This window comes from Chroicocephalus ridibundus, chromosome 7, assembly GCF_963924245.1.
Source record: "Chroicocephalus ridibundus chromosome 7, bChrRid1.1, whole genome shotgun sequence".
Classification (NCBI taxonomy): Eukaryota; Metazoa; Chordata; class Aves; order Charadriiformes; family Laridae; genus Chroicocephalus; species Chroicocephalus ridibundus.
The window spans coordinates 31155429-31299119 of NC_086290.1; the positions used below are offsets into that span (position 1 = coordinate 31155429).

General features: G+C 40.2%; 5 protein-coding genes, 1 long non-coding RNA gene and 2 other non-coding genes across 20 annotated transcripts; 5 read left to right on the top strand and 3 right to left on the bottom strand.

The window, feature by feature from the left end:
* Window positions 1–8945: 8945 nt before the first annotated feature.
* Window positions 8946–55582, bottom strand: INO80D (INO80 complex subunit D). 8 transcript variants are annotated; one of them, XM_063340707.1, is made up of 15 exons: window positions 55211–55582; window positions 53745–53814; window positions 50203–50241; window positions 48389–48566; window positions 45932–46027; window positions 45581–45827; window positions 39113–39861; window positions 35789–35897; window positions 30004–30228; window positions 27900–28009; window positions 25862–25995; window positions 24197–24414; window positions 23640–23797; window positions 21459–22651; window positions 17926–21014 (listed from the first exon to the last, which is right to left on the bottom strand). In XM_063340707.1, exons 6-14 carry the CDS (start codon window positions 45796–45798, stop codon window positions 21483–21485), a joined length of 3090 nt encoding a protein of 1029 aa, XP_063196777.1. In that variant the 5' UTR covers window positions 45799–45827; window positions 45932–46027; window positions 48389–48566; window positions 50203–50241; window positions 53745–53814; window positions 55211–55582; the 3' UTR covers window positions 17926–21014; window positions 21459–21482. The 8 variants fall into 8 exon arrangements, with proteins under 8 accessions (XP_063196774.1, XP_063196777.1, XP_063196778.1 ...); XM_063340708.1 differs by lacking the exon at window positions 48389–48566; XM_063340705.1 differs by lacking the exon at window positions 48389–48566 and having other exon boundaries at window positions 50203–50274.
* On the top strand, window positions 55523–69939 carry LOC134518235 (uncharacterized). Of its 3 annotated transcripts, none has more exons than XR_010071900.1 (3): window positions 55523–55608; window positions 56005–56096; window positions 69814–69939. It is a non-coding gene; the product is annotated as an uncharacterized LOC134518235 (long non-coding RNA). The 3 variants fall into 3 exon arrangements; XR_010071898.1 differs by lacking the exon at window positions 69814–69939 and adding an exon at window positions 63258–63922; XR_010071899.1 differs by lacking the exon at window positions 69814–69939 and adding an exon at window positions 56652–56789.
* On the bottom strand, window positions 65679–81535 carry NDUFS1 (NADH:ubiquinone oxidoreductase core subunit S1). The gene is made up of 19 exons (XM_063340711.1): window positions 81402–81535; window positions 80570–80637; window positions 80247–80341; window positions 78675–78782; window positions 76290–76366; window positions 76116–76197; window positions 75876–76006; window positions 74960–75145; window positions 74347–74481; window positions 73824–73938; window positions 72675–72820; window positions 71932–72060; window positions 70583–70712; window positions 69932–70092; window positions 68193–68347; window positions 67421–67596; window positions 66535–66669; window positions 66344–66416; window positions 65679–66042 (listed from the first exon to the last, which is right to left on the bottom strand). Exons 2-19 carry the CDS (start codon window positions 80631–80633, stop codon window positions 65951–65953), a joined length of 2190 nt encoding a protein of 729 aa, XP_063196781.1. The 5' UTR covers window positions 80634–80637; window positions 81402–81535; the 3' UTR covers window positions 65679–65950.
* Window positions 81536–81978: 443 nt separating this feature from the next.
* On the top strand, window positions 81979–85982 carry EEF1B2 (eukaryotic translation elongation factor 1 beta 2). Its single transcript, XM_063340712.1, has 6 exons — window positions 81979–82136; window positions 82560–82682; window positions 84036–84159; window positions 84524–84590; window positions 85265–85390; window positions 85789–85982. Exons 1-6 carry the CDS (start codon window positions 82057–82059, stop codon window positions 85941–85943), a joined length of 675 nt encoding a protein of 224 aa, XP_063196782.1. The 5' UTR covers window positions 81979–82056; the 3' UTR covers window positions 85944–85982.
* LOC134519081 (small nucleolar RNA SNORD51) lies at window positions 84373–84453 on the top strand. The gene has a single exon (XR_010072131.1). It is a non-coding gene; the product is annotated as a small nucleolar RNA SNORD51 (small nucleolar RNA).
* On the top strand, window positions 84887–85020 carry LOC134519084 (small nucleolar RNA SNORA41). Its single transcript, XR_010072134.1, has one exon. It is a non-coding gene; the product is annotated as a small nucleolar RNA SNORA41 (small nucleolar RNA).
* Window positions 85983–89324: 3342 nt separating the features above from the next.
* CMKLR2 (chemerin chemokine-like receptor 2) lies at window positions 89325–106975 on the bottom strand. 3 transcript variants are annotated; one of them, XM_063342361.1, is made up of 3 exons: window positions 106758–106972; window positions 103271–103418; window positions 89325–92106 (listed from the first exon to the last, which is right to left on the bottom strand). In XM_063342361.1, exon 3 carries the CDS (start codon window positions 92088–92090, stop codon window positions 91038–91040), a length of 1053 nt encoding a protein of 350 aa, XP_063198431.1. In that variant the 5' UTR covers window positions 92091–92106; window positions 103271–103418; window positions 106758–106972; the 3' UTR covers window positions 89325–91037. The 3 variants fall into 3 exon arrangements, with proteins under 3 accessions (XP_063198431.1, XP_063198433.1, XP_063198432.1); XM_063342363.1 differs by lacking the exon at window positions 103271–103418 and having other exon boundaries at window positions 106758–106975; XM_063342362.1 differs by lacking the exon at window positions 106758–106972 and having other exon boundaries at window positions 103271–103482.
* Window positions 106976–116793: 9818 nt separating this feature from the next.
* Window positions 116794–138260, top strand: ZDBF2 (zinc finger DBF-type containing 2). 2 transcript variants are annotated; one of them, XM_063341506.1, is made up of 7 exons: window positions 116794–116853; window positions 119737–119831; window positions 120807–120858; window positions 121366–121417; window positions 122040–122145; window positions 123015–123142; window positions 128709–138260. In XM_063341506.1, the coding sequence occupies exons 1-7, from the start codon at window positions 116799–116801 to the stop codon at window positions 131551–131553; spliced, it is 3333 nt and encodes a 1110-aa protein (XP_063197576.1). In that variant the 5' UTR covers window positions 116794–116798; the 3' UTR covers window positions 131554–138260. The 2 variants fall into 2 exon arrangements, with proteins under 2 accessions (XP_063197576.1, XP_063197577.1); XM_063341507.1 differs by lacking the exon at window positions 116794–116853 and adding an exon at window positions 116979–118917.
* Window positions 138261–143691: the final 5431 nt, after the last annotated feature.

The following is a 143691-nucleotide window of genomic DNA, read 5'->3' on the forward strand; positions in this document are numbered from 1 at the left end:
ACTGACTGCGTCAGTCCCCAGAAGAGTTGGGGTGGTTTGCAGTCATGACCCTTGTGTGGGTGAAATGAAGGAGTTTTGAAGAAAAAAATGGGCTTACTGAGGTCTAGGATTCAAATGCAAGACTCTCATTAAGTATAAATAGTCCCTCAAGTTGGCATAGTGTTTTGTTCTGATGAACTGGTCTAGATTTCCATCTGTGCTGCCTCCTCCCTCACATGGCATGGGAACTCCTCACAGCCACGTGCTTCTCTTCTTGTACCCAAGAGGTAGGAAGGTGCTATTAGCAGCCTACAGCATCAAGAAGCATGTGCAGGAGCACAGGACATTTCTGGTTTAGCCATGAGATAACGAGGTGCCTCAGCATGAGGACATGCTCCCTCTGGACGTGAGCTTCCTAAAACAACGTCAGAGGACACCACAAAGCACTGGGAAAGGACCAGCAAGAAGTCTCTGGAGTTACTGACCAAACCAGTACAGCGAGGGCCGTGCCAGTTCCCCCAGCTGCTGCTGGGGAGGGAGCTTGGGGACTACGAGGTGTGGGGCAGGGGGAGGCCATCTTCCTACATCTAGAAGTAATATCGCAGAGGAGGAAGCAGAGCAATATTCAGACTGATGAAGTTTGGGCTCGTCTGTATTTGGTCGTAAGTGAAAGCTCTTGTGACAGCTCTCTGCAAGATAATCTGTGGTTTTTCCTCTGGATAGGTTAAGTGGCTCTTGGATGAGAAAGTGCTGAGGAGTGCTCCCTGTAGTTTATCTTTGCTAATGCTTTCTTTAAGATCCTCTTCCAGACAACGCAAGTGATGGCTCTTTTTACAAAACTTAGCCATAAAAGTTACATTAGCACAGGAATGGGTAATACAAGTTCACCTATGGAGATCGTGAGCCTGCAAAGCAACGTATTACCTTGTCGGAGAGGAGACGGTAAACCAGTTTTTTGTAAACCTTCAGGATCAGCATTGTTAATTGTGTCCTGACACCCAGCCTCCATCGGTAGAGGTAAGAAAAGTCCCAAATGAAAGGTCCTCTCTAGGAAGGACGTGATAGATGACAGACAGAGAGGTCTCAAGGAAAAAAGTGTTTGCAGAGATGCAGGAGCTTCATCCAGTGAGTCTGGAGCTGTCAAAATTCAGGTTGTCAGGATAATTGAAGAAAAGCAATTTCCTAAAGAGTAATGAGCTAAAGTGAAGGAAACGTATTTCCTCAGCTCTGGAAACAGGATATACTGAATTATCACATACTGGAAGAGCCTAGCGAGGCATTTTGACATACGTCACTCAGGCATTAAAGAGCTGCAGCCTCTTTAGGAAATTAAGTAATGAGGGTGAATGGGAATAAAGGAAAGTGCCTGTTTGGAGCGGATGAAAGGACTCCAGATGTGTACGCGGCTGTGACTGCTTCATATTGTTTGGGACTTTCAGCCCTGAAAACCAAAGAGACAATCCTGATGAAATGTGTAAGCCTTCACTTGAATGCTATCAAGACAGAATATCAAACCTAATGTTAAAGCACAAATACAGAAAGGAAACACAAGAGGAAATGAAAAGTGAAAGAGAATCTCCCTTGAAAAAAGTAATAAAGATATTCCACTTCCCCACGCTTTCCCTTATCTCACGCTGCTTGGAAAGCATCGGTTCTGCACATGTGAGCCTCTGCACAGACTATACCACGTATTGCAGGACATAATTTCTGGGTTTGAAAAGAACAATTGGAACCGAGGATGCCGTCCTGCTCCTCAGCATCCCCTGCCCAGCCCCAGTCCCGCAGCTCATGCACTGTTGCTTCTGCCAGGCGCGCGCCATCAGTGCCGTCATGGATGCTCTGGAATAAACCTGGTCAAGAAGGTCAGGAACAACTTTGGGTTGATTATTAAAGACTCGGGCAACATTTGTATTACAAAAACCTCTTACAATGGCCTGCTGCTCCTTGCAGAGTTTGAGCAACAAAATAAAACCAGGAACGAAAAACTAAAGCTGATGGACCAAGTAGGTTGTCACCCTCCGCGGCAAGCTGTAGCACCTTTACCCCTGCCCTTGGCCATCTGCTTGTGTTCTCGCTGCTTGTACCTTTCCAGCACCTGACACTATGTTCAGCAGCTCCACGTGCTTGCTGAGGACCACACTTCTGACTGAGGTCCCTTCAAACAGCCCTGCCAGCCTGGCACAGGTCAGGGGTAGCATCAACACCAGTGCTGGTCTGGAGGACACAGGTCTGTTTGAGTGTAGTTCAGACATAGGGGGACTAAACAGCAGAGCCGTCTTGCACTGCCAGCAAGTGTTCATCGGTGAAGAAAAGAGAAAATGCAAACCTTTTGATTTGAAGCCTTCTGATCCAACAGAGAGGTCTCACCACCAGGGAGTGCACTTGACAGACGGCCACTGTGTTGTGGTTCTGTCTGAGACTGAACATGGATCACAGCTGTAAAGTTAAAATGAATCAAAAACACGGCTTTCAGGTCCCGGTCTTGTGTTGCATAAAACAGCCTGAATCTCAAGAAAGAATATACTACAGTCCTGCCTTAGCCATACTTGAATCTGCGATGGTGACGCTCTTCCACCATTGCACGCTTGTGTGGAGAGCAACCCAGCAGGCACCCACCTGGGTCCGGCTCTGCAGCTGGGGCAAATGGACCTTTGTGGTTAACAGCATTAACGCTACCTTACGTCCTCCGAGAAACTGGGTCTCTGCTGAGCACTGCATGCCGTGCGCATCCTCCGGCGAGGCAGCCGGGGCGACTGCAGGGGAGAGCGAGACACCTCCCGGGCTGCTGCCCTCCTCTCGCCACAGCCTTCCTTCTCCACTTTCGCCCCAGGAACGGCATTTCTCCCCTGCACAGATCGTGACAGCAGGACTATTATAAGCATGGCATGGACTCAGATAGGCTATTAGTGAGGAACGATCCCTAGGTAAATAATTAGCAAATTACCTGTTTGAAAATAGAAGTAGAAAACTTAATTCTCAATTGTTAACAGCCTGGCATCTTTCACATAAAAATTACAGGCATAAGCCAATTTCACAATGCAAGCCTTGCACAGTAATACTGTCCTTTGCCAAGCCATTTTCCCAGAGTAAACAAAAACCTCTGAGAACGCTTATCTTGGTATAAAACCTTGCAAGAAAAATAAACAGAATGATGACCAAAATGAAAAATAAGATAGGATGTGTTTGTTTTATAGCACTGGGAAAGCCATAAAACTTAATACTCTGAGTGCAAGAGGTTGAAGCCATTTGCTCTCATCGGTGCATCCCTTCCATCAAACACCACCTTCCACTGCAAATCAAGTCCCAAACAGCTGGTGGAAAAACAGGGCAGAAGGAAAATGAGGCTGAATTATGAATTATATGAATGAGTGGATTTATTTTTATGGCATTAGGGATGACCAAAGTAAAAAGAGGATTTTCTTTTATAGTTTCGATGTACTTAAGAATTACGCACCACAGACTGTATTTCAATTACAGGACCAGAGAGTAACATGGGTTTAAAAACCACCGGTTTTCCAGCCAGGCAGTTTCACACCTGGATAGCTGCCCGTATCGGACAGGGTGAGCAACGTGGGCTGGGGGGCCCTGATAAGGCAGCAAGAGGATGAAAAATAGTGTCTGTCATAGCTCCACAGACTGCGAACTGGAGCTTTGAACAAGAGACAAAAGCAGGCCAGAGAGGACCAGAGAGCGCTGCTAGCAAGAGCTTGGTTCCACTGGAGTAGGTTGGGGTGTAAGACAGCAAAACCTGCAGGGTGTCCGCCGGAGGAGACAGCCACTGGGCAACACATAGACAAGGAGGAAGATGTGGAGCGAAGAGTTCACAAGGTGATGGTGAAGCCAGCTGTGCTGCCAGGTGCCACAGGGACGGTGAGGTGCACGGGACAGCGGACAGCCTGTGAGATGGGCTTCCAAAATGCATGCAGGCACCAGCACTGAAAGATAAGGACAGTGTCTTTTTTTGTGTCACCCACTGATGATGAACAGGTTTAGTCACATTGAGTCACTTACTCTTTTCTGCTGGTATCCTCCATCATTTTCTGTACAGTTTAGATTACATTTAGAGCCACTAGAAGATCCATGCATTGTTGGTCTCTTACAGACTCAGCTTAGAGCAGCCCAGTACAGATTCTGGCATTGGTTGAGCACCAGTCATGAAATCCAGGAAGAAGCAGAACAGGTAGAAAGCTTGCAGATAAATATCCCATGTTACTGGGGGGAAATTAAGGAAAAGAGTGCCTGCAAGTATTCAATTAATTGAATAAGAGTTGAGCTGCCACCCACCCGCCCCGCTCTCTTGTCACCTGGCAGATGCCTGTGGGCAAAGTCTGCCCAAAAGCAGGGAGACACAGCACAGCCTCCGTGAAACACACTGCTCCCTGTAGCACAGGGCTGTGTGAAAGCAGCTGACACCACGGCAAACCGGGAACCGGTACGAGCAGGACTGGTAGCTTTCTAAGCATTTTTAATGGGAAACAGTGTCTGATAAAGGCATCATCTTTTTGGTGCATCATCACAGGAAATTTGCTACAGGCAGCCAGCTTTGCATGGCATGCGAAATGTCGCAGCAGCTTCACTGAATTTTTCTGAGAGAGATTATTTGTCAAGATCCTCATCTCCACCATCTTTGAAAGGGCCTACCTCAGGCAACATATATATTTGTACAAGACCTTGACTGATTCTAATTTCTTAATTAGGGGTATTAGGAGTAGCTCTGCCAAGCAAGGCCTCGTACCTGGGCAGAGCTGGTAGAGATAAAGGAGCCAAGTGAAGAGGATAAGGTCTGACAAGGAACAATTCTGAGTTCTAGGAATCTAATTTTGCTTACCAGAATCTCTTCAGCAACAATTTCAGTTGCAGTCTGAGGAAAAAGGAGATGGAGAAGACAAGACAAATGGAATAGGCAAAACACTGGGCAAAAAAGAAGGAGGAAAAAAACCCCAAAAGTTATATTAAACAGTAGGACCCAAGGGAGAGCAGAATAAATGAGATTAATAACAGAGGAAACTAGCTAGCTCCACTGAGCAAATGCTGTTTAACAGAAAAATTAAATTCTGCAGGCTTAAACAAGGCATTAAACTTGGGGGGTGGGACAGGTGGGGAGGGGGAACACACACGACAAAAACCAATAAAAAACCACCAAGTGCTCTCAGCTATAAGTCAAGTGGCTTTGCTGACTTTGAACACTCAGCTGGACTGGAAAAGCTCTTTACTAAAGCAGCCATAGCAAATGCATGCAAATTGCTGAGAGCACAAATTACAGAAGACTGCACACTGAAGGAGGTATCCTCTGCTGATGCTAATGTGTGTCTCGGTTCAGGCAGCATCACCGTCTGCATAAACGTCTGCACCAACAGGCAACAGGAATGTGCGGAGAAGAACCCCAGATGCCTCATGTGTCTTGGATTTAACCCATCCATATGCTTCTAGGCACTTATAGAGTCACCCCTTAGACCTCTCTCCCCAACCCAGTTGGGTTCATCCTAATGTGGTGACGCTAAAGAATATTTTTCTTTAGTAAATGGAAAATAAAATCCAACAAAGGCGTTATTTTGAAGACCTGCCCAAAACCGGTTGTAAGAGCTTCAAGGCCCCCAGACTCAGGCAGGTCTCCCAGTGCTGGAGGGGATCAGCACCACCATGGAGAGACACGGGGAAGCTGTAACTGGGTACCACGCGTCCCGTGTAGAAATGGCGACAATAATCACTTTGGGAAATATCTGTGAACACTGCAAGGGTCCAGTTCTGCACAAATTCCACTGGCACAAACGTGGACCAACTCAGACGATGGGGCAGTGTTGTAACGGAGACTCGCAGCTTGAGTACTGGCCCAAATCTGACACAAATCAGCCTCTCTGTTCTTGCCGTTGCTTTGGCACCAGCCGGGTGAGGCAGGGTTGCTGCTACTTCTTTACCTGGATTTGAACCCAATGCATTTCTTCGTGAGCACTGCCACTCTCAGCACACGCAAAGCCTCGGTGCAAGAAAGCCACAGCTTGAAGAGAAACGCTCCAACGCACTTAAAACCCAAGAGAAACCAAGATTTTTTTTTTTTGTGCCAGCTGTGCTCCTCGCAAGCCTTGCTGCCTTCCCTGGGGTCACAGCCCTGGTCTGCAGCTGGAAAGACTCTCTCCCCTCCCTCTCACCACAGCACTTTCTCTCCTGCTGCAAAAGGCCACCGCTGCATCTGATATGGCTGCAATGGGGAAGCTGGAAGAGGCTGAAGTCCATGACACCCTCCTAGGAAATGTAGGCTTGCAGAACACAAGGGAGCTGTGAGAAAATACTGGTCATCAGGACAGCATTTACGTCCATGTCAGCAGCCTAACCAGCATCAGCTACTTGGTGGGCATCACAGAGGGCCCCGCAGATCAGATTTGCAAGAGCCCCCTGGGACAGTTGCTGGCTGGTTACAGGGGGTTTCTTCCACCGGGAGTTGCATGGCATGAAAACAAAGGTTTTAAAATTAAACAGGTAAGAACCTGAAGCTGGTGCACAAGCTGAGCAGAAACAGGCATCAGAGCCAGACTGAGTTCACATTACAGGGCTCTCCTCCACACTGGTGGCTGTCAGCCATCGCAAGCGAGATGTGAGAGGTGAACAGGACACACAAGCCTCTTGGTCCTAAGGACATCTGTCAAGGGAGTTATTGGCTACAGGCATAGGAAGTTTGTACCGCTGTTACCCTACAGAAGCACAAGAATGCACATGAATATCAAAGCTACTTTGATTTCGGGAACATTTTTAGCACAACACTTCAATTTTCTTACTAGATTCAGCGGTACCAAGACTCTTCACTGGCACCTTCCACAAGTCATAAATTAGCGATAGCAGTAAAGCAAGGCAGCCATTCCTGGGCTGAACCCCCTGCAGTAAACATGACAATCACCCCCTAGCCCCTTAAAACAAGCATCCTATATCTCCAATTCAGACCTGACAGCTGCAGAGTACCAGCCCTCGCTGGGATGTAGGCTCCGGGGGGAAGCGTGGAAGATGGACCCCATTGTTTCCTGCAGATGGGACAACTGCCTGTGACTATGCAGGGAGAGAGAGAGGTTGCCTTCACCTCTGCAGGAAGCCAGCTCCCAAACTTAATAAAGGTTTCTCCTTCCAATTGCCTCACCGAATAGGAGAGCAACACTTGCTCTTGTAACAAAATGTCACCCGCTTTTCAAGTACAAACTAAATGAGCTTTCCTGAGAAAATAATTGTCAACTATTACAAGGCTACTGTTGGAGCTCAAGAGGACTGTCAAAATACAAAGAAAGATGTACCGCGTTCTTCCTGAATTGATACTTCAGACAAAACCTATTTGTGTTTTGAAATGTGGCACTAGAACAATGACCAATTGTTTCTGTAAAGTTTCAGACTGAGACCCATGCAAACATTTTCTAATAAAGAGCAGCATTTCTTTGTTGTTCATGGAAATGCTGGGAAAAAAACCCCACCCCAGGTGATTCAGTTGGTCTCAGCCTCCGCCAGCAGAGGAGTCTCAGCGCATCTCTCGTCAAGCCCACGCTGGAGAACACCCAGCTCTGGAGCAGACCAGGCAACTCTACACTTCTGCCAGGGAGTCATCCCCAGGGAACAGCCCCCATTTTCCTAACTTCCACCTTCTTACTCCTCATTGCAGCCTCAAATCCTACACCAAATACAACTTACTTCTGCTGCTTTGTTGAAAGCAGATTTTTAACAACTGTTTTCTCCACAAGAATCAATTCTTCCATCTCTTGCCACTTTGAATTTGAGTGCTACTTGAGATAGGAGCACTCCGAAGGACGAGCTTTGCAACACCCACACGCACAGCCAGAATTGCGTCAGTGACAGCCCAGAACTGCCTCATCACTGTTGCCCCTATAGCGTCCAAATGCCTCAGGCCCATAACTTTGAAAATTCCCTAGAATGCACAAGCTTGGGGTAGATTTTCTCCAGCCATATTGAATTGAACTTATGCTGCTGGACTCTCCTTTTGTTTACTTTAAGTGTCTGGTCTTTTCTGTCATCGGTCTGTTTTGACAAATGTCTGGATGCAGCACTTCCTGTGTACTCCCATCTCCCAGGAAGGCAACGTATTAAAGCACAAACCAGTTCCATCCTCTGCTGCGAAACCTTTGCAGCATGTGTTAGCATGGAAGACTACATCATTCACTGTCACCGCTTATCCCTCGGCCTGAATTACAATCAGGCACTGTGAAACGCAGCTCTAATTACGCTGTCTAGAATGGCTAGGCCACTGTTCATTAAAAAGAAAAGTCAAATTACTGAATCCCCTTCTCATCAATCTCTGCCGATAGTTACTCCGATGATCTGGGCAGCATTAAGCGAGGCTGCTTATGAAAAGCAGAACCTGGAAGATGGTTGCACCTAGGACACGACTGCTTTTCCCCTGCGAGTCAGAACTTTAAAAGCGTTGGAGATGGAGAGTAGCAAAGCAAACACCAGTTGTAGCACATACCCTCATGTCAGAAAGCAAAGGGGAAGACTTCCCAATACAAATGAGAGGAAGATGCAGCAGCCATCTACTTACCGCAAAGCATCCAAGATGTAGTTCTGTCTAAAGAGAGGACATCCTTCAAGCCACTGTGGAAAAGCCGCTCTCAGAGAGCCAGACCAGCACGGGAAGGTTAGTGCCAGCCAAGGCAGTCTAGATGGCACTAGCTGCAGCAACATGGCAGGAACGGCAACTCTTCCCCAGTGCGCAGCCGCCTGCGTCTGAACAAGGCAGGGGTGATGCCCAGTGTCAGACCAATCCAGGTAGTCACCACATCCATGCCCTGGCCTCGCAATCCTGCCCAAGAGCTGGCCGGAGCCTTGCGGCACCTCAGCAACCACCATTTCTCATCCACACGCTAATCCTCAAAATAACACCAAACTCCAACTTACCAGTTTCGGTGATGAAGCAGGTATATATTTTTTAAATCTTAGAAAACTTAACAACATATAAGACAAAATTCTATTCTCTACCTCTTAAATTATATTTCAAGTACAGTTCTGCAACTCAAAACAGAAAACAAGATGAAGAGGATCTGTCTCCAGGCCAGTGATCCAGAGCTAGAAAGCACTATAATTAGAAGCAGTACTGAGATTGAAGACCCCAGTTTGTTTGCAAAACTAATTAGCTAATGTTATTAGAAAGCAACAGAGAATAAGCAAGAGCAGAATCGGACTCTACAGCTATCTAAGCAAAGGACAGTTTAATAACTGTACTTAGGATATGTTTAAAAAAAGAACAAATCACTTAATGGATTAGATTTCAGCCTGGGCAATATTCATACATCTCTGACTGAGCAAAATGGCTTGAAGAAGAGGGTTTCATCATAGTAAACACGGCTACTTCACAGCAAGATTTATTAATACATCCAAAAGAAAGAAAGAAAATCATTTTGTCACACTATATACAGATAATACATACAGTGTTTTATACACATATTACATCAGTTTTTACACAAGAAAAATATACATAAAAATGTAAACTTTTGTATACAAAAACCCTTAAACAAATTAAACAAGGACCAGATAACAAAAGGAGACCAATCTATTATCATTTCATTGATTTTTTTTTTTTAAATGGTAATACAGTACATTCATTGAGAAGTATGAGGAACATGTGAGCCAACCTTTCCTATTTAAAGGGAAAGTACAAACGCAAGCTTTCCTACCCGCCCCTGGAATGCTGTCCGTGAGCCTCCAGCACTAGAAGCAGTAGTGGGAGTTGCTATCGCTGCCGGGGACCCTGTAGGAAAGGACCCTTCTTCTCGGGCATCCCCATGCACTGCACTCTCCGAAAGCGACACATCTGCAGAAGCAACCTGGACTAGGCTTTTTGTGCGTATTAGCTAGTCTTCCAGCTAATACCATGAGACGGGCTTGCAGCAATGCAAGTTTGTATGTTCCCTTTAAGCAGTCATTAAGTGGATTTAGCTTTGCTGGAGTAAGTTGTTTATTTTTCCCAATGTACGGTATGCTGGACACATGTGTCGGGGGTGAAAGGGAAGAAGGAAGGGGTGTAAGAGACTGCTAATCCTTGCTACCATGCAGTTACTTCAAAATCAGGTACATTTGCAAGCTACAATTCACTGGTTCAAAATACACTGCCTCACCTTTGCTTTCCCACTGCAACTTGTTTACATTTTAAACTCTAGTGGCCAAACAACTGTACGAGGCTCTTTGTTACAAGGCTGTTTCTGATATCAAAGTGTGATCAAGCTACCTTTAAAATGACACCAAACACAAACTGCTCTGAGACAGCCTTAAAAAGAGTGAGCATTCCCTCTAAGCACTTCAGATTGTCCATTTGCCACCTTCTCTTTTACTAAATTTAGGATAAAGATATTTACCCTTAACTGCAAAAAGGATATTGGTTGAGATTCTGACGTCTGTTTTGTTCCACTTGCAGATAAACAGTTTTGGGAATTGGAGGGGGGAAAAAAAACAAACCCAAAACCCCAAACCCACAACAATAAACCCAAACCCTAAAACCTCAGCATCAAATAAGAAGGGAACTACTTAATACGTTGGTGAAAAAACAGTTGCAGAAACTCGTTGGAAACAAGCAAACGATAGATTCCAATGAAGGCTTCTCACATTAAATAAGTTAAGGACTTGTTACAGACATCTTGAATAAAAACATCCATCCTCCACAAAGTATGTTAAAATGTAACACAATAGTGATGCACTGGTATTTCTCCTGAAAAGGACAGAAGGACATGAAATCTCCTTAGTGATATCAGGACTATTGAATGTAGGAGGCGAACAATGACTTACGAAAGTAAAGTAATGAGGGGAAAAAGCTGTGTAAAAGAAACCATGAATCATTAATTCTAATTGGACAAAAGGGGGGATGGGGCAGAATGCGATTACAGTATGCCTCAGAAACCCCTGAAGGAAATAAATACTTAGAAACTTGTGTTTCCATTTCTTTCTCATGTCCACCTAAGTGACAGTGAGAGCAAGGGCTTGTCTGCTTGCTTTTGGTTTTCTGTTTTCTCTTTTTTTTTCTCTTTTATTTTTTTCTTTTTTTAAATAACAACCCTTCTAGTAAAAATTTAAAAGACAATTACAAATGGCTTTAGATAAGTAAGAGTCTCCTATTTAAAATAAAACTTTGATAACACATTTCTCCGTTCCTTCTATATAATGCAGCTTCAGTGAAAATATGTCATAAGGGACAGCAATTTGCAAAAACTGGGGAAAAAAAATTGCCAACCAAGTTTCATAACATATACACATGTATATGCAGGACATCTACACACTATATACATATTTAATATAGGTATGCATGAGTATATATCAGGAGAGAACCAACAGGTACGTTCTCCACATACATAAACTGAAATAGTGTAATATGTGTGTGTGTAAATACGTATTATACACACACAGTACACAGACATACCCATACACACGCCCGAACATATGTATTATAGAAATCGTCACGTATGATTGCATGAAAGCTGAGATGGAACAGCACACCAGTTACCTTTTTCTAATAGAAATGCAAGGAAGACAAAATTCCATGGCTGAATCGTGGCCAAGAAAAATCATGCCATATCCATATTGAAAACGTGGAATGCAGTAAGGCTCGATGACAGAATTGGAGCAGCATTCTCCACTGAAACTGAAGCCTAAGTTAGCCAGGAGTTTCAACAGTGCTTAAATGTGACTGAGCAGGTTTCTGACAGCTGCTTTCTGCTAAAAGGATATAGAAACTCCATTTAGCCAGAAAACAGGAAATAAAATACTTAAACCCACAATTTACTTGCATAAGCAAAATCATCCAATACAAAATTAGATGCAAAGTGCTAGCATGTTAATGGTCAACTCTGCAGCTCATTTTAAAATCTGTTTAATGGTGAAATGTAATGAGCTGTGTTTCTCTTTATATGTTTGATGACAGCCTCACTGCTCAGAACAGAGCACAGGGCTGCCTTCTGCTTAGTGCCTGCATTACAGGAAACACAAACCAAACTCTCTTTTTCTCCCTGGGGCTGAAAATTGAAGATAATTTTTGGTGGGTTCGTTTCTCTCATTTTGAACATTTACCTCCAAAATACGACGCTGGGTTAACCTTTTAATATGCTAGGAAGCTTTGCATCAGGTTCTAAGAAAAGTTTGTGTTCATCGGCAAATCAGCTGCAGTCCTACTCAAGCACAACTGAATAGCTGGGAAATTCTGCAGAAGTTCAAGCGAGAGCTCAGGGCCCAGTTCAGCTGCCACTACAGTCACCAAGAGAATTTCCCTAATGCATGAGCAGAGCTGGATTGGGCCATTAAAGCTGACTGCTGCTAGCAAGAGAAACTGTAGAGATGTGGGGACAAGGAGGAGCTGGAATGGAGGCAATGGAGCAGAGAAGCAGAAGAGGTCGGCATTGCAAGAGGCCTCAACGAGTATTAATACAGAATAAACAAAGGCAGAAGTGTACCAAGGGATCTCTACCGGAAGGGCTGAGGTAACACAAATCAATGGTGACCAAGCTCTGATCAGGCACTGATGTCATCCAAATCCCTCAGAAGAATTAAAACAACCTTGTTTGGCACAAGTGCTTACCTGTTACACATATGTTACGTGGATAGTCTCTCTCTTCAGCTCACACACTTACTCATGTTACAACTAACATACATGTGTGTGATACAACGTATATTCCATCTATACATCTGTATGCATGTACATATAGATTTAGATTGATTGCATTCATACATATTTATTGTATATCATGAGGGCAAGTCCACATTCAGCAAAGTGCTACCAACATCTCATATACAGATATATCTCTCTGTACAGGTATACACAAAAACGGGTCTATTCTTCCCCAAAAGGCATAAAGATTTATGCTGCTAAGTCCCATTAACACCAACTAAGCAGAAGGAAAGGCCTCTGACAACTTCCACCTCCCTGCCTTGTCACTTGTATGCATATGTGCCAGAAACAAATTGCGGGGAGAGGGAAAGGAGGAGGGATGACTGGAGGGCATCAACATACTGATAGGGAGGGGGGATATTAAAAAAAAATAAATAAAAAAATTAAGATTTGTTTTGCAACTGCTTTAAAAAAGCCTTCAAAAATTCAAATGTCTGTACAATACTGCAAGCTTTGTTTTTCTAAACAGATTTTTAAAGTCACCAGGATCATCATCATTAAACATGATACTGTATGAATAAATAACAAGTAGGTTACTTTCTCCAGCCTAAATAGAGCAGTATGAAGAGCAAGCCAATCTGTAAGAATGTTTCTGACTTCTCACAATTTCAAGTGAGAACTCCCATAAAGAAATCTTCCTTCTCCAACTATGAAAAAAAAGTTAAGTGGCCATAATTAAATTCAGAATTTCACAGCACATGTGAAACTCCCTGGATTGAAAGGGTATTTTGTTCTGCAATCCCACACCAGCAATTCTGGGTCAAAATTAAAATACACGAAGACACTCAGGAAAGAAAAGAAGCTACTTTGAAGACAAGATCCTTTTACAGAATGGAGATCACTCCACAAACAGCGCCCCTTACAACCTAATTAGAAAACGCAAGTACACCGACTGACAACATTTTCCAAGTCAGAGCATAGGAGATTCGGGTATCAATTTGCAAAGATACAGCAATTCCCATGCCTCCCCATCCCACCAAATGCAAACCTTCCCATTTCAATTTCTCCTGAAAAACATCATTCGTTTCTCCCATATCTCCTCCTCCCCCATTTGTTTTATTTAAAGGCTGTCTTTGGGAGCTTGGTATTTTCATGGCATTTTAAACAGGGCTCAATGCAACTCATTTAAAAAACAGTAAAATTGACATGATATCAGAGTTAGCCTTATAACAGAAGATTACGTAGTAGAGAGTTTTGGTTATTTATACAACAGTGAGGACATAACAACCCCCTACTAAATAATCACATTTCTACAATACATTCCATCACCTCTCGACTACTTTTCTCTTTACAAAACTATGACCTACATACAATATACACATTCGTATCGCACATACATCCCCCCCAATGCATATTTTTTGTGTGTATATATAATACATACATGCACACAAGCAGTCTAATCCTATTTATAAGTCACAGTGGGAATTCCTTTGTGAGGAAAGGAGGGGAAAAATTCCTGAATAAGACACTGTAGATTCCTAATGTTCTGACTTTTCAAATTCCAACTCACAGAGCTAACTGGAAATAAATACATTTAAAAAAAAAGAAAAGGTCTTACAAACTCGGTTCACAACTTCCAGCTACAGTAGTTGGATTTTTTAATTTGATCTATTTACCCTGTAACTAAATTTCTAATCATAGGTACAAACCACGGATAAATTATTGCAGAATGTAACACTCAAAATAAAATTTAAAAAGAGTTATAGGAACAGTAATATAAGGGTTAAAAAGAGTTCTATGCTTTGTTGATACAGGATACCATTTTATTTTATTTATATATATATATCTATATATAGATATAGATATCTGCAAGGTAGCAAAGAATAGCTGTACACCTTGACACGGCAAAGATCCAGTGTAAAAAGGTGCTTCACTAGTTTGTTTTTCCAAAAAAGCTTGTATATAATTTTATAGCTATTAAAAACACATATGCAACATAATTCATTACACTCAATACAGCTTTAGTATAAAACTTATAATTTATGAGGTGATGTTAATAGCATAAATTAATATACCATTTCTCTTAAAATCTACAATAAGTATTCTGAAAGCTCATTGGGGAAGGGAATCTTTAAATAAAAAGTTTAAAGCTGAGCGTGATGAAAAAGATTCTGTACGTTGAACTTGAGATGAGAGCCCCGAGAAGAGAAAGAGTCCCTAAGCCAGACACTGTGGACTACAAAACCGAACAAAGATTTCTCCTTCTTGCGCTCTCACTTAGGTGACGCTCTACCTTAAATTATTATTTACTTTTAAAACTATTTAAAGGTTTTTTTTTTTGTTAACTGCCCTTATTTCCGCAAGGAATCCCTGAGACATACCCAAAACTGAACGGTGAAGGTCATCACTGTTCAGAGAAACTGGTTCAACCCCTTCTGGTAGGATGTAGCTATTTTGCATGAGAATTGAACTGTCCATCACTTCAGAATGAATCTATTTGCACCGGAACCAACTACACTGTTTAAGACGCAGGTTAGAGAGTCATTTCAGGGTAAATCAGTCCACTCCAAGGTAGAAGCCAACGCCATCGCAGTTAGCTACATCAGAGGAATCTGCACCAAAGTTAAAGTTTTCCAGAGGATATCTGGGAACGCTACCTATCCAGAGTTCACCTCCGTGGGCACCAGGTGACAATGACAGAAAGCAGGTAAAACATTAGCATTGCTGACCAAGTTCAACAGGCGTATGTGGTCGATACACGGGTACTCCGGACATCTCACTGTGTGTGTGTTTGGGGGACTAGCAAGGGGACGAGTAGGAAGAATGCATTTTTCTACATTAAGCAAATAGAGTTTTAAGGTCAAAAGCCCAAGTTTCACCCTGTTGGCTTCCAAACCAAACTCTATGAGCCAGACTGAAGAGGTACCGACACTTACTTCAAGGAGACAGAAAGTCTTCTCCAACTATTGCTGTCAATCTATGGCCAAGCTCACTTTCTCCTTTCATGCTTCCACTATGTTACATTATTCCACGGTAGCCAGAGGAGGAGTATGTGAAAGCAGAATAAAACGGGGGAAAGCAAAGAACCCAATAATCATGAGAAGTAGCAAAACAGCAAAGGGAAAAGCTCCCAAAACAGTCACTGTTGTTTTTTTTAAAAAGAGGCTGAAGACATGAGTGAGAAATTTGTTCTAAGACATAGATTTTGTAACTCTTTCCCCTCCACCAAACATTTCTTTCCCAACAACAGTGTTTTTCTCTAGTTTTAAAAACAAAACCAAAACTTCACCTGATAGCGCTAAGGTCTCTCATGAGCAGACCCCTCCTAAAGTCCAAGTTTAAGTTTAGTAAACACAAATGTACATTTTTCCACCAACTTACTTGTATTTGGGCTTGCAGGCATTAAAAAGAATAATTTAATTTTTTCTTTGTGACTTTCTACTGACGCACTTCTCAAAAGAACCACCTGTGAGAAGGTAAAGTCTTGCTAAAAACATCTGCACATTCACTGCTAGCGTGTGCACTCCCATGATCAATGTCGTACCCTCAGCATCTAGTTAATGACATATTAGCGTGCTGTGAAACATCATCTTACTCACTGATCTGAGAAATACTTTGATCTATTGCACTGTCGTTTTAGCATCCAAAATGTATGTTATGAACTGCAGGAATCTCTCTTCCTTTTCGTTTTACAGTCAGATTCGCTCAGGATCACAGAAGACTTATGGTTGGCATTACTTACATTGGAGAAGTATCTGAGAATAGGAGAATAAAAGAAAGAATGATGAAGAATGTAGAGAGGAAGGAAATAAAGGCGGTACGAGAAGCACCCCACAACACCCTATCATTAAATGTTACCCAAAAGATCAGAAAGACCTTGTGACCAGAAGATCAGAAAGACCTTAAGATCTGGTCAGCACATTAGCCCAAAACTTTTCCTTCAGTTAGTATTTCCACCACCGGACCTTGCAAGAGGCCTGCACAGGAGACTCCTTCACATGTAATTGTGAAAATACAAAAGCAAAAGGAAACATCCCACCAGGGAAACTGCCCAGACACACACACACACAAACGCCTCACTGCAGAAGATTGCTGCAGGTAAGTTTTCTATTGCCTATCTGCTGAAAGCACCTCCTGCCACCGTCCCTGAGCCCTACAAGTCCTGAAAGATTCAACTGCAGGTAGCTGGCTCTTCTAAAAAATTTTCCCTCCTCCCTGCCCAAAGGCTCACACGGCTGGAGAATTCACCAGTGTATTTAGCTTGCTGCAGCACACAGACAGGGAGAAATACCCCTGGAGCCCTGCCAATGCCTACAGGGAAACACGGCAGCCACAATGCTGCAGGAGCTCAGGGAGGAGCTGGAGGTCAGAAGCAGACTGACAACACACGTACGCAACCAACGGGGCCAGCTTCTCAGGCAAGACATCTGTCCGCTGCTTGCTGTACTCCTTCGTGAGATTCTTCTTTCCCGGCAAGCAGATTCAATCGCAGACTGTATTTAGATGTGGTTTCAGCAAAATGTGCTTCAAACTGAATTTGGCTACTGGTTTGCAGGTTCAATCCTAGGCTCTTCGCCTTGGCCGTGCCCCTGAAGCCAGTGGCATCACACTGTGCCTAACAGCTCACAAGAGAACTTCCCAATTTTTCAACTAATACCCATCCCTTTCTTAACAAAAAAATAAAATAAAATAAAAAAAAGCTCCACTTCCCTTGGCTTCTCTTTGCTATTATGAACAACTCTCCGTTGACTTTTTTCCCTTGCATTTGTACTTCCAATACCATCTCTGACTTTTGCCTGGCAGGCAATAAGCTTCTTGGGGCCTTCCAATGCTTTCCAAATGAGAACTGCAAATCCTCATTTCACTAACCTGCTGAATGAAGTGGGAAAACTAGCTGTTGCCACCTCCTCCAGAGTGCCTGAGGCAGACCTGTAACTGTGCTATCTCTCAGCATTATTGATTTAAAGCCTTTATGCCCAACCACAGAGAGAAGCATGCTACTAACAAGAAGGGAATTAAGCCAGAACTTGGAGGAACTGGAAGGCAGGAGAAGACAAAATAACGCACCTTTTCCATCTTCTTGCATCATACATACTTCTTCGTATATCACAGTAATTACGAGGCCAAAGAACAAATCAACTTTGAGGTATCTAAGTGCATATGGCTCCCCTCAAAGTTGGCGTAAAGTCTTCCTAAGTGAAAGGAAACATCAAAGCGTGTCTTCCACAATGCCTTACACACCAGACCAGCATGAGGCTGTTCCCAATGAGCCTCTGTACGTTGTCAAAGTTCATCTTATGTTAAGTACTTTTGTACAAAGACTAATTGAGGTGCTATTATTACCAAAAATGTTACTGGTATTTTATTCTAAGTCTAATTTTTTTCCGATTCTTTAAAACTCAAATCTTATGTAAAGAAATTAACTATTAGGTTCAACTAGCTTTATTCCATTTGTTAACACGTAAAGGGCACAGCAGGTATCAACCACCTCAAATCAATGGACTGAAATTGCTACACTGGCTCTTTGGTGAAAGGGTGATTAGAGTGCTAATTGCTATACGAGGAGATACTCAAAGACCTTTGCGAGAGAGCATGGGTTCTACTCAGGAACAACATAAATAACAACCTTGAGGACTGCCTTAACCAGACCTGCGGTATTTCCCAGAGGAAGAGGTGTGAAACATCTCTGGTTGCACATATCTCTCAGATTGGATCTCTCACATCCAACAGTAAGACACCGATTCACTGAAGTCAACAGGTTGTGTGGGCGTAGAAGCCCACCTGGGACGATCCACCTTGTAAAGCTAAGATCAAGACCCGTAACTGCTTGGTAGGCTGTAACCATGAAATCGGCGGCAGTGAAAAAACAGGAGGTGAACCAGGAAAAGGCGAGTGGTGGCCCATTTGAGAATTCTGTGTCAAACAGGACAGAGGGATTCCTATTTCAAATGTATACAAACCGAAGTTTATTTTTAAAAGTGCAGCTTTATTGCAAACTTAGTTTGCTCATTGAAAAATGTTACGTCATCACTTTTCAGCGAAGAACCATCAAGGGATGTACAAAAATTGATGTCTAAGTGAGGGAAGAGAGTTTATATCCTAGGCTGCCTTAATGCAGGAATGCAGGTACATAATGGCCATCAATTTCAAATGGGAATTATGGACCTGTGCAGCTTTGACAGCTTTTGAAATTCCCTGTCTAAATCAGTGCTCAGATTAGGATCTGAGTTCTGTTCTGAGTTAGACCAGTACAAACTCACAGTGACCTCAGACCAAAGAGCTCCTCTGTAATTTAGACCAATGTGACTGAGCAGAACTCGGCTCTTCAGTTCCTCTCCTCCCTCCCCCCCGGCATTTGCTAAGAAAGAGAAATGTGATGTGGGGCAAATATTATACTCTGCACTAGCTGCAGCTTCATTAAAAAGTTTGATGGGCACAAGAACGATTTCAAGACCAAAGCCCTGAAACCAATTTATAGAAATTAACATCCTCTAAAATGACAGGAATACACAAGCAGATTAAAGAATTAACCATTTGGTATGCTAGTTCTCCACTCTTCTTCAGCCAATCATCCAAACACATTGAAGAAGGTATACGGACACAACGAAAATTATTTGCAAATCAAACAGATATCTCCTCAAAAAAATATGGGGAACATAATACAAAAATAAATAAACGCCTTGTCAGATTTGCCTCATTTCACAATACCACTGGGCATTCCTCAATCAGCAGGACAATCACAAGCAGGATTTCATAGGCTTCAATTCAACTTCTTTACATGATTTAAAAACATTTAAATGTTACAAACATATTTAAATCACCACTTAAAAATATTCGGCTTATATTATTAAGATCTATTTTACCAAGTATGAAATAAGGACTTCATAACAACAGAAGCATGAAAATCATTTTTGTTTCCTCCACCCACATACACTTGCAATTTCAGAAAAGGACATATGCATCATCCATACTCCTTTATATTTAAGGAGGACAAATCTTTCAAGAAAAGAGGGATAGTATGATTGCTATGATAGTAAGAAGACAAAAGACCTATCCCGTTTAAATTCTGTTCCTTAGCAAGACGGAAGGAGAGGTTTGGGTCAGAGATTCTGGTGTGGGCCTGACTGCTAGCAAAATTAATTTCTATAGAAACTAAACCTCGTTCAATGATCCCTTGCTCAAACAATTTATTAGGTCTCCCTTTCACATGTGCTTGGTATCTCTTAATTTCCTGAATTAGACTAGAATACATGCAGGTAGGATGTTTTACTGTAAGGTAGAATTAAATCTGCCTTCTACAGTAAGAGACTGAAATATGGGACTTCCTATTCTCTCTCATCTGCATCTCAGAAACAAACCAAGAAGAGTACAGACTTGTTATATTAAGTAGGAGTTACTTTTACAGTCAAAGTCAGAGTACAGTAGCAAGTTTGAGCCCTATAAAGTCACAAGCAAATTCCTTTTTTCCCTTCCTGATAAAGAGATGCACATAAACACCTCAGAATTTCTGCTGCTGTTATCTCTTGGACTAAAAACCATAAAATAAAATTAACAAAAAAAAATCTAAAAGCTAGCAGACTCCTTTTTTTAAGAACTGAAATTACTACCAGAGTCTGAATACTATCTTTAGCAGGTGGGCAGTAAAAGCAAAACTGTCCTGCAGACAGAAGGATGTGATTTCTCTTTTGGTTAGCCATGACTGCTGATAGGTACCTGCTAGTTCCTTATGTACATTCAGCTTCCCATACAGAGCATCAAACTCTACAAGTGTCAAAAAAACCTATATGGCTCCCGAGGGGGGGTGGGGGGGGAAACAAACCTATCGAAGAAAGTCTCAGTAGCTAGACATAATTTGAGAAATGCATCCATCTGAAATTTACTAAAGGGTCTGACCTAGACTTGTGTGGATGGGCAGAATACCAACCAAATTCTTCCACCTTCAGCTGGGAAATACCTGTCAGCCTGTCAGGCAAGGAGCTCTGGACAAAGCCACACTTGAAAAGGCAAATCATCAATGCTACAAGGCCACAGTAATTCAGCAAGGGAGGGAATTTCTGCACAGGAATCTTCACTAATCCATGATGTATTTCAATCCTTCTGGTTTTCTTTCTTTTTTCCCTGGGCTAACTTCGTATCAGCCTTCAGATTTCTGAGCAACCAGTCAACTGATCACCTTGCTGCTCAATGAATTTAAAATCATCATAATAAAAAAACCAAAAGTCAGCATGCAGTAAGAACAGTGACCAGTTCTGGAAGGGGACAACTCCCACTTCTCCACCAAAAGAAGAAAAGGAACTGCTGCTCCCTGCACCCCAAACACACACACGCACACAGAGGAGGTCAAGAGACTATTTTAAGAAACTGCCAAACTCATCCTTGAACCATGATCTTGATTTAGGACTTCAGTGCACCATTCTCAAATCAATGCGTGCAGCCAAGTTTTCCATGCCAGATGCTACCTCTGGAAAAAAAGTAAATAATAATAATAATAATAAAAAAAATAAAAATCAAGAGACTTCTGCCCACTGGAAAACTTTCTACCAGATGCTAAAGGGATGACAAGCACTGATCCGAACCCTAGGAAACAGTAACATGCATCAGTAACCTGAGGTATCTTCCCATTTCTAGGTCTTACTGCTAAGATCAATTACATCCAGTAACTGTGCTGTATCCTTAAGGAATTATTGGGGAACAGTGAACCTGCCTGCAATAAATGAGCACCGGTGCGTAACAAGCACATGTGAACGCTACAGCAAGGTTCACAGAGGGCTAACCCTGGTCAGTACTGAAGCAGGGGGGTTTTCTTCTCAACCCCCTTATTAAAAAAAAAAAGGGAAGGGAGGACAGAAAAAAATAAAGAAAAAGGAAAAAAAGGAAAGATAGAAAACACAGGTCCCCCATCTACCTGCACAGAGCCAGGCAGACAAGCTCAGCTGGAGGTGGTGAAGGGCGCGGATGCGTTATTGGTACTGGTAGCGGTGGCACCGGTCACTGCGAAGCCCGTGGGAGGAGCTATGGAGCTGTGGCTGGGCTGCAGGTCCTTGGGGATGCCACTGTGGGAGCTCAGCTGGTGCCCGAAGGCTGCGCTGAACTGAGGGAGCTGTTGTTTAGGGGAGGTGGAGGCCATGAGTTCAGCGGAGGCAGGACCCATGCCACTAAAACTGGTCTGCGGTAACCCCGGAAGCACACTGGAGCTGTTGGGGGTCACAGTGGCGAAGGCAGGCTGTGTGGTCTCTGAGTGCGAGGTGGTAGGTGGTGTGGACAGGGAGGTGGACAGGAGGTGTCCATCTGCACCAAGAAGGTTGCTAAACGGAGAGGGGTCCCCAAGATTGACAGGAAGATTTCCCCAGTGAGTTCTGGGGTTGACCACCCCACTAAGTGGCACATCCAGCTGAGTTGGGAGCAAGTGCTGTGCCATCATGGGCATCTCTGCTGAGAAGGTAGCTGCCAAATTATCACCAGAAAAGGATGTGGTGTGAGGGGATGTGATATGGTCACTGTAGGGAGACGGCACATGCTCACTATCATAATGGCTTCCATGGGGTGAGGAGTGTGAATGGTCACTGCTGTATTGCTGTCGTGAGGTGATCAGGTCATCTGCCTTGCTCAGCAGCTGGGCAGGGTGGGGCCTCTGGGAGGCATGGCTGCCATCATGAAGTCCATGAAACTGTCCTGGGAAGGCTCTCTCCCCAAGGCCACTCTGGCTTATCAGAGTGGCAGAAGTAAGGCCGACGTTGGCTGGGGCTGAGAATTGCCCCTGGATCTGCCCTGCCAGGGGCGTAGGTGGGTTGGACAAGGTAGCAGAACGGAGCAAGTTCTCATCCAGCTCCAGACCGGAGAAATTATCATGTACTATACGCCCATTCAACAGCTCCCCCAGATCCGTGTTAACCTCTCGACTCAAGGACTGCATTCCTGGAGCTCCAGCACCTGTAGAGAACACCCCTATCCCTCTATCTGACAGCTCCTGAACTGGCACACCATCTGTCTGTGTAAGTACTCCAATGGTACTCAGGCACTCAAGAGAAGTTACAGCCTGTAGGGCCCGTTCCAGTTCTTCAGCCTCTTCTGTAGTCGGAAGGAGATCTCCATTTTTACCTGCAGAAACAGGGACACCAGAAGTTAGCATGCTCCTCTCATGTGAGCCTGGCACTGGCACTTTAAGGATGCAGATGTACAGACAGTTCAGTACAGAGCTGCAGCGTATGATGACCTTCCAGAATGGCTTGCAATACACAGAAGATTTCATTCACCAGTGTTCACTAGGTAAGCACGGTAAGAAAAATGAGAAATTACACCTTCCTCTTCAATGGAACTCCCTCTCTCTGCCCTCCTCTTCCACATACTACAATATAAGATGCCTCCCAAACTTACTAGACCCAAAGTAAAAAACGCTTAAATACGATTTTCCTCATGCTGCAGTAACACAAATATTCCAGAAACTCCCTTCTACTTACCACATTACAGCCTGGACCTAAAATTTTCACCATCAGTATAATTTAGCTTAATTTCGACTCAAACACAGTCTGACGTCACGTCATATTAGAAAATGACCAAAGAAATCATATACCCCAGCTCTGGGCTGTTCCAATTTCTTTGTTATATGTGATAGGTACAGAGCTTTAGAATCCAGAAATTCAGGCACAGTTCTGATCAAAAGCTAGTTTCAAAAATGTATTTAAAGATTTTGTTCTCACTCTCTTCTCCTTTTATCAAAGGCCAGCATTGACTGGGAATCCAGCCCCACTCAATGGCAGAAAGATGCCATTACTGAAAATACGCTTCATTAAACTGCAACACTGACAGGCAATAAAAATGTAAAATGAATTATTAAAATACTAAACCAATTAGGATTTTCAGAGCAGTAATTATAAAAGCAAGCAGAGAACTACACACACCAATCTTCTTAAAGTCTGCTTTACTTCAGAGCTCACAAACAAACAACAGAGCAAACACACGCTTCCTTGTTTAGAATTTATTACCTCTGTAGGAAAGCAAGAAACCCCTCAAAATGCATTTTAGAAACACTCACTTCTTCATTTCACTGACTGTGTTCACGTTAGTATAAAATAAAATAAAATGGTACCTTCAAAGAAATCAAAATCTTGCAAGTCATCGGGCAGCCGCGGCAGAACATCAGAGAAGTCCTCCTGATTCAATTCCAAGTCATGTGGAATGTCTGTGATTTCGTTGGCGATATCATCAGGCAGCTCATCGGCACTCAGCTCTGGTGTGGAGGGGCTCCTGGACAAAAAGTACCATTAGTCCCCAGTGTTCAATTCTGATTCCTCTAAATGACAACTATGAATGCATGTCCACCTATAATGTGTGTTTCCATCCCCCTCCGCCCCATCACATAGGGAAAAATTGCTTTTAGAAAGTTTCTTTAGGAAGCTTACACTTAGGCTATTGATTAAATACGTAAGATGGGGCATTAGGAGCAAGACATTTTATCCATCAAACTCAATAACTGCTGTAATCTAAAATGACCCACTCAAGGTTTTTTTCCAGCAGTCACTCGGAGATGCAATTTCTAGCCCCGCTCCAGATGCTGATCAGCACAGCAACACCACACCTTTCTACAATGCTCATTGACAACATTCAAGCTAGCAGTGGGCAAACTGGGGCACGGCTACCACTGACCGTATGTGGGGCATCTCTACTGGCAGTGAGACACTGGCAGGCATGGTGAGGTTCCCTTGGGGCACTGCAGGAGGAATGGGTTTCTGGGGCCGGCGTGGGCCTCGCCTTCTCTTCTTCTTGTGTTTTTTGGTAAGTGCAGGTGGCTTCGTTTTTTTCCTGGGTTTCCTCTGCTGCTGGTGCTGAACTTTACGGGAGCTGTCCCCTCTCAAGAAATTGTCCTTTGGGAATAAAACAATAGCATATTAAGAACAAGTATTACTTTCCTTGCTTTTTGCCCTGGCCATTCCACAGACATCTCTGTTCACATGTAATGCAAGGGAGACTGCTAACTTACACCCAGGCAAGGTTATGAAAATTAAGTTGTTTCCTTCCTCACTGATCCCAATGGCAAAAATCACATAGACCAAATTATGAGGTACGCTCAATAAGAGGCTGTGCAGCGTCACTTTAAAAATCATCATAGCAAACCCTAACTAAATCAGTGCAAAACTGTATCCTTTGGCAGCATTCCTGCAAGTATTAAAGACAGAACACTTGTGACGCGGCGATAATGGGGGTAGTGTTCAGCAGCTGAACCCAGCATCTTCAAGCGCCCACTGCCAAAAAAGGGGGACAGCACTGCAGAATTAATACTGTAGGTCTAGGGTAAGGATGTGGGTAAACAACTAAGGCCTCATTGCTTTTGAACAGCAATCATTGACGAATTAAAAAATAAATCAAACCATCATCAGTTTTCAGTTGCCACCATACTGGGAATGGCAGAAGATTGCCCACGCTACAGAAGTAAACCTTGAGACACACTGAAGATTGCCCAGGAGAGGGGGAAAATCCCATACAAATCTCTGTAGCACAGACCCTCACGTTTTAATCCAGAAAACTCCATAATTCACAAGTATTGGAGAGGCTGGACAAAACAGTAACAATAAACCCACAACCACCCAACAACAGAACAACACCAAAAAAAAGGCAGTTTTACGCCTAATGCCTTGAAGGAGGGGCAAGACAGAAGCGGGTTTGTGAATTATCCTAAAAATTTTGTTCCGGAAGATGGGACGCATAAAAGGAGAGCAGAGGACTTTATCTTAATTTCTGCATTCTCTCAACTTGTAGTAGGCCACTGCTTTTCCTCTGGGATCCACAGATCCTTGAAGGAGGTTAAAGATAAATTCTAATAGTCATCAAAAGGTAAATAAAGCAAACCAATAAACCATTATTTGTATGCTGGTAATTGCTATCTACACTTCCTCTAGAAAATATTTTGGGCCCCATGTACTGAGACTGCTTGAGATGCAGTGTTCTTACCATACCACACTCGTACTATATTCAGATCCAAGGGCCAGGAGTTACCCCAAATAAAATGACCGCAGGATGTCTCACAATGATTTTCTATTTCTTGATTCAAGAGAGGAATCAAATTTCTTCCAGTGAAGGAAATTCTCATGCACACTTTGTTATATCCTCAAAATTATGTAAAAGATTTTCACAACATACTTTATATAATTGGCAATGTTTGGCATGTTTTACTCTCTTCAGAAATATAAAAGGAAACAAGCTCTTAAGTTTGTAAACTTGCTAGTTGTCAAGCAAGAGTTCATAGAAAGACAGGCGTTAAAACTCCTGATCATCTCAATACACAAATAATTACGGTTTTGGCTTTGTACTTACCATTTTTTTGGCATGTTCTTCGCACAGAGGTGTCTGATGTGTAATGTCAAAAACTGGCACAGAGCACTGTTGTCCATCCGCAAACTTGGCTGTGCAACTTGAGAAGAGCTGCTGAGAACGATTCAATAAGATATCTGTGCATTTCTGCATCAGGAATAACACACAAGGCAACGATGGAGGAACGCCCTTTGATTTATCAATCTGATGAAGATCAGAGCCTTCAACTCTATCTGTCCACAGATGCTATTTTTAATGAGTACCTTAACTTTGTTATTGAAGTTCAAAGCTAGGTAAGGCTTAAACCCAACTTTTGCAGTGAAAAACTGCATTCATGCAGAATCTCTAATGATTTTATTATATATTGAGATAGTTTTATGGAAGCAGCCATTTCACTAATGAGTTCTTAGCAAAAAGAAGCCTTTTCCTGGAGTCTTAATCAATAGATCAATAGTAGCAGTTGGAACAGTGTAGTCAACAGGACTATTTCCTTACAGACTAATGACAATCCATACTGAAACATTAAAGAAAAAGTATTTCTTAATTCAATCTTTTAAGGTACATTCTTGGCATTTATCTTTAGAGCACAGACAAAGAAGTTTCAAGATCCTTCCTGCTCCTCTGAAAAAAGATGTGCAATCAGACAGAAAGGTCAAGTAAATCCAAACGTAAGCTTGCTGAGATTTCCTTCAGAAAAATCCCCTGCAGGAGTGAAAATGTTTCCAGACTTAGAGCAAATCAAACAGATATTTCATTGTGTTTTTTCAAACAACATTAGAAGCACTCCTTCCATCTTGAACAGTTCTCAGACCTCAACATCACTATGTATGTACAGAAAATGTTAAAACACGAAAGAAAGGACAAAGGAGACAGAAAACCTGCAGAACAGCCCAGATGGCAGACTTGGACAGATGGGTCAGAACCAAGATTCTGCTCATTTTAGGAGAGACTGTTTCCATTGAGAAGAAAGTGAAGAGGGAAAAAATGGGCACAAATGCAAAAACACTAATCTTGAGTTCTCTGCTCTATGCACACCACAAGCAAGACCACTTAAACTTTAAAAAAATTAAAAAATAGAAAAAAATCAGAATGATGAGGCAAATCCCAAACGCTGCTGCACACCATGGTGCTCTCTCATAGAGAGGTTTTGAACTGCTCTGCAGACTACTTTTACAGGGCCTACAAAAATCAACCAAGGAAAACAAGGCATCTGCAAACAAAAAGACTGAAAAGGTGCTGCAGTCTGATAGCAACTGGAACTGACAAGCTCTAGCCACTTAAAATACCAAAACCAAAGCTCCAACTAAAGGAGTCACTCCAACAAAAGTGCCAACAATTCTTCAGCTAAAAGCAAAAAAGCCAAAGTCTGCAAAATTCTTAAGTATTCCAGGTCAGAAGTCTGCCTGTTTATAGTCTTTAGAGTCAAACCTCACATGTAATGTGCTCCCTCCTTTCTGCTACATTAACACATTGACTCTTAACATCCTTTTCAGGCTTTGCTTGAAACCCCCAGCACTGGGAATTCTTCCTCTTCTAGAATTTGGATTCTGTGACCCCTTCTATTTTATTTCTTTAAATAATGCAAAGTGTCAGATTTCCATCTTTCTAGTCAGTGTAAGCCATCTTTTCACACCGTGGGTAAAAACCTGTCCTCATAAAACCTTCATAGGTAGGTAGTCTATTGGAATCTACTAAGAACCTTATGAAAGACATGAAGCTGAAAGCTACATGGTTTGTACCAAGTCATGGGTGAAAAATGATCATTTTTGTAAAGTCTTCTTTCACCCACTAAATAGAGCTTAGAAAGTAAACCAATATGACTCTGATAGATACCAGTGACAAACTACTTATCTTCACTGACTACAGACCCAAATAACACAGACAAATCAAAAAGCAAAGTAGTTGATGATATGCTAACAAATAGGTATTTCTTTGTGAAACATATTTGTCAATGCAAAAACCTAAGAAACAAAAAAAAAAATCCTAAACCAGAACAGTTCCCATGCCTGAATGCAACTCCCAAACTGAGTTAAGAGGATACGCTGAAAACAATGCCTGGTGAATGGAAGGGCCTTGTTAGTGCACTGTTCTCCCTTCGAAGTCCCACTACAGGTTGTTGGTTCTGCATCTCTCTGCCTCGCTTGGCTTGTGCTGAAAAAAAAGCATAAAAGAGTTTAGAAACAAAAACCCAGTCTCAGGTGGTTACTTAGCACAACTCTTGCACTGAATGTGGCACAGTAGGATGAAAAATTATAACACGTGTGTGTGCTATGATCCAGATGGGTGCACACTACTACCACACTCTACACAGGGATACAGGATAGATGTCAATGACAGGTGAAGGTGTGACTGCAGTAGCAGGATTATTGTTTATTTCTCAGGGCCTTAACTGTAACGAGAGGTGGCGTGTGCTACTACCACGTAAATATTACAACACGCTGCAACAGAGCCAAGGACAGCAGTAGGTGAGCGTCAACACAGGTGACCCTTAAAATGAAGTCAATCTCTAGAATACAATGTATTGGGTATGTCTATGTGGGCAGTCAAGTGCACTTTCAAGCCTGTTCATAAATCAAAACAACATGCCGAGCATCCCCAGAGCTTACATGCAAGCATGTGCTCAGACAAACTTAGACTGAGCTCTGGAGTGGCAGAGCCTGAGCATGCTCAACATGGGTAAAAGCTCTCCTCATCAACGTGCTACAGCCCAATCCACCAGCAGGTGCCCGGAGCTGAGCGCTTCCTCAGCACAGCCTCAATGCTTTGAGCCTGAGCTGCAAGCAGGCGACCAGACAGCAGCGTGGATGAGTACTGCAAGCATTGCACAGCTCGCTCGGTGTTAGCCTGCTCTTGAGGCATTTGTCACCTTCAGGTAGATAAAGCTGGCGATTCCAGGGCCACTCTACACGTTGTTTTCTAGGTTGACAAAAAGCTGGCTGTAGCCTGTTTTCCTTCAGCCATTTCTGTCATCAATTGCACTTTGACTGAGCAAAGTTTTAGTTAGCAATATTACTCCTGTGAAAAATTTCGTAACTGAAAAGACTCTGTGATTACTTAAATTAACCAGAGCAGTGATGACAGACATACCTGGCTCTGCCAGTCTACCAAAACAACGTAGTATTTTTTTTTCCATAATAAAGGGCAAGAATAATGGGAAAAACACTAGCAGGAGCTTGACAGTTCTGGCAAGGTTTTGCTGTAGTTTAAGTTTGGAGACATCTACCCAACTCCATAAACTAGTGATGTACCTCTACATTACACCTCTGAGCAGCTCTTCAGCATCACTCCACTTCCCCAATGACAAACCCTTCAACTGTCATGAACCATAACCCACTGTCCAGAAACAAAAGCATCCCATAACCAGAACATATGCTCAGTACCCTGCTCCAGGCTGCCACTCATGTCAGCCCTCCCTGTCCCCCACAGTCACACATCCTGGAAAACTAAACCACAACAGCAAAAGGATAGTGCTGATACCCCAGACATAACGCCAGGGTTCAGACTTACTCTACTTCTACACAAATATGAATCAACCAACTCTCAGTATGCTGAGAGCTGGAGGGATGTTGACATTATCTAGAAAGAATTCCCACTGAAGGTAACCTTCGGAGTTGTTAGAAGATACTTATTTTGTTGCCAGGTTTCATTTAATGTTAGATTGAGCTAAATCTAACAAAAAGCATGAGCTTAAGTTTGATTTGCTGGGAAGAGAATTAAGAGGAGGTACAGACTTTTCAAAAAAAGCTGTCTGGAAAACGACATCTGAATTGAAGGAGTGAACTGCAAACCAGAATGCACACCTTCTAAAGAACTGGGCTTAGTGTAGTCCTAGATATTTGAAGGCAGCCAAAATACATAGAATAATTAATAAGAATAAATTTTAACATGCCACTAACTTCTTTTGTGACATTTAAGAAATCAGACCCAGACACTGCTGAGCAAACAATCCATATTTTAAAAAGCAAAGCTGGAGAATGCTTGTCTTCATGGCAAACACTGTATGCCATGTTTATTTTACTCCACTGACATTTACGTGTCGTGGTTTTTCTGCCTTGTGCATGCCTACCAGTTTCAGAGTTCAGCATTTCAGCTGCTGGATACTCTGCCCAGACCCCAGGTCACTGTAGTCTCAGGGGAAGGCTAACCTGGTACGAGCACATGTAGCTCTTCGGAGTTCTTGTATCAGTTGCCCAGCACGCTCCGGCTCTCTGCTGGCCGCCTGCAGCAAGGCTTTCCGGAGTGTATGCCGGCATTTCTTCTGACGAGATTCTGCCCGCTCCAGGCGGCAGAGGTGCTTGTATTTCTGCTGAAAGTAAGTGCAAAGTCTGGTCACCCTGGAACTCCTGTCATCTGCATTGTCATCATCGGACCTGAAGAAGGGAAAATAACAAATGGGCTTTAAGTATTATTTTTTTTTTTCAAGGAAGTTAATTTGTCATTTTAATAGAATTGTTAAGTTGGCATCCATCTTCTAGCCCCACAAACATCCAAAGACTGAAATCAGGCAGGGATGCTTGAGAAATGGTAAGCACACGATCTCTTTTGAATTCTAAAGGTACTTACCCTTCTTAGTATGTCATTATTAGAGATTACATCAATTTATCATCAAGTCTGACACATTTAAATGTCTGGAGCCTGCTGTTCAAAAAAAATCTATACCGTTAACCTTTATTTACTGTAAATGTCTCAGCAAATGAGACAAACTCTTAAATCAAAGTGCAATTAATGGAGAGAACAAGGGTGGGGAACTATGTCGTGGAAATTTATTGAAGAAAGGTCATGCTGGAAAAGATGGTCAAATTCTAACAAGTACCAAAACTGCTGACCTTTTCCAATTCATCTTACGCTGCCAGGTGGTGTTTGACTTCCTAAACCAAAATGCACAGTCACATAGCTAGCAGTTGATACTGCTTTCCCCTTGCTGCAGAGTTAAGATTGAGTTATAGTACAGCCATGAAGAAGAAATTCACATTTAACTTCAAAGGCACTGAGGGAAAAATCAGATCAGGGCTAAGCAATGACCAGATGAAGGACAGACACAATTCTTTGTTTGCTTAAGAATGACTTTTTCCATTTATCTTGACTTTCTGAATATCCAGGCACATATCAACAAGACTTTCAAGCCATGTCAACACATGCAGTTAAATGAAGTAAAAAACATGAAGCATAATAAAATCATCACTGGGACTGTTAAAACAACAGGGTCCATGAAGCTACCCAGAAGTCCTCCACAAGCACTACTTTGCAGAATGATTTATTTTTTATTCATGGAGCAACAAAGAACGTGCACTGAATCTAAGCAAAGCAGATTTTGCTCAGTTTTTCCTTTAGGTTTTTCCTTATAGAACAGAGAAACCTTTTGCTAACTTTCCAATCTGTAAAACAAAGGAAGGGCAGGGGAAGAAAAGAAGTCCAAACAAATGAAGTAAGTCAAAAGCTCCCAAAGTTCAGACTAGAAGAGCTTGGCCAGAGAGACTGAACGAGCTGACAGCCAAACCTGCACACAGCAAAATGGACCACAATTAGCTGATGATAGAAGAGACGCGAAAATTTTTTTCACCATGATATTTACTAAATAAAGTAAGATCCAGAAATGCAGGCAGAATAGCTGTCCCTGAAAGGCAGTATGACTAAGACCTACTTTCCTTTCTGGAAAATCTTATTCCATTCACACGCGGGCTAAATTTAAGAGACTGCATCCATCTCTATTAAGGCTGCCCACAAGAATTCCACAGGAGCAAACACTGCCTTGACACAAATGCACATTTTTATAAAGTTTTATGTAAAGTCAACCATACTATGTGTTTTGTTTGTTAAAACAGATTACAGATTATTTTCTAGAAGCATAAATTACAAGTAATTAACCTCTGCAATTAAATGCTACGCAGCGATACAACCTGTTAAAAATATTTAACATACATACTGTTTAAAATATTTTCACATTGAAAATAAAAAGAAAATACAATTTTAACATCTCTTAGAAAAGAGTGCCTACTGGGAAAAACTCACTCTTTAGAAAAATTTAACTGTGTTTTAATTATAGATTAAAACCATTTAACTATATATATACACTATTTAACTATGTAAAATTATTTAACTACAGATTAAAACTAAAGCTATTTAATATAGATTTTCCTTTTCCCAATGTATTAATAGAAAATAGGAATACATGGATGGGATCAGTTAGATATAGGTAGATCTAAGGTCTTAGATAATTCATTACTGCTCTGGGCCAAGATTTTTAAACTAAGTTGCAGGCATACTAAATTAATTTTAAATATGGTTACAAATTAAGAAAAGACACCAATATTGCTTAGGGGAAAAAAAGTTTTTCTTTTGGGTAGAAAGAGTGGTTTTAAATGCAAATGTCTATATTTGAGACTTTTTAGTTCCCTCCCATTGAAATAGACAGAACAAAGTCATTGCATGTTAAAATATTCTTAACCGCCATTTATGAGATCATTTTTTAAAAAGTAGATGAAGACATATATACAAGATGTAGAAAGAAATCATGCCTGCAGTGGACAAGGACTTATTTTGAGGTAAACAGTTTCTAAAAGCCTATTCAGAATTTTGTTTCCAGGCCAGTAAGATTAATCAAAACATATTCATAAGTTCAAAGAAACCTAAAAATATCACAATAACACCTCCTTTCTTTTTTTCTTCCTACGTAAGTACTAAAACTGAAAGGTACTTTTGTTGTTTTCCTTTCATAAACAAGTTTACCAACTTCTATTTAGTTTACTCTCTTAGGCTACCTATATAACTTCTGAAGTTCAACTTTGTATGTGGCATTTCATTTCTTAAAAGATTTCTAAAGTGCACACAAGCCATTTGATAATCCAAAATGCTTCTTCCCAACGTTTCCCTTTAAGATTGTCATGTGTAAACATCAGGGGAATTATTGCTGAGTGTTCATGAAGAAAACAAAGGCAGCACAAAGCAGCAGAAAGGAAGAGCAAAAGGCACCATCAGGGAACCAGGAGAACATGTCCTCTACTCTGAGACACACCACAACTGTACTTCAAAACCCTCTGAAAGGAGGGATTTGAAGAACCTTCCTTTTAGTTCTTCTAGTTATTGGGAGTTATTAAATACAACTTTGACAACAGTGTTGATATTTGCTCATTTGAGTGAGCTGCTACGAGAAGGGACGCCAAACCTCACACTCCCTTTTCAAACTCGCTACTTGAAATGCTCGCTTTTACCTTTATTTCAGTGTAGGAAGTGAAAAACTACTTTGTTTTAAAGTCATCTGTTTTCCAGTACTTTTTAAGCTACAAGACCTAGTAATCAAATTATCTGGAGGGAAGCCTCACTAATCTGCAGCAGGGAAGAGCCCCTGCTTTCCCTCGGAATTGTTGCTCCTGCAAGGAATTCCTCCCACGCCAGCAGCCTGCCCTGGCAGCCGCCCTGCCTGCGCTGCGCCCGGTGCCAACTCCTGCGCCACTATTTGCCTCCAAGCGCCGCATCCTGGAATCCTGCAACCACAGGAACCTGATTTTGCAAAATTAAAGGACAGAATAATAAAAGCAAACATTTGGCCCGTGTTTCCACAGATGACTGCAACAATATGAATTTTACAGATTAAAAGGCCAGAAGGCAAGTGAACTCAAAAATGTATTACTCTTAAGACATTAATTTTAAACCAATCTGGTGAATTTTTGAGAGTTTAAGAGCAGCTGGAGTATTGCAGAAGAAATTCAACAGAAAGTTAGCGGATTCCTTCCACAATCACACAACCAGAAGCGGCAGGAACACGCTGTCCAATAATGCAGAAATTAACTGATCGCTTTCTTTTACTAATCTGTTCTGAGAAGCATCCCTCCTGCTGTCTTCCACTGACTCAAATGGAAAAGGACACAACGGAGCTAGCTGGTGGAGAGTTATCCCTTTGACACAGGGACCACAACCTCAGACACAAATGAACAGAGAAAAAATAGCTTTATTTTTACTATGAAAAACAGTAAATAAGTTCCCATAGGTTTAGGTATGTGATTTCAGCACCTAAAGGTTTTGGGAAACAATCTCCATTGGTTTTCTGGTAAAATTAATCTCCAAAATTCAGTGCCATAACAAGTCATTGGCGGACTAAGTCAGGAGTCTCCAGTCTGCACCGGCAGATTAGCAAGACAGACTCATTTTGACAAATCAAATGATCTAAGAAACAGTCTGAACTAATTCATCTTCAGCAACAGACAGACCACATCGTAGAAGTGTCAAAGTGAAACATTTCAGGTAATAAAAACCTCTACAGAAGCTTGCAGAATAGGAATTAAAGTTTTAGAAGGCTGACATCAAGTAAATGTATCAATGCTTACACGTAAACAAAATCAGGAAAGCTGCTGAAGAGCTAATACTGGGCAGGCTGACAGAAGTACAAAAGCAGCCACTACCGTATAAAAATTTATCTGTCATGATTAGTTAAGGCAGTGTTTAATTGAAATGCATAAAATGCCAGAATGGAACAGAAAATGTCAAGACAAGGTATTATTTTCTCTCAGTATGTGAAAAGAGTAAGAAGAATCCAAAGGAAGTTAAGACAAATAGAAGACAAAACACACAGAGATGACCTTTATGAGTTGTCAAAAACACAGGGATCTATGGAAGAACCAGATCAAATGTCAAAGAGAGAAGAGTGTAATATAATTTATTTAATAGATATATCTGCTTTGAAAATCATGTATGATTTAAAACTCTGAAAGTCTGTTCATGTTTTCCCAAAACAGTTTATTCTGCTGATGCCCTAAAAAACAATGGTCATTTGGAACAGAAAAACCCTTCTATTTTAAAAAAGCAAAGTCTACACACTGCTACTAAGCTTTGATTCACTGAAGGCTCTCTGTGTTTAGTATCCTGGTGTCTCTCCTGATGACAGAGATACAGCTTGTTGTTCGCTTAATAGTTGGACTCAATGATCTCAAAGGTCTTTTCCAACCTAATGATTCTATGACATCTAAATGATTCTATGATTATCTTTAGAGATGGTAAGAAGTTCTGGTAAGTTTCAGAATTTCCATGTAGCAACACAAAAACATTTCATTAACATCGTTACTCTAGCTGTGATACTTAAAAATTATACAAATGGGAGAGAGTCGTAGTATCAAAAAGTCTAGTCGCATAGTGAAAGACAATCACATTACAGAAAGTACAATCAAACTTCATTGAGACCCCAGTTTCCTTTTGTTATCAACATGCTTTAGTTTCATTACAATAGCATGCTTGGGATGCTTTGCTTTAACTTTGCACCTTAAAATTTATATTAATAGACATTTTTTAATCATATCTTGCTGTAAGTTCAGATTCATGACTTAGCAGTATATGCAGAACACCGTAAGCCTTTTTGCACCAGCAGCTAAAACCTTCTCTGCTTATCCCTTCAATCACATCACTTCCTTTGAATGCTCCCAACTATTTGATAGAGGTTTACTCAACACTTAATTATGAAAAGAAATGCCATGCCCTTAAAAAAAAAAAAAAATCACATTAAAGCAACATCCTGCACAATTGCCATAAGGATTAACGAGTAAAACGGAGCAAGTTTACAAAGTTATTCACAAATAGTAGGCAAGACAAGAAACCAATAGCAACTCCCTTCATTTCTTCTAATTCAGGAAATACCTCTACTCAGCAAGGCACACACAAGTTCATGAAAAAAAACCCACTAAACTCAATTAAATTTAGACAAATAAGCTTAAGTTCTCTCCTGATGCATCCTTCTGATAGCAGACTCCACAAAGCTGTCTAAGTTAGGTGGAAACTGGGACAGAAAGTGACAAGCTGTTTCATAGCTCTTACAAACAAACGAGTTCAAACAATCCTTTGTTTCAGCAAAGCACTTGAGTGCCACTGACTCCACTTGAAGTGAAGCTCACATTTACATGACTTATTCCATCAAGGCCAGCATGAATACTAAAGAATCATACTCACTCATGTCTCTCATAGCCGAGGGTTTCTCGGATAGACCACGCAACCTGGTAAGGGGAGGTTTGCTCTGAATCCTCCAACTCTTCTCCACTGTCTTCAGACCAATCCAGCCCTAAGGGAATTGAAAACATGAAAGCTGGATGAAAAGTGTACCCACCTCATATAAGTCTCTGAGCAACCCATGGCACAAAAGATGAATGGGTAGTATAGTCACAAGCATAATTATGTTTGATTAAATTACATACCATAACATTCTCAATTACACAGGAAAAGTTACAGTAACACCTCCATTACAGTGCGCAAATAGCATGCACTGATTTTTGTCAAATTTGAGTTTTGCTTTTCAAATCCTTATTGGCATCTTTGTCCATAAGCAGTGGAAGAAAAAAAACAACGGCTTTCTTACCCACAGAAAAATATCACAAGCTTTCATACTGAGCAAGTGGAATCTTTAGAGAAAAGGTAAGAGTCCCTGCCACGAAGAACTGTCTGCCTGGCAATTTTTAATACTATATGATCTAAATAGGCCACTTTCATGTCTGTTTATGTTCTGCCCCTGCTCTGTACCAAAACACAGGGAGAACAGGAAAACCATAAGACAGAGCAGCACAGACAGAGATAGATATACAGCTACACAGGATGTTCCTCTGCTTGGTCTCTGTAATTGCCTGCCAAATGCATACATTAGCATGAAAAGAGAGCTACGGAGAGAGATGCAAATACTCCTGCACTTGTACTAGACAGCACACTTTCGCTTAATGCTGATGCAGTCACTTATTGTGTGCACCAGCAGCCTCAGTTACTCAAGCTAAACACAACTGTTGAACAGGACAGCCAGAAACAGAGTCCACTGAGTTCTCAGGTGGAACATTTTATTTGGAGCTTTATCTTTTGCAATTTTTCCTACTGTCTCTCTCACATCCAGTGGAATTCTTGCCAATTCCTTGCAGCAGGCGGGATAAAATCCCATAGCTGCATTTACAAGCCAGCATTATTACTTTTTCATTTTCTTGTGTGCTCCTTGAAAATGAAGCAGCAGTTGCAAAAGAGTTAAGGAACATTTTATTTTTGATAGAAATAAACTAAACAACTATATCTGAGATTATTCTGAAGTCAGATGTTTTGAATTTGGGAAATGCATCAGTACTTCGTCATCTACTTTCAGAGTTAGACACATACACACATGCTTGGAATACAGTCATCAGAAGTGCCTTCATCATTTAGAAGCAACACTTTGACACAAACCAGAAATATTAGAAACCAAATTGTTCAGGAACTTCAGCATCCTGAAAATTCTATTCTTGGTTCCTGTTTTTAAAATACGCTTTTGAACTAAATGAAGATATCTTAAGAGATTTGATAAAATGCCAGAATTATACTTTCAACTTAAAGTGTTTTTTGTTTTGGGGTTTTTTTTTAACTCTTTCCCCTTCCATAAAGGAATGAAAAAACAACTTACTCATTGAATAAAGATGTCCATAGTTGATACCATTTGTAAGTAACAAATTACTTACTCAAAGTTTAAAAGTAAAATCAGAGGTTGCATTGTTTTGCTTCTAATGGGCACTGCAGAAATGAAGGAATAAAAACTAATCCAGATTCAGCTATACTCACGCTGAAGACTCCAGTTAAATTAATATCCAATTACATGTCTCTGATGCAGGTACACATAACACTGGCTGCATCTTTTTAAAGATTCTGTGCCGTCATCTCTAATGCTACTCTATTATAAAACAGAGATCCTGAAATTCTCTGAACTAGCGGAATTAGTCTTTAATACTAAGGCATATTATGAACAAATAACATATATATTTTCCACTCTCACACAATTAATGTGAATTCCATTACGTTGCCAAACATAAAATGTTCTAATTGCATATACATGCAGTTATACATCTGCTGATTAGACCCATAAATGTACAGTTATGCATCTGCAGATGCATAACTGTACATTTATGGGTCTAATCAGTTTTTTTCCTATGCCTGTTTTTCAGGAAAACACATTCTTTTCAGTGCAAACACCACTTGAGAATGTAAAACATTAAACACAGCAAGTGATCTTTCTACAGTCTTCCAAAATGCAGGTCACTTTCTAAGTTATTGGGGTCTGTGACACACAGAAGTGCCTCTGGAGTTGCCATTGCTCAAACGACCTGCATGATATGTAGGACCATCAAAGTGGTTTTCTGAAGAACAACGTCCTTTGGAGACATGCTGTGGGATGCTAATTATCTTCTGAACAAATAGTCAAGCTATCCCATGAGTGCCAAAGGGCAGATCTTAACAGCAAATTAAAACAAGGTTAATTGAAATAGCAAAAATTACAGATGTTTGCAATTAAATAAGATGTTATATGAAGAATGTCCAAATTTATTTGAAGTCTGTTTTTTTTTTTTTTAAAAAAAAACCCATCATAAATGCCATTCCTGCTCTAATATCACACACTGACTCATGTTTCCCTTTTCCCTGTCAGTATTTTCCTTGTTAGAAAAGCACAATCTAAAACTAAGCAGAAAAGTAAGGTAACTTTGGAGGATGAGGGAGATAACAAGGGCAGCTAGGTGCACCTAGGTCTGTATTCATAATCAGGCAAATAACCCACGAAGTCAGCTGCCTTTTTAAAGCTTTATAGAGCATCACTGGCACAGCAGCAACTTAGTTATATTTACTTACATTTTCACACACAGCAATTGATTATTACAGTTTCTAGAGTAAGGAAGAGACTATTCCTGCAGTGGTATGAGGACAAGATTCCACCTCTCCAATTACTTTCTGTAATGGTGCTGCCCTCCTGCAGTAATTTTTTGCTTTTGTTCATCCACATTGTGTATGAGCCCAGAACAGGCCAAATCAAGAAAAATTCTCTTACGTTCCAATTTTCCCAGTCAAGTCAACTGGAAATTTGGATCTGCACAGAACGATGGCGCAGATCTCCAAACTTCTACTTGCACTCATTTCAAAATGTGCACTTGTCACATATTTAACATTCAATCTAACCTTGACCACCTTTACTACTCAAGTTGCAAACCTTCTGTACGATGTCTGTATCATTCAAGCAATGCTTTCTACACCTCAGTTTGATTTCTCAAATGGTTAACAGAACATTAAGAAGAATAAACAACCAAAATGCCATAAACCGTATGCGATGGGTCCAGGCTTTCTCTTCATAGAGAACAGGGCTGAAGAAAATAGCAAGAGATTACCTAGCTCAGAGTTATTTTGTAAAGACCATACACGAATGCAGGACAGAGTTATGAAGACATTCCCCTTTTGTCTTTTGGTTTCAGGTTAAAAAATAAGCAGGCAGTGTATCCATTATCTACCCACCTAAATGTGGAAACAGATCAGTGTCCAGCTGCTGTTTTCGAGTGCACAGTTTCACCAGTCTCTGTAGCCGGCTCATGCAGGACAAGTGCGGAGAGAAGGCTGTGGCTTTCATGAGGACCCGATCAGTCCTTGGAGGGTCTGTGACAGGAGCCCTAGTGGGTGGCAGGAGAGGCAGAGGTCTCTTGTTAGACAACTGCCGGGCTTGTGCTATAGTGTGTGTGGTGGGTGCCACTCCCTGCATTGGTAGGCTGGTGTTCGGAGGTTGAGGTGACTTGCAGACTACGCCCTGCGGTAGCCCTGTCGGCTTTAACGAAGCTGATGAAGGTGGCAGATGGGAGTGCTGCTGCTGCAGAGGCTGCTGCTGCAAAGGTGCAGGAAGGGGGCTAAAGTGCTCTTGGCGAACTTTTAAAATCTCTGTCTCTCTCTGGCGCTGCCGGTTTTGAGCCAACTTGCTCTGCAACTTTTTCCTCACTGTTGCCCCTTTCTTTAGGTCATCATCCTCCTCGTTGAAAGCAAAGGGGTCTTCTAATTCCGCTTCCAGGTAGTGGAGAGGAAGCCTAGCCCCTGGAGGGGAGAGGGACATCCCATCAAGTCCATTGGGCATCTTCAAGGCCAGGGTGGGCACTGTCAGACTGAAGGCCATAGCATCCATCTGATGCCTGACCTTGACCTCCTCTATGGGATCATTCTTTTTCTTCCTCTCCTTTTTCGGTATAAAGCCAAGTACCTGCAGGTGGCTGTTGCAGTACCTTTGAAAAATAAAAGCAATCAGTGATTAACTCAACTCTTGTAACTAAAATCTGAAGAAAATAGACATCACTAAAGGGAAAGCCACACACACCCATCTCATGTGAATTTATATTGAAACACAAGAGGTTTTATAAGAAGTGTACACAACTGCTTCTAATACAACAGATAACTGTGGTGTTCCCAACCCGTAACTGAAAACAAAAACTTGCACAAGTGACAATTTGTAATCTTAAGATACAAAAAAATATTCATTATTCATAGGAGATTCATACACAACCATTCAAAATATTTACTCTCTAACAGGGTAAATACTCACAAAACAAAGCAAACAACACAAATGGGACAGTCTGATACATAAAGCCAGTAAGAACTCAAGCCATTAACTGATCGTTTCAAAAGCTCCCAAGAAAAAGTACATTGAAGACTACTTCCTTTCATTTGGCTGTTCTTTCACTAGAAGTAGTTAACATATTCATCAACACACACATTATTATTACAAATTCCACTGTAGTAGGGAGCAGTTTCTTATATGGACAATCTCACTGAAGATACCTGCTGAGAAAGGTCACTATTTGCACTTAATGAACAAGTAGCATAAATATTTAAGTTCTGTTTTAGTAGTTTAACATGATGAATTTTGTAGCCACAGGATTAGCTGCATGTTCTTCAAACAAAAATCTAGTTTAAAAGAAATTATCTGCAGCTAGTAAATGTTTACACAATGCCAGGAATATGTACACATACAATCCAGAAACATGGGGTTTAAGCTCTTCTAATATAAAAAAAGCTTTTAAAGTCATGTTATTAAATAAAAAAAAAAAGACAAAAAAAAAGAGGAAAAAAGTCTTTGAAAGTTTGTCATGAAAATTAAAAGGAGAAATTTAAAGAGAAGAGTTACAATTTACAGCCACAGATAACACACTAAGAGGTAAACAATAATTTTTTGTCTGATTAAAACAAGCAGGTGATAGAAATGTATGAACCATGATCTGATCCTTTTTCTGTTCCACGCAGGCAGGCCCTCCTGCCTCTGTAGAATGCCACCAGCAATCAGATTTGTGCCCTTGCAGGATCCCGTCTATAACGTGCAGCTTATAGATGAAAACAAAGATATGAGGAAAAAGTGATGTCTACATCAAGGTACTAATGAACAAGCTAAGGATATATCCATGAAGGCATTCATGGATATGAATAAGGACAAGGTAAGGAAATATACCGTGAAGGTATAAAATCTGATCGTTATGAATCTGAGAAAAGTAAGCTTTGTTGAACAAATAGATTAAAATTAAATTATTCCTGGTCTTCAGGGAGGAAAAATTAACAGAAAACCCCAAACCAAACCCCTCAAAAGGTTTAACACTTCATTTTAGTGACTTTCAACTTGCTGTTCCACCCCTAAAGAAGCAATGTGTGAACTGCTTCTAAAGGGTCCATAAAAGGTAAAAAAGAAAAAGCAAATTCATGTATTCTTCTAAAGGATCTCCATACATGTAGTTTCTCGAGGGATCCACACCCATAAGGATTCACAAATCAGAAAAAGCTGAAAAGTACTGCTACTTATTATTGTCTACATAATTTCTTCATTACATTAAGTTGTAAGTAATAAATAAATCTAAATGAGGCAAGCTGAAAGCCAGCAACGTGTGGAGTCCTTATTAGAATACACTGGAAAGCTGTAAATTCATACTGAGAGATGCACTTCTAAAAATAAAATTATATTATGAGGGCTCAATAAAGCTTCCCTTAAAGTCAACAGCACTATTCCCATAATTAAAATTAAGCACTTTTTAAATATTTTGTTTGAACAAGACTGATGAGTTCAGTTAGAACAGCACTTTTAGTATGAGAGAAGAAAAAACAATAAGCAGACAAAACAAGCACAATGGAAATTTTCCCCCTCTTATTCCAACAAAAAAGAGTTTTGCTCCATGTGAACACTTACTTTATACTGTTCAGAACTTAAATATTGCCACCTTGTGCTTGTGCAGGAGTGAGAAGGTAAAAACTGGCTAGTCTATTTTCATTGTGAAAACCAAAGAGAAAGCAAGATATAGAAAATGTGAATAAACCTATGAAAAGTAATTAGCTTGCTAACATTCTCTGAGTTTTAGGCTATTAAGGGTTTTGCTTATTCGTTTAACTCTAACAGCATCATTTTCATATGGCAGAGAATAAAGTTTTGGCTCTTACAACTGACCATACTGCATCACTGGAAGCCAACAATATCTTACAGTGGCATCTCCTCTAGACACAAACCCAAAGATGACAGGCTACAACTTCATGAAAACACAGATCACACACACTTGCAGACTCTAGTACGCATCAACTTGGCTCTGTGCTTTAGGCTCTATCAACTCTGACTTCCAGCATAACAGAGGCAAATGCACCTCGTCTGCTGAACGAAAAGGAACAAGAAGCTGGGAAGACCACTTAAGTCTTCTTTGGGTAGAGAAGACTACGCACAGGCAGTTTTGTCTAGGCATAATTTATTAGCACCAACTCAACCTTGGCCTTGCCAGGCCCTAGCTGGTCTCATGCAGAGCCAGGTGGGCACACACACCCATCCTTCACGTTCCAAATTGGCTTTTTAGTTGGCCCTGGCCCAAACTGGCTCTAACTTTACGGGGTGCTGCAGAGCCTGGTGCAGACATTAACTGACTCTGCTGGACCCAGTCTATAACCAGTGAGTTAAGGCAATAAACTCTTTGGATCAGATGTAACGCATAACTGGGAAGACTGGAATAGCATCTGCAAGCAGCACAGTCCCTTTTTCACATGGCTCTGAGCATGAAACCCGTTAGGGTCAAGCTGGCCCTACAAGAGCCAATTCTGATGCGCCTGTCTTGGTGGCACAATGTGTCATTTCTATAACTTGACTGCGATTTATTCTCAGCTGACAGTATCACACTAACTATCTAATACAGGTTTTGCTCCCTTCCTTACTCAGTGCCAAAGGCACTTACTCTGTGCAGGTGAGGTCAAATGCAGTCAGCACATATGGTAAGAGCGGTGGGTTGATACCCATTAAAACTATCGTAACATGAAGCACACAAAAGGTGACGGGCTCTGAAGGCTTCAGCTGGACAGTTTCCCACACCACTGGGAGGGTAAGAATCCAGACAGCAAGGTTTTCCACCTACAACTGCATTCTGCCTCCCAGTACATCCCAAACTGGTATCAAGTTCTGCCACTTATTTAAAGGAAGATCCAAATAAACTGGACAGCGTCTTGCATATTAACAAAATATTTGAATATTCTCTTGAAAGAGGAGAATTAGAGACAAAATGGTGTTTAACCCAGGTAAATTGTAATAACCATTACTTAATTTTGAAGTTGAACTTCATTATCTATGTGTGTATTTGGATAAGAAAGAATTAGGAGATATATTCAGAGGAAATACAGATACAGAACCCATTTCTGTATCATCCCGTACATATTCTTTAAAAAAAACAAGATAGTGAAAAGAGAAACTAGGCTTCAAATAAGGCAATGAAGTCATGCACTATTAATAGATTTAATTTGTAGAGTGTTAATGGTTAATAAGAAATCTAATAATATGGCAGTGTATTAAACATCTTTGTGGCTGGTAGCATCTCATTTGTCTGGGGTCAAGTGATAATTTTTTTTAATTATCTGTGGACAGACTATGAAGCTTTTGGCATATAATGCATGCATCCTGTTAAAACATTTTATCTTTAAAATTATATAAGAAGATAGCTGTCAGAACATCATACAGCCTGCTTCTGATCATGTACAGTTACATGTCTAAAACTGTGACAAAATGACCATCTGACAGTAATTTTGTACACAGAAAATTAAAAGCTACAAGTGAAGAACTCAGACGTAGCAAACATCTTTATATCAAACGGAGTGTGAAAAAAGTCTCCTAAGAAACAGATACAGGTTTGCTTGCCAAAAAAAAAAAAAGTTTAGAGCAGGCACAGTCTTATCACTAGCATTCATTAAATTTTATTGTTAAAATTAAACTCTGCCCTGAGAGGGAGTCTTTTAAAATATTCTTTCAAACTATCACATCCTCTCATTTGAAATTAAAAGTTTATTTTCTCCTTCAGACACCTGCTGTCCTCTTCAAGTACTGTAATGTGACACTCGACATGCAATTGAATTATTCTAATATAACATACACCAGATGTCATGACCACACTTCACTTTAACTTGAGAAAAATCAAAAAGAACAAAGTGTGAACTCAATTCAAGGTGTAAAGAAAAATCTTAAATTCCATGGGAACATATGAGACCTAAAAAAGTGTCATTAAGTACTATTATTTCTATTGTTTTTAAGTATGACCCCTGGTAAACTGCAACTCTGGCTCAGTCAGCTCTTGCATCTGAAATTACAGCATACCATTCGCACTAACAATTTCCATGATCATTTCTGCAAGCTTATTTCCAAAGAGCCTCAATTGTACAGTAGCAAAGAAACATTCACCGACTGTCAAATTACAGCTTAAAGTTATTCATCTTGTGCCATTTGAGCATTTGCCCTACAGCTTTTGACAAACATTCATGGTTTTTTCTCACTTCATCAGTCTCCTCAACTGAAATGGCAGGTGAAGTGCAAGTTAATTTAGAGCACAGTCCAACTGTTGTTTCAGACAAGAGAGGGAGCTGTGAGCTGAGAAGGAAGTTATATGTATGGCACAGTGGGAACACTGCTAATAATGCAAAAGGTTAGTGAATGGCAGCTAATAACATGAAAGGTCAGCAAACAGTCGTTTAATTCTTTTTTGGCATATTTTGTTTATATTTTACGTTACAAAAATCATTTCTAACAGAACAAGCCTCAGATAGTTAACACACACATTACTTTAATGCTGTGTTACTGGCAAAACCTGCAACAATGACTCCAAAAAATTAAAGTCATATATACCTGGCAGCCAAGATTAGACAAATTCTGCTATTTCAGCCCAGGCAACACCAATGAGATTGGTGTTCAGGAAGTCTTGAAGAGCAAGGAAGAATGTCCTTATGTTTACAGTACAGGCTGCAATTCAGGAAATCTGGTTTGAATTACCAGCTCTCCAACAACTTCAAGCATTATCTCTTGCAAGGCATTTAATACCTGGGCACCTTGGGCATCTTCATTCAAGCAGGGAGGGGGAGAGAAAGGGGGGAAGCAAAGAAGAAGGGGAGTGGACAGCACTTTCCAAGCTGGCTCATCTGTTATCAAGTAATATTTATTTTATTCCAGTAATACAAAGCTACATATCACTATCAAATCACAAACACTTAATTGTAATTCTGGATCCATCCCTATGTGTTACTGCTCTCTAAGCCCAGAAGGTATGCATTTTCAACTGTTGGTCCTGAAAAAAGTAGACAGAAGTGTGCTTTGGGCACAGCTGGCCAAACAAGCAGGCCATTTTAAGAGCATGTACTGTAAGAGACAAAGCAAATTAATTATAACAGCAGGTATTGTGTAGCAGGTTTGATCCACGGTTTATAGTGAATTTGAGAAAAGCAATGAACTCTCCTGTAAACTTCCTTGGAAATAAGTTACTGCTCCCTTTCTAAGTACTTGACTCACACAGAAAACAAAGTTTACTGGTCTTAAAACAAAACCCTCAAAGAAACATCCTGGAATTCAGTCCGCTCAGGCCAGTTCCTCCCTCATCCTGAAACCATGCAGTGTCTTAAAAGAAAACTCATGACTGTCCCAGCCACTTCCCACTTTGCCGATGGGTAACCACAACTCACCTACGGTCCTCAGATTTGGGGATGGGGTTGGTGCAGCGTTGGCTGTTATACTTGGCCACATATTCACATTGCTTGAAGGGGGCAGTCTTGTCCTCCAGAACGTGTCTGATACAGAAGGCGTAGCCGTTAAGTCGCCTCTGCTTGCACAGTTTGGGGCTATATGAGCACAAGGGCTTATTGTCAACCTCAGAGAAGTGTATGTGTTTGCCTTCATACATCACGTGACTCTATTCCTTGTGAACATCAGCTGAAAGAACCAAAATATTAAGATAAATTACATAAGAAAAAAAATGCATTCAGTTCTATATTGTGTGTTTCGTTTTGGCAGGAAAGAGGGACCCAGAACAATACCTGATTTTAAATCTTCTGTACCATATCAATGTTAAGAGAGAGCCCCAAGGACACCACTATCCTGGAATGATGATGAATCAAGATGAAGCAGATTGTCTAAGGAAAATATCAAAAAGGTCAAAGTCAGTCAGAATAAAATAGATATTATTACTGCTTAATAAGTAAGTGGACAGATGTAGCCACTAAACCTATGGTTCAGCTAGCATCCAATAAGCCAAGTCCACTAGCACACCAGTTTTCAATCAGTAGTCACAGATCTTTGGAAACCATGAAAAGAAATTATTGGGGGGGGGGGAATTCTACTGCCACCACATTTAAACTTATTAAACAGAACTCCACTCATCTACCAGAAAGTGATTAGAAGCTACAAGTTAGAAAAGGTTAAGTGTCAGATTAGATCACTTGCTTTCAGGAATCAAGTTGAATGATGATTAACCCATTTGATTGCAGAGGTTTTGCTTCAAGTACCTTTGCTTACAAAAATGCTGATGACTATCCTTGCTCTGCAAAATTTTAATTTCATCAGGCAGCAAGAAAGCTTTTTTTTTTTTTAAAAAAAAAAAAGACAAACACTTTCTTTACCACACCTGATGAACAGTCTTCAGATCTTGTAAATGCCCACAGCTTCTGCAGGCATCAATATGCAGTCCTTCCTGAGGTCATCATGGTTCTTCAGAGCTTTTCCTACCTTACTGTACTTATTTTAAGTAAATGTGGGTATTAATAATGTCAGAGGCTGTACTCCCATTGATGCCAGGAGGGCTGAAATGTCATTTCAGCAAGAGGCTGGGTTTTTTGCCTCCCTAAAGTAGATTCCTACAGTGCAACAAAATAACAAATCCATGCAATCATAAAGTACTTTTTCATTTCCTAACACTATGGAGTCTTTGGCAATCATCTTTTAAAATAAAAAATAATAAAAAAAAAATCCCAAAAAACCCTCCACCCCAAAGCAGCTTCAAATAAAACTAACAGTACACACATTCTGCAGCTGCTCTGCTACACCCAGCTTAGCCTGCAAAAAGCCGCTTTTATTCAGAAAGGCCATCCTGAAGCACTGGAATAAACTCTTTTGAACATGGCATATTCAGTACACAGTTCAGTTTCGTACGTGTAATATACCAAGCAAAAGAATGTACATAGGGGTGATATTCAGGAAATATGTAATAAATTAGAGACATGTGACTAATGTACAGATTACCACCTCAATCAACTTACTTGTTCCCAAGGCCCAAAATGTAAGAACATGACTGCGAAGAGGGAGCCTACACAGACTTTGTAGGAAAGATGCAGTTTCCACTTGTGAAGGTACAAGCCTTCACTTCCCGCTGTATAAAAGCGCCTTGAGAAAATGACAAGTACTATGGCACTGGGGGATCTAGAAAAGCAACTTTAAGTCACTGGGGCAAAACAAAACACCCTATCACACCTCTAAGAGTAAACTCCACAAACCAGGCCTCTCATTAGCTATAGAAGCAAGACAAGAGACTACTAAAAATTTAAAACACACACTTAAAATTCTTGAAACAGTTGTATATGCACGTGTGCAGCATGCACAGCATACAGAATGGAGCCACACGCTACAAAAATGTAACTAGCACAAGTGACCTGATTAATCATTTGACAATAATAAGGATCATTTCGTATTTCCTCTTTATACACATAGTTCCCTTTCCATGCACATACACAAGCGCACACACCCCCAGGGGCAGGGGCCTCACGTTTTGTTTACACCGGCTAGCCCATAACACAAGCAGGCACACTTAATCCAGTTCCAATCACCTTTCCCAACTTCTGTCAATGCATGGAAGCACATGAAAGTACAGAGTACATAATATACATATTTGAAACTAATCATTGGAGTATGACCCTTCACAATGCATCCATCCTGAGAACAAAAAAGTTCATTTTCAGACACCTTTGCTAAGGCAGATACTGACATACACTTCAGTATTATCCAGCAACAATGTGAAAAAAACCCATAAATCCCACGGCGACATGCCCGATACGGGAATTGTGACCTGGGTTCGGGTCCCATACATTTGAGAGACAGCCTCCTCCTTTACTATGGCAGCAAAAGTAATCAAATGAGTCTTAACTAATTGCATCTCATACAGACAATGAAGATGGCAGAAAGCCTTTTGCTCTGGAGTTTGTTTCTCCCAACAGTTAACCAAAGCTTGTATTTGGTGGCATACTGGAGACGATGAAAAACTTGAAAGAACAAGCGCGTCTTGCAGCTTGGGTGACTCGCATGTTGCTCTCTATTTCTTTCTGGTTTATTTACCTCCTTCTTTTAAGTTACTACTATCATGCTTTGCAGAGTTTTTTGACAGATCAATGACCTTCTCCTTTGTACAACCCAGCAACATTTCTTTTCCAAAGGTTATCAAGCAACAGACCAAAGAAAACCGTTCTGAGGAACTCTTTCCAAAGTAAACAGCGAGAAATGCATACCTGGTGTGCCTCCGTTAAGCTTCTGTAAAGAAACTGCTCCACAGTTCCCAGCCACTATAATCCTGTATTTATTCTTGTGCCCTCAGTCTTATTTTTGGATTTAACTCATAATTAAGTCTTATTTTTGCATTTAACTTGACTGTGTCAAGGCAGGCATAGTATTTTACTCCTCACTTGTCTGAAAGATACAGGGCACAAGTACAACGCCATATGAAACATTTAAGAAAAATACTGACAATAATCCTCAGGAAAATCAATGAGCTTGAACAGGAATTTTTGGGTCTATATGTCTGCTAAGAGAAGCTCATGCAAATATAACCATGTTAAAAATCACACTAGGAATCAATTAGTGCAACTACAGTGCAACAAACAAAAAGAAAGCTACTATACCTAGCAGCCAATGTTATATAAAAAAAACCCCTACAGCGACTGTCTCAAACTTGCAATTATATGTTTATCAGACTCCCCAAAAGACAGTGGCACTATGTTAATACACTACCATGATCAGAGACTATAGTTGCACTTAATCTAAAAAGAGCTTTTTCTTTTTACTTCCATAGCATACCATATATAGATATAAAAATAACAAAGACTTAAATCTATTGATTCTAATTTAATCTGATGCAGTATTTTATTTTGAACAAAATATACTGGAGTTCTTAACAGAGCTTTTTGCTGCTACATAAAAAGTAGCACAAGCATGGAATACGCAGACGTCACTTAACTGAAGAGAACCGAAACTACACTTAGCTAAATAGTGGGTGGGGGAGAAATTATTTTTGTCCCATAGGATTCAGTAAGAGATGACGGAAACATGGACTTCCCCTGGAAAAGTCAAATGCTTAAGCAGCTGTACTTCACTGCAAAAATATCAGGATCAAAACTTTCTGGAAGCTGTTTTGGGTTTTGCATCTACGCTCTACATTGAAGCTGTAGAAAGGTTCAACAGAAACATAATTTATGCCTGCATATGCTCAAACCAGTTTTAGACAAAACCCATGAATGAGAAACAGAGGCTGCTTCTTGAGGAACCTAGATTTTCCTTAAACGACTGCTTTTAAATAAAATATTTTGAGCTAGTCAGAAGCAACAGGGCAAAGAACAAAAGAGAATCCAAACGCGTGTGCCATTGCCAAATGATCTAAGATATGACTGAGGTTTAAAAAAATCATGGTAGGGGATAAGGTGAACATAGAATGGTCGTATACCATATTACACAATATTAGAACTAGGGATAGTAAGAGATTGACTCATAACGTATTAAAGAAATCTTCATTTTTACTACTCACGGGTAGTAAGCTGCTGGAACTTGCTGTCACAGGAAGCTATGGAAGCAGACAGTATCATCAGGTTCAAAAAGACAATAGAAAAGTTCATAGACAATGGGGAGATAAAGTGATGTACCTGCTAGCACACTTAATTTAACAAATATGGATAGTGGAGGAGTAAGAGAAGAAAACACTAAAAAGTGGCTGGGCTTTCAGGCTCTTCCTAAATAGCATCATTTACTCCTACTGCCCAAGACAGAACACTAGGTTGGATCGAGCCCTGATCTGAACCAGCTGGGTATTTCTTTACATTCTTAAGAGGTTACCACTAACACTGGCAATTTGATAACACATTCATTTCTCCCCTTCTCCCATTTTTAATTCCTAAGCATTTGACTGGAAGAAAATCTCCTCCCTCTGGTGAAAGCTCTGCCTGGACATGTGAAGAGCAACAAACTTAGCAGCCCAGCAAGGCTTCAGAGCAAGGACAGGCATGACACAGCGCAAAGCCACACTCTGCAACATCACCACTTCAAGCAGAGCTACCTGTCCTGCTGAGCGCAGCCACACTCGTCTTGTGGTGGTCTGCAAGACAACAGAAAGTGGTTTGCAAAGTGACTGTAAAAAGAGAAATTAAAGACTTAAAATACACACAGGTACACACCTGCGCAACCGTCAGCACCTGCTGTCAGGCATAGGAAGAAGCCAGCTCTCAACTGCTTTTAGTACTGGCAAGCAGGCATAATCGGTTCCCTCGCAGCGCACATCAGCCCCAGGATGACAAAGCTGTAGCTCTGCACTCCACATGCCCTCTCCCAAAACAGTTAAAACAGTCCTTCAGAGCGGCTGGGAAACAGTGTAGCAGCAAACTTTGGGGGGGAATCTCTGCTGGACCATACTGAGTATCAGCATTATGTCATTTGGTAACCTGACATCATCTGTAGCCTAAAGAGAAGTTAATGGTCTAGTCACTATTAGAAAGCCTAAAGCATTACAGTCCCAAAACCCAATCGGTAATTTTGAGAAAACACCATGCTGAAAATATTAGACTATTTTAAATCACGTGAGCTGGATACATTCTTAAATGTACGCTCAGAACTTGACATTCAATGTACGTAAGACCCTTTTAGGCAATGGAATCCCAAATGCATTGTAAATTGCAAGGCAATTATATGTCAGTGGTTAAAAGATGTATAATTAAGAGGACTGAGCTCAGAGCTTCACACATTGCATCCAAACAAAAGCCACGATTAAAGAGGTCTTAACTGTGTTGTTTTGCATTTGCTAATGCTAGCACAGATTTCATGTGAAATTGCCTGGTGTGTTCATGACATCTCACAGACAAGGTACAATCATCTAAATATGCTTCTAAAACCATCAGCTTGGGGCCCAGAAGTGGAACATGGATCTCCAAGAACCTCGGCTTTTCCACAAATAGGATAAATAGTAGGTTTTTTGATTCCTCAACTTGACCAAAACAGAACAATTCCCACCGTTGCCGCTGTCTGACCCTTTTGTTGAGACTAACAGTAAATACATAGATTTTAAGATGTTTGGGCAACGTGGAATTTCATCCACTCAGAGATGAACAGAGTCCGTAAAATTTATTGCAAGAAGAAACGCATTTAAAGCTACCTTACAGTAAAACCTTTCAGTGAGTATTAGTAAAAAACATATTATTAGAGAGAAGGCAAAAACATTCCTTTTTTCTGTTTCATACTAAGAAACTTTAGGCAACTAGTACCTCTCTGTGAAGTGTTCTATCAAGAGAAGCTGCACCACATCTAATTGTGGTCAACATCAACACCACAAAGTTGTAACTTCTGTCCCCGTTCTGTGATCTAACCATAACTTTGGCTTAGTTCTGGTCATTTAACAGCTCAATTCTCTACTATGCTCAGCTACCAAACCAAGTCTGCTGTAATTTTGGAAACAAGAGTCTTTTTGTTAGTAAAAGCATCCAAATTGAGACAGAAAACACTGGGAAGCAACCAAAGTCAACTACAAGAGCTCCTACAGTGAACACTTTTATTAATTAGAGTACAATCGTTACTCAAGAAGGCCTCTGAAGAGCCCTGCACAAGTCAAGGTACTGCATATGCATGCAAGTCTCCTGACAGATCAAGGCACTTAACATGTTAAGATCTTACTGGACATTTTAGTTGGAATCATAGTTTGGACTACTTTTTTTCATATGTTAAAATCTATCTAGGAAGACAGAAGCAGCAACATTGTCCTCATTCTGCCTTTTAGAAAGCTTATTACTTCAACTCTGCAAAAAAGCAGTTTATTATTGCATAAGGATGTCTGATATATTAACAGAAAAGCAGCAGTATATTTTAGGCAATACTGGTAATACAGATTATGCTTCAGAATAAAATGCAATACACATAGGATTAAATTTAAGTATTATTCCTAATAATAGCTAGAGAACTTACAGACTTGTAACAAGTTTCAATCAACAGCAGAAAACATAACTAAGAGGAGGGAAAATAAATTTTTGTTCCAAAACTGAACAGGTTCTTCTTTTTATTTTCCTACACAAAATTAACTTAATCAGGAATTTTAATTTCAGCTGATTCACTCGTCTGATAAATAGTACCTTAAAGAAGACATGATAAAGACAGCCCAAAGCCTAAAAAACAACAAATGTTTAAGACTCCAGGAATTTTAGAAACTTCAAAGGATTTCTAAAGGGAAAAATGTTAAGTAGGAAGATTCGTAACTGTTGCTAAGAGTACATTCCTATAGATTTCAATAAAATAATTTCCTGAACATGGCTATTCCTGACCTAAGGTTCAAGACGGACTCTGTATCTTTGGATAAGGATTTCTCTATTTGAGCAGAAGGTCTCAGGCCCCAGTTCTGCAGTCACATCCTCACAGGCAGATTCTCATGCTTGCACAGAAGCACGCCTATTTCAGAGTGGGTATAAACAGGCCCAGGTTTTGCCAGGGCGAGCGGGGCTGCAGAAAGACGGCCTTCAGGTGCAGCAACAAATGGAACGTTTAGGCCATTGCAACATTGCAGAAATGCACTTTAAAACGTTATCTCAAAATATCAAAACCATGATCCTGAGAGAAAGCAGAGACTAAACGTACCACAGCATACCTTGCATCTATACACGAATGAAAAAAAGGCTGCAAGTCCAAGTCTTTTTTTTATTCAAATAACAAATAACCTGTACTTGCATATGAGGTTAAACAAAATACCTTAGTCTTATTTTTAGTCCCAATACTGCAAAGACAAACTAGCTTATTTTCACACAATACAGGAATATCGTTCTTGCTTCAGTGGGAATACTCGATAAATAAAATAAAGCAGTAGAGCTCCTCACAGAGCAGCCTTTTAGCAGTTATAAGCTATCAAAATTTCAATATGGTATTACAACAAATTTGTACCTCCTGAGGATTTACCATACACTGTGAGAACACGGTACATGCAACTCTGTAGGACCAGGCCCTACGTACAAATTCATTCGCTCATCATAAAAATATTGAAACATCAAAATAAGTCCCACTAAGTAAATTTTGGGTTGCTTTCTGCGGGCAATTTAGCTTTACAATTAATAAAACTTGTCTGATGTACGTATAGATTACAAACAAATCACCTAAGAGGCTGAAGATGGCTGTGAAAATGTCACCAGGTTGTAAGTGACAGCTTCATACAACACGAGCGCTGCAGTTCAGCAATCAGCAGCGGTACCTGGTGGGTACGACCTCAGCGTGGAACGGTGCCAGCACAGGGGTGCCCACAGCCGAGGGCACTCAACTACAGGGGAGCCATGCGTTGCCCTAAATTTGCCAATTTGCTTTTTAAGTCTACCCATCCTCAAAAATTGAGAGCAGCCTTAAAATAAACCTTTGTCGCATGTTGTTAAGTAACAAAGTTAGAACTAACTATAGATCTACATATTTTAATCAGATGGTATAATATAAGGCTTTAAGGTAAGCATTACTGTCATTTCCAAAATTCATTTGAGGTTACCTGTACAAAGCCATTAATTAACATTTTGAGCTAAAAAACGTACTAAGGAAGATTTGACCAAAACTAGACACCTCCCACATTAGAAACTGGAGCTATTTCACCTGTGCGGGGTGAAGCGCGTTGGTGGGTTTTCCAGTGGACTCACTTCACAACTACCAGACGTTCTTTTCCCTGAAAAAAAAAAAAAAAAAAGGATCCTTTCATTTTCAGGCCTGGGGGCAGCGGCACCTCGCAGGCAGCCCCCGCCCCAGTGGGATCCCGGCCCGCGGGGACAGCTAGGGTCCCCCAGCGGGGTCAAGAGAGGAGGCCAGGGCCCGAGTCCAGACACGGCCCTTGCTGAGGCGATCCCTTCCCCTGGCTGCGGGGCCAGCGGGCTGTTGCCCCCGTCCCGCTGATGCCAACAGGCCCTATGACAGCCGGGGTGGCTGAGGGACCCCGGCCCGGGGCCGGCGGGGCTGAGGTGGCTGCCAGCCCCGGTACACGGCAGGGCGCGAAGGCGAGGGCGAGGCAGCCCCTCGCCCCTGTCCCTCGCTTCCAGCTTCGGGGGCCGGGCAGAGGCCCCCGTGTGCCGGCAGCTTACCGGGGGTGAGCGGGGGGGGGGATAGCACTCTGACGGCCTCCCCGCACCCCCAAAACCGTCCCCCCCACCTCCTCCCAAAAAGTTGTGAGGCGAATCAGCTCACCGCCGGCCCGCTCCAGGGGGGACGCCGGCGGGGGGGGTGGGGGGGGAACGGGTCGGGCGGGGGGGGTGGGGGGGGTCCGTGGCCGCCTCCCGGGGCACCCCCGCCCCGCCGGGCCCCGTCCCTACGGCCGCGGGCGCGGGTCGGGCGGCGGTAGCGATGGGGGGGTGGGGGGGGAAGCACCCTAAAAACGCCGCGAAACTTTCCAGGCCGCGGCCGGCGCGGCCCCGCACGCCCCGCGGGACCGGCACCGCCTCCGCCGCCGCGGCGGCCCCGGACCGGGCTGGGGGAGGGGGGCGCCCCCCCCAACCCCCCAGCCACCGCCACCGCCTCTCATTAAAAGTCGTTTCGGCAAATTAATGCCGCCCCCAGCCACCCCCCCATCCCCCTCCGTCCCGCGGCCCCCCTCGCCCTGCCGCCCCGCGCGGAGGTGGGGGGGGGAAGCGGCCCCGTCCGAGGCGCCCCCGCCGCCTCCCCCCAGCCGCCAAGCTCCGGCGGTGGCGGGGCTCGGCCCGCTTTGGGCCCGGGGCCCGGCGCGGGGGGCCCGGCGGGGCGGGGAGCGGAGCTGCTGGGCCGCGCCGCGCTGAGGCCTAGCGCCCCCCCGCCCCCGTTCTCCCCCGCCGCCCTTCACCTCCCAGGCAAAGGCGCCAGGGCGCCGCGCCCCGACCCTCCCGCTGGGCCCCGGCGACCGTCTCACCTCCCTCCGGCGCTCATCTCGGCGCCCGAAGGGCTCAAAAACCCCCCCGGCTCCCCTCACCCCCCGCTGCGGCCTACACCGCCCCGGCCGATCCCCGGCCTCGAGTAGCCCGCCTCCCCACCCGCCCTGCACGCTTCGCACCGCCTGCCGCGCTACGCGAGCCCGGGGATGCAGGCCGGGCCTGGCTTACCTTTCCAGCTGCTTTTTTTTTCTCCTCTCTCTCCTCTCCCCCCTTTCCCTCTGTTGGGCTGACAGATCAGAGTTTCCTCCCCAGCAGAGGGACTGGGAATGGGCTCGGGCTCTGTGCTGAGGAGCTGCTGCCCCCCTGGCTCTGAGAAGATCCTGCTTTTTGTGAGGAGGAAGCTTTGGGGGCTCTTTATTATTTTAAAACTACAAAGTGCTCAGAGGGTAGGTGATTATTAAGGGGAATCCCTGAATATATTCTCCAGCAAAGAAGGCAGGGCGCTGGGGCTGCTCAAGAAGAGAGCCAGCAGCCTCCTACAGCACCACTACAGGCACTGAGAGGACATAACATCAGAGAGCGGCTCCTCTGCCCTCCAAAACAACAACTTTCCTACCATCTTGGAGGTAGTAGAGAGGGAGAGAGGGAGGGGGAAAAAAAGTACAGAAGGTTTTTATAAAGTGTCAATTTAGGGGAGGGAGCCAAATGGCCAAAACCAAATTTTTTTATCATTTTTATGACTTCTTATTTTAAATAAAAATAATATACAAAGACATATGGAAGAAGAAATAATTTTCTTTATAACCTGTTAAGATCAGCTTTCTGGAAAAAAAAATAAAAGGAGGTACGGTAAAAAATATATATTTTTAGTAACTTTGTTTTTCTTTTAAAAATTAAAAAATCGTATTTTTTGCTGTAATTTATAAAGTTGAAAACTTTTTTGTCGTTGTGTGATAGTTTTAAAATTAGTATGCAATTGTGAAAGTTAGTGTAACTTTTTTTTTTGGTACTCGTCCTCTCAGAACAGCTGAGATATTGATGTGGGATAGTTTGGTGTAACTGTACCATTGCGTCTTTCTCTCTGAAGGCATTGCAAGTAAAATGGAACGTACAGGTAGGAAAAAAAAAAGGTATTTTTTTAATTTTAAATTTTAATTTTTTTTCTAGAGTAGGCCATGTAGATAAGCTATGAGAGATTTAATGCAAGTGAGTGGAACCTGTGATATATATCAGAGAAATTCTGCTTATCTGTCATAAATTTAGCATTGTCTGCCCTTCAGGATGAGATGTGAAAAAATAAAGCTGATAGCAAGAAATTTGGAGGCAATAGTTGAGTTTTGGTTTTAATGTTTTCAAAGCATTTTGCAGCCTTCTGAAATTTGTTTTGGTTCGTTTTAAGTTCTTGTTTTGATCTGGGAGCTTCGCTCCTGATATTTATGAATACTGTTATTCCTGACTTTTTACAAAGTTGAGAAATGCTATAAATTTACACTGCAATATATTGTAATATAAAATAGTCGTCGTATTTTTCTTTGTTGCAGATGTTTCTATTAGATTGTAAAAAATACATGAAATGCTGTCAAAACAATGTGAGATGCTATGGTGTATCTATAGGTGAAGACACTGATTGCTGTATTCAGCAGACCTATGATAATGTTTCTTGCAATAGGATTATGCACAGCCCTGTTCAGAGATGAACTGCAAAGATGCCTTTTTATTTGTCCCGAAGGAAGAGGAAATAATTAGGAAACTAATGAGCTATACATTGAAAAAAATGTATCTAAGTTTTTTCCATTGTAAAAATTATTCAGGTGGTATACGCTAATTGAACTGCAGTCAGACTAAGGTCATATGAATGAAGGTATTGAATTACTTAGTATGTTATCAACTTCTCTCCCTCCTCTGTCAAATATGAAAGGTGTTGTTTTAGCTCAGTTACTCTAATATGTTTTTTAAAAAAAATATTCCTGAATTTAGATACATTGCGTTTTCAAAACATAGTGAGTTTGCCTAGCTCACTAGTATAGTGAGCGTAGCTTGTGTGTTTCTAGTAGGTTTTTCATTTATATAAATTAGCTTGAAATGAAGTATAATTAAAAGTCAGCTGGTCTTTGTGTCAAACTGTATTTTTTGTTCAGCAGGAATTTTTTTAAATTATGGTTAGTCTGCCTAGCACATTTTAATAATCCAAAGTGTTGCATTCTGTGGAGTTATTGCATAGGAGGTGTTTTTCTCTCTTAGGTTATTAATCCATTAAATGCATTATTCTGCTCTGACATTAGAAAATAAAAAAAAAAATCAAATATGTTGCTCCTATATTGTATTTTAAAAGATTTTGTATTTTGTATAGAAGTAGTGCAATAATTTGTGTACTTCATAATCTCACCAGTCATTATTGTGTGCTTTGGAGCATGAAGTATAATGATTCTTTTTGTAAGATATTTAAACAAAAAATACTTTTTATATTCTATATCTAAAATTCATTAAAGGAATGACTGGGATTACAAATGTTGGTCATATATGGGATGATTAAAAAAACCCCAACCTTTTGAAATTACAAATAAATTATCTCAATGGATTCAGAAATTCAACAAATGCAGCATAAACTAATATTTTCTTTTATTCTAAATAAATAAAGGACCAAATTCTCAGACCCCAGGTTTGCAAATGCTTGCAGGCCTGATTAATAATTCAGAAGTGTTGAAGAATTACTCAATACTTGCATAAAACTCTTACCAAGTCGGTAGGGTTTTGCTAGAGTACCGAATTCAAGTTTCTGCACTAAGTGATGTCTTGTATCTAGCACTATTAAACAAGAGAATTGCTCCTTTTAACTGTAATTCAGTAGTTCAGCATAATTGAACTACAATTCAAGTTAGTTCTCTTTATTGCACTATTAAGAAATCTTATTGTTTTAGGAAGAGACCTAAAGAGACTCAGTATAGACCACGAACAACTGGTCTACGCTGAGTCCTTCCACGGTACTCTTGGGAATATCTGTACAGCACACTGAGGGATATCGTAGTATTTTTTTTAAGTGGGATGCAGATGATACAATGTGTTAGAGAAATGGCTAAGAGAGAACCTGAACACATAAATGATATTAAACCTTTTCTTTGGCTTATGTGCTTGACTTCACAGATACTGACTTTAATCGGATTACTTGCATGCCTAAATTTAAACACGCATCATAGGAGCATTACACGTTTTGGTGACATCCTGAGACCTACTTGATGTGTGTTAATTGCAAAGCCAGAAGCTTAATGCTAAGGAAAAGGAAAAACGTTTTGAGTCTAGTTTGGAATAGGAAAACTGAAATGGGTATTTTTTAGTGTCTTGTACAAAAAAAATTTAATCTTTTTAAGGAGGACAAAGTAAAGAGGAAAAATTCACTAGATCTTAGTTACATGGACTATTGTGTAATCATTCAACAGAGAAACTAAAATCTGTAAGTTATGGAGGGAGGAATTTATTTAACAGGACTTTGTTTATTTACCTGAGAGGATTAAAAGGATTTGCTTTACAGTAACTTACTAAAAAATGCAAATATTATTTTAATTGTTTAGCTGCCAAGAAAATGTTATACAGTAGCACCCTAAAGGAGCTAAGTCAGCTAGTTTGAGTAATGCAGAATTAAAAAAAAAGATTTAAAAAAAGATATATTTTTATGGACAAGACCCTTCTCTGAAGTTGGGAGATCTGTCATAGAGTAGAGCAGTACTCTGAAATTATGTTGGAGAACAAATTGGACGACGAGACTCCTGTACAAGGATGGTGTGTAAACCCAAAGCAAGAAACATCCCTTGTACAACATGAAGAATTGTATTCTGGAAAGTCCATTTCTTCATCACGGAATAGGTCTGTCTGCCTTGACTTTTAAGTGGCCACATCCCTGGACCAACTGCTCCAGCCAGTAAACATATTGTATGCTTGAGCAGAGAGTGGTCAAAAGACCACTAATGTTTCCTAAATCACTAGTTTCTGGCTAATGAGGCATACTTTCCTGATTTGTCTCACTGGTATTAATAGTGAGAAAGGGGTCAGTGACATAGTGAATAAGCTTTGTGAGTATAATAAAAATAATGGAATAGATGCTTTAGGTTGTATACTAGTTACTAGAGCAGGCTGCATCAATAAATGAACTTTGACTGTCTCCCAAGGTCATATGCACCCCAAGTGCAGACCTGAGGAATTTCTGGAGCATGACTTAGACTCTGTGCATGTGGTGAAGAGTCTGGGGTTTTCAGCAAATTTATTTAAAATGCAGGTGAATATTCTGAAGGGGAGGAACAACTCTTTAAGTGTGTAGATGTTCATTATAGACTTCCGTATATAGAGCCACATTTGTTTAGAAGATCTCGTCTTTAGGTGTTTAAACACTGAAAAGGATGACAAATTAAACAACCAAAATTATGATTACATACATTCTTTCAAGCCATGTCTTGAGCAACAGTTTTATGTGGTGTTGGTTTATTTTATTGTGGTAGGTTCTGGGATCAAGCTAACCATTAAAGCCCAGCATATTAGCATTATTGAAAAATGCTTATTCTGATTTTTCAACAATTCTTTAACATGAAAATTTTATGGCAGTGGTTGTCTCTAGCGTATCTGAATTTCAGTTACCCTGTCTGCTGCCGTAGTATGTATTTTATAACCAGCGTGCTTTTTGCCACTTTTCTGAACATCAGAGAGTCCTAATACTAAAAACATTGTCTACAGTCTGAGGATTTTTCTCTAGCAAATACACCCGAGTTATGGCATAAATCCAGCTGCTAAACTCCTTCAAAGCCATGCTTTAGTGCACTCCTGCGTGGCAGATAGCACAGCTGAAAGTATAGGGCAAACCATAAGTGGAACAGAGAAAGTTTACTTCATTTAAAGTCATAAATGCTAGCAAAGCAACACAAGGCACAGATGACTGGCCTTGTCTTCCTGAGTCTCAAGGCCTTCATTAAAGCTTATTGGAGCAATGGGAATTTTGCTGTGGATTTCAGTAGGAGTATCGTTGCAGAAGTATTTAACCAACTGGGAGCAGATGTATGCTAGCTATTGCATGATAATATAATTAATTGATAGTGAACTGTACTGAAAATAGTAATTAACTAAGACTTAACTAATCTGTTCTTCATTATCAATGTGTATTTTAATCTGCATTAAATAAACGGTATTGTCTTCCTAAAGCTCAGCAAAGACAAAATAGTAAGACTATTAATTGTGGGAAGGTTGTCCAGAGTACATGACAGGCATCTGTGGAGACTCCTTTAAATAGAAGACAAATGAATGGAATAAACTGTCCCAGCAGAATGCTCTAATATAGTCCTATTTCACTAGGAAGCTCACTGTTAATTCGAAGTATAGTATTGTATTTTTACTATCTGCTTCTGTCTATTGATATTTCATTAACTGTAATTGTAGCATTTAAGAAGCTACACGCTTTATCACCAGTGCTTGTTTCTGCTATTAGTTCAGTTATTCATTTATATGCCAGTTAGGGTGGGTCTTGGTCATCACTGCAAATTGGAAAGATGAGAACTCCCACTCTGGACTAAATGAGGGATCTCTCAGCCTTTGGAGAGTAGCCAGTACAAGATGCTTCGAACAAAGGTGTGGAATATCCTGTGATGGATAATTCAGAAATAAAAAGCACGCAGGACAGGATTTTTCAAAAATAGTTGGAGTTGAGCTAACATCAAAGCATAAGGCTTTATTAGCGTCTAGGGTCATGAGATCCCAGTGGATTTTGGAAGTTATTTGTTATACACGAAGCTTTTTGCTCTTAGTATGTTTCTTTTTGATGTGTGGTTCTCATCTCTGATCCATTTCAAACATAGACACTGGTGTACAGAAGGTGACGAGAAGACATAAAATTATTTCTTTGAAATATTAGTTAAGTACATTCAAAAGGCAGTATTAGCATCAGAGTGGGGAGATGTCTACCCGCTATTACATCTCACTACACAAAGAGGCTGCTCAATCTCAGTAGGCCTCTCAGCGTTAGGTACTGTGAATGGGTGCTTGCATGTAGCCAGAGAAAAACATCTATTAACAGTGTTCAGCATAGCAGGCTTTGCTGATGGTGGAGTCACTCAGAGTTTGAATCATAAGGTTTTATATACGTTGCTTATGGCTCGCTCTCGGTGTCTCTGTTGTGCCCAGCTGTGGGGAGCTGGGGATAGCCAGGTACTTTGGGACACATTGCTGACATCATTCCATCAGCTAATATGTGTTACTGCAAAGTGTCTTTTGGATTAAACCTTACACAACAGAGAGGACCATGACTTGTACAAGCCCCCACACAGAGCAAAGGATTCAGTGGTTGTTTCTGAACAAGTTTTCCTTGTGACTTTCTGTAAATTTCAGTGTTTCAGTCCCAACGGTACTTGTGCCCATTTAACATTTTATGAATAATAATAAATAATTATCTGTTAATATCTATTAATAAATTAATAAGAGGTTGCGGTTTGTGGGTTTGTTGGGGTTTTTTTAAATAGGAATTTTAAAACTGCTTCTCAAGCAAGGCAACTTCTCAGGTAACTCTGGGAGAACCTACCCCATAAAACATGTTCTTGCACTCCTGATAAAAAGCTTACTTCAGTTGCCAGTGAAGTCTTTAACTTTTAGGTGCTCCCCATAATCCTCTGCTTACTTATTGCTAATTTTTTTCCCACCATTGTACTCACAATTAAGTCCTCTTCTATCACTTCGCTTATTAGCACTTTCTCTGTTCATGTCCTGTCAGTGCCTTGAAAGAGTCAGTCTTTCAGCCCTTCATCACTGAAGGTGATTTCATCTAATTGCATATTCAGAGGACAACACAACAAATGATTATTAAGAGACTGTCCTGTTTTGGGAGAGGATGTTTTGGCTCAGCCATTGTTTGGAGTATTTTATGAGGAGCCGGCGTGTGGGGACAGGGATGGAGATGAGGTTTTTTTACCTTTTCTCTCTGGATTAAGGCCAACGCCAGGCTGCTGTTCTGCTTTTTCTTTAGCTCTATGAATCTGAGCTCCTTTTCTATCAGCTCCAACAGCAGATCTAGCACATCCCTCAACCAGGCAGATACTGTCTTGCAAGAACCTATCAGCCTCAGAAGAGGCATTGATCCCAAGTCTTTTACTTCCTGGGGAAATGCTATAGACACTTCCTTTTCTGCTTTGAGCTACACTTCAAAATACATTAAAAAAAAAATGAGACAGTTACAACTATTTTTATGAATGGCCTAGTTTTGTTGGCTGTTTCAGAATCTTGCTGAGAACATAACTCAGTTTGACTTGACTTCCATTTGCGACTACATTGTCTGGTTTCTTTTTATTGAAGAATCTCACTAAATTGCCTAGGATTTAAAGCAGTCTCCCTCTGGAATTGTAGGGATGTACCCACAGGATGCTGGTGCTTCCAGGAAGGTGGCTATTGAACAGGGGTTTTAAAAAAACTTTTTGTTTTAAAATTGCAGCTCTAGACTTAGATGCTTAAATCTGCTTGCAGTATTTTGACAGAAATAGTTTGTTTCTCTTTAATCTGACTGATGGTGTTAACCTGGCCTAAACTTGCTTGAAAATACAAGTGCTTCATAGGGGGAAAGCAACGGAAGATGGGCGATCTGTACGATCGTAAACACTCTACTGTAGGACAGTACATGCTCAAGTGACTGCACATGGGGTGCTGGAAAACACAAACATCACACTAATTGTTGTTTAATCTTACGTGCTGGACAAGTAGAACATCCGCACTTAGATAACGCAGGCCTGTGATGGACTCAGGGGCATCTTACCGAACATGCCTGAGATTCCTGCCCTGCTGCTGAAGATCAAAGCACACTGAAAAACTCTGCTTGCTTGAACCTTTGAAATACAGGCGAGAACAGCAAGTCTGAGCTCTTGCTCTCTCACTAATAAGGACGCTCTCACTCCGCGGTGCCTGCGTCCCCTGCCTGCGTGCCTCTGCCCGGGCGCTGCTTCAGAGATCCCCCAGTCCGTGAGGCATCGAGATTAAATTTGTCTTTCATCCATTGTTTTGTGGTTGTTTCTGCATCCTGCCTGTGACGGCTCCCACAAGGGTTTTACCTTGAATTTACACACCCTTCTCCACTCCCCACAATCTTCTGCTGAAGACAGGACTACTTAAAGGCAAGGTTTAATCCAAGCCATGTTTGGGGTTAATTGTTTGGATGTAAGAGCTATGTTTACACAGTGCTGTGTTGAGAGAAGCAGATACTTAACGTCTAAACCCATCCATCTCCCAGACACATACCTGTTCTTTTTCGTGCTGTCTGCAGGCAGGAGGGTGCAGGAGGAAGCAAGATGAAAGTTACTGGACCACAACTGGCGATACAACCAATGAGAAATTCTGCCCGATGGCCGCCAGGTGGTACTAGGGCTGCATTTGGGGAAATAAATCTTCAGTTCTGGTCTTAGCTTTAAAATAAAGTACAATAAACCCCTGCCCGTGCCCCAACAGAGTCTGGATAAAGGCACCCACCAACATTGCATTTGGAGGTGAGCTGCATCAGCAGAACTGACCGTTCAGGGAATGTATCAGGCTACTAAGCCCTTTAACAGCCAAGAACACCACTTTGAGCACGTTCATCTCCCATCATCCCCGCTCTTCATTGCCGCCTTCTCAAAATGCTCTGCTCTAATCTGAGGTTGCCGCTTCAGAACCAGCAAGTACTAGTGCTAACTGTAAACTTTTTAAATAAATAGAACCAAATTGCATGAATAGCCCTGTCTCTAATTTCTGTTCTGATACTTTGCCCAGCCAACATCCCCTCCCTTCCTTTGCAGACCCCCACTATCCTTTTATTGCTAGCCGGTCAAAAGTCCGCATGTGCACTGACTGTCCAGCCACCAGAGCAAACAGCAGAGATAAGGGAGGGGCTAGATTGTAAAAGTCAGTTGATAAGAATGCTAATTTAGAGTTCTCTTTACTATCAGTCAAATCTGAGGAGAGCCTTGTTGCTATTGTCAAGTTGGGTTGAAAAGTTCCATCCTTTGACTAGTTAGGTGGGAAAGAGGGTAGAAGCAGGACAAACAGCACCACATGTACTTCTTTTTTGTCTTTCAAGATAAGGGCTGAACGCTTTTTGAATAAAAATAAGGATCTCCTAAACACACTAACTGAAGGATGCAGAGCTTTCAATAAAACAAAAAGTAATCTGTGACAGAGCTCCCAAAGCTAAATAATGCTGTAACATTTAAGGCAAAAAAAAAAATTTCTAAAGCTTTTGAACCTTTACAGATTTTGAAGTGAAGAAGAGATAACTGACTTGTTGCGCAGCTGAAATTATTCCTGTGTTTGTACAACATGGATTTTCATGAAAAAAAATAAGGTTTTCATCCTAGGAACCTGAGAACCAAATGTTTTACTGAACATGGGATTCAGCTACACCCCTTCCTCTTAAACCTACCATCTGTGAGAAGAGCCAACTGCCTTGCTTTCAGCATATGTTCTCACACATATTCTTCTTTTGCTATGTCCCTGCCATAAACCCCTCCTCCTTCTCCTCCTCCTCCAGAAGTCATGTTTCACAAGGACAACGTGAAGGTTTTATGCTGTACTTGGTCACAGATGCAGACAAACTATGGGGTCCTCTGAACTGCCACATTAAAAACAGACTACAGTATTTCTAGATGTCCCATTAACATATATAGTAGTATCTTTGAATAAAGTGAATGGTTGTCTTTATTTTGTACCACCAAGAGAACTGACCCGTTGGTAACTGGAAGACAGCAGGCCGAGTCAAATAATGTACAATATTTAAGACACAGTCAGCTAGTGTCAGGACATTGGGCTAGACCAGGAAGAGTTTTCTTCCTGGGCAGAAGGAAAACAATTTTTAAAAAATTACTTGCTTGTTACTGAAAAATTTCAAACATGGAAGAAAAAATGAATTTATAAAGCTAAGGCTTCTATAGTAACAGTATTATTCTACACTGGAAAATGTAGCTTTTCCTCCTGCAAAAGTAACACTTTTTTTTTTTTTAATAATAAAGTTGGAAGCGATGACTTTATGGTACTCTTCCCATTTGCATAGTTCCTGAAGAATTACTCTAAACCTGATTACCCTCACAGCCTGTTGAAGAGGAAGCTATCCAAGCTATCCTTTTCCCAAACTTACATTAACCAACATAATAGAGGAGAGAGTTGCTGTTCTGAAGTAAATCTAAATCTTAAAAAAAAAACCCAACTAAAAAACAGCATACACAATCCCTTCCCCCACTTTGCTATAAAGAGATCAGTGCAAGGAGAAACTATTCTGAGATTTTTTCTGTATTTGAACTAGTTTAGATAAAGGCCTTATCTTTTTGCTACATATTTTAAGCAGCTCAATATGAGGAAGATGTGCGAAAACTGCTCTTCTTTTTCACAACATCAAAATTATTTTTATTTTCCCCATGAGTAGTTTCTCAACTGAACCGAAATGGAGAAACACAGAAATATCTAGAGCAGTGGCAGGTCTGAACACTGACATAAACCAGGTATGTGTAACTCAAAAGAGGGACAACTTGCTCTGAAAGCACATTACAAAAATAGCACGTTCACACTTTCACTGGTGCTTAATATTAAGATAGGTGGATACTCTTGAAGAAGGTCACAAACTAGTATTTTTGCCACGTAGACTTGTTCCTAGCAAATCAGGACTTAATGGGCCCGAGTTGCTTACTGAGTTCTTTTCATGCAAGAAGTGCGAGCCGTATGAGTTACATAGGTAATGGGTTGTTTGGTATTATAATTTATTTGTATACAATCATCAGGTACTCTGCCTCTGGGTACAGTAAGTTGAGTGCTGCGTGTTCTCTCAGGCACAACGGTCCTATAGTATTATAGGGCTATCTGAACTGATGAAAATGTGAATGAAGAAAAGAAAAATACGACGACCTAGCAAATAGATTTTGAAAAAAAAAATATCAGTCACAGCAGTTAACTGCAACAAATACTTGGATAGAGGTGTAGCAGCCTGATTAGTCTCTAGCAGATGGATGGCTCTTCTACTGCATGAGCACCTTCAACAACAGCTTTCACACACTTGGCCATTGTCTGGGATGCTCTACTGATTGAATCTGAAAAAGACATAAATCCAAACACATGTTGGTGTGTTATATACACAGATACAAGATAAAAGAGATTTAGTACAAGACTGCATAGAAAGAGGATAAAGAAAAATGCTTAGCTGAAAATATAGTTCAATAGTCTATGCTTTATGCAAATTCCAAATCATTTTACTGGAAAATTTTGTTTCTTCAAAAGACTCAAATCCTACATATCTTAGTGGAAAGCTTTAAATGCCTCATAAGAATCTTACTGTAAAGCTAAGTAAAACCTATTGCTAATTTCAGAAAGGAAAGGCCATACTATACATACCTGTCATATAAAAGTCTTTTATTGTGAGCTGAGGTGGAACAAGAGGATCAGCAAGAAGCTGTTGCTTCACTAACTGTGGTAGGAAAGGAAAAAAAACAAAGTCAGCTTTATGATAGGAACTTGTTACCAAAGCGTTTGTTTAGTGAATTCTACATTCAGGGCAGGTCAAAGAATGCTTCAGATTTGGTTACCTTTGACAATTCATTTGCCTGGGTGAAGTAGTTAGCCTCTTCCACATCATCGTATCGAACCAGGTTAGGAGATACTTCTTCTAAACGCTTCCGTATTTGATCAAGGTTCTCATAAGGCAAGGTCATACCAGCCAGCTAAGAGATTCACAGAAAGAAATATCGTCAAGTCTAGGGATTTAATACATAGTGGTTTAGATTACCAAGCCATTAACACACCTGAAGTAAAATCAGGAAAAATCTACACTCCTGACAACACAGGCAGTTATAATGTACAAACTGAAGCAAAGTCACAGTACTCTGTTGGACTTCTGATGCCTACAGTTAAGACTTCCCCATGTTAAAAAAACCTAGGGTGTCCTGTTTGCTATACAAAGGAAAAAAAGACAAGTAGTGCTTTTCTCCTTCCATACAGACATCACTTGTACTTTCCCTATCTTACCACCAAATGAGATAAAAGTTGATGCAATTATCAATGCATCTTGTTCCCAGTGACTACTAAGCACATACTTGATCTTATCTAACAATATCAGGTCCTGCCCTCAGAGTTCATATTGTTTTCTTTCTAAAAAGCAAAAAAACTGCATCCTCCCACCAGCTTCCTCTAAAGCACTTCATGAAGACCTGCAGAATTTGCAGACAAAGCTTCACCCATTATGCATTCCAATAGCATACAGCAGCTATAGTATTAGTGCCATCCTCAAAAGGGAAACAATATGATTTAACTCACAGAATTAACAGAGGATTCAGTATAAAACATTACTTCTTAAGACTACAGTCATGTATTTCCCTGAAAACGTACCTCCTTTTTGAAAACACTTTTCAATATAAAAGGAACTTAATGTCTCAGTATACTTTTATTAGAAGCAATTTATAACAGCAACAATACCTCAGAGACAGCTCTAATAATTTTCCAGTCTTCCCTTGCCATCCCAGGAGGCGTTACTGCTACTCTTGTCTGCTGGGCCCTACCCTCGGTATTCACATATGTGGCCGCCTTCTCTGTATATGCTGCTCCTGGGAGAATAACATCAGCCATGGGAGCTCCCACATCCCCGTGATGTCCTAAATACATGGAAAGAGGAAACAGTACACAACCATATAAAACATAAGTCAAAATAAAAAGAAATGCTTTCTTAACACAATACAGAATCTCTGTGTTCCCAGAAAAAAAGTAGTTTCTGAAGTTTGCTTAAGCAGTAATATAAAGGCTATTAGGCTGACTGCTCTGAGGTCTTACTTGCCTAATACTTTGGGGAGAATGAACGGACTACAAGCAGTAGTAAATGGTAGTTCAGTCTCTATAGTCTCAGCTTTGGGAGGCTCCAGGAACAAGGATGCTTAATGAATGAAGGTAAGACCATGTTTTGGTATGACAGAACAGCTGGGAAACAACGCTGGTTTGTCTGCCAGATTTGAAACTATGCTCCACAAGACCTAACTGGTTTATATTCCCTTATTACTCGTCAACAGTTCCCCAATTTTACCTAAGAAATAGATAACCAGTATCTCAGTTATGTGTTGGAAGCTCCATTTCTTGGCAGAAAATAAAAGCTAGAAATTATCAAAGGGTCAGGTATCTTTGTAAGAATATGGCACTGTTTAGGCTTTCTCTCCAGCTATTAGATAGTAACATTGCTTAATTTACATCTACTAATTACCTTGATAGATAATAAAACAGTCCTTTGGCAAATCCTGACGTGTTACACAACCCGAATCTGCTCCCAAGAGATACAGTACTTTGGGAGGATTTTTCCTAATTGCCTCCACTCCTGGTTTGAAACCCAGATCCAAAGCAGCTACCTGGCTTGCAACCCTGTAGGAACAAACACATTATAACTTAAAGTTCTTTCAGAACTCTCCCTCTCCCATCAGAACAGACCTTTTTTTGACTAAATATTTCAAAGGGACATAACAGGCCTCTTAACAGTAACAGGACAAAAATGAAGCATAAAGGCAGCTCAAAATTTTGACAGAGTATTTGACAGAATATCAGATTGGTTTTGCGTTTTGACAAACTGATGCCATTTGAGGTTTTCAGGGGGAATCTCACCTATTTAAGATGGGATAGCAAAATAAAGGCAGACGTTCCAGGTCAGGGCCTAGTGTCAGGCAGCTCACTTATCATCTGGAACATCAAGGGTCACATTTCAGCTAGGAATTCAACTCAGCAGGCCTTTAATTTAGGCCACTTGCGTGAAAAATGAAAGACCAGCTGCTGGACCATCAGCTACTCTGAAATATCTAAGACTTACGACCACTACATCATCACCATGCATTTATTAAACATAAAGATACTTTTAGAAAAATGAAATAATCATTCTCATTTTCTGTCCAGTCTTTTTCTTTTCCAAAGGAACAGTTTTGCATAATCCTGCATAACCAAGTGCCAGACTTACAATTACATTTAAAAGAAAAAAACATTCTCTCTGTAGAGACAGATCTTTCAATATTACTTATGTTTGTCTGACATAGTTAGACATACAGGTTCCAATAAGTTAAGATGCTTTCTACTCTTAAGGTAGAGAGGATGGTGCACCAAAAGCATGGAAGTTAGTAAGATGAAATACTACCAAACCACATGTAAAAAAAGGTATCATGAGTGTTCTTTAGCTCATCTGTGTTTTGGTAGTACATGTTTCAGTTTCAACAGTAGGATTTTATAGTTAAGTTTCCTTCAGAGGACCAAGCCCTGCTCTTGCTATACTAGTTTTACATCTATGAAGCTGCTTTGGGCAGAAGGACTTTCTTGAGTCTCTGAATCTGAGCACCACTGCATTTGCTGAATTAATTTTTGCTTTACAGAGGTGGTCAATTTAACAGAGTTTTAGGAAGACAGTGGGGAAGGACTGTCCCAAGAAACGCTTGCCTATAAAAAGGAATAACGTCCGAATAAACTGAATAGCTAAGATCAAAAGCCCTAAAATGAAAAGCTTTGAAGCTTTTCTATTAACTATTCAGTCAAGAAGCTGCATAGAAAAAGAAATATAATAAGAAACCATATTATTTACATACTCTTGCAATTTTGTTTTTCTTCCTCTAGATAAAAAGCAATCATTTAGCAAGTGACACTGGTCTGCTGTGCATTCTACTGAGCACTGTGTTAATATATTAGGCTCTCCTGTATTCTATAAGTTTAAATTTAAACTTTAAATTCTACATTTATATATAACAGATTAATAAATTCTCATGGAGAGCCTGAAAAGTTTGCCAGGTCAAGAAACCCATTTCTATTAAAAAGTTTCTGCTAGTTTGTACTTCTATTTTTTATATTCCCTACAGGTTCTAACCTGATAAGCCGCTTGCGTGTACACAAAGAAATCTGCACACATACATTGTGGTAACTTGTGTATGCCCAGCGTGAATGAAAGTGGCTCCCAAAAAAAGCTTTAAAGCAAACCTGTGGAGGATGTTCATGACTTTCCAATCAGAGCCAACACCGCTCTTAGTCCTGGCATTTTGTGCGATGGTGGAAACGGCAGCATGGATAGCGGCTCCGTCACCACGCTGCAGTGCTGCGCTACCTACTACCACCATTGGCTTTTTGGCCTGGTCGAGGACCTGTGCAAGTAAAGAATCAAGAAATTCATTCCAAGGCTCCGAAGACAATTCTTGGTGCAGATAATGTAATAAATCCCATAATTTCTACATAAGTCTTCCATGCAGAGCTACGGTTCTGACGCGGTCGTTGTTTCATTTAGAGATAAAGCCAAGAGAAACTGCTATAAGCAGTACGCTAGCCTGTCAATACAGAACTATCATCTTGATAACCAGACATTTAAGTGGAAACAGCAGCGGCTGAAACAGCCTGTTTTATATCAAGAAATATTCTGTGAGTTTCCTGCACTGCGAAGTTTTACACACCTGAATATATTAAGCAGTTCACGCATACTTGGTGCACACTAATCATTATCTCATCTCAGCATTTGATTAAAAGCAAATAACTCCGTATATAACATGATACTTCTCTTCAAATCTGTCTCTGTGGGGAATTCAGATTACTATTCAATGTATCTGAAATTGAACAGTCACGCTCTGAAGTTGTGTGTACCTTGCAGAACGCATGTTTTCCAGAAGCAATGTCCTGGAGTATCTGTGGGGACTCCCCTAGATGATCATATGTGTAGGTCAAATTCACAGGAGAGCCAACAAGGGCCACTTGCAAGTCATTGTGAAGCCAGCTGAAAACACAGAAAACATTTTATAAAAATCAAAGAAATACAGAAGTTTACTCAACCAAAGCCACTAATTATAATTTTAGCAATAACTTGAAATAGGATGCAAATTCTTTCTAAGGAATTCTAACAGCATTGATTGTTTTGGTAACATGCAGTTTATAGCATTACTCTTGACTGTTAAGCAAGCTTTAGAGTTTTTTTATAAGGACTATTTCTCTACATACATTCTGGGACCAGTGCAGCAACACACCTTACATGAGAGGTTCATTAACTCAGTTCCCTCCTCTCCTCAAACTTTTGCCAATGCAGTGGAAAAAAAGGTTGCACAACATGAGGTACTACAACTTTAAACAATCTTTTCCAGTGTTAGGCAAAAACAAACAAAACAAAACCAAACCCCACATGTACTGTTACTATTAAATTTATTTAGCTTGACTTAACTCTTAGTTACTTCAGAATTGGAGTTGGAGTCATTTTTAGGCGGATAGAATTCTGAATTTGACAGTGCTCATGGTTTTACAAATCCGCTTATTTCTTACATAAACAGAAAAATTTAGCTGGTTAGAATTCTTTTCTGTTTCTGCAGCTTCTCATAGCAGACAAAAATTTATGAATCGTTCATAAATTTTATTGCATTTTTTCCTCTCAAAATTTAAGGCCACTGTTCTTTAAAATTATGTATTTTGGAAGATCCCGGCAATAGGAAGGACAGGGCTTTTATAAACCTCATTTGTCTCCTGCTGACATATCTTGTTAAAGTTGAATTAGCCACGTTCAAAAATTTGGGAAAGCCACACTACTTGCCAAAGAAAAATGTTAAACTTGAGCGACTGCTTCTAAAATGAGCGAGTCTGATTTGCTAAACAACAATACAAAGAGCAGCAAACTGATGCTGAAAATAATTTTTTTAGGAATATGCTTTAACAAACTTCTCTAAGACAGAAAATCTGAGGTGTCTGTGTAATGTAACAAAGGAATAAATGTCTCAGCATATGAACTTACATAGAACGTCAAAGTGAGAATGAACAAAACATACCTATGCGCTACAGGGAGAAGAGACCCCCCTTTTTCTACAGATGTATCGCCATTCCCTTTATTAAAAAGTGAACTAAATCCAGTGAGCCTGGATGAACACTCTCAACTTACTGCCTGCGGCTCCACCTGAGCATTGCATCAAATCCAGATGGATTTGCATGCTTATTCACCACCAAGGAGTACAAACCTCTTCCGAATTCTAGCATTAAAAAGCGGTGCCTCAAAGCGTGGATTGGTGCCAGCCAGAAGCAGGACATCTGCCTCCTCCACCCCGGCAATCTTGGTATTAAGCAGGTAGTTAGAGCGTAAATCTGTGCTATAACAAAAAGATGCAAGAAAGAAAGAGGATGAGAATTCAGTAAAGGGAAGGAATGAAGATATGGTAAACATTCTACATGCTTAAAATATTTTTTCATCTCAGGGAAAGAAAGGGCAAGAAGAGATTTGTCAATCTGAATTACTAACCCAAATAAAAAGAGCGAGCTTCTCTCTTTCATGAGTATCAGAGACATTAAAATATTACAGGAACGACACAGGATATTACAGGATATTTCCTATGTTTACTGCGAGCCTTCAAAAACTTCATCTGCTATTACACAGCTTACAAGATCATAATTGTACTATAGTTTTCACAACACATAGAAATGGACTAAATTATCCAACTTACAACAGAGTATAACTGGCTTTCAGTAGCCTACTGTTGAACTGTAGCAGCCTCAACATACTGTAAAATGTGCTCTAGTAGAGACGACGTATCAACTGACAATCCATAAATACCCTCTATATATTAACATTGTAAATTCAAACAAACCCTGCTAAAGCACAGCAGTTGCTATCCTAGGTCATTTCAGAATCTTAACATGAGATGATTTGCAGACTGGAAGGTTTATTAACACAGTAATTACAGACAAACTTTGCCCGAACTCTTACCCAGCTCCGGCAGTAGGGAAGACCTCTTCAGTGCAGAGCGTATCACAATCTACTCTATTCAGTAAGTCTTTCAGAGCTATCAGCGCTTCTGCATCCACCAGTCCCCCTACAATTGCTGCTACTTCCTTACCTTTGACAGCTTGTAGCTGGAGAAAGAGAAAATATACACGTAAGCAAAAGAAACTATTGAAATAAATTCCCATTTGGCCCAGGTAAATGTATGTTACATTAAGATGTACGAAAACCAGCAGTGCAACCGCTGGTCTGGAGCAGCACAAACGGATCAGCAGTGTCTGACTTCCGCAAGGCAGTGACTCCAGGTCCTTCAGAACTCAGGATAAGCAAAGAGCAGCTCTCTGTATTCTGTGCAAGTCTCTCCCACTTGAGTTACTGCTCAGATGTGGCTAATTCTCATTTGGTATGCTGAGGAGAGGAAGACTGCTGAATGCTCTTATTTTAATGAGCCTAAGATGCAGGCAGAATACAAACTTCCATAACACAAGCTCAGGTAGTAAACGCAACTCAAAGGTATTATCTGAGATGCAATAGCTTTTGTAACAAACCCTGCTACTGTACCATGGGCAAAAACATCCTTGAGGAAAGTTCAATTACAGTTATTCAATTCTATTTCATCCCACATAAAATTTTTAATCAAAATCCAGAGCAGTCATGCAGCACTTCATTGGAGCAGCAGAATCAATCACCACACTGAGGAAGCACTGAGGCAAGCACAATTCAGATCTAAGTAATACAGAATTAATGGCTTTGATGGCAAAAGTGGTGATAGCACAGTTTAAATGAATATAAAGAAGTCTTCAGATAGATCAGAGTAATTCAGAAAAGTTGCTTCCTCCTAAATTTCTGAAGAAACAGTTCAGTTTCCCATTTAAATAAAAGTAATTTCTCTCCCAATGCCCCAAATGAAATCATGATAAGACAAAGTTCTTCAGATGATCTCATCCATGAAACAGGAAGTAATATTCAAAAGAAGAAATTTAAGTGGAAATAAAATGGATCAGAAGTCAAATGGTCCCCTCTAACCTTAAAGAAAAAAGCCCTTTTCTATATAACTGTTTTCATATTAATCATTGTTACATGTCCAGCTTTAGAAATTAATTTTACGCTACATGGATTGAAAATTGTTCTTACCACACCAGCGACACGAGTTAATACATCCTCCCATGAGGCATAAACAAATACTCCTTTCTCATTTTTGATCATTGGCTGAGTAAGCCTCTGACGCTTCAGACCATCATAAGCGAACCTAAGTGAACACCACTAACATTACTAAAGAGCAAAGACTGAGATAACTTCGTATACTAAATATTTTCTAAGACTGAGTTTTCTAACAGCTTGCAATGATTAGAAAAGAGAAACACAAGAAATATTTTGTGTGAGTTTAACTTTTCCTTCTCATAAACAAGCAAAAAAAAGTCATACAAATAAAAAAGTTACTGTAAAAAAAAGCTACAAAAATGAAAACATTAGAAAACTCAGTAACTTCAATTATAATATTAAAAATATGTTTTACCAATTATTCTTTTCTATAGCTTTACAGTATTAACAGTGGAATCCAGCAGTTAGTGTGCTACTGACCACACTTCTGTTTCTGCAAAGTGTGCCTTTAATGCGTGCAAAAATGCGCACGTGGGTACAAACACCTCCCACACACCTTGTCTTGTCAGATATCCACTCCTCGTTGATATCTTCATGCAGCCTTGGCAAAATTCTCATCACTTCTCCAGTTCTTGTGCTCACTACTATGTTGCTTCCAACTGCATCAAGAACATCAATTGACTCTACCTTCCTGTTTAGAAGAACGAATAAACCGTTTGCAGTTTTCTATATACAAGCAGCAACAGACTGGCATAACAAACAAAACAACAACAACAACAACAAAAAAGTGCTGTAGGTTTACCTTTAGATAAACATACAAGAGCTTAGTTTCACAAGATATTTTAAATAATATCCTCAACAATTACTGAGCTAATGAATTTGAATTTTCCTTCACACAGATTTTTTTACTGAGCAGTCGGCATAAACATTTTAGACTAAAAATAAGGGAAGAATAGTCTACAAACTGAAACATTCTTCTTTCTCTTGAATGAGCTGTGAGTAAATAACAGAATTTATGTTAGATTCAGTCTATAGAAAAGTCTACAACAAAAACGCAGAGAATAAAAATCAGGGAAAACTCTTGGTAGCATAGATGGACATATTCTAAGACAAAGCGTATGACAGAAATGGAGAAAGCTGCATCTTCAGTATGACGTTGAGATACACACCTTGTCTCCCATGGGCGTGCAGTAAAGGCATATGGCTTGGAGGTAAGAGCACCAACTGGGCAGATGTCAATAATATTTCCTGATAACTCAGACATGAACATTTTTTCAACATAAGTCCCAACTTGCATATCGTTTCCTCTTCCGGTTGTTCCCAAGTCATCTACCCCTGCAACCTCACTAGCAAACCTGGTAGATGCAGAGAGAATTAAAAATAGATCTGGAACGTATAACAGCAACACAGCACATTTTTCCATCATTATCTCATTTTCTTAAGATAAAACATTAGCCTTAGTTCACACACCTGAAAGAAGAAAACAATTGTTCAGATGTATTAGTCAGTGCCACCACATGCAGGACTATACATCTGCAGAATTTCAGACAGACAGGGCTACAAAAACTAGGTGGAGTTAAATCAAAAAACAGAGCAGTTCAGTGCTCATTGAATTTCACAGTCAAAGATTAGTCCTAACAAGTTCTTTCTAGAACTAGGCAGGTATTGTATTCCTTTCCATCTGGCTCAAATTAGCCGCTACTGAATCTCAGGACTACAGAACAGCATAAATATAGCTATAGCTACCAGAGGCTGTCAAGAATAAATAAATCTTGCAAGTGTGGCTGAGGAAGTCACTTAAATGTTTCTAAATCCCTTCTGGCACTAACACCATGGGACCAGTTCTGCCCTGTAGAATTCTGATTTCACTTTCATGTTTTGGCCATCTCTCTCTATTTCCTGCACGACATCCGTCTGGTAGCTCTGGAAAACCAGCTATCAGTCCCTACCAGAAATAAAATTCTTAAGTACAGTCAGAAAAGAAATAAGAATTGGCTGCCTCTCATGGTGTTTCTCTCACAAGTAACAAACTGATATAAACATGCCTGCTCAGTACTCTCTCCAGTGAAAAATAAAGGATATTACCTGATACATCGAGTGCACTGTATACACCGAGTCATGATTGTTTTGACTAACGGGCCAATGTTCTTGTCCTCCACAGCACGTTTACCCTCTCTAAATCTACTCCTATCACTGCCAAACATCATCGATTGATCCTAGAACAGACAACAGAAAACAGACATATCCAGGCTGCTGGAAAGCACAGTTTCACCTAAGGCAAGAGTATTAAGACATAAGTCTACACAATTTAATTGGATGTTGTACCTGTAGATCACATTCTCCACCCTGATCACAGATAGGACAGTCCAATGGGTGATTTGCCAGCAGGAACTCCATTACACCCTCTCTGTTGGGTTCAGGAACTAACATTAATGTCAACTTTACATCATTTAGCCAATAGTGTAACTAATCAGCTATAGGAGGCTAAAAGAAAGGTACCTTGCTTTCCTGGACTTCTCAGAGTTTGTCAGTATGTTCCAGCCCTTCATAACTGGCATGGCACACGCAGCAACTGGCTGCAATCATCATAAAAGGCAAGCATGAACACAACGTGTTTTTTCTCAACATAGGCACAAACCCCAGCTTCCCCCTCCCTCTAAATTCTTACATACGCATCTGTAATTAATTTAACGTGTTGTAGAAATAAAAAGGCATGTGCAAGGAAAAAAAGAAAATCTAACCAATAAAGCCAGTAGAGGCCATATTTATTAATAACCTGCTATATAAAAAGGTTATTTAGTTGTGATTTATTTCTGTTTAAAGTTGAAAATTTTACACTTCCCAGTTCCAATTCAAGTAGTTTATAGCAAGAAGAAAGTCAGTTGTAACAGATACAAGGCAAATCAAAGAGATTCAGCAGAGATCTGGAAAATCTCTAGAACTGAAGTTCAGAGTATGCATCATTTACTAGGCATTTATTTGGACAAAGCCTGTACAAAGAGTCCTGGAACAAGATTTTTCACAAGATTACTGCAAGATTAACAAAAACTCCAGCTCAGAGAACTTTTCAGAGAACCCTCAGAGAACCCTCCTACTTTTCAATTACGCCATGAGATAGACCATCACAGAATCATAGAATAGTTAAGAGCTGGAAGGGACCTTAAAGATCATCTAGTTCCAGCCCCCCTGCCATGGGCAGGGACACCTGCCACTAGACCAGGCTGCTCAAAGCCCCATCCAGCCTGGCCTTGAACACTTCCAGGGATGGGGCATCCACAGCTTCCCTGGGCAACCTGTTCCAGTGCCTCACCACCCTCACAGTAAAGAGTTTCTTCCTCATATCTAATCTAAATCTACCCTCTTTCAGTTTAAAACCATTATCCCCTACCCTGTTGCTACACCCTGTGATAAGAGAGTCCCTTCTCCACCTTTCCTGTAGGCTCCCTTTAAGTACTGGAAGGCTGCTATAAGGTCTCCCCGGAGCCTTCTCTTCTCCAGGCTGAACCACCCCAACTCTCTCAGCCTGTCTTCATAAGGGAGGGCTGGAGCACCTCTGATCCTCTTTGTAGCCCTCCTCCGGACCCACTCCAACAGGTCCACGTCCTTCTTATGTTGGGGGCCCCAGAGTTGGACGCAGTACTCCAGGTGGGGTCTCACGAAAGCAGAGTAGAGGGGCAGAACCACCTCCCTTGACCTGCTGGCCATGCTTCTTTTTTTGATGCAGCCCAGGATTCGGTTGGCTTTCTGGGCTGTGAGTGCACATTGCAGGCTCGTGTTGAGCTTCTCATCCACTAACACCCCCAAGTCCTTCTCCTCAGGGCTGCTCTCAATCCATCCTCTGCCCAGCCTGTATTTGTGCTTGGGATTGCCCCAATCCATGTGCAGGACTCTGCACTTGCCTTGCTGAACTTCATAAAGTTTGCACGGGCCCACCTCTCAAGCCTGTCCAGGTCCCTCCGGATTGCATCCCTTCCCTCCAGCATGTTGACCGCTCCACACAGCTTGGTGTCGTCAGCAAATTTGCTGAGGGTGCACTCAATCCCACTGTCTGTGTTGCCAACAAAGATGTTAAATACTACTGGTCCCAGTACCGACCCCTGAGGAATGCCACTCATCACTGGTTTCCACTTGGACATTGAGCTGTTGACCACAACTCTTTGAGTGTGACCATCCAGCCAATTCGTTACCCACCAAGTGGTCCATCCGTCAAATCCATGTCTCTCCAATTCAGAGACAAGGATGTCATGTGGGATCATAACTTCCATCTTTAGTGATAACCCAACATTTACAGAGACACAAAGCTCAAACTGTGGAATTCAAGTTGAGGTGAACTAAAGAGCTTTATATGTGAATATAAATGTGCAACCAAGACTGAACTTGAAAAGAATGCTTCAACTATTTGCATAGATTTCTTAATACTGCTGAAGACAGCCTTCAATCCTGAAGTTACTATTTTACAACAGACATCAATGGTACGTATACATTAAACTAGTAAGTAACTGCAATCTCTACTTAACTAAAACAAACCTGCAGACACTAATCCTACAGCTGAATTCATACAGTATCTGAACTTTACTATTTGTGTAATATCAGCTGAAAAAGTGCGGTTGAAGCCTGGATTACATAAAATAAATACATATCTTACTGAAAATGGACAGATATAAAATGTTCACATCCAGGAGCAAGATAATCCATAACAGCCTGAGAACTGACTGATTCATAGGCAATCCCTGCAGTCCAGTGGGAAGAAAGGAAAAACCTGCTTTGAGCAGCTGAATTACAACAACTTGTGTGCTAATGATAGTGCAAACAATTATTTACAAGATTTAAACTAGGCCCTAAGCACAGCAGAAAATTGTAATTCCTATAAAACATATACGATACCTTGGGAGCCTTCTCTATTTCCACAAGACACATCCTACAGTTTCCAGCAACAGAGAGACGATCATGGTAACAAAACCGAGGTATCTGAATTCCAGCCTTTTCACAGGCCTATAAAGTATAAGAAACAAAGGAAAATTAAATTTTAGTTAGATCTTTCAGTTCCACGTCATAAAACATTATTCAGTTTTTCAAAGAATAACACTGTTAGTGCTTAGGAATATAGTGCATTCAATCTTTCATCTTAAGAAGTGACCACAAAAAAAACCAGTGATCAAGCAGAAACATGTCAGGTTATCAATTACAAATAAATTTTTTGCAAAATTTGTAACTGATTGAGGAAATGAGAACTGACCTCTCTCTCATTCTTTCCTCCAAGAATAGAGAGAATTCTCTCTAATAGATAGGACAACAGCAATAAAAGTAACTTTTTAAACAAAGTATGCACTATTTAAAGAAAAATGCATAAAAGAGGAAAATTTGAAAAATATAAAGGAAACAACAATGGGCATAATGACTTCTGATAATTCAACAACACAGATACTCTCTATAAAGGTACTGGAGCATAGTCAATCTTCAACTTCAGTAGAACCCCAAACTCAGAAACATTCTTCCATGAGATGTCTGAAGAAGCGATAGGAGGACAGAGATGACAGATTTCCAGAGAACTGATGAAGCTGGCCTTTCCTGCGTAAAATCCCCACAGCTGAGGTATCTACGCTATAGCGCTAGCTATGCCTGCCAGAACAAACACCACTAAATTAAAAAAAAAAAAAAAAAATTTAAGAAGATCTAATTTTTCTGATGAAATCTACAAAGAATTATCACATGTAAGCAAAACTAAAAAGCTCGTTAAAATAGCATTTAAGAAAATATTACATTTGACTCCTGCCAGGGGCGTTCTAATGCCTAAATAAATTAGTAACTTGTATCCAAAGAACAAGGGATATATTTTGAAATAAATACTACGTACTTTAATATTCTAACTCACTATACCACGTCCCCATTTAATGGCTTCTTAAAAAGGCATTAAGACTGAAAAAAGATCTACTTGAAATTTTGGCCTGAAAAGCAACAATGCTGAGCACAGGCTGGGAAATCCAGGTTCCATTTCTTCCCACACCGAGAAGAATAAAAGCAGCGAAGGATCAGTATTGTGAATCATAAGAACTAATAACCAGAAGGAGACTACACCTCATTTGCCTAAGACACCACTTTAATAAGATACAAAATTAACAGGTTCTGAAAGACTACCAGGTCACGTAGAGTTCAGAGCTAGAATTTCAACCAGAATTTATCAAAGTCTGTTATTGCATTGTGTAAATTTTTGCAGTTGGCATTCAAGCTGCACGCATCTTCTTTCAGGCAATCATGGCAGATGCTTCTTTTTCAAACACTGAACTCCCCAAATGATTTCTGCCACATGAAATTGTATCACAGTCAGTGAAAACACCCATAAGAATTGCAAGAAATAATGCAAAGGGCTGTGGGGTTTTTTTGATATATAGGATAGAACACACTGCCAAGAAGTGAGACAGGAAGTCCAAGAAAAATTTAGCATGCAACTCCCCACACCTGAAGTACTGTAGTTCCAGGGTTCACCAACACAGGATGACCATCCACAAACACTTCTATTTGGTTGCTGGCTGCTGTTGCAGTTGTACGACGTCCTGAGAGACATGGAAAAAGAAAACAAAAACTTTCAGTTACTACCCCACGCTGCTTATCTTACAGTTATTCATACAGTACTGAGACAATTCAAGTTCTATAAACAGTACAACATAGAATTCCAGAGCTGCAAACAAAGTACGCGTACATGCCCTTCAATAAGTCAGTTACACATGCACCAATTTTATCACCATACACACAGGCAAAAACCATAAACTCAAGGCACTTACCACACACTTTGGAGGACTGGGTGACCCCAGCTAAGGTCCTGCGGACAGCAGGTAGTCGAAGCATTGTGCTTTGGCAAGAGAGAGAACAGCACCGAGTGTTTAATCAGTTCAGATTGCTGAGAGGTTTTAAACAGGCAGAGTAAAGCTTCTGTAACAGTTGCAAAAAAATATGTATGCACCTATACGTATACTGGGTTATACAATCATAGAATGGTTCAGGTTAGAAGGGACCTTAAAGATCATCTAGTTATAAGAGAATAACTAGTTACTTTCTTAAACTACAAGATATGTCTCTCTCTTTACAACTATCTACACCTCACATATACGTACGTCACCTTACACTAAAAATGGTGCAAGCCACGGTGACAAGCAGCTGCCAGCCCTGCTCCAGACGCGACCTCTGCAAGCGCTGCCAGGAGCACGGACGAAGGACGAGCAGCCACCCGGAACGAGTGGCAGCTTCCCTGCAAGCGCTCCGTGTTTACAAACACACGCAGCGGCCCACCCCACCGCAAGCGCCCCGGGAACCAGCCGGGCTCCCCGCCGCCAGCCCCCCCGGGCCCCGCTCCCACAGGCACCGACTGTGCCGCGGCCTTGCCAAGCCCGCTCAGCCCGGCGGCGGGCCCGGCGTCCCCGTCCCCGGGGCCGAGGGCAGGGCGGGCGGCAGCACCGCCCGGCGCTGGGGGTCACCTTGGCGGCACCTCCCGCCGCTGCCCGCCGGACAGCCCCCGGCCCGCCGCCGTGCCCGTCAAGGACACCGGGAGCGGCGAGGGGAGGAGGGCGCCCGTACCGCCGCCACCCCCGGCCTCCCTGCCGCGGCGTCCGCTGTTACCTGGACGGGCGGCGGAGGCGCCTCGGCCTTCCCCACCGCTGCTCAGGCTGCCCTGCGCCTCGGCCTCGGCCCTTTCCGCCGCTCGCCGCGGCCTCCTTCGGCAACCTCCGGAGACGGGCGCCACCGCGACCGGCGCCGCCTTCTGACGTGGGCGGTTCGGCAACCTTCGGAACCGGCCGCTTCGGGGATTTCCGTCAGAGCGTCGGCAGCACTCGGCAGTTTCCGCCGCTATCTCGGCGCCCTCTCGGCCACCGTCAGACGCGCCATCCTCGGCAATTTCCGTCTCCTTCCGCTCCCGTCTTCGTCCAACTCCGGCAACTTCCGCTGGACCTGCGGTGAGGGGGGGTCGGGCTGCACAAGGAATGTGGCCATACCCTTGTAACGCAGGAAAGCTTCCTAGGCTTTACCGTTACCCCCACGTTTATTACCCCATCCTCCCCCGCACCTCTGATGTCCCGGCCGCTGCGCGCCCTGCGCTGGAGCTGCCAACACCATGAGGAACTACTTCGCGGTTCGTTCTGGCGGAGGAATACATGTGCGCACCAATCTGCGGAAGGATCTGTGCCCCTATATAAGGGCGGCGCAGGGGCTGCTGGGTCTCTTTGCGCGGCGGTCGGGCTCGGGGAGCGGGTGGGAGCGTGTGCGCTGCGCCGCCATGGGCTTCGGGGACCTTAAGTCCGCCGCTGGCCTCCGGGTCCTCAATGATTTCCTGGCTGACAGGAGCTATATCGAGGGGTGAGAGGCGGCTGGGGGACCGCTGGGGCTCGGGGGAGGCGAGCCTGGCCAGGCCGTGGTGAGGCCTGGTGGCCTGATGGGAGACTGCGGGGGGAATGATGGGGGCCGTGCTGGCGTGGGGGAGCTTCTAGGCAGGCCTGTGTTTCTGTCCCTGGCAGCTGCTGCCGTAAGGCCGCTATGGGAGGCGGAGTGCCGGAGTGGGCCGAGCTCGTGGGGCCGCCTCAGCGCGCCTGCGGTGCCGAGCACGCTGGGCTTCGCGTAGTTTCCGCGGTGTTCGCCGCTGGGCCCAGCAGCAGCCTGGGGGACGCACCGAGCTGCTGCTACTGCGGCGGTGGCGGGGTCGTTTCTGTGCTCAGCGGCTGCTGCTTCGCATCTTCCTGCGTGCACCGAGGAAGGGGGCTAACTTCAGCTTATTCTCCGCAGGTACGTCCCTTCTCAGGCTGATATAGCAGTCTTTGAAGCAATCGCTGCCCCACCTCCTGCAGACTTGTTTCATGCTCTTCGGTGGTACAATCATATTAAGTCGTACGAAAAGCAAAAGGCAAGGTATGGTTAAACTGCAAAGCTGGAACATATGTGCGAGCTGGCCTACAAAGTGTTGCGTTTGTTTTCTGGAGTTTGAACCAAACTGTTTTTCACTGATACCACATGGCTTTTTGTGTTGCCGTTGGAACAGGAACAGCCCTAGAAGCAGAGCAGACTTCTATCAGTACATTACACTTTCCACGTAGAATTTAGGCAATGTGATTTTGTCCCTCTTCTGAGATTTCTGCTAAAGCTTATAAGAAAGGCTTGAGTTTTCTTGCTGCCATTTACACAGATAACTGTGCTGAAAGCTTGAAATTAATTACCAGTAATTAATCCCATAAAGGCAACATCAAAACAGATTAAAAAGTATTAGAGGAGTCTTTAAAGATAAATATACTGTAAACAGATGATAAATATGGAAAGCAGTTCGTTCAGGGTTTTTAGTCCTGGAAGATAATTACTTGCAATGCAGAAGCACATATAAAGAAGAGGAAATATGAAAGCAAACGTTATCTTTTTTCTTTTTTAGTGATTTTAGTGTTCATGAAAGGTGCTGTATTGACAACCATGGAGACTGCAGGCCTCTCTAAAAAGGTACAGCACAGGTAGTGTCAGTATTGCTACACTGCCTCCTCTATGTGCCTCAGTCCTGTTTGGAGGGAACTCTTGTAAAGTTGGGTGGCCCAGTCACCAGTCCATTTCAGAAGCTCTTAAAATGCTAAAGGGGACTGAGATTATAAAGTTGCTTCACAAAGTCCACTCTGTGGAAACTACTTCCAGTTTCCTGAAAAGTAAAGCTAGTTTTATGACTCTCGTAACAGCAGTTCACAGTAACAATAAAACTATGAGGTTATTCTAAGACTACAGAACTACACGAGCTATAGGAGAATATTAATTCGGGGGGTTCTGGTCCCTCGCCAGCTTCCAGAGTAAAGCACTCACACTTCCAAAGTCACTTGCAACAATGTGTTTTCTGTTACTACTAGTTTTTAAACAATTGAAAATATTTTTAGGGAAGCATGAATAAGAAGCTGATAACTCTTCCTACACAGAATATAATGCAGATAAGTGATTCTAATATGAAAGCTTTTTCTAGCCGTATACCTAGGTGGAGTAGCAATGTCGGGCAGGATCATGTCAGCTTAGATGAACAGTCTTTGAATATGGGATTTGCTGTAGTCTCGACTAGCATCTCATCAGGAGCGTTGGGGATTTTCTTTAAGGAGGTTCTGTTTTCAGGTAGCAGAATTAGATGATGCTTCTTTTTAGCACAGCATTTTTACTGTTAATATACTTGTGGGTTCAGTGACAAATGGATGTTATTTGTGTTGATGTTCGAGTAGGTTCCTAATACCTGCTGTTCTCTTTCAGCTTGCCAGGAGTAAAGAAGGCTTTGGGGAAATACGGTCCTGCGGATGTTGAGGACACAACAGGTGCAGCCACAGACAGCAAAGATGATGATGATATTGATCTTTTTGGATCTGATGATGAGGAGGTACTTGTGACCTTTTTGTATAATACTTAGGGTTTTTTTAGAAATACCAGATATGCAGATTTTTGCCTTACTAGTTTGTTACTTAAATTTGATACCAGATTCTACTTAGAGTTCTCGAGTTCAGCTGTCTTTGCAGAACAGAAAAGTTTGGAAGGTGAAAGAGTTAGAAAGGAATGTGTTGCAATGGGGTGAACTGTCTGCTTTTAACTTTGACTGGTTACGTGATGAATAAAACAAAAAAATCACCATCTTTCGGCTGAGAGTTGTGATGATTTGTTTTTGCCTGAGTAAACGCCAGTCTGTTTGGTAATGATTTAAAGATGCAGGGGTTTGGTGCTCTTCTGTGACTTCAGATTTCTTTCAGGAAAGTGAAGAGGCAAAGAAACTGAGGGAAGAACGTCTGGCCCAGTATGAGTCAAAGAAGTCCAAAAGTATGTCTACCAAGAACTTTTTAATCTTTTTATGCTTGAGTTAATTTTCATGTATTTGAACAGGATAGCTAGAAACACTGATTGTAATAGATAAATGACTGGAATGAGCTGGGAATAATTAGCTTCACTTGAATTGCCTGTGAGCTTAGCCTTTCCTATAGAAAATGGGCACTTTGATATATTTGTCCTGCTTAATACGCTCCTGTCTTACCCAGAGGCTGAGCTATCTATGTAAACGGATGTAACCCTGGGATTTTCTTTGAACCCTTAGAGAAAAGGCTGCAATATGCAAGTCTGTCCACAGCTACTGGTCTGGAGCTGTTCAGAACTGTAGCAGTTGCAGGATTCCCTCTGTGGAAAATAAACTGTTACATGGCGTTAAGCTCCTTCTCAGATCCTCTGAAAAGGACTTCCTATGTAACAAACAATGTTGGCTTTTTAATCTACGTTTTTGTCTGAGACTGTTGCTCAAGAATGTGTCGTGTGTCTGCATCTTGAACACTGGGATGTGCATAGCTTTTGAAATGTGTGTTGGTACAAGAGGCCTGTCACAGCTATGTCATGGTTCTTGTTGATGAAATCAGAAAAGTTGTTCTTACAAAGCTAGTTCACAAGGATATTCACAAGTGTTTTTGAAAATTCCCTAGCTTTTAACAATGGTTTTCTTCCCCCAGAACCAGCTGTTGTTGCCAAATCATCGATCTTGCTTGATGTGAAACCTTGGGATGATGAGACAGACATGGCTAAACTGGAGGAGTGTGTTCGAAGCATTCAAGCAGATGGCTTGGTCTGGGGATCTTGTAAGTAGGAGAAAATTTCAAAGTAGGGAAAGGGAAGGTGTTGCAGTCTCTTAAGATAGCGTATTAGTGCAGTGGCCAGGTTGAGATTCAAGTACAGGTTTTAAAAGCTTTAAAACTTTGTCTCCGCTATCCTGCATCTGCCTGCACAGTTCCTGATGCAGCAGACACACACCCATACGCCCACATCACTGGTTTGGATGGGTGGTGGGGGAGAGCCACAAAACCCAAACCCTTTTTGACCACCTTGTAATAGATGCTGTGTTTTTGATCAATATGGAACAGCTACATTTTTTATGTATTCCTGCAAACTACTTTGGTCAGTTTACTCTTAGTAGACTTGCATTTTTAAGGGATTCCACCAGTCAAGGAGTACTAAATGTTCTTTTTCTCTTTTGCAGCCAAGCTGGTACCAGTTGGCTATGGCATCAAAAAGCTTCAGATCCAGTGCGTTGTTGAAGATGATAAAGTTGGAACAGATATGCTGGAGGAGAGAATAACAGCTTTTGAAGATTATGTACAATCAATGGATGTAGCTGCTTTCAATAAGATTTAAGTCTTGATATATCTAGAATAAATGTAATAGCAAAAATTAGGCTGTGTGTCTGTGGTTAATTTGAAATCATGGCGTAATCCAACTCCTAAATGTAAAATTTGGTTGATGGGTAAAGTAGAACCTAAAACTGAATTTAAAGGTTGCTCCAACACCCCACTGCAGTACCCAAGAGCATGAGCAGAGGAAAGAGAAAATTCACGTTTACCATCGAACCAGATTTCACATTTACATGGCTTTAAAAATCTGAACTGCTCTTTGCTCCCCCTTTGGAAGTTTCCTTAGTTCCTCTGGAAGGAAGGATGGCTTTAAAGGAAAAGCACAGGGCTCAGACAAAGTGCAAGTCACTTTTTTTTTTTTTTTTTTTAGCAGATAACTAGTAGTGTAAATTCCCTTTGTTTAATAAGGGTGGTGATCTAACCAAATATAATGTGGCTTTTGTTGAAAGCTAAAACTGCTTCAGTGAGGGAGGGGAGATGGTCTACTGGGAGGTGTCCCTGCCCATGGTAGGGAGTGGGTGCTAGATGATCTTTAAGGTCCCTTCCAACCCAAACCATTCTGTGATTCTTGGAAGCAACTGCACTGCCCTAGGGACGACAAGGCATGTAGTGAAACACTTCCTTATCTGACTTGAAGCTACCACAGTACCTTCTTGTCTCCTGTTGTGTGCACCAGCGGAGGTTTAGACTGGATATTAGGAAAAATTTTACATTGAAAGGGTTATTAAGCACTGGAACAGGCTGCCCAGGGAAATGGTTGAGTCACCATGGAGGTATTTAAAAGATGGGTAGACATAGCGCTTAGAGATGTGGTTTAGTGATGGTTTTTGTCAGAGTTAGGTTGATGGTTGGACTAGATCTGAAAGGTCCCTTCCAACCGGGGCAATTCCATGACTTGTAGCTCTCTTCCTCCAAGGTGTGAAAATGTTTGTGGTGAAATCACTTCAAGTGTTGCATCTTTTTCTGGGGCTTCTTAATTAGTACAGCGAATAATGGTGTTGATAAAAGCTCCTGCTTTCGTGTTTGGAGGTCCTTGTATGATGCCCTGCAGGTTGGCCAGCCCGGGCAGGCTGCGGCTGGCCTGGTGCTATGAGCCCGAAGGCGACTAGGGGGCAGCCTGGGCCTTCCACAGGGGCTCCTTCAGGCACCAAGTGTCCAGCCCCACCATGGTGGTGCTAGCCTGAATGGGCAGCAGTGACACAGGCCACAGCTCATGCAGGTGGGATAATTTACTTCCATCATAAACTCGAAGTGTAGTCCTGGCTGAAAACATCCAAAAAATAGGCGTTCAATTAAAATGCAAAGATAAAGTAGCATAATTAATGGCAGTTTGAGCTGCTTACTTTGCTCCAGATTGGCTTCTAAATCGGTTTTTGACATTTTTTTAAAGATTGAAGAACCTATCATAACTAAATTGTTTTCCAAAAAAATATCCATAGGAATGATACAAATGTAAAAACTGTCAACGTTGTAAAGCTTCTAGACAAATTCATGTTTCTAGGCCTTCTGTTGGACTGAGACAGAGAATTTATTGTGATCGTGAAATGGAAGCCTTTTATGTGCCACGTTGGTGACTCCGAGATGAAGATGCTCTGTGCCGAAGCCCGACAGCAGCAGCTAAAATAACTTTTTGTTCTTTTTTCACAGAGCATCTGTGTGTGGTTATCTGGCACAGCAGGGTCTGATTCTCCTTGTTTAAAGGTCTGCCAACTTCAGATTATATAAGAGCTGCGTTTTATAATTTGTCTCAGAAAAAAAAATCTGCCTGCCAGAGGTTTAAAGCATGATTAAATAACTGGAAGTAAGTATAATTACAGGCTTCATTCCCACCTTCCATAAACTTAATTCCTAAAGGAGTAGCTTCGTCCTGTGTGTAATTAATGTCCTTTCTATGGCAATTCTCTAGCTATCACTTCTGCTAAATTATGTAGCTTAGTTTTAGCAATTCTGTTGTGCTGCTCTTAAAAGCAAGAAATTAACAAATGCCATATCAGAAAAAAAATGAAATAAAAATTCTATCACAAAAATGTAGCTTTTATTATTATCCTTGGCCATCACTGTTTCTGACCTCCTATTCAACGTACTTCTTACCTTTAAACTCTTTCCTTCACCTTGAAATTAAAGCTCTAAGTGGATAAAATAGTTTGATTTATAGACTGTAACTGCTAAAATACCGTGCTATGAGCCGTCCATCTGACCTGCCAGACTGGATTTGCGTGTGTGTGTGTTTCGTTTATGCTAAGCACCTACGTACAAACTCTTCAGTTGTTGGGATTTCTTCTGTTTGTTTTATTTTTTTCCCCCTGATGTTAGAGGGAAACTTGCTGCACAGGAACAAAACAAAAAAGGCTAGAGAGCACGGGCTCCCCAGTTACCAGATACAGGCAAACGGGCAAGAGAATTCCACAGAATCCGCATATATCTGGGTCAGGGGGTTTTGCGTAGTATTTTGGTACATACTGTGTCATTGTGCCTGTGAAAAATCAGCATCTTAGCGTAAATGAGACACTTCTCTCCCAAGTGCACCCCATAACAGCAAGATCAGCAGAAAGTTCCGTAACTTAAATATGTGATATGCAGGAATACTGGGAAAACAGTTTCAACATACGTATTGGTTACAAACTGATCTACATAACAACCGTCACTAGTACAAACTGTTGAGGAAGCAGATAAAGAGTAAGTAACCAGAACCTCTATTACGAAATGTGTATTATTCTTGAATGAATGTTTGATCACAGAACTATTTCATATGAAGTGTTTTCCTGTAGTATCTTATAGCATGATAAGACAGATGCCCTTCATCTGCCTTTTTTTTCCATTGTGGTGGGTTGAATGAACGTTCCTCAGTCCAAGCAGAGTAGAACTGTTGGCATTGTTTTGGACACTCTTTGGAAACAGAAACTTAAAGCACTATCTGTTTTGTTTAGGTATCTCCCATTACTCTTGCAGAAATGATTTGGAGATAGTTCTGTAACCGATCTTGTTGTGAATGGGGTAGTAGTTACATTGCAAAATTGTTAATCCACTTAATTCCATGGACCAGGGCTGACTTCGGCCTTTTTCAATTCTTTTCTGTATCTCTGTTGTCTACTTCAGGGGGGAACTTTCTGATAATTTATGCAAGACAGCACATGTATGTTTCCCCATTTAAAAAAGCAGTCTTTTTACTGTATATAGCAACGTGTGTGCTCACATAGCTGACATTCAAGAAGAAAGCTGACATAAACCTTAATTCCTGCAGTAGAAAGGGCCAGGGCTTGCTTTAATCTTCAAAAATCTTTGGGAAGGAGCTGTTCTAAGAATGGATGGTCACTGCCTATCGCTGCTAAGAAAAGCAAATGAACACACTGTTTGGAAAGAACAAAATTTTATTACTTCACTGGGAGTACAGTCAGGAGAGTCGTACTAACACATCATTCTTAGAAAGATGTCAGGGAACATGTGAAGAAAAACTGCAGAATGTTTGATTTAGATACATTTAGCAGCACCGTGCCAAAATATGATGAGTCACTATGTACCAGGCAGCAAGTGACTCAAAGGAAGAGTGCTGCTTACCAACTTCCCAGCCCAAATTCCACCGACCCTGCCTGACGCTCCCAAACTCTGAAACCAGAGGCCAAAGAAACAGTGAGAGACCACAGTCAGACTTCTTTTCTATTTGTACAGCTACCAATACTGGATGTGCTCATGCATGCATATACATATATATATATATATTTTATACAAAAGCAAATATATCTACATGTAAGGCCTCAATTGCAGTATAAATGCTACTTATGTGTGTTGGCAGGCCATAGAAACTAGACAGATTATCTGAAAGGCAGTTTTATTCTATATATCTAGGCCAATAACAAGGAGAAACCAGTTCAAATTTACCCAAAGCTTTATGCTTTTACTTTTAGTGGAGCTTTATCCCACGTTCAACTTTTTAATTAAAGTGGTATTGCATCGGAAATTGGTCCACCCCATTTAGCATATACATTTGCACTGGTGCATGTGTGATTCTGCAGCAAGCAACAAGTTGGAACAGGATACAGCATAACTGGGACTACTTCATCTTTCTTACAGGAGTGGACTTGTGGGAGTACATTTCCTGGATGTACTGTCTTGCCTCTCATTTGGCAAAGAAGTCCGAATTTGGCTACAGACTTCTAACAGAACATTGTTGAATTCACTCTGCCTAGTATTTGGAGATTGGCACCAAGACAAACAAAATGTTATATTATGTCTTTACCTTTGTTTGACAGAGCAATAAAGAGCAACCAACAGTTGCTCTTCAGGAGTTGTAAACCTCTTTGAGCTTGAAAGTTTAAACACAGAAAAAGAACGAGTGTGGAAGGGGGCCTTTATCTCAGCTTCTGTAAGAAACATTTTCACTAATACTTTGCACGTTTCAAATGAGACTGACACCTGTATGAAATATCTGCTCATTATTTTGCACCCAACTAGTGCTAAAAGCACAAGAATAAGTGATGAGAAAACATGGGATCTCCTGTCTTAGTTTTGAGTATAAGATAACAGATTTTATTTCCATATTTTTCCTATTTGACAAGAGAAGGCAGTAATTCAGCGTTCTCTGTCTTGGGATTCTTCTCCAACTGCAGAGGGGAGCCACCGATTGCTTTGCTTAGCTGGGATGTCGCCAGGTGATTCGCACTTAAGGCAATACAAGACAACCAGGAGACTCGTGCCCCATTGATGTACAGCCACAACCTCTTGGATGAGAACGCCTCCATCAAGAGTGTCATCAGTGATAGCAAGGAGGAATATTTTTATTATGTGCTCTTTTGATATCAATGAGGTATGGAACCACAACGAAACAACAGGATTACAACAACATCCCTGATCACAAACCCAGTTACAGGAATTCCACTTACACTGATAACTTTCAGTTCAGGCTGTGTGTGTGTTGCAAGTACACCACACCCAAACCACGTGTCCTTTAAAAACCTTTCAAGGAAAGCAGCAAGTGCAATTAAGCCAGCTGTTTACATAAAACTGCATATGCAAAGATACACATCCGACTGGCAGATGTGAAGTCAAGAACACCTCCAAATCTCCTCTCAGCTGTTTTGGAGAGGGATGGTGACAAGAGCAGTCACTGAGCAGTTTCACAATAGTGCACGGGCGCATGGGTGTTGTCCGAGCTCCACAGCTGCTCGCTGACAGTTCCCGAGCGGCTCACCTCCCACAGTGCCAATTTTAGCACTTCAGAGACCGTCGTCTTGACCTGGGCCTGGAACTTTTTGCTAATCAGAACGTAGAGGATTGGATTGAGGCAACTGTTGATGAAAGCAAGGCCAGTGGAGAGGGGAATGCCATCTTGCAGTAAGTCGTGCAAGTTTTCATCGTGGTGAGCAGACAGCTCCACAATGCTGAATATGTGATATGGTGTCCAGCAAACAAAAAAAGCTACAACTACGGCAATGATGGTCCAGAAAAGCCTGCTGGAAGTCAATACAGTTCTCCTCTTCACTTTGACAATCAACAATGAGTAGCAAATGACCATGGTCACTAGAGGAAAGAGGTAACCAAATGCAAGCCTCACCCAAATGAGAATGTGATGTGTCAGCAAAATAAGTTCTCTGTCGTGCACATGGAAGTTGTTGTAGCAAATGGTGACATTGTTGAGAACTGTAGCCGTGTCTCTAAAGTATAAGGCAGGGCCACCAATAATCGCAGCTGACATCCAAATGATCCCACTAAGGATGAGGGTGTTCCTTACAGTTCGATACTTGTAGGAAAAGACTGGGTGGACTAGGCGGATGTAGCGGTCAAGGCTGATGAATGTCAGGAAGAACACACTGGCAAACATATTCAGCAGTGCAATGAATGAGTTCATTTTGCAGAGCCACTTCCCAAAAGGCCAGTGGAAGCCCATTGCCACGTATGTAATATAGAGGGGCAGGAAGAGAACAAAAATGAAATCTGCAATGGCCAGATTGAGGAACCAGAGTGTAGAAACAGATTTATCCCACTTAAAGCCCATAAACCAGATGACGATGGCATTACCTGGCACTCCCAGCAGAAATGCCACACTGTAAAAGGAAAGGGAAATAATATGGGCAATGCTGAGGGAGGACTGGGGTGATTCATCTTCCTCAGCCAGGTCATAGAAATAAGAGTAGTTCTCAAAATCTTCAAATGTCATGTTGCACAGTTGCTTTCTGGGGAAGAAAAGAAATGGAACAGTCAGAAGAGAAATGTTTTACTGCACTGCAAATAGTAACCTGCAACTCCTTTAAATTCTTGGTCACAAAAAAAAAGAAAATATTGACTTAGTTTCACATAGCTATGGCTTTTTAGCTGTCAGTTGCTAGCACAAAGCTTGTGGAGTAGTTTGGTCACAGACATTTCAATCAAGAACGTTCAATCAAGACAACACTTGAAATCTTCAGGAACTGTTTTCCTTGCATTTATTTCCTAATAGAGACCACTGAGCACAGTATCACTGATAAATTTCTGGTAGAACAGCCCGCAAAGTTTTACTGAAGTGTGATTTTTCTGTTCTTTTCTAGTCAAGTTTCAAATTTTACTGCTCTGTTCCCATTTGAAGCAAGTTTTATGGATTATATCTGTCAGAAATCAGAGAAGCACCAGGCAGCTATGTAGGCAAAAAAGTGCAGCTAAAATGCCAGGAAACTATTTTTAATAAAATTACCACCCACACATACACACCTCAAATTATATTTAACAAAATCATAGACAGCAATTTCTCCTGCAACTGAAAGTTCATGGGTTTATTCCTCTCTATCATGTATCTATCTTTGTATCACGGAATGCTGATTTTCAGACACATTCAACATATTAGATTTCCTCAATGCAGCAAAGGATGTAAAGAAGGAAATACCCAGAACCTATTTCAGGGACAATACATACAATTGTGATATTCTTCCACTTGTGAGCTGAGAAATAGGTAACAGATGAAAGAAAATAAAGCTTCCCAGGAGAAGACGACACACTGTAATAGCTAAAGATGAAAATATGTGTGTCTCCTTTATTCTTTTTTTAAGAGAGAACGACAGTCTCCGCTTTCTTCTGTTGCAAAAGCTTCTGAAACTTAGAAGTACAACATGATTTTTCACATAGGAATCTTCTTCTAAAACTCCAAAGGAAGAGTGTGGGAGGGAGAGAAGCAGAGCGGGGAGAAGGAAAATATAAACCAAAAGAAAAAAAAAAAAACAAAACCACAAAACAGAAAAAAAGGAATTAATGGGAAAACAGACAGCAAATAGAAGTTGAACAGGAAAAAGCACTCAGAAGTTATGTGTTCCTTCCACAGTAGAGACAAGCTGTAGCACAGCACAGATGGCCAGAGTCTCACAAAAGTATCTGCCATGATCAAAACAAATATTCTGTTAAATTCTGTGATCATTTAAAGCTATATTGTCTGGCTCAGCTGCACTAAAAACCTGTCCCTGAGAGCAGGACATGACCAGCCCATTAGCTGTACTATGGATGAGCTCACTGGTACGCTTCTGAGTGCTAGCTTCATTCAGAAACTGAAATTCAGCCCTGCTTTTGGAACCCAGCCCTGCATTCCTGTAATTCCATCAGTTTTAGCATGCCAAGGACAACAGGAGCAGGGTCTCCAAAGTACACTGCCTGCAGAATCACATCTGCAAGCTTCTATTCATGTACATACCTTTCCTCCAAAAACGCAGTTCACTTATTTTGAAAGGATTACTCACGCAAGTGAAGCTATGCATGTGCACACACATTAGCAGGATTAGTTTTCTCATTCGTAGATGGATGGACAAGGGGGAAAAAATGTGTAATTTTACATCTCTTGATAAAAAAAAATATGTAATAAGAATCAATACAGCCTGTTCTGTCAAGAGGCTATGATAACATTTGCCCTTTGTAATTTACATCAGGCTGAAGGAATGTTATTGGGTTTGCTGTCCTGATAAAATGATACTTATTGGGCTGCATTTATGTAATTACTTGGCCCTTGGGGGTAGATTCTGCATCAAATATCAGTACCACCCATCTGAGTCATTTTTTCAAATAGCTTAACAGCTGCTGAGGAATAGCATAAACAAGGAGCAGTACCACTAACATCTGGAACAACATTACATTTGGACAGTTTCTGAGGACAGTCAGGTTAATATAAAAAGAACTATACCTTCAAATCAAACTTACGCAATTCAACAAAAAAAATCCAATTTTTCAGACTCTTGCTGATTATCATCCTGTATTGCAGTTACTAACCAATTTTGCTTTTAAGTTTCTCAAGAGCTAGCACAATGCAACAATACTTGTATTCAAACATTTCCTCCCTATATGTGCAATCCCCACGCTTTTTTTCCTAATGGTGCTAAAAAAACATAACGACAATAACAAACATTTGCCTACTGTCCAACAACATTAATTTTATATTTAGAATTTCAAAGATGATGTGTAGCAGGAGAAAGAAAACATACCTAAATAAGTACCAAATATTTACCAAGCCTCCTGCAGTTTAAAACTCCTCCATTGAAAGAGCGCAACTCTAGAATGCAGTTGTTTTTCCAAGCTTGTATTCTTTCTTATCTCTAACTCCTAGTCTTCCAATGCAGTAACTCTTTATCAGCGGGGGCAAAAAAGCAGGAGGAACATTGCTTACCACTGCTCCCTGTGCACAGATGCTGAAACTAGACTCTACGGCTAGGGCTCAGCAAAGACGGACAATCACATTTGCAAAGCCCAGAAACTTTTACCTCTGAGAGGCATCCACATATATGAAGCACTTCTATAACAGGTCTCACAGTGTTAAGCCCTGCCCTGGAAAACATAAGCAGTGGGGATTTTCAGTGGAGCTATGCTGGTTTACATCAAAAAACACATAGATTTTTTTCTTCTAGGATAACCATTAGCCATAATTCATCAGGATGTTTATGTTCTTGAAACACACATTGTCCCAAATACATGAGTTTGGGTTTTATTTATTAATAAACTTTCAATGTCAGAACTGTCTTACAGTTCAAGTCTAGGTCTTGAAAGTGAAAAAAATCTAATTCTGTTCCTAATTCTGTCACTGATTTCCTGTATGATCTTTGACAAATGGCCTCATTTCCAGGCTGGAAAGACTTCCATGAACCTGTCTGCAAACAGAGGCTCGGTAGAGGAAACAAGACTTTTTGCCAGCAGTTTCCACTTGGCTTTCAGGCCAACTGCTAGAAAGGGTAGGGGAGGTTTGGTGCAGTTCACTGGCTCAGTCCCTGCTGGTCCGGTGTTGCAAAAAGGAGCCAGAGGGAGGAAAGTATTTTTCAATAAACAGGAAAGTGCGGTTAGAGGCCTGGCAATAGGACCTGGGGGCAGCCACAGGTTACAGAACAGTGTTGTACTGCATATGGGTGAATATAACTGAGTTTAGACTTCATCCTTTTTTTTTTTTCCTCATAGTAAACAGTCTGTCTAAAGTGCACGCTCAGCAGTTGTTTGACTGGAGTCTGTTCCTGTTTGCTGAGGTCACAAGCAGCTCTAAAAACTGAGCCTCCTTGATTCAGTTGCTTAATTATGAATATATCCGCTTAATTTTAAGCAAATATGTTTCAGGACGTTTGACCAGGAGGTTTCATTTCCTGTCCCCTTCTGTAGAACAGACATTAATTACTAAACAACTTCATAGGAATATGACAGGCTGGTACTTGGTGCTAGTACCTTTTAGATCCTGGGACAGAAAACAGAATTACCAAGAAGTACAGATTGTTAAGAAATATTTCTAAAATACAAAGCCACAGAACTGCTGGGAAGAGACTTCCTCATGTGCTACATGAACTGTCTTTCTCTGAATCTCAGCAGGGAATTACAGAATTACAGAATCTCAACCGACATATTCATAGCTTTTTACTACAAGTACCTAGAGTTCATTTTCTCTGCCACCATTACAGTATTTCATAAAGTTGAGCCGTAACAACAACTTGGAAAAAGGATTGAATCTGCTTAAAATAGAACAGCTTTTGTCACACTAAGAATGGCCTTACGGTTATGACATGGGACTAGTACTTTGGACTCTATTCATGGCTATGCCACATGCATCCTGTTTGACCAGGGGAAGTCGTTTGACCTCTCCACGCCTCAGCCCTGAGGTCAGTGGAATGGCTTTGGAATGAAATTACATTGGGTTTTCAGTCTAAAATAGGAGAAAACAAACAAAACAGTTGCCATTTGCACTCACTTGACTTGATGCAAAGCCTTCCTGGGGCTTCAAAGTTCTCTGGGCAGTGCACAAGTTAGGGTCCAGCTTAATTACACTGGTCGTTTATGCCACGTGTTTGGGCTACAGCCCACACAACCTCTATCTCACATTTGGTCCCCATTACTTTCAAAATTTACAGAGAGGTCCAAGGGAAAAGCTTATTCATTGTCTATGTTAGTTAACAGTTAACACAAATATTTGAGTGGTAGTCCCAAAATCTATTTGTTCAGTGTGATAAACAGTGCTCAGAGCCTCTGCCCAGCTAAATTGATTTCAGAGGTCACAATAGTGGGTCCTGACTTAATAGGAAAATTATGGTTTGCGGAGTTGGCTGTCTCAACAGTTAACTTCACAGAGGGAATATACTACACAAACCCTCCTTTTAATGTCTTTATGAATAATTCTGAGCACATTACAGGTATGTGATCTATGGCTAAAGAAAAGCTTATTTGATCGATTCACTTCAACTTTTGTAATTTGCAAGAGCCAAGTGTTGAGAACAACTAGTTTCTCAAAAGGTCACCTAAAGCGTGCATGTCATACTGTGTCTCAGCAAGTTTGGATGCTGAATTCATTTGCGAGCCCTCAAAAAAAATTCTTGGAACTTTTGAGGTGCTAAATTTTGAATTTATCTAGCTTTAAAAAGAAACATGAAATTCACACAGTAGTTTGTCTGTGAAGTTAAAACCACAGAAGGCTGAGCAAGTTTGTTAAAGGTATACCCATATTTCTGGCAAGTATTTTACAAAGACATAAGAAAAGATCCTAAAACTCACAAGGAATACTTATGAAATTACAAACTGCCATAGACTTATACTTCTCCCTCAAAAGAACAAAACCAAGATGACCACTTGCCTCCATGTAGAAACATCCCAAAAGCAGGAAGTGCCTGATACACCCATACTACAAAATTAAATCATAGCTACGTTATAATTTAAGTCTTAAGCTGTCCCTGCAGACAAAGCTACTAGGAAATGAGCATTTTAAGCTAGTATACACAAAAGTAGAATCAAGGCTTGTGTGCATGTTTTCTCTTTCACAGACACATACACAAACACCTATCTCTTGACTATCGTTTTAATGGTCATTAGATGTATGGTACAGAATGACTTTGTAAGCCATCCTGAATTCCACAACTAGAATGGGTCATAATAATATGATATGTGACTGGAAACCTTTTCAAGCCATAATATAGATGTATTTGTCCTAGCAGACAAGTCAAGAATGCAAATAACCATCATTCTCCATTACATCTCTCAGTGAAGTAGTGTTGGAAATGTATACGCAATGTACTAGCTAGACATCTCCTAAAATTTATGCCAAAAACAACTTTCTTTGAGCAAGGCCAAACATGACCTTATTAGTCATAACACACCACTTCTTCTGTGGTATTGAAGTCATTTGACCAGATAATAGCTTCATAGCATTTTACACAAAGTGAGTGTTACAGCAGGATTAACAAAACCTTATAGAGCAGACTCAGTTAATATTGGTAAAGCAATAATTTCAGACCAGCACTTTTGCCGACACAGAAATGTCAAACAACAAATTGAAAACCCAACTTTATAGCTAAATAATGCTGCTGTAATAGGAAAAGCATCTATAGTAGGTCTGGCCTGAATATAACAAATCATCTAGACAACTGCTGCAATTGAGCAGAGCACCATTTCCACAATCAAGTAGCTCATAAATATCTGCAACCAGCAACTCTGTATCATCAAAAGTGATTTATTTTCATGCTGATCCCAAGCATCAAGACTTCCATCCCCAAAGAAGACAAAGAAACTCAGATGCCTTCAGGATATGTAGGGAGGAGCACTTGGTAACTGTGTAGTTAGTGCTTACTCCTGCTCTTATTCCCTTCCATTAATATAGCTAAAAGTAGAAATATCTTTTCTAATATTCCTTTTGAATGTTAGGATTTGCCAGAACCACTGCAAGTCCACAAACATATTACAGCAGAGCCAAGAAAATGACAGATGATATCTGTGAAACACTTAAAGTGGGGGGAAAAAAAATTTAAGCATTCCTACAAGTAGATAAAAATAGAAGTTTAGGTAAACAGATTTAAAATATGGTCTTATATTGTATGTGTCAGCACTGCCAAAGTATTTACATAACCGATCATAACACCTCGGCATTCACAACGCTTAGTGAAAGTGGACTAAAGTGAGGAGTACCATCAGTCTGGTTTACAGACGGGAAGGCTGAGAATGACCTACAGGAAGCCTCTGATCAAACCAGGTACTAAACCTAGAGTCCCTGCCTAGAGGTTCAACCACAGTCTCATCCTCCTTTCTTAAACGTAACACTGTTCCCGCACTCATGATGGAGCAGAGAAACCACAGCTTCATCTCTGGGAGACCTTCCCCTTCCTGAAGGGAGGCTCTCCCCGGTGCCGTCATGCCCACTGCGCTGGAGGGAGCCAGCACCTACCTGGGCAGCCCTTGCAGATACTAGTCTGTTTTCTCTGCATTGAAGAGAAAAGGAACCTGGATCTCCACCATTTGCTTGTCATATACATTAATCTCTCTCTGCAGGCCCACAACATACTTCAGAGGCACTAAGCACACCTCTCTGATGACAAAGCCCAGCCGGTATACCATATATCATATTGGCTGTGTCCTCACCATGTAAATACGCACACTAATGAATTATTGTTCCAGGGAAGTTTCACATGTTCTCTATTCCTCCACAAATGCCAGCAGTATTTTCTTTGACTACAAGCCACCATAATAACTACATACCTAGAGTAATGGAGAGACCCAATTTAAAACTTTTTAAGTGCCTCATCTTCACAGTGACTGGACTGATAAGGTAACGAACGCTTGTATTTCTAATCAAGCATGGCTTTTCATGTTTTTCATGCAAAAATTGTATGAAATTTCTACTTTGCAACTGTTTCATATATTTGTGATGAAAGAAGATTTTGCCTAGCATTCACATGATCGTTACACGATCATGCAGCTCTGAGCATGTTTTTTAAATGGTTGTACTCCTTCAGCAAAAACATGCTTTAACCACAACTCCATCCTAACAGGAATTAGCAAAGTGAGAGCAGACAATAAAGAGTGAATGCAGAGATTTCTTTCAGACTATCAACTGTTGTCTCAGCAGACTGCTTAAGGCCAATTAAACATATGTTGAACAACAGCCATTCTAAAGTTACTGCAGTGTAACAACAGGTCATTACGGAAAAAATAAAATAACCATCTCCAGCAAGATACAAAATCTCTATCAAATAACAGATTAAAAAACAGCTTGCAATCTGTTACACTTACAGTCCTTTTAAGAAGAAGAGTTAAGAGCTAACCCCAGAGAAAATGAGTAACACAACTCATTCCTCAAATAGGCCTTCTTATATCCTATTCTATTTCCCCTATTCATTTCCCAGTCACTTCTAACAGTATGCTTGGTTACGTACTGCCTTCTAAACTGATCTCCCTTCTTCTAGGTTTATTCTACTCTTTAAATCTACATCAGCAGTTTCTTCTAGCATGATTGTAATATTGCTATGGTTATATTACTCCTGACACATACTCTTGCATGAGTCTATCAGAACATCCAATTCTAAAATATTGCTAGTATAAAACCAAAACACTACCGCTGATAAGATAACATATTTTATTATGTCCTCACGGTTAATAAACTAGGATCACAGTGTCCAGTAAGTAAGGGTTTCTACTTCTGTATCAGTGTTATGCTAATATTCCTACTCATACAAAGCTAACTCTTTTACTTACTTTAAGATCAAGCCTAAAATAAGCACCGCGTGTATTCCTGCAAAACTGAAAAATTCATATTGTTAATGCAATTTCAGGAGGGCTGGATATTTATCTGTCTCCCTAATAGGGCATTGTGAACACTCCCTAGCACTGGTAAGAATAGATGGTGCCTATGATTAAGATGTTAAATTAGGAGCTTGGAAATACCGGTTTTACAGGCGTCTCACATTACCTTTGCAAATCACTTCTCACCTGACTCCACACAGATACAGGTACAACACCCTCAGGTAAGAGTTTAGGACAAGTTACTCAGTTTTCTTAAATGGGCAATGGTTCTTAACATTTCCCAAATATGTCATTAAAATAATGTGGGGCTGAGCTCGTTAAAAGAGGATCACCGGAAAGAAGAAATGGTAGTGCAGAAAGTGATATTACATTGACGGTACAGGACTTACTACTCACCACCGCCTCTCATCTAGAAGGCTTCAGAAGAGAATAAACTTGTGTGCCAGGCTCACACTTGCTGAAAGAAGCAAGTATTTTATGTTGGGAAAGTACCCAAAGACCCTAGCCTTGGAGATCAAAGCCTCACTGGATCTAAGCACTATAAGCACATAATGAGAGACAATTCCTGTCTTGTTTATAATTAATCAGAATAAACAGGCACAAGAAGAGTAGGGAAGGGAACAGAAGTATCTTGCTCAAAGCCAAACAGTAGATTCAAAGACAGAGTTGGAGACAGAATTCAGACCTTGCCAAAAGAATTAAGAGATAAATATCTTTTGTGGATAGAGGGAAAAGGTGCTGGTTCTTCATACCTATGCCATGTGATTCTTGAAATACATCCTTCAAGAAGTATCAAAAAGGGACAAGAGAGCCTGGGCTGGGAAAGAGAAGTAGGAGAAGGCTGCAAACTCTTTGCTAGCTAATGTTCCTGGCAATGAACGGAGAATTCTAGAGTGCTGTCCTTTGCAGATAACCCTTGCACACAAATCTCACTTGTAGCAATGGGTTTTGTTAGTTTCCCTTTTAGTTTCCCTTTGAGCCCACTAATGAAAATATTGTATCTGCAGCAGGTCTGTTCAGTTCATCTAAAGAATTGTAATGCAGTAAAATGGTGGGCCAGGTATGAGAGAGCTGCAACAAGCCAGCACAAATTCTCTCTGGAAAAGAGTGAATGTGGGCCAATGCAGGGCTTTTTGCTCCTGTCTCCAGGCTCTCAACCTCTGGAACATATCGAAGACACAAAGAGCACAGAATTAGCTGAGCTCCCCTGGAAGTACTACATGCTTCTTCTGAGGACACACAATTTTTCTTTTTGTCTCAAGAGCCTCATTGCACACTGTAAAAGTAGCAGCAAGTGTGGGAGAGTTGATCTGCGCATGATGACATCTTCCCTTCTAAAACCAAATGTCTCTTGGACACCACCCACCCCAGTCACAGCAATCCTTTCTTCTGGTAACAGGCCAGGAGAAACTGTTCCTCCCACTCAGTTCTCTTCTGCAAAGCCAGCAACAACAGAGCCCTGCACTGTTGTGAAACTGCTAGCTTCAGACTGAATGAACACAAATCAAGCCATTATCAGAAATAATGAGTGAAAATTAGCCAGACAACCAGACAGCACAGTAAGAGACAGCTGAACTGCTGGCACATTCCATAAGACGAAATGAATAAATAAGCAAATAACAAGACCGTTCAACAGACTACAATCCTCTACAAAGCTAGCTGCTCAGTGCTTGCAATAGCAGAGTTATTAATAAAAAAAATAATATCTAAGAACAGATCACAAACTTCAAGTGGCTTTTAAGAAACATAAGGAGAAGAAAATTCTTTAAGGCAGCTGGCTTTATTAGGAAACAGATATAAATTTTCCTCTTGAATCAATCTATCAGAAATAAATACAAATCTAACAGCATTTCAGAAGTTGCTCATCAGATTGTCAGCAGACAAAGAAATTCTTAAAATTAAAAGGAAGAATTTATAATGTATAACATATACAAATTGCATTATTATCAACAGTTTTCTGCTGCCGTCACTGGTACAGTAAAAATCTGTAGTCAGATCCTGCTTAGGAATCATTATACAGAGTTTTCCTGACTTGTGATCCCTTTCCACAACGGCAATTATTGAATCCAAACCATGAATTCATTCTCCAGAGTCAAATAATTTCCACTACATCACAATCAAAGAGATTCTATGTGCAATAAAAGGGCACTCTAATATCACTCATAGCACATATAAAATCCATAGATTAAACTAAACTTGGTTGGACCTCTACCCTGTGTGCCTGGCATAAGTGACTGATAATGTTTTAAATTCGGGCAGAAGCTGCAGTGACATTAAACGAAAGTAAATCGGGTTATCAAAATATTTCCATTTCCTAGTTCAGCTGAGGCAAAACAAGAATATGGTGCTAGTGAAAGCAAACTGTCATAAGCAAGTTAATCCTGAATAAGTTTCTACAAACTGGGTCTGACAAATTCCTTTACCCTGACATACCCTCATTCATTCTCTTCTCCTTAGCTATGAATTAATAAAAATTTAACATTATTCAGTAATACAATTTTATTTATCTAGAAAGCAAATCTGTTTTAATTCATAGACAATCTGTACATCTTCTTTAAATCTACAAAACCAGGTCCAGGATATTGTTTGGCTTTGCAAAATCAGATTTAGAAAGGCTAAAGGTGACAATGACATGGTTGTCACTAAGTCTGAATAGGAGGTGGAATCCAGCCCCGTCTCATTGTGCAGTAGTGTATACGGCTTCAAATCTTCTTGCCACTTCCTAGGAAACATGCTCCCATGCACTTAATGACAGCTAGATCCACATCCTACCTTATTGCACAGTGGCTGGGGAAAACACACACGCCTTCCAGTTCAAATCATAGAAACCTTTTTTAATTCTGCTTGACTTTTATTCTTCAGAATTAGTTTGTTAATGTGCCGCTTAAATTGAAATTATTTCCAGTTTCTGTTCTAGAATCTGTTCAGATTGGAAGAGATGTACTTATTTCTAATAATACTGGGAATTGATATAGCTATAGGAGACATACTATCCCTAAGCAAATAAAAAATTAAAACCAATGCAAAAAGTGTGGGGGGACAGATTTCCCCCCATCTTGGTCAGATTACCATTCTCTGACAGGATAAAAGACATCTTGAAGTGTGTATAAACACATTCAAAAGTCATTAAAAATTAAATTCGCACATACTTTCATATCTTTTCTCGCTGCAGGGGTGGTTCAAAATAATCTTTGAAATAAACGAGTATCGCATTCTTCCAAGAAGCTCTTTTAGGTAGTATGTGCTCCACTACCTTACAGGATTTGCCTGCAAGTGTTGCTGTAGCTGTAGAAACACGTTATTTAGAAGGGAGAGAGAGAGAGAAAGATTTAAAATATAACAGAGAGATTGACCTACCTCTTCTAGTCCCTTGGAACAAAATGCTCTGTAAATCAGGGATGCGAGCTCTGTCGCAGCAGGAAGAATAAAGTGATCTGCGGAGTTCAGAGTGACTTCAGTGTGATTCCAGCTGCTTCACTTGGCTACTGCCTTCCTTCTAATAAAGCTGCAGAATGATATAACGCCGTGTTTGTTTTCAGCTGAGGAAGTTGTTTCCAACTTCCCTTGGTTTTCTAGACCCAGTTTTGAAATATTGCCTTTCTGTATAATCCCAGTATTTCACCAAAAATAAATGTTAGACATGTGAATGAATCATTTTGGTCAGTGTCCAAGCAAGCAACAGATGTGGTGGCTGATGAATGGAAAGAGACCTTACAGTTGTAGGGTGCTTTTTGTTATGCAGAGACAAGGTTGAACAGTATTTCTTTGTAAGCTCTCTGGTTTATAGAAAATAATGTTGAATGACCAGAAAGATACTTAAAAAGTCACACTGAAAGCATCATTTTGTAACTGTACCGTGAGATACGCTCATTTTGTATTTATGATTAGTAGATTAATCTCCTTTTGTGTGTAAGAGAGAAGTGAGCTCCTCAAAACATCACTATTTAGTGCCTCCATCTGTCAGTCAGTGCAACACTGGTCAGAAATTTGAACTGGGTTTTTTGGAGACTTGGCTTGATTCCCAGTTCTGTAAAGAGCCTGCTGAGTTTTTGTGGCCAGGCCTCATGATCTCCATGTCGCTTAGTTTCTCAGTCAGTAAAATGGAAATATTATTCCACTAGTATCTACACATACCATAGCTTCACCTGACTCTGATGGTACCAAACTCATCGTACCATTTTAAATCAGCTGAGCATCTGTCAGTCTGCCCTTACCCAAACCCAAATCTTCTAGTGGAAGCAATAATCGAACAGTGGTACTCCTCTCTCATTAATGCAAACCATGTAAAATGTTTAACACTGATTGAATCTAGTCAATTCCAAATTTTCCAGATATCAAGTCTATTGATTCCAGTAAAAATTAGAAAGAAGAGGAAAAGGAGGAAAAGGAGGAAAAGGAGGAAAAGGAGGAAAAGGAGGAAAAGGAGGAAAAGGAGGAAAAGGAGGAAAAGGAGGAAAAGGAGGAAAAGGAGGAAAAGGAGGAAAAGGAGGAAAAGGAGGAAAAGGAGGAAAAGGAGGAAAAGGAGGAAAAGGAGGAAAAGGAGGAAAAGGAGGAAAAGGAAGCGACAAAACACAGAAGAGGGAAGTTAGGAAACTGCTGCTTCTTTCAGCATCTGGTTAGCAAAGCTGTCAGTTTTAAGCACCTCTCTTATGGGTCCACAAATCACGGATTCTCTTAATGGGAACTAAAAATTCCTTCCAGCAAAACTATCCTGCTTTGTCTTTCCTTCATGACAACAGCTCTTCCTTCTGCCAGTATAACTTAAAATGCTGATGGCTTGTATGTGAGGGGGAAAAGCTATGAATGAAAAGATGCTAGGTGAGACACAGAGTACCTGGACCATGGGAAAAGGACAGAGAGGCATGATTCCTGTGAATATATGATGTAGGAGACAAAGAGGGGGGTTGTCTGAGGAAAGAACATGGAAAGACTCAAGCACCTCATGATTTGACATCTCACTTGTTTATTTCTTGCATTTTAAAGATTTCCTGTTTTCTCTAGGTAACTGATTGGTGAACCTTCACTGATAAAAACTCTTTTAATAGTAGTTCTTTTATAAATATTGGGATAGGTTAAATACAGGCACCGTTTATCGGTAGCTCTGCCAAGTTTTGTTTGCTTGTAATGGCACATGAGTCTGTGTGTCTCTTAAATCCTTTGCCAAATCCAGTTATTGTAAGGCAGTTAATTCAAGGGTGTGGTCAGTACTATTTCAGTAGGACAAAAGATTAAATTACTGGGTAGATGACCCTCACACAAGATCTACAGTAAAAAAAAAAACCAGCAAGCAGAGTCGAGTCACACATTTGCCAAATGCTCTTCATCTTCTCAGTGAAGTGAGTATTCTGGACAGTGCAGTGAATTCTAGCAGTTTTGAGGTAGTGAGGAATTGTCCTTAAGGGGCTGTTTCCTTCACCATAACCTAAAGCTACTCTAACACGTACTGGCCATGATAGTTCAGGTCCTCCATCCTTCAGAGCCAAGGGAGGATTAAACCTCACGCAGAGATTTTCCTCACCCTTTCTACTGCTGTACCAAATATGAAGTCACAACTGCTAAGGACTCAGGAGACATTTTGTGGAGACAAGTTTTCTTAGAAAACGAGATTCTTTTTTCAAGAACAGCAGATTACTGCACTTAAAATGAATTGTCTACCAATCTGTCCTACCTACATTTGTTACTTTTCAATTGAAAGGGACTTTTGCTCTGATAAGCAATTACCCAGTTTGCACAGTAAAACCAGCATATGTAATGTATCTGCGAGAAAAAAAAGATAACAGAATTTTACAGACAAGACTGCATTTAATCTGAAAGGATTTTGTTCTGCTTGTTTTCACTTTAGAGCTAAATATAGCATTTTATTCTTCTACGGTTTTGATTAACCACAGTAGGAATCTTAAGTCCCTGAGGAATGTAAGCTTGGGCCCTAAACCTTTTCTTGTTTTTGTTCCTCCTGTGCTCAGACACAGTAAAACTGGTATGGTGAGTCCCAAATTACATGGCTTTTTAAATATATACTTTTGTGCAACCCATTAACCATTGACATAATTTTATGAGTGTGATCTTTTCAGATAATTTTGTGAAAGTTTGGAAGAAAATGAATGGGGAAAAAAAAAGTACCTTGTTTACTTTCATGTCTTTGCCTTTTTCTCTTTGCCATGTCATTTGTGCTTTTTCAACAGGGTAAGTTAATGAAGTCTTGACGTTTTTACTCTGCATTAAGTATGGCAATATGCCAGAGCTACACTGAAGAAGGACATATATTCATGAACATACAGTGCATGTGGGACTTGGAGAGCAGGGAAATACTACTTTATACCTGATGGAAAAAGACCAAGGAGAGTGTTTTCATACAAATAATAGATATTGGGTTGTCCATCAGTAAATAAAGTAGGTCTATGGAAAAGCAAATGAGTTTTAAAAGCACTTCTGATTCTTTGTGGGTTTTTTAACCCTATAAAACAGAACAAAGGCAGATAGTTCATGGCAGAGGATGTATGCGGAAAAAAAGATGGGGGAAAAACCTTCAGAAACACTTTGCCAGTATTAGCCAAAGCACAAATTACAGAGCAATAAACAAGTAGCCTTAATTTACCTAGATTACCAACATTTGCCTCATAGTTCTGGTAATTATTTCCCACTGCTGAGACCACTGGGTCTTATCTAGCTGCCTATTAGTATGTGCAGATAACTCAGCACTAACGAACACCCCAGACTAAATTCAATGTGAACTAACTCAGTTAAATTGTAACAACCATGAATTTGCAAATTAGGTCAAACAAAAGATACTTAGTTTTTCTCAAGGTTAATTTAAGCTGAAAAACACAAGAAAGAAATTACTTACCTTTTCAGGATTCAGCTGTTTACAGTTCTGTTCTTTTTTTTTAGGAAAAAAAAAAATTCTTCACTGTTCCTTTGTCCTCACTGTTTGAATTAACACCTCATCGATTAAAATCCACTCGGGAAAGACAGAGTTTAACTACCTGACAATCAGGAAAAGGGTAATTTCCTCCCTTCCCGTGAAACTAATGACTATTCATGCCTATCCTTTTGGTAAAGCTGTAATGTTTACTTGTGGCTTAACTGCCCACTATATACCATAGTCAGCAACTACGACAAAATTGTCCGGCGACACATTTAAACCAAATCACCTGACGAAGGGAGGTTTGGCTCATTTAGGCAGGTCCACATCCTCTTTCTATGTTGATATTAGAAATCTGAAGATTTGCATGTATAATGGGCTGAAAAAATTCAGTAATTCTGCAGAAGGCAAAATCCTTCATCTATTACTTCAGTCAAGTTAAAATACACAAGCATATAAATGAATTGCTATATGTGTATGTGTATATATATGTGTACATACATATAAGTTTGAGCAGGATCTTTAAAAGTAGCACTTCATGTAACTCCTGCAAACAAAGCCATCATGGTGTTACATTCTATGAAATCATTAATATTGGAGAATAATTTACAAGGAAAGGGAAAGAAAAAGATCTATTTTTTTATTACTAAGAACAATACCTGGAAAAAATACTGGTAGAAATAGCCTCTTTTTTCCCCCATAGATTTTGCTTTTACACTTGCATTTTTTCCTCATTTTCCACAAATAAGTAGGAAAGATTTTCTACATAACTTTCAGACCACAGCTACTCAAATTTTGTATTCACATGACAATAAAATAAGATATAATACCTGCCACTCAGATAACACTTGAAATCCATGGAATTTTCCAAGGGTGCCTTAAAAACAAACATTCTGATATGTCGTTGAGTGCTAAAGATTATAGTCGTTGAATAGCTAAATAAACTTGACAACAGTATTTTTCCATTTTAGCTCAAGTGCTGTCTCCTCCCATACAAAGGATGCCAGTGTTTGGAAAAATAATTTCAGAGACAACTACAGAGTACAGAAATAAAAATAAGGCTACGCAAACTATAGTTGTTTCACTACATATTTCACAATCTTTAGTACTGCTTATAGGGATTAACCAACGTGCACTTTTTCACATCACATAAACTACCAGGAACTACAGAGTCACTTACAGAGGTTTTAGGAAAGCCCTCAAAAGGAAGTCAGAATTTACTGTTGAGCATCTAACTTACAACACATGGATTGAGTTAGATGTCTGAAAAACTGCCTAAAGCCTAACTAGCCTAGGTTCAAAGAAACCCAAAGTACAGAGATGAACCTGAGCCATACTTCCTCAAGATTTTAGCTGCCTCCATCCACTCGGGATTCAAGTCACCAGCATAGCTGCCTACACCTATTCTTTCAAAGATCTTATTTTCCATTTTCTTATGTAAAAGGTTTTTTGATCAAAACCCCAAATCCACAGTTCAAATAGGATTATATTATGGTGTTACATACACTGGACATGACTCAGTGACCCAACAGGTATTTAAATTTCACCATTCTGCATTCATCTATTACCAATTCACAGCTAAGTTGTTAAAACTTGTCATGATGAATAACAACTCACAAAACGAGCAGATCTGCAGGGAGGAGACAACTACAGGTTCCAGTCCCTCACTATTCTGCAGCTAGACCATTGCTCTCAGCTATTGTGCTCAGTGTGACAGAGCCAGTCTTAAACACTAACAAACTGCAGACAGGGAAATGGAAAAGGAGTTCTAATCCCCTGCAAAAGGCACAGAGCAAAGCTGAGGGCTGATACAAAATTAGGGACAGCTCCCTGAAAATATCTGCTAATAGGCAGGGTGCCTACAGGATGCGTGGGTGATCAAGCAAGGTTGTTGTTTTGCAGCATTACTACTCAAAATCTTAACTAAAAGAAATACCTATGCACATGTAGAATTGTGCGGTCTGCTGGTTACTCTTTATAATAGTGACCAGCCATTGACATTCCTTAGGATTTATGGAGATGCAAAGGTTTTAAATTGGACAGTAGCTCCTTGCAATGGATAATGGTTCCTGAATATCCGTGCAAAGCTGGTGCAAATCAAATCCAAATCAAACTCAATCAATCAACTATGGATATTCTAAGAAGCTGTGGTCAAACACATATTCATTTATATTTTTAAAGTTGCTTTTTATAGTCAGCTGCATTTGTCAGATTGTTTGTCTGCTTAGTGGATGTAAACACATTTTGTGAAAGGTGCCAGGCAACCTTGACTCCACGGGGATTTAAGTTATTTATCCATAGAAATGAATGTGAGACAGGGAGAACCAATGCAAGTTTCTGCCTACTGCTCTGCATTTGCCCTCTCCTCTGATCACTCTCGGGGGAGAGAACACAGTTTTGCGTCTAAACCCTACCCAGCCCTCAGCCTCTCTAATGAGATGGGAGCTGATAAACTTCAATAAACCTACTGTTTCTGATATAGGCAAAGCAAATTATTAGAAGCTCTGAAAAACACTTTGCTGGTTAAGGGCTCAGTCTATAAAGTCAATATTAACTCTTCCATTGCGTTCAGTAAAAGCAAAACTAGCACTATCTCTAATAAATCAACAGTGGGCTCAGGGAGGGAAGCATAGGAAATCAGTCGAAGCAAAGAGGCAGTTAAACTCCCCCATATTTATTTCTCCATTTTAGTTCTACTTCTTAAGCTGTATCAAGACACACGAAGGTTAATTTTAAATCCTTCTTACTTCGCAATTATTGTTGTGGTTTTTTTTAGGAAGACTATGTGCCCCAAATTCAGCACTTAGCATGAACTTGAATATGGAATTTACATGAATCTAGAGACTAGAATTGCAGCATTTTCTGTAAAGGCTATTTAAGAATAGTCTCTCTTCAAGAGGAGAGCTTGTAGAGAAGGGAACAGACACTTCTCCATTTCAAGATGAAGAACTAGGCAAAGGGGAATTATTACACTAATTTTATGTAGCTTGGGTGCAAATCAGTAAAAAGAACTCTGATCACTTCAGTATTAGAAACATAGACCATCCAACAATGTAGAAGAGACTTATGGTTTTACTGATGGACCAGAAGAGAGAGAGACTGAACTCTGATCCAAAGAACTACTGCAGTTCCAGGAACAGTATGTGAAATGCTGAAGAAACACAAATCAAATAAAGGGTTGTTTGTTCAAAAGTTCTTTTTCTCTCTGTTTGATTTTTTTTTTGCCATGAAAAAGTCTCTATATTTTCAAACTATGGGAGAAAGAGGTTTCTTTCAAAGAATGATGTTTTTGCTTATCAGCATTCCTAGCCTAAAATTAAGTTTTGTCCGTGGAAAAAACCAAAACTTCTCTTGTTTAAGTTTCCACTTTTTTCCTGAATAGAATAAAGAAATCTTTCTTTAAATTATTCCCAGGGTAAAGCAAGGTGGAGAGTCAGCTTGCTCTCAGATGTTAGAAAATATCTTACGTGGTTTATTGTGGGAGTGTGGCGGTGTGCTATCCCCTTTTCCCCCCCGGCTCCTGCTCAAGCCATGGCCATCAGCGGGAGTTGTTATGAGTTGCACTTGAACTGTGGGAGATGGCTGGCAACATAACCAAAACACTGTCTGGAGTGGGAACCTAGGCATCTTGTTCCCATGCGAATATGCCTATAGGTCCATTATCTTACTCCATAAATAGCAGACAGCCCAAGAGCCCTTTGAGCTCTCTTGCACAGCGGTGGGCTGCACGACAGGATCTCCCCTTGAGTGGGGACGCTCACTTAAGGTTCTACTCCTCAAGGTTGAGAGATTCCTTGCCGCAACAGATTCTCGGTAAGTGACTAATAGCATGCTAAACTTTGAAATCTTAGCTAAGTGATATAAGGATTGATTGTGCATATATAATCCTTTAGACATAAACCGTTGACCAAGTCTAGGACTAGGACTGGATCCAGCTGCACCTAGACTCCTCTCTGAGAAGTTTAGAAAGCAAGAGGGTCCTTTCCAAACGTCGTGGCTCAACGGGAGGGTCTCGCTTACAGCTCGTCTGACCCTGGCCTCTATGCAGTAAATAATCAAGTGTACCCTGGCATCGAATCTCGTAAAACACTGTCGCATTCACTACTAACTTTGTTAAATCATTGTTTTATGTTCATAAACATTTCACTACTTCTCTCTTACAAGTGAAGTTAATCACTCCGCCCACGACAGGGAACATTAAAAAAATTTAACATGATTTAGAACAGCCAGTACAGAGGAAAATAACGCTTACTTAATTACCTTGGGAATACATTTTGACCCCACCTTAAATTGACTGCAGAACATCCAGTGACTCAACATAATAGTATATATATATTTGGAACTCCCTGACTCCTATAAATTACACTACAGACAAGGAAGCTGCAGAGATAGCTTACATTCAGGATCATCTTACATTCATCTGCATGCACCTATTTAAAACCAGAACAGTTCCATTGAAATTGATGGATATAAACATTTAATTCAGAATATTCCAAGGGGTCAAGGCAGGTTCTCAACTTCTAGCAGCTTGAAAATTCTTGAAAAACAGAATTAATATCCCTCCAAGAAGCTTTGATAAAATTATGTCTTTGTATCAGAAATACGGTATTCCCTGCTTGAGTAGTGGGAATGAATATTTACTTTTTCAAAAATGCCTTGGAGTTCCTACTACGATAAAATGTGAGGTAGGCTAGAAGGCAGCAATAGTCATCTACTATACTTATTTAAAATATTTCAAGACTCTCACATTAGCATCTGATTAAAAAAAGCCACATTCATTTTGTACCTTACCTATAATAATAAAAAGCAGAATGGTTTAAAACATGCTAATCAAAACATTTTGCCATGCAGATGAGAATAATTCTGAGTATAAGTGTATTTCTGTCATGTTACCTGACTGTGGCTAATACAAGAACCTATTGGTCTTTCTGTTCCCTTCACAGCTGAAGGCTCTCGGGTTGTAGAGCTCCCTTCAGCATGCGGAAACGGAGTCACTTGCCACTGCATTTTCCAGCATGTACACGTCAGAAATTATCGTATGTTTCCAAGTAATTTGTTAATGAACAATTATACTTGAAAACTTTGCCAATTCTCAAGGGCTGATCTGACTATATCAAGCAGACAATTTTAAAATTGGTGTTATTTTTGAAAATAAATATGAAACAATGGCCAATAGAATTGAGAAATTCTAAGGGACTGTTATTTTTGAAGCTAAAAAAAATTCCATGCACAACATGAAGGTCAAAGAATATCCTGCAATTCATGAGCAGTCACCTACAGGCAACCCCCAAGCTACTTCCTGACCTAGTCCTTTTCTTTGTGTCACTTCCCTTAAAAAACAGGCATAGATATTTCAGAGAGATGAACTGGCTGAACAATCATTAACAGAAATGCCTGTGAATGTAACAGTAAACTATTCAGCATTCTATGATGAAAAACTGTTCTCTGAAAGCAGAATGCTCTTTCAGGTTACAAACGGAAAGAAGGATCTGGAGACAAGTTTCCTCTCTACTTTAACTGAAGCGAATTTTATGGTGCTCCGCAAGAGGGCTGTCTGGACACCGCGACCACATTCTCTCCATGTTGCCTTAGGTACAGCATGGTTAGTCTTGGTCCGGTAAAGAAAAATTTCATGCAGTGTTAGAGCCATGGCATACAAACCTCTCAACTGCTGATTGAATTTATTTGCATTTTTTTTTAAAACATGTTAATTTAAGCTAATAGACAGGTTCATTACAGTAGTGTTAGGGTATGGATTTTAAACGTCATTGAGAACATCAGTAGCCCATCATGCAGAAACTTTATGAAAACACTGAATTTGGATAAATTTTGTAGCCATACTGTTTAAAGTGACACATTTAGAGTTGTCTCCTCAGCTGTTCCTTCTGGATGATCTGCTGGCGAATGAATAACAGCAGCTGTAACAGCAATAATGATAAGCTCTTGGATCAGTGTGAACATCTGAGAATTTTGCTCAGCACTATTATAATAAAAATCTCTGTATTCTCCAAAGTACATATATACAGAGATATAGTATTAAGAGCAATTTTAGTGTAAAAAAAAAAAAGATAAAAGAAGTGTAAAAACCATACGACTGAAAACATAAGCCCATGAAAGCAGCAGCATAGCCTTCAAATAATAGTCACAAAAAAAGACTTTGGGAGGATTTGCTTCAAATTAGATATGCAAAAAGATTCAAATTGCGAAGCACTTCAAGTAATCTTTTAAATATGAAAGACCTGATTATATGAAAGTAAAGCAATATTTTTTGGAGAAAATTCTTGGTCCATACATTTTAAAAGTGCTTTTTATAACCCTCTCAGTTTTAAAAGGTATTTTAAATTTCTTCCTGGGTCCCTATCTAATCATGATTCCATTATAACACTGTTGCTAAGCTTTTCGGTTGCTTTAATGATTAGGCAATTGAAATTATTAAGTTGCTATTTAAGTTGCAATTTTTTTAATCTTAAGAAGGTAGTTCTGGCAAGAGAATGAAAAATAGAACAATCTTTAAATTAGTCTATCCCTTAAGTTTAGGGGGTTAAACTAATCTCCCATATATTGGGGATGTTTTTATTGTTAACTCAGGTAAAGCTCTTATTTTAAAATTTACAAAATCTTGAGTACAATACAAAAAAAGAAAGATCAGATTTAGATAATGAGAAAGTGAGCAGAATGCCCATAATAATTAAAAAAGAAAATATATAAAAAATTGTTTTTCTTTCTGGCTTGCATGTAATTCCAGTGCCATACCGAAATAAGTAAAAGACCACTATCATTTTTTAAAAAACCGCATATTTTTAATTTTATATTTTTCATGTTTATAATACAGAAAATAAATGTGTAACAGCAATCTGTCAACCCCAGCAAACAGTTCAAGTAAAGCAGAACAAAGAAAACAAGAAGCTCTATTTTGAGAAAAGATGCCTTGTACACAGATGAGAAATTATTTTCTTTTACTTTGAAAACCCTTATTATTAAATATAACTGAATTGATAGTAAAGGGGAAAAAAAATTAAATACCACAGAAGAACAGATCATTGCTCCTTTTAGTCTGGTATCTGATATTGGACAGTGGCCACCATCAGATTGTTCTGAGAAAGACAACAGAATTCTTTTAAGAGAATTTTACATTTCTTGGCAATTAAGGGTTTTAACATAATACTAGGCATTATGGAACATCTATTCTGCTATAAAGTTGAAAAGATCTCCTTTCCCAAGCTCAATCAGAATTTGAAGTGCTCTAAAATCTACACGTGTACTCAGACTGTCTTGAAAGTTGTGCTTGTTAGAAACCAGGCTAGATCTAGCAATCCATCTTTGTGGGTGTTTGGCAAAAGTACTCTCTGCATGGCTCAAACCCCAGCCCTCAACGGCTGTCAGTCAGTCAACACTTAGCTCAGATCCTTTGAAGAACTTTACCAAAACAACAATTTAAGGATAAATAAGGCCTTTAAAAGTAGAACGTACAAAGCACATATGCAACAAACCAAAAATCTAGTTTCCTGCCAGCTAGCTTTACCAACCTTGATTTTCTTTTGTCACATTTTCTCTTTACAATCTGAACCCAACTGTTGGAAGGAAGTTGAGACTCCTTTTAGGAAAATAGCTATTGTTCACCTTTATCAATTTTTATTAATGTTTTTCATAGGTATAACCTGGATAAGAGGAGTGGAAAACCATAGCAAATCAAATCAAAAATAGAAAGTAAAGCAGTGAAAGGTGTATGGGACAGTTTATGGAAATTGATAGATGAATATAAATATCAGCAAAGAGAAAAAAGTCTGATGCTTAGACCAGGAGCGAGAGGAATTTTTAAAAGGGGAAAGGAAGTTTGTTAGCTCTGCTTTAGTGTTCATCCATGTATGTGAGGATGGGGGAGGGGGGAAGAGGAGATTGAGGGAAAGAGAGATCTCTCGATACCTTACCTGAGCTTGAATCAAGGTGCAACCTCAAGTTCACAAACACAGAAAGAGTTTTAAGCCAAGAAATACTTGGCAACACAAGCCTACGTTCTGCTATCTTTGAATAACAGTCCAAAAGATAGACTACTACATTCTATCCTTGCAAAATTATTCAGGAACATTCCAAGGACAAGTTGTATGGCATTATAACAGACGCTCCTTCTCTTTGCTACAGACTTCTGTTTTACATGAACCATTCTGGGAAAGAAACGTCAGTACCTCAGCTACGTAACCGAGCTTACTTTGTTCCAACAAGTTATGAAGAGTCAGCTGAGCCACAGTAACTCACCAAGCCTGCTACAAACCATCAAAAAGGTAAACTATTTTAGCCTAAGATAACACGTTTCAAAGTGTGTTTGCCACCAATGGAGTACACGTTTAAACAATGCATCTCTGCTGACGTCAACAATTTGGGCACATGCCTGAGCTTTCACACATGTAAGTCTCCTCCACAGAAATACCGCATCTGCAAAATTTTATGACTCCTTCTTACAAATCTCCACTCCTACCCATAAAATTCCATCTAAAACTAGGTTTTTGCTTGTCCAACACTGAATTCAAAAATCCTTTACATGTTACCAAAGTGACTGATTGTATTGAATATACTTGTATTGAAATCTTGCGTCTGTCAAGATGCCTCAAACTAAGCCATCATCTTATCAGTTATCTCCAACAAAGTAAGTGTGGTGAAAAATGAGTGTAGAATGATTAGGGGATCCCGACAGCCTTAAAAGACAGAAAAAGACAGCCTTAAAAGACAGAAATGTTATGCTATACATAACTAAAAAACTAAAAAGTTGTATTCTTCTCATGTCTGTTTTTTTTTTGTTTGTTTGTTTGGTTTTTTTTAAATGAGTTCCAGTTTTGCCAAGTTCTATATTTTACACGGCAACTTTAGTTTGGTACTAAGTACTTATTTTTTGGCAATAAAACCATATTCATATCTATGCACATAACAGAAGAATTCAACAGCAATTAAGGTAGTCCTCTCCTAAAGAAAAGCCTTCTCCTGCTGTTCTTCCATTTGAGATTTATGTTCAATTACTTGCTCAGCATGGGTGGACATTTCTAAGCTATGGTCTCTCATAATCACACATCCCCATCTTTTTACAGCAGCCTTGGTTTAAGTTTCCTTATTATGGTGCATTTAGGATTTTTTTTTCTTCCCCCATTGCACAGTCCAAGTCTGTATCTGCACCTGTCTTCACACATAAGGGTGTTGATTTTGTGTCTGCCCGGATTGCTTAAAAAATCCTGCTGCTTCATCACGAGAGAAATATGCAATAGCTGGTTTCCCACGGGAGATTAGATAATGTTAAAAAAATCCCTCTACAATTGAAAACAAAAGACAACCTGAACTAAGGTCATATTCTTAAACTTTCTTCTGAGAAAAACAGATCTGGCATTAACTCAGTCAAAAAGTCAAACTAACACCTTTCACTTTCTGATAAAATCTAAACAAGGTACACTATGAAAAGCAAGCTATTTTTAATGTCAGAAAACGAAAAAAGTATAAGCCTGCTCTCAAGCAGCGACACTGTGCTTTGAAGGAGAAAATAACTATCACAGTTGTTGAAATAAAACTTATTAAAGACACTACCTCCCAAACCAGAAAAATACTGACTGGCAAAAAGAGGCAACCCGCCGGTTTGCTGGAGCAGGTTTCCAGCGCCTTGGGCCGGAGAAACCAAGGCTTTCCGGCCTCTCTTCACGCTGCGTTAGCACACCTACAGAAGAGAACCGCCCGCGCCCAAGGGGTGGCAGGCTGCGCCCGGCAGCCCCCCGCGTTACTCAGGCAGCCGCCCCCAGAGGCGCCTGTCCCCCTTCACAGGGCCGAGGCCACCGAGAGCGAGCACACGGCGGGCGCAGAGGGGCGTAGGAGCCCCAGCGGGCGGAGCAAGAGGCTGAGGCGAAGGGGGAGCCCGAAGGCGGGCCGGGAGCGGCGGTACGGCCCCTCAGGCCTGGGCGGGAAACGGCAGCCCCCTCCCCTCCCCTCCCCTCCCCCAGCACAACCCTCCGCTCCGCCCCGCCCCCGCCGACCCGGAGGAGGAAGCCGAGGATGGCGTCCCTTGACCCCGGCCTGGCACGGAAGAGCTCACGGGGGAATGATGGAGGTGAGACAGCGCCGCGGAGGGAGCCGAGCGGCGGGGATGCGCGGAGCCCTGCCGAGCCGTGCCGGAGGAAGGGGCCGGCTGGGAGCGGGAGGGGCCGTTAGGGGCGGGGTCCGCGCGGCGCTCTGCCAACCCCCTGCGCGCGCGGGCGTTAACGCGCGTGGGTGCTCCCCTCAGCCCCCCTGCGCGGCCGGTAGCCCCTGCGGCAGGGGCGGGCGCTCGGTCGTGCGCGGCGGGGCCCCCTCAAAACACAGCGAGCTTCTGCCTCCCTCGGCTACTGGCGGGACCTGGGAGCCGCCTGCGGCTCCTCCCCCGGCGGTGGTGGCGGCTGGGCGGTGAGACGGGGCGAGGCGGCGACCGCGAGCACGCAGCGGGGACGGGACCCGGCGCGGAGCCCGAGCTGGTGCTGTGCGGCCGTGGGGCAAAAGCAGTTCCTGAAATAAGTTACCGCCTCCCTATTTGTGCTAACGCTGTTGGAAGAGAGATAACTTTGTTAAAGCGAGGGTTTCCCGCTGTCTACCCAGCGCAGACCTTCTTAGGTGAAGGGACAGTAGAAGTTTTCGTGAGGTGTTTTTTGAGGAGCAGTTTTGATTGGCCTTTTTGCCCCTTTTTATTTGTGTTTTACCGGTTGCAGTGCAAGAGTGATGCTCTCTGGAGAGTTTCTTTGATGTCTGTGAAGGTTTTATATACTATCAGAATGCGCTCCAGATTTTTTTAATGTGTATATTTCATGCCTTTGGCTGCCTCCTTATAGATTTCTCTTGTTAAGTGGGATTGTCTGAGGCTTTTCATCCTCTGGCTGCGCTACACAGAGTAATTTGATAAAACCAAAAAGAAACATTGGTGTTAGAGACAGCTAAAGTAGCCTGGTTAGAAATTTACCAAATCAAACAGTTCTGTACGTAGCCAGTTGTTTTTATATTTGTTACAATTTACAGGATTTTTCAGTGGTAAAATATTTACACTAAAGCTTGTGCAGATATAATTTACTTTTTTAATCCAATAGTTTAAGATACTTACAGTTGGAAGTATCTTAACGAAGTTAGAATTTTGCAGGCTTTGCATCGACGTCTGAAAAGTCTTTTGTGGATTTATAGCTGTACTTTCTGTTTTGATAAAGTAAGGATTACAGTTAGGCTGTCCAGATTTTGGCAACATAGATAAGGCATCTACATAACAGGTTTCCTTTACATTACTAGCCTGTGGTTTGAGCTTGACTTCATATGGTAAGAAGCTGTATATAATTTGAGTTCAGATTTTTTCTTTGTCCTGTGCGCTAATGTTCTCATAAAACACTGGGACAAAGAGAATAGGTTTTCCTCTCTTGTCAGCTTTGTGCATAAGTATCTCTGAAAGGTCTTCCTCTGATGTTTTTCTGTCGGTTACTAAGCGAAAGCCAGGCTTTTACAAATTTTACCTAACCTGACCCCCCCTGCAGTGAGAAAATCTTGTCCATTGAATCTCCTCAAACTGTAGAAAGTTGTCAAGGAGATGCAGACTGGCGTAATTAATTGTAGTTATTTTCATAGTCCTGTGCTACCACACTCCTAGCTCAGTTTAAATGTGCGTAAATCTGTGTCTAGGGGTGTAACTTACAGAACTGTACTTGCAGATGAGTGAACTCTCAGTAGAGCAACACCATTATTCCTTCAAATAAGGAAGTAATGAACTGTAGTGATGTCTCTGAGATGAAACTAGATATTTATATATTGAGATGCTGTAAATCTGGTTTTGGGGCAGTGGATGGGAATGAATGGTTGTGGTGTCCCCTGCTGACTGTCTGACCGTACTGTCAATGGGGTAGGCTCCTCTGTGGTTGCTACACTCTTACTATGCTCCACGTTTGTAGCTTTATCTTATGTTATCAAATCTGGTGTTTTGGTTGGGTGGTTTGTTGTTTTTTTGGTTTTGTTTTGGTTTGGTTTTAGTTGAGATAATAAGATATTCTTTCTGACCATGACTGCTGTAAAAGCCCTGCTGTTTTATAATGAGCAGTGCTTAGTCAGGGAAAGAGCAAAACAAGTTTAAAGAAATAAACAACAAACCATACATCTGTCAAGCCTGATGGTATGTAGTCTTATATAGGAGCATCTTTTCTACATATATGAGAACAGGAAAGGAAAAGGGAAGGAATGAGTCTTGAAAAAAACTGTTCATAAAGGCTAAAAAGTAGAAGTGGTTGATTTGAAACTTTCAGGTTTGTGATCCCACAATTACATAAATGGTAAGTCATGAGCAGATCTAAGAATTGCGAAGTCCTGAGTTTTGAGACAGGATTTTGTACTCCCACTGTGATGCTGTTGACAGTGATTGTGCAAATTATTGTGGCCTTTCTGCTTTCCTCTCTGCAATGCTAATGATAATACTTAATTGAGTATATAATGATTAATTTATAAAATGCTTTGAACATCCAACCTACTGTGAAATTTCCAGTTAATGTATTCTTGCAATATGCAACTAGTTTATGTAACATAAGCAAAGTAAAACATTGTTTTTCTGAGCAGGTTGATGAATGATGCTCAAAATAGATTAATTTCAATTTGGTTAATATTGAGGAATTTGTTTTCTGTTATTGTAGTATTATACTTAATTTCATGAGTGCTAGCATCCAAAATGACAACAATATTTAATACATAGGGACTATGAGGAAGAAAGAAGGAACAAAGTTATTCCAGAAGGAATGGTTAACATTTATGTAGGAAAGACTGTCAAAACAATTTCCATAACAAAAAAGAAGGATGTACTGCAGACTTCAAAAAGAGATTTATTCATTATATTGACTGACAGGTTTGCAAAGTGGTACAGAAAAATTTATGTGCCTTAGGGCATGGAAAACATGCATTATTAACTCTGTTTTAAAAGGCTCTTTAACTTCATTGTTGCCAGATGGGATGAGAAAAGTGTCCTGCACTGCAAACGGCCTACTGTTCGACATAATCTGGAGACAGCTTTGGTGGATGAAGAAGGTTGATGACTCTAAGGTTTGTACCAGAAAGCTGATTTTATGCTTGCATTCTATAATGTAAAAGGACTGCGTGAAACTCGGAAGTCCTTTGTGTTTGGGCACCCTAAAGCACGTAACTGCATACAATTAGCATACATCTTTCTTCTTTATTGTAAAGGCAACTTAGGAAATTCAGTAATTAAATTAATTTGACAAGGTTATTGCTTAATAACCTAACAGAGTCTAAGCTGTATTCATAAGTATAATATTTTACTTCATTAATTTGATCAGAAATTATCTCATTCTATCAAAGCTACCATGCATTGCTAAATATAATATTAGGGTGTTGTGGTTTAACCCCAGTTGGCAACTAGATGCATGCAGCCGCTTGCTCGCCGCCTCCCCAGCCCCCCGAAGGGTGTGGGGGAAGAGGGGAAAGGGAGGAAAAGAAACATCATGGGTTGAGATAAAGACAGTTTAATAGAAACAATAACCGAACAGTAAAAATAAAAATAACAATAATAATAATGACAAAGGTCACTCTCACTGCCTGGTGGTTTGGCATCATCCTGAGCTGTGATCGTGGATTCCCACCCCCAGCCGAACACCATTTATATACTGAGCATGAAGTCTATGGTATTGAATATTTCATTGGCCATTCCACTGTTCTGTCTGTACTTCTATGTGTAGCTGAAAAAAGTCCTTGAATAGTGTAAATATCATGTAGCAACAACTAAAACCAATGGGTATTATTGACATTCCTTTCACAGCAATCACTAGAAAGAAAATTAACTCTTTCCCAGCTGAAACTGGGACTTAGGGTAACCTAGTAAAGCAGAAATTTATTTTTGCAATGCAACTTCATTTAAGTCAAGTCTTGGTTTATAGCTGAAAGAATATAGTGCTTCTGAACAGCTTGGAGCTTTCACTGAAGGATCAACTTGAGGATGGGCTTTACTATGTCTTTTTTGTGTTATTGTTTATTCTTAGTTATGTTATCTTTTATTTACAGATGTTTGACAGAATCAAACCATCTGATGAAGCTTCTGCTTCTTCAGCACAAGGTGAGAAGTTTAAAGTAGTGGGGTTTGTAGCAGTTATTCTTTTTTTAATGTAATAATTAACAGTAGAAGCATTAGTTCACCTTGTAGTTTCAATTGCATGCTTTGATTTCCTATATTTCATTATGGAACTTAGATGGAAGAAGTGACTTCTGAGTCATCTACAGAGTTTCCATGTAGATGTAACTTTCTTGTCCTGTAATAAGCTGTTTAAGACGTGGAACGTTTTATCTCAGTGATCATGGATGTAGCGGTATAAACGTAGATTGCCTAGTCTTGATCCCAGAAAAATCAGTAGAAAAATTCCCACTCCCCTCAACCATGAAAGAGCAAAGTTTATTTTATTAAGCTCTTAAAGGAACTTTGAGGACAAAAGGATCCTTCTCTACATGCTTTCTTGAGCTTACTAAACTTTTTATCTTCCTTTAAAATGGTAAGAGAAGTAACTAATTGCAGGTAAAGCTCTATTCCATCTCTTTGATATTGTGTTTTGTTTTGTTTTTTCTATAGGAATTGAAAGACATGGTGTTGAAGGCTCTCTACAACAGGACAGCAATAGCAGGTAAGTTAGTGATGATCTAATTGGCATCTAGCTTACTGCTTACACAAAGTAAAACAGGAAGAATCTGTTTTTCAACCTTATGTGTTATCTTGTGTAATGGATGACAGTGATGCAACATACACCAAGTGTATGATGGAAGTCCTTTTTATCTTCTACCCACGTACTGTTAAAATCTGTGGGGATGCCATGTTGTAGTGACCAAAACTAATGTGTGGGTGTCAAGATTTCTTTGTCTTTGGTCGATTTTTTAATTTTTTTTTAATTTCAAAATACTAAAAACCGGAAGAATGAAAAGATGACTGCCTTGTTCTGGAAAGACAGTTCTCTTCAGGTTACAGCCAACTGAAATTAGCATTTGTGTTTGTTGTGCCTTCAACCTTTTATCCTTTGTTCTGTGTCTAAGAAAAATTTTCTTTAGTGAAAATTGCTTGGGATTACCTTAAAATTTGTAGTCCTATTTGCCATTACCGTTCTGAAATAGAAACTTTTACCTTGCAAGTTTGTTTCAGCTCTATAGTAAGATGGATGCTTAGAATTTCTGTGTTAAGAACGTCAATTAAACAACCCAACATTTCTCATTTTCTTACTGATACGGCTTGGTAATATTACCCGCTTCTTTCAGTTTACACACAAGAGGGCAAGAAGATCCTCGGCCTGGAGTATCCACTGTGCAAAATAGACAAGGATACTGCAACTGTTGCCATGTACACTACAGTAATCTGGAACAGGTGAGAAGGCTTCTGCATAATTCAGCAACAGGTAGCAAGGAGTACCCAAAGGTTTTATCAGCTTATAAAATATCACTCTGTACACTGAAGAACCAATACTGAATGAAAAATAATCAATTTGTGAAATGCACAATGTATGCACTGAGAAGAAGATACCTTTCTTATCTGTTACCTGTTAAAAAGATGCTAGTGGTGTGGCATGGCTACTGCAGTCTGCTTTTCTGAAGTGGTACGCTGCTGTGGATTGCATTCATTTGGTTTATTTCTGTGGCTTCAATCTTGAGATCTGTGTATATTGTGAAGTATCAGGGTTAATTGGATATCAAGGCTGAGGACGTTTGATCAACTATTTTCTTTTGTGTTCTTTAACTCTGTTAGTCTCCTGTGTTTTAGACTTTTTTAATTAGAAAGTAGAAGTCTATTTAGTCTTTTATGCTTGTGAAAATCCCCCTTAATTCAAGTGAATTGCAGGATATTTTTTCATATGAAGTTATAAAATATTTTAGTAGTCATTCATAGATACATTTAGAGTATTTGTAGTAGTTACAAGATATTCGTGAGCAGCTGTGAGATTTGTGAGAGGATTTGTACTAGTTAGAAGAGATTTGTGAGCATCTGTCAGAGCTGCTAATTTAAGTTCCAACTCGGAAGGGTATTTCAATACATTTTAGTATTATTTGAGACTCTGTAAGCATGCTTAAAAATTGCATTGAATCAAGGCCTTGAAGTAGAAAAGGCTGAAGATTTTTCTTTTTATTTAAACATTTTCATAGCATCAGTGTAATGTTTAACCTGGGAAGTAATTTTTAGGAACAGGCCAGTGTGTTAATAGTATTATTACGCTAGTCATCTGTTTTATCTTTCACCAGCACATTTTCAGCTCCCAGCACAGGCATTTTACCACTTACTGTAGGAATCGTATGGGTACCAGTAGCTTGATGGAGCGTTTCCTGCAAGATGTTTTACAGCATCATCCTCACAGATACCATGACAACAGGTATAATACAGCTGTCTTTTTCTTTTTTCTTTTTTTTTTTAGATATGTGTTGGTAGAATGCATGTGTTAAAAGTTCTTATTTCTGTTCCACTGAGCAGTAAATTTTCTCCATTTGAGGTGAAATCTACACTTTGAAGACAATTTAGAAAGCAGTGCATTTATATAAACGTTGTCCGAGTATATTGCTTTTCTGTTGTCTCTGCACTTTTAAACTTTGTTTCACTACTTTAGGATTTGATACAACCCTATTGATAGCAATTAAATGTGAAGACCTGAAAAAAGAAGGAATATATGGGTCAGTGGGTATAATGGCAGACCATACACTCTGACGTGCATTTACAAGTTCTTATAATTTGGGCTTTATTTATAAGTACTTATATGTATAATTATAATTCTTAAAATTCTGGGCTTTATATATATGTATATTTAGCAGTATATTTTGTGGTATGTTTTGAAACAGTTCATAATTTTGTTTTGTTGTTTTTGGATAAAGTCATGTGAATGTTTATACATTAATTTTTCATTATCCTTGTAGTTCACACATTCAGTTAGTATTTAGATGAATTGGCCAATTCATTAATGCTCAGATTTTGAAAAGTGTTCTCTTTAATTATCGTGTGCATGCTTACTAGTGATAAGAGGGTCAGTGTGTAAGTTTTTCTCTGTAGATGAAGGGAAATCTATTCATAGAACTATAGAATGGTTAAAATTAAATCTCAGTTAAATCTTATTCCTTGTTTGTTATGTTCTGCAAGGCAGACAAAAATCCCACTCCAAAACCAGTACAGTGTATCTTGATATACAACCCTGCTATAGATCTGACAACAAGTAGAAGAGTATTTTGTCTGAAGGCAGTCATATTAATATGAGGATGTGACAGAACAAGCTAATAGGCATGTCTATGACAAATTAGCCAAGGGCACGTACACATCACTACAAATAAATGAATTAATCCTTCCATTTTAAATAATTTTAATTCTTCTAGATTAAGAACATCCTCAATTTTTTGCCATAAAGAAAATACAGGACTCACTTTAAGGCAACACCCAAATGAAAAAAGCCCTCTCTTGAGGTGTCACTAATACAAGGTTATTTCTTTGTTGAATGAAACCAACTAATGAGGAAAATCAAGCTACCTATGTTCCTCTAAATTGTTGGAAGAAGGAATGGAATGAGAAAAATAATGTACAAAAATCTGGAGAGAGGAGGAGGAGGATAATCCCAAATCTAGGCAGAGTTTGTAGAAAGAAAAGCAAGATGGAAAAGAAAGTGTGACTAGGTTTATATTGCAATCCTTTTCTGAAAAATTACTGGAAATAAAATGTCGCTGTGTGAGCTGACACAGGCGGGATGCAGGAACAACCACAAAATCATGGATGAAATGCAAAGAGTATATTTTAGTTACCTTGCAAATCGGGGGATCTCCGAAGTGGCACACAAGTGGGAATGCAGGCCCCGTGTAGCTTGGTCCTTGCTAGAGAGTTACTGAACCTGCTGTTTTTGCCTGGATTTCAGGGATTCACGCAGGCGTAGTTTACCACTGTGCTTTGATCTTTCCCACAGCAGGGCAGGAATCTCAAGCATGTTTGATAGGGTGCCTCTGAGTCTATTACAGTCCTATGCTATCTAAACACAGATGTTCTATTTGTCAAGCACACAAGATTAAACAACAATTAGTATGATATATGTGTTTTTTGACACCAGCTGCAAGTCACTTGAGCGTGTTTGCAATCTTCCTTGCCAATCTTCTGTTATTTTCCCCGCATTCCACCCCCTCACTCAAGGGACCACTTCTGCTGGGGCTGGCAAAGCTGGAGGTGTCCATTTGGGCTTGTGGGGTGTAGGGCAGGGTAATTTACAGAGGTATGTAATAAATACATATAGAAAAAGGAATAAACATAATTTTTGAATCGGGTGTCCCATTCATCCTGTCAGGGAATTAAACCACTCAGCCAGCCAGGCACCATCAGTAGATTGTTTCATTCGATGCATTAAGTCCTAGAGATGTTGAGTGTCATCCTCTACTCTGGCTGATTCATCAGTTATGTTGAAGCAACATGTGCTTTTGAAATGGAAGCAGCGTTTATGGTGTTGAAGGAGGAAATAGTCCACTGTGAATCAATTTGGTAGTGTTCATTGGTGCACAGCTGTTACCTACTCAGAAAAAACAGCAATGAGAAACTATCGAAATATACTTAGCATAGTAAAATTCTGTAATTCAGCTACTGGGCTTGGCATGCCAATGGAACACATCGTCAAAAGTTCTGCAGCTGTTAATCTTCCCTTAATATAAAAGGCAGATGAGTTAGTTACAGTAGAGGCTAACCAAATCTAAGTATTTACATGTTCATCTTGTGGAACAGTACCCAAGGCATGTGCTTGTAGTACAAGACTACAAAGCATGACAAGCCAGCCTGTGATAGGGCAGGAAAACAGGAGTATCATCGCCTTCCAGTAATACATACGCCATTGCTCAGGCTCCTTCAGCTAATACTACTTTGAGTTTGATAATCTGTTACGGGGTAATTGCTCAGACAGATTGGAGAACTACGTCTTGTGCTTTTTCAGATTGAACTTCAATTCGATGTTGGGTTTGTGACTCCAGTAACACCATTCTAATGCTATCTCCTCTAGATAAGGCACAGGTATTCATCAAAGATAGCTGAAATACAAGAACTTGAGAATCTGGTATCAACAGAGGATGACAAATAAGAGGAGTAGTTGGGATACATAACCATACGGTATTCTCAGGGGTTGTTATATGAATCTTCGCATTTAGACTAATAGGTTGTGGTCCCACCATGCAATCCGTCGGTGTGAACAATTCCATTTCGCCTGTAGTTAGTATTTTGTGAGAGATACCATCTGGAAGAATTTCAGTCCTCACCACGTTTTGTACTGTAGGTGTTATAACATGGTCATAGAGTGTTTGATTATGAATGTTCTGTCTGCTTAACAAAACAACTGCTTTAGTAAGATGTGAACTCCAATGTTGTAAAATTTTAGTATTGGTTAGTTTTTTCAGTTGTTCCTTCAGCATCTCATTCATTCTTTCAATCAAGCCATTAACTTGGGGATAGTAGGCAATGTGGAATATCTAATCTATCCCTAGCCCTTGAGCCCAGTCTTGGAAATTATGGCCCCTGAAGTGTGTTCATTGGTCACTTTGTATTTGGTCAGGAGGTCCGTATTGATGAATGAGTTGTTCTAGTGCTTCAGTTGTGTTATGTTGATTAGCATATTTGGTGGATTTAGCAAAAAACAGTCTTGGCACTGTATCCACAGCAGTGAATACTTATTGGCACCCCCTTGACAGGGACAGGGGCCCCATATGATCGACCTGCCAGCTATTCAGAGCCCATTGACTGTGTTTGCCTGTGGCCTATATAATGCCCTTAAATGTAGGTGCATACAAGTAGTACAATTATTTGCATGTTTATAAACATGTAATGGCAAAGGGGTTTGATTGTGAGCAATCATCTCTCGTGCGTGTGCAGTATAAGCTGATTGATGTCCACAAGCTATATATACATTTATAGCTTGAGCATGTACTTCAGCAAAGTCATCTTACCTACTTCCCTGTTACTTTGTGACTCAAGTGAATTATTTTTGATGAGCTCAGACATGCCTTACTTTCAAGGGATACCTTTGTATATATTGCCAAAGTTGTTGCTATATATCTGCCCCCCATATAGGGTATCTTATGCCAACCTTCTTGCACCCAGTGGGGTAACCACATCGTGAGACTTTTGAATACAACCCAATTGTCAGTTCCCTTCAGGGTAGCAAAAGGTGCTGCAATCAGTTCAACCCACAGACTAGATGCCTGTACACCTGTTTGCCATAATATAATTCCTGGTAGTGGAGCATATGCAATTGTTCTCCATTGTCTTTGTCCAGCTTCCCATACATGTTGCACTTCCCTCAGTAAACCAGGCATCTTTTTGTGCTCTTTTATTAACTCGTCATAAGGGGGAGCCTCATCCACAGGAGATGTAGGGATATCTCCAAGGGGAAGACTTTCCCCTAGTGTGGGCATATGATTAAATGATACAGTTCCTAGAAGAGTGGCATGTGGAGTGATTACGTGTGGTTTTCCTGGTAGAAATCGTTGCCGTAAATAACGTTTCCTTTTGCATTGTGTGGCTGCCTGAGCTACCCTTGCATGGACCCTAATGGAATCATCAGTAATCTGCTCATGAATGTGTATGGGTATGTGTACAGTCACTCTGTCTTGGCCTGTGATTCTTTCAATTTCTTGTAGTGCCCAAATTACAGCTAAAATTTGTTTTTCCATTGGGGTAAAATGTAGTGGAGCCTTGTAACGCCTTGGGTCAAAACCCTACAGGTTCTTTCTGGTTTTTTGGCCCAGTCATCTGCCACAATCCCCACGAGACTATACTGTCTGGAATTATTACTTATAATTCAAAAGGATGTCCTTACCTAGGAGTGTATAATTGTGCATGCTCAATCAAAGTGTTTTTGCAGACATCAAAGGCTTCTTGCTGTTGCATGGTCAACTGCTAAACAACTTTCTTCCTAGTTAATTTCTGCAGAGGGCATATTAATACCACCAGATGTGGCATAAAAGTCTCCAATAAAATAAAATCTATTCACAGTACTTCTGTTGGCAGATGAATGCACCGTAAGAGGTGCATGGCTGTCTGTCATGTATTAAAGTAAGCATCTGTTTGGGTCTTGCAAGGTCTGGTTGTAACTTTCAAATGAAACATCACATTCTCTCTTTAATTTTTTTTAAAAAATTATTTTAATTGGATTTGCCCAGCTGTTACACATTGAAGCCTTGTGGTTTCTTGTGTTGCATATGAGAAATAGCCCATATCTGTCTGTTCTGTTAATTCTGCAAGACATAAATGCTTGTACTTAAGGCAGTCCTAAAGATGTAACTGCCAGTTGCAGAATATATAAAAATCTGCTGTTGGCACAGTGAGGCTGAACAATCATAACTTGACTTCTTATAGAAGTGAGTCAGAAGTTGTAGTATGTCTGTGAGAAACAGTAAGCCTGGAATTCCTTGGCGACATGTGCAGAGTCCCTATCAGACGGCCACGTTTTGTAGGGAAAGGGGCATTTATACTCAATGGTATTTTTATACTGTGCCATATTATAATGTTCCATTTCTCTACAAAAGCTCAGTGTTAATGAGTGATAGTTTTACCAGTGAAATAACCTCTTTCTAAGCTCACAACTTCAAACAAAATAAATATTTTTACTTTTTCTTGCTTTGCTGTATTTATAGAATGATCATAATGTATATTTGGCCATTCTTAATGGATTGTTGCATGAAGAGGGTAACTAACTAATGCCCAAATTGTTATCTTTAGCTTTGTGGAACATTCCCGCCTCCCCCTCCACCATTTTTTACAATGGAATATCTCTGCTAAAGTAGCAGAGCTGGTAACGAGTTTGTTCATTAGGTGTGATGCACTCTAGGTAATTACTCTTTTTTTTTTTTTTTTTTTTTAAAAAAAAACAACTATTGTTTGAAAAATCTTAAGCATATTTACAGTATTTATATAAAGTGGTTTTTTGCCCTCCCCTTTAGACCAACCTATGACGACATGCCACTCCCTGTCACTCCAGAGGCTGCTAGGATTGCTTGTCTGTCCCCGGAAGAGACAGAGAAAAAGAGAAACCAAGACAAACAGGAGATTTCCGGCAAAGACCAGGAGTCCATTGGTGAAATATGCTCTTCCGTTCCATGCCTGTCTTGTGAGAGCACAAAGAAAAGTTCTGTAACACAAGCATTTATTCAGAAACTAGAAAGACGGCAGGAACATGTTACAAGAATATCCCAGCAGTCTATGGGCATTTGTAGCAATGAGAAATGGGATACCCTGAAAGATGCTCAAATTGCAAATCATAGCTATGAAGGCCAGTTTAAAACTGTGATGAGCCCTGTACCTCAGCGTTTTTCTGCCAGTCGTTTAATCCATAGTTCTTCTGTTAATCCTAAATCAGGAAAAAATGATATGAGTTTGGCAGCATCAAATCCGATTCTGCATAGTGGATGTGATAAAACAGAAATGGTATGCAATAGCGATGTATTAATGAATCCATGCTTGAATCCTGCTTCAACACTGGTTCACCCAAAACACCCTTCATTTTCTCATCAGAATCCTATGTACAGCCACAACAATTCTTTACATATTACCTCAGGTCAATCTCTCTCAAAACGAGATGGTTTACGAACTCAGGATGAAACTTTGGTGTCTGATTTCCATCTCAGGGATACTGTGGGTATCAGCAGCTCCCTAGGTCTTGGGACATCCCCACAACTAGCAAGATGCAAAAACATGAAGACGAACAGAGGTGATGAAAGTTCAGTGGATGACACTATTGAAGATGTTATTTTGAAATACTGCCATGGAACTACATCTGAAGAAATTTATTTCAAAGAGGAGGATAATCCCTGTTTAACTCTTTCATCACTTCTGGACCATACTCATTTAGAGGGTTCTGAAATGAGTTTTGACTGTGATGCACCTATTCAGGCAGGAACAGACTTACCTAAGGCAGCTATAAAAGATATAGAATTCCTAAAAGAGGTCCAAATAAGTTTGCAAAATAAAGACTACGGAACACAGCTCTCTTCTGTTTTAAAAAGTGAGTCAGTAGAGCAAGTAGAAGCAGTAAAACAGGATGTTGTAGTTCATACTGAAGAACCAGTTCTTCCAGCTCTGCCTCATGTGCCTCCTTCTTTTGTGGGAAAGACATGGTCTCAAATAATGTATGAAGATGATATAAAAATTGAAGAACTTGTGCGTGATTTCAGGGAAGGTCGTTTTCGCTGCTACTTTGACAGTGAATCCTCAGCCAACTGTACAGGGAAGAGAATGAAGAAAAAAATCCAGAAGGATGAAAAAAAGAACAATATTGTTGAGGGCAATAGAACAGAAAGTGCATCAGTTAAAGCATTGCCAGAATTTAACGATGCTTTAAGTGGTGGCTCTGGTTTTGATAACCCATCTTTAGCCTCAGATACACTATGCAACCCACAAACTCTTAAAATGCCTAGGAAAAGGACATGGCGCCTGGCTTCAAGATGCCAGGTGGTTAAAGTCAGCCATGGCACCCAAACAAGTCTATTGAACTACCCTGTGGCAAAAAGAAAAATGTCTAGAAGGGAATCTGATCCAGCTGACCAGAAAGCAAGCGTTGCATGGCCAGAGAATGAAAAAACTCCAAACATGAAAACTAGACTGTGTGCCCTTAAACTTCCTGAGTCTTATAGCAAGATTATGAGTCCTGTACAGCCCAAGACAGTGGTGTATGTTCTTTCCTGCCCAGAGATTAAACAGTGTAAAGGTAAACCTATAGATATTCCCAAAATGAGGAAAAATCGTAACTCCACAGACAGCAAGGACTCTGTAAGGTATAAATACAAACAGTGTTCTTTTAAGTATTATGACCCACTGACAAATAGAATTCTGAAAACGCCTCCAAAGAGTACAGTTGGAGAAAAGGCCAAAAAGCCCTCCCATGTTCGACAGCTTTTCAGAAGTCTCAGCTTTGATGCAAACATGAGGAAACTAGCTGATGCACAGAGAGAAAGCACGCTATCAAAGTCACTCAATTGGTCAGACTTCTGTAGTTCATCTTCAGCATCTTTCCTGCCAGATCCAGGTAAAGGGAATGATGCAGCCTCAAGTCAAAAGGCAGATGGATCTTCTGCTTCCACAGAAAGAACAGATTGTCTGGTATCTGGTCACTCAGAGAGCTCTTTTAAACACTTGATCATTTCACCTTTGAACTCTCACCAGTCTGCGGTAGAAGGAGATTGTAGATTAACTCCATTTAACAGTAAAGGTACCAAAACTCCTCTAACCTCCATCAGGAGTGAGCGGTTAGAGAGGGAGAATCCAAAGGCAATGTGGAAGAGGAAAGAAGGTACTAATAAAGAACCAGTTTTTTCTAGAAAGGCTGCAGGATCTATGTCTGTCAGATGTACGGTTGGGAGGAGAGGAAACAGAGTAACTGCAGGCAAGCAAACTTCCAGAACTAAAAAACAGCAAAAAGAGGGGGTGAGAAGGAAACTTCGTCCTCGTGCCCAGAAATCTTCAGTTTTCTCCACCCATAGGTGCCAGACAAGGAAAACTACAGTGGGAAAGCACCTTAAGAAAGAAAAGCCTGATGCTAAAAAATTAAAGGTGAGGAGGAAACCAAAAAGGACCTTTCTGAACTCAACAGTTGTCACAGGGATTCCTGAAAAGAGGCAGAAGGTGACATCGGAATCTTTTCCCAAGAAGCCAGAGCGAGCTTCTTCCAAAGTCAGTAACTGGGAAGTAAGTGGAGATCGGGGTCACCCTAGCACTGTGAACCGACCCTCTAGAAGAAATTCTGCTGTACCGTTACTTCGAAACTGTCTTGTTCTACCAGGTGAGAGCTAGCTACCAAAAGAACTTATGTTTTTATAGCCAGCACCTGGAAGAAGATTGAGGAAAAGGGAACAAAAGGAGGTCATAGACAAAGCAGTTGAAGTGCTAGAGCTGCAGAAAGTACAAAGCCAGGCTAATGTGAAACAAGTACGTCTGTAAACTCAGCTCTTGTTCCTGGAATATGGGGACATAATGTATTGCACTGTTCTACTGTGTAAAGCTGCAGAAGTTGTGCATTTGAGTTAAAAAGCACTTAGAATCCTAGTTACCAGACTTCACCTGTACATTAGAAAAATGGGCTTGAATAGTATCATATTGTTTTTATGGTATTATCAGTGCGTAATAGTGCACTATAATAAGGTAAATTAGAAGCTGTATTAATTAATTGTGCCTATTCTTATTTTTCCACACAACTCTAAAGTGCAAAAAATGACTCGATTGTTGTGCTAGAAATTAAATGAAGATAATATTAATCTGGGCTGAATTCTGTGTATGTATTTTGTGTTTGTGTATATGCACACCTCCTTCAACACATAATATATACTTGCCTATGGAGTGGCATTAAAACTGATACAGTATGATACAATTCAGATCAATTCAGTGCTTTCTTGAAAAGAAATATAATTGTACATGTTTTTATATTGACTTTTTTCCTGAAACCATGTCCAAAGCAGTTATTTTGGATAAAAAGTCACTGTGGGCTCTGATTAAGCAATAATGGACGATGCTGGTAAGGAAATATGTCTCTAGGGCACTGTTCAAACGGTGGTGACTAAAGTGAAATATCAAATTCCAAAACAAATATAGCCTTAGGGTTTGGGTTGGTTCTTTTTTGTTTGTTTGTTTCTTTGTTTTTTAAATAGCCTATTGATTACATTTATAGGGTCACATTCCTTAGTGGGGGGATGGAAAAGTTATAATACAAACAAATAGCAGTGAGTTGTTCTAGAATTTCAACCTTAAATTTGAGATTGTGTGGTTTTTTTATTTTAATTTGGTGTACTGTTGGTTACATTTTTATGTACTGTAGTTGAAACTTTCTTTTTAAACTTTCAGTAAAATATTTAAATAAACCTAAAGCAGCATCCATCTAAATGTACTAGACTTCAAATATCTGTTGAAACGGATATTTAAATATCTGCTTAAAATATTTAGTTGAATTAAAATTATATTCCATAGTGATTCATGTTTGGCCACTGAATGCACTAACTACTATTATTTTATGGCAGAAAAGACCAGTGTTTTTTGGTTTGTTTTATTTTTTTCATTTGTGTTTTTTTATTTAGTAGTTATTATGATGACAGCTTATTTAATGTGTTTAGGAAATATAAACTCCAGTCTTGCAGACGTTTCTGTGCTTTAAAATCCAAGATTAATTGTTCATTTGTATTAATTTAAGCATATAGTTAAACATCATCACAACTGGGGCTCTGGATTGTAAATCTGCAATTTGGTTTATTATATAACCTATCTTTAAAGGTCTTTGCAAATTCTGTTGTTGTACAATACATCTTCAGAACACAAGAATGACATAGAAAAGACCAGACCCTGTGCTCTCTGCCATTGAATGTAATATCTGTGCATTTTTCTGTGAAAAAACAAAATCATTCTTGATTTGTTTTCTGAAGTGTCAAGGGTCACTGGTTTGGATTGAGATAAAGGTGGACTTTGAAGTGTTTTATTTTAATATACAGTATCTGAAGGAAATATAAAAGCTGTCATCATAAACCACTTGTTCAAAAAATATTTTGGGGATTTTTTTTTAATGTATGTGCATATTTCCCAGAATAAATAAAAGATGTGCATGTACTTAAGCCAGCTGGAAACTAAGTTCCTTTGCAAGTCAAATATGGTCTGACAGATTTTTGATGTTTTTTTTTTTAATTTATTTTATTTTTGAAGTAAAAGTTGATTTCTATGGATAAATTTTCCTATGGTTGTCAGTAGACACAGAATCTTATGACCGTATTGCAAGTCACTGGAAAAGGAAGGGTTATAATATGAGTTCTTATAGCCCTCTTAACTAATTGTGCCTGTATAATTTAATATTTTGTCTAATATAAAACTGATTTTTTTAAAGCAAAGTTTTAAAGGAATGGTTTTTATAGAAAGGCTAATTTTTAGATAAAGCAAAAGAAGATTTTTAAATAAAGTTTGTTTTAAAGCAAAGCTTTAAATTAACTCTATAGATAAGTCCCATTCTAACATATTTTTATGAAACAAGAATGTTTTCCTATCTAACTTCTTCCATCCTATTTTTCACAATATTGTACACATGAAGAGCATGATTTGTTTTGTGTGTGAATAAGATTTAATACACATTGTACTTTAACATCACTAGTGCATATTTGTTTACAGCCAAAAATACTGTTCTCCATACTCATTCATTGCAAGCTTGTGTTTCTCCAGCACACAATTTTTCCTTGAAACCTTGAGTAATAAAAATATCTTGACTGTAGAACGACTAATATTTTTAGCCTGTAATGTTTTGGGGTTTTTTTGTTTTTGTTTTTGTTTTTTTTTGTAAATAATGGGCCCCCTTGTCAGGGTGAGTTTTTTAAAAGGAAAAATGTATTATATTTAAATAAAAATGTGAGTAGCTATATATTTTCCTTAAAAAAGAATTTTAAAAAAGAAAAAGTATGAAATGTAACAATTTTTTAAAAAATCAGACTTGGGGTACAAGTCTGGAAGCATTTCTGTGGTTGACAATGTCAAAATAAAATTTATTGTAAGCTGGGATGTTATTCTACACCTCACTTCTGACTATTTAGAAACCTCTTCTGTGCATGCTCAATGACTACTAGGCGAAAGGGGAGATTGTGGTAGGAGAAGTAAATGTAGAAACTGCTTTGTAAAAAGAATTGATGAAGATGCGTACAAAACAGAAAACTGCAGAAACGCTCAAAATACCATGTGCATGAAGGAGAAATGAGAAATTTTCTGGGGTCTTGAGGAATTAGTCAAACACTTTCCTATTAGATAAATAATACAAATTCTGCTGCTATTAGTGGACAGCATGTTGCTTCATTAGCAGCGTGGCTGAAACTTTAAAACGTGATTGTGAAGTCTACACCAGTGGAAAACTTGAGAGCTGAAATACTTTCTCACTGAAATTGATGGGAGGCTTGGTTGGATTGGGATGGGATGGGGTTTTTTAATTTGTTTTTAACATTAGTGGACAAAGATGTTTGTGGGTACGTTTGCAGGTCTTAATCTAGAGAAGCAAGAAAAGATAACTGGATTAAAGAGGAATAAAGTAATGCTTTTTAAATTAATTGGCAGCAGCTAGATGCAGGATATTTTATAATAGTTGAGAAAAATGTTATCATTTATTCTTCTATGCATATGTAATTTTGACCTTCTGCAAGTTCATACTTAAGTTTTTTATACAGTTCATAATTTAAAAAAAATCTCTTCCCCCACAAATTACTCATTCCACCTTTTAAAACAATCTCAATTCTAAGCAGCTTGATTTTTATTATTTCCTTGTGTTGTGAACCTTGAGTGTGACCCAGACTCACAGCGTGCCAGGTGCTAACCAAACAGACTAGCAAGTCCCCCAAACTTTACATGTCTGACACTTGCACCCAGCAGTTCTTGAGTTCCTTTTCTGATAGGATTCTTTGGTTTCTCGTTCTTTCTGACAACTTTGCATCCAATGTTCTTGTAATTGTAGTATGAAAGTGCTCCTCTCTGCGACGCAGATAAAACGATGTATTTAGTTGTATTTATAATGAGACTATGACTTAATCTGAAGTTGTGTTTAAATTTCATGCTAAATTTGTGCCCAAATGAGAATATGTGTTTTTGTGGCTTTGATGTTCTTGTAATTGGTAATGTATTTTGCAATACCCTTGCTTGATGCTGTAATTTTTTTATCTGCTTCTCTGTCTCTACTGTCTGTGGTCATTTGTCACAATGTGACTTTGTAAGAATACAGTGATACTACAAACTTGTCCGATGCTGTTGTTGGATGTTCTTTGTATTTTCAGCTTATTTAATTTCAGATGTATTGTTTCCATGTTTTTCCTCAGTCGTGCATTTGGATCTTTTTTTTTACGTCGTGAAGAACTAAATTACAGGACAGGCTATTCTGTTTGGAAGTAAATCGGTGACAGGTGACAGAAGTGGATGGTGTCCTGATCTGAAGTGCAGAGAACAAGCTGCTCTAGGTGCTCCTGTGCTTGGGAGTCCACTTACTTCCCTGAGTAGTGCGAAATGATGATTCTTGATTTCTTTAGCTGTCTCCCTTTCTCTTTCCCTTAGGGAACTCTCCCTGAGAAGGGAGTCATCTGAATTCATACTTATTCTGGAAATTGGGGACAGATAAAAGTAAAATATATCTCACTTGCTAATGCAATTAAAATCCCAGAATTTTTATCTGCTATGCATTCCTGATAATCTTTTCCAGAAAAGTTTGTAGTAGCATAGGTCTGAGCATGCCCAGAAGCAAAGGTTTTGTTCTTTGTTTATGTTTTGCAGTTATGAATTTATTCATTCCTTCAGCAGAACAAATCTTGTTTTAATAAAATAAAGACTGAATTTGTCTTTTTGTAGTTTCTTTATTCTTGACATGGAATTTAACTTGAAACTATTTGCTGTAATTTGTTGTGGAAAGAACACCACAGAATGCTATGGAATAAGCTATTACGGTGAAAATTAAACAGCTGTTCACAACTGTATGATGTTTTGACCCAGTGAAGTCTTCTGTTGACTTCAGTGAAGCCAAGATACATCCATCCTGTGGCAACTGAAACAGGGATATCCTAGGATGGCATTGAAAAAGGGGATGTATTTTAGATGCCTAATTGTATTTTGGCAGCAGGAAACCAAGAAGCACCAACCACATGGCAAGCAGTTCCTTGCAGAACTTACTCATGAACAGTTTTTTCACAATGTGCACTTAATAAACGAGGGAGGTGGCTGGAAGTATCATAATGTTAAGCAGCTTTCTACTTTATGCAAAATGGATTGGCTTCTCTGTAATCATAGACCAAATCAATCCTGATTATGATCTTACAATGCACACAGAACTGTCTTCAAAGCTGCAAGCAAAAATACATTTAAGGGACTGTCTGGTAAATAGAATACTAGAATATCTTGACCAATAGAATACCCTGTGTTAGAACACCTTGTTCTTTAAATTTAGTGGTCATTTGCTGTTTGCAAGTGTAACCAACGTGATCTTTTGCAGGAGCGATGCACACAGATGTGCTAAATGCTAAAAGGCATAGGCATATTGTTTCCCAAGGCTTCAATGCGTCATAAAATTTCAGGACATGCTTTGCATTTTTTAATCCATACTTGAAGATAGCTATGTATTATGTAGTTGGCTGAATGAAGTTACTTCTGTGCTGTCAAATAATAATTCATTAAAGACACATCGTTCAACCATCTATACTTGGAGTTGCAAATGTGATACTGAAAGCAAATTTTAAGTCTGGTAATTGCATCTTTCGTGGGAAATATAGGCAATTAATGATACCCTTATGGAGTGTCAAGGACAGTGGAGGTCCAGTTCAAGTTGGAATATTTGAGAGTTAAGATTAAATTAACAGCGTGGTTTTAGTTGCCTTTGGATTCATTGGAATCGGTGGTTTGAGGTGCAGAATTATTGTGTTTCTGTGGTCCTGGAAGCCATAATGATTTTCTTGAAGTGCAGAAGTGTCGTTTTTGATGAAACACATGAACACAGATCATTATTACAACCTATGTGATTTAACAGCGATTCTAAACCTATGGTTTTTCTTTGTCTGTTCCTTCCTTAAGGAAAGCCGAAAAACAGTTCTTCCCAAATACTAGCATTCATAAACAGGTTTTTAACTCTCTCACACCCTGAAATAAAAATATACTTTAGCGTACTAAAGCTGGTCGGCTTTTCCTGTTTGCTGCGTCGTACTGTGTTAATGTTGGTACTGGTGCAACTGAAAATGTTGGTTATAGCTTACTTGGTCATTATTAGTATTGCACACGCCAGTTGCAGAATCAAAATGCACCCTTGCGAGCTCATGCAGAGAGTTGAGACACCGTCTGCTGGGCTGGAGTTTGTGCTGCAAGAATTAACGGTGAAGGGGGTAGGCGTAGTCCTCGGCATGCGTATTGCATCCCTTGTGGATGCAATGCACGTGCAGGACTTGCTTTTTATTACACTGAAGGTTTAAGATGAAGAGGGAGGTGAGGAGTAGGACTTAAAGATGTAGTATACGTTGGAACTAGACTAATGGATATTCAGTTTTGGTTCTTTTTTTAGTATTCATCTCTGTTTTGTCTGAACCTTTGCAAACAGTTGTCAAAATTCATCTACTTCCTGTGGTGGTTCAGCTCCGATTCCATCATTCTTTTTTCTGGTAAATTACTTGTATTTGCTTAATACACAGATAATATTTCTCTTTACTCCTGCTTGTTTTGATCCTTTTAGCTACTGCTAATAGGGGAAAAATTATTATAACAAAGACTGTGCACTTGCTTCTTTTAGAAGGCTAAAGAGAAAAATTGTAAGGCGGTATGTGACTACCAGCAGAATTCTCAAACACTGAAAGGAGCTCTGTTAATGTTCTGATCTAATGATGACTAATCAATCAGTTGCCCAAATGATGACGGAAACACTTGTGCTTTTGTTTTTAATGGCATTAGACTCAATCTGTATACAATTAAAAATAAACATACTGACTTTTTGGTAACATGTTTTATGGATTTCCAAATGTGTTTAACGCCTTTCATTTTCCAGACTGTTCTAGCAAATTGTAATTTCCTGAGTTATTGCCAACACACCGTAGTTTTGATTGAATCTGGGGTCAGGATAACACTGGAGTCAACGTCAGCATATTTTCACCTACCGCAATTAGTTAATTAGTTAATGTTCATACAGCACTTTCTGTGGATGTAAAGAACTCTTTAGTGTTCAGTATTATCAAGAATTATCTTCTATATTCTTCTTATTTTAAACGTCAGTGTTCAATGGTTTTTGTGAAATGCATTGGTAAGCACAATATTTTTTCCTTTTAGAGCTTAAAAGAGAACACAAAAATGAAATTGTGTTTTACGTATTTTTATTTCCAGCTTTACAGAGACTTTTAATTTTTTCTGTGCTTAGCAAATTTCTTTTTTTCTCCCTCACACCCTTCCATTTTAAAATAAGAATCCATCTGCAATGCAGACTTCTCCGTCTTTATTTTCTCAGAGTAGGGTGTGATGAGTGTCATTTGGCTGTATCATTAGTATAGTTTTATTTAATTATGTCATTATTGCCTATGCCTTCATGGACATCTCTGCCTTTTCATGGAAGCTGTAAAGGGGAGCCAAGCACCCACTCCTGTCTGTCTCTAGTCGTTGGGTCTTGTTTTATGCCTACCACATCCTTTTCAAGCTCCCTAGTGCTGCCAGTGTATCAAGTCCTCTATTTCCCTTTATTTCATTTAACTCTAGAGTATGTTGGAAAACAAATTTTTTTAGTTCACAGAAAAAAAAATTGGTTGACAGTCCATTTTCAACCAATTCTTCCCATAAGCGACTCACATTTTAGTGTGTGCGGGGGCAAAAGCCAAAAATCTGACAGCTGTATTTTGGCAAGCCTTGTGTTGCCACCATCTCCTCTAAGCTAACGCAAGAGCAGCGAGGGCTGGGACTGGCGGGCACCTCTGGAGACCATCTAGTCCAACGCCCTGCTTGGAGCAGGCTCAGCTGGAGCAGGCTGCTCAGGGCCACATCCCATGGGATTTTTAATATCTCCAAGCATGGACGCTCCACAGCCTCTCCGGGCAACTTGTTCCAGCATCTGACCCAGTTAAAAAGGTTTTTATCTCTGTGTTTAAATGAAGTTTCCTGTACTTCAATTTGTGCTCGGTACCTCTTGTCCTTTCACCGCTGAGGAGAGTGCTTGCCCTCCGGCGGCTGATCCACTGCTTGTGCTGTGCATCCCTTGGAAGCGCTGGCGCGGCCTGGGGGGGCTGTGGGGAATAACTGGCCCTGAAACCCTTCCTCAGCTGTGCCAGGGGAGATTTTCAAGTCGGGAACCCGTCCCGTCCCATAAAGGAGGAGGTGGCTGTGACAAACAGCTGTGCCAATGAGGACCTGCGTGGGCTTTGATTTTTCTGTGGTTTACCTGGCTTCTGTGGAAAAATGAGTCCCCTAAACCAACTTCCTAAGGCTTAACCCTCCCTTCTTTTTATCCTACAGGAGTTAATTTTTTTTTTTTTTCAACAGAAGATTTTTCCTTAGTTCTTTTTCTTTTAATATTTCAAGCTATATGGGTTTTCTGACTGTAAATCTAAAACTTTATAGTTGTTTCCTACAATTATAAATTTGTTACATGGCTATACAGGTCTTGCGTGTATTCTTTCCATGTATTTTTTTTTCTCCTTTTTGCTTTTAGCTCCGTTTGTTGTTACTTGAGATTTTTGGGTTGGTTTACTTTGCTTTGTGTCCAATATTTTGTTCTAACTGGCTTAGTGTTAATTGGAACAGGCTGCCCAGGGAAGTGGTTGAGGCACCATCCCTGGAGGGATTTAAAAGATGGGTAGACATAGCACTTAGAGATGTGGTTTAGTGATGGTTTTTGACCGAGTTAGGTTGATGGTTGAACTAGATGATCTGAAAGGTCCCTTCCAACCGGGGCAATTCTATGATTCTATGATTTAATTTGGCTTTTTTCGTTTGGGCTGTGAGATTTTTATTGCTGTTTTTGCTTGTTTCTTTTGTATGTTCTCCCTTGCCTGTGTTTGTAGGGAGATTGTGTTTGGTTTCCCATTACTGATAATTAGGTTAAATTGCTTTTGATGAGAAAGGCTGGGAGAACAGGGATTAAAACAGCCCTCCTTCGCTGACTTGTGCTGCCGTTGTTTTCTGCAAAGCCGGCTGGTGGCGTTGTGGAAGAAGCCAGGCTGCATTAAGTGGGTTTTTTATACTTTATCACTTTCCCTCCTTTCTTACCCATTAGTGATGTCAACTCCATAAAACATAGGTATGTAGATTAAAAATACTATAGAACAGCCAGATTGGTAATATTAGACAGATTAGCACATTTTGCCATTGTGGTCTCTTCTAAATTTGCTATGAACAAAAACTCGAGAAATTTATATCAGAGAGCTGAAGTTACAAATATTCCCAGTGTGTGAACTTGTGTTATTTGTCCCTTTTATACTTAGATTTATCTTTAAGATGGTGTTTTATTTAATTTTCTTTTTGTTTCAATGCTGTGCCTCTATCATCAGTCTAAGTTCTTTCTCCTAGTCCATCTTAGATAGAATGATAGTGCTATATTTTTCCTTTGTAAAGGTGCTAATTTCTCTCAGGTTTATAAGGGGAAAGAATTAACATTTGCCAAAAGGTGCCTTGTGAGTCTGAGCTCCATTGTCATCAGTTTGCATGAACCTTACTAAATTCTTGAATTACATCTGGAGAAGGGGGAAAGGCATGAGCTTGCAAGTCAGTCAGACTCCTCTGGATATTTTATGCAAAGTATTTAAGTTGTGATGGGTTTGCGGTTTTTTTACTCTCTTTTTCTTCGGCACTTCAGCTTTGAAGAGATACATTGTGCTTTTATCAATGCCTTGGCAGTGAAAATGCTCAGGCTATGAGTGGATTTGAAAGGACTGAGTGGTGAAATTCATGCACAAGTTGACTCCTGTTTTTAATTTTCATGTTTCTAGCACTTAGAAGTGAAGAGGACTATCACTTATATCACAGTCTCAGGTTTGTACTTTCAAGGAAGGAAAATCTTGTTTCTAAATGATGAATTCTGATGGTATTTGTATGCTAAGTGAGGATTCTTCTGTGGGCAAAGGTTGTGGTAGTTTTTATTTTTATTTAAAGTAAATGTTTAAACTTAATGCACTTGATGTAAGTGAAGATTGTGCAGCGTCTCAGAAGTCTAGAGATCATTTTGTAAGCACTGTGTGGGAGGATACCTGCTCTTTTTCAGCCTTAACACGCATAGAATTTTTCTCTTCTGATTGCAGAATACATGCGTCTACTATGCTCAAAATTCATGTCGGAAAAAGTATTAAGGGGCAGGAAACACTGTTCTTGATTAAAAAAAAAAAATATGCATATAGCATAAAAGGCCTTTATGGCATTCACTGTGTGATATCAAGGTTTTATCCATTCATATTTGTGCGCGTGCTGGGCTTATTTATCAGCTAGAAAGCATATCATTGAAAGATGGGTCTGAAACAAAGTATTATGTTGAAGTAACTGACACTTTGGAAAGTTTGGATATGGATCCTAATTTTTCAGTTTGAATACATGAATTAAATAAATACAAAGTAAAATTTAGAACTGCCATATCTGCTCCACTCCTGGGAGTGCAATAGGTCATCAATCCAGTAAGTTAGAGCCCAAATTATCTAAGAGAAAACCAGCAAGCTTCCATCCGTTCAAGGGGACCTATTTCTGAGCTTCAGCGGAAATCTTTAAAGTTTTGTGCTGTTTCAGAGCCAGAATGCTGCAGGTATAGCAGAATATTCATCCGCAGGGGTGGGCTGAAATCACCTGGCGTCAGTGCAAAAACCTCCAGTGACAGAAATGAGCCTGGATCAGGCCCCAGGCGGGATGTGCCATTCTACGGGGTATTCCTTCCACTAGTCGTACTCTGAGAATATTTCTGCCCGTTCATTTGACTTTAATATATGAATTATTTTGCTACGCAGTTATCAATACTGAAAAAGCTTTACAACTACAGGAAACAGTAATTTTCACATGAGTCTACCTGCCTTGCACCAAAACACCCAAGAAGGTTAGTGGCATTAGAGTTTCTTACCTGCTGTTGCCAATTAAGAATCTATTTAGCTTGCTTTTCTTCAATGGCTTACATGTTGGATAACATAAAATCAAAGACCGCTTCCTATCACTCTGCCTCGAGCCAAAATGCTAATTCCTTCTGTGTTCTTAACTGGTGTTTTGATAGCATATATCACAACACAGGCGACCGCGCAACTAGGCTGCCAGTGTATGTTCTTCTCCCAGCTGCGCAGCTGCCTCAGGCAAGCTAACTATAGCTTTGTTTTTGTGAGTGGTGTGTCAAAGCCATCTATTTATAAACCAAATTAGAAAATGCCTTGGAACTGTAATTTTTCTTTCAGGCTTCGCTTTCAGCTATCCAGAAGCTCAGTATTCCATATTCATAGTTTTGGTTATAAAATTTAACTTGTCAGAAGAATAAAAATAATATATTAAACAAAACAAATAAAAAAGAACCCTGTTAAATTATTAAAATTTTGGAATATAGATATCAGTCATAAAACATTTTAAAATATTTTTATACCTTTGCCTGCAGGATGAAATGTGAAAGATGTGGGGATGCACTAACCAAATAAAGAAAATACATATTTATTCTATTTTCTGTAATTTCCAATTAGTTGTTAATCTTGAAAATATTTCTTAATGATAAACTGATATTATGCTTATTTTAAAGGTTGGAAAAGTGAGGTAAGATGCTTAAGAGAAACATTTTAAACATGTTTTGACCTTCTTCAGTTTCAAATCAAGATGCACGCTGACTAAGTTTTAGAGGTTTGAGTGGCCTGGATGCTGGTCCAAGTTTTTGCTAGATATTTATGAGGTTCAGGCCCTAGGTAACCTGAAACGAATATCAAGAAAACTGGCATTCAACATAAATGGAGACCCTTGGTAACGTGGAGAAAAGCAACCTTCCAGAATCCACAAAAGAAACACAAACCCTCCAATTCTTTCCAGTTTTCCAATCAATAAACTGTGTTGCGGGGGCCCGACTTTTCTTATGGCTTTGTTGGGGCCTGGGTGGAGTGGTGGAGCTTAGACCTTGATTATATGGGACAAACTGCATTAACCTTCTGTGGAGTAATATTTCAGTCTGTAAGTAGCCAGCCTTTTGTCAGTGGAGCCATTCTCTAAACATGAGAGCAGACAGCACGAGAGGAACAGATACCCTATAGTTAACCATAGGTAGGTGATGTTAGGAGTCCATGCAAATGATTCTGGAAGTGTTTTCTTTATTAATTATTTTATGGTCCTCTCTCACAGATTAATCACCTATAAGTAAGCACTTTCTTGAAATATACACGGCTCTGTGCCACTTTTAGAACACTCAGATTACTTTGTTAAATTATTAACCAGTTTTTATCATCAGTAGGGGAGTTTTTATAGAAATGAGAACAGGATCTTACTCACTGG

Bases quoted from the DNA above. Each gene is read 5' to 3' on its own strand.
- NDUFS1 (XM_063340711.1), bottom strand. From the start codon at position 80,633: ATGCTTCGACTACCTGCTGTCCGCAGGACCTTAGCTGGGGTCACCCAG. The intron at 70,713-71,931 runs GTTTGTACTCCT...CTGTGTTTTCAG, and splicing joins AATGCTAGAATTCGGAAGAG to CTGGCTTCACAATGACTTGC. The intron at 66,043-66,343 runs GTATGTATAGTA...TGTCTTTTTCAG, and splicing joins AAAAGACTTTTATATGACAG to ATTCAATCAGTAGAGCATCC.
- INO80D (XM_063340704.1), bottom strand. From the start codon at position 45,798: ATGTATGAAGGCAAACACATACACTTCTCTGAGGTTGACAATAAGCCC. The intron at 28,010-30,003 runs GTTAGCCTTCCC...CTTTTTTTTCAG, and splicing joins GCTACATGTGCTCGTACCAG to CACAAGCCAAGCGAGGCAGA. The intron at 22,652-23,639 runs GTACCATTTTAT...CTGTTTCTGCAG, and splicing joins AGATTTTGATTTCTTTGAAG to GTAAAAATGGAGATCTCCTT.
- CMKLR2 (XM_063342363.1), bottom strand. From the start codon at position 92,090: ATGACATTTGAAGATTTTGAGAACTACTCTTATTTCTATGACCTGGCT.
- ZDBF2 (XM_063341506.1), top strand. From the start codon at position 116,799: ATGGCGTCCCTTGACCCCGGCCTGGCACGGAAGAGCTCACGGGGGAAT. The intron at 116,854-119,736 runs GTGAGACAGCGC...CATTGTTGCCAG, and splicing joins CTCACGGGGGAATGATGGAG to ATGGGATGAGAAAAGTGTCC. The intron at 120,859-121,365 runs GTGAGAAGTTTA...TTTTTTCTATAG, and splicing joins TTCTGCTTCTTCAGCACAAG to GAATTGAAAGACATGGTGTT.
- EEF1B2 (XM_063340712.1), top strand. From the start codon at position 82,057: ATGGGCTTCGGGGACCTTAAGTCCGCCGCTGGCCTCCGGGTCCTCAAT. The intron at 82,137-82,559 runs GTGAGAGGCGGC...TATTCTCCGCAG, and splicing joins GACAGGAGCTATATCGAGGG to GTACGTCCCTTCTCAGGCTG. The intron at 84,160-84,523 runs GTACTTGTGACC...GATTTCTTTCAG, and splicing joins TTGGATCTGATGATGAGGAG to GAAAGTGAAGAGGCAAAGAA.